This window comes from Nelumbo lutea, chromosome 1 (genome assembly GCF_056320005.1).
Source record: "Nelumbo lutea isolate HS-2025 chromosome 1, American lotus-T2T, whole genome shotgun sequence".
In the NCBI taxonomy this organism is placed as follows: domain Eukaryota; kingdom Viridiplantae; phylum Streptophyta; class Magnoliopsida; order Proteales; family Nelumbonaceae; genus Nelumbo; species Nelumbo lutea.
In genome coordinates, this window is record NC_142684.1 from 112,198,348 (window position 1) to 112,333,508 (window position 135,161).

The window sequence follows — 135,161 nt, forward strand, 5'->3', positions numbered from 1 at the left end:
TATTTTCTAATTTTCTTTGGACAATATGCTTGTTTGATCCTAACACAGCCATGGAAAATATTTTTAATGATGCAAAATGTACTTAAGGCTCTGTCCGGGAAGAGTGCAATACCAAATTTGTTCATTGTAAATACATATGCTGTCATTTTTCATGGCCCGTGCTTGTGTTTGCATTCTTCCCAAACGGAACCTAAGTGAAAATAATATATATTTGGGGTGTTGTAGGACAACTTATAAAATCTCACATATGGTTAGGGAATGTGGAACAAAATCTTTGCAAAACTTTTTCTACAACAGCTTGTGCCAACTAGGTCTTCTTACATGGCGTTTGAGACATCCAATAACCTTTATATTGACTGCTATTATATCTTCGGAAAACTTCAGCAATAAAAAATGTTTTTTTGCTTCATTTTTCCTTTGTTCTTTTACTTTTCTACAAAACCATGATATGTTTTCTCCTTTATTTTTATTTTTCATCTTTATTTTTTATTTAACCATTAATCCATTCGGACTTTGGATAACATGATTCAAAATGCTAAGTTTCATTCGTGACAAGAGGGAGAAAGAATGTTAAAAAACATTTTTATAAGGGAAATCTATGATGCCAGAAAGACATGATACTGGAAAGGGTTTGATGAATCACAATCCTGTTAATTTTGATGAAATGTCATGTGATTGGTTACCACTTTTATGATAATGAATCAAATTGGTTGGCTGTAAGTTTTGCTTATATCATGTCTTTCTAGCATCATAGTCCAACCTGTTTTATATATAATTTTTTTTTCTTAATTGACAAAATATTCAAGTAACACAAAAATGGTATTTGTGCTAGATTTATGACCCAATAGGCATAATTGAAGAAACAAAGAAAATAATATGCAAAGAATTTCCTACACCATCGGTGATATAATTAAAGAATAAAATAATACCTTTTTGGTAATTTTCTCAGAATAAATATTTAATATTGTTTCACAAAGGGTTGGTGAGGAGGTGATCAGGAGAGTGTTGCCCATACCACCCTTGAAATAATTCTATTTAGGAGATCTCTTCTAGCTCAAAATTTTGTATGTATGTAATAAACAAGATCAATCAATGGCCTCTGAGGAATGGAGTCAAGGTAATCAACGTTGTGGATTGGCAAAATGTGTTACTACTGTAAACAGGATCAGATGATTCAAATCGCATGATGTCAATAGTTTAGATGATGTGGTCGGGGGACTGGGATGCAATAGATTCTGATTTTTGAGTCACTCCACTTGGCTTTTCTCACTCTCACTGAGAAATCATCAGCCACTGTGAATGACACCCCACCAATGCTTCTGTATTAGCTTCTGGCATGGCTGGCAAGAACAGTATTTTCAAAACCGGATCAAACCGAACGGTTGGACCGGAAAAATCAGGAACCTGTCATTTGACTAGTTCCATTTTACTCTAAAACTGTTTTTTAACTAAAAATCATTGATTTAGTCAACAAACGGTTGATTCAGGCAATCCAATTGTCAACCCAGACAATGTTTTTTTTTTGGCTGTTTTTTGTTTTTTTATTGACACAGGAATCAGACTCAAAACGATTCCCTGTCTGATCCGGTTCTAAAAACCTTGGGCAAGAACTTCTCGAATGATAACATCCCGGTTATGGACCCTAGGGCACTTCTGCTCCTATGGAGTGGTGCATCAAAATTTGTGTTCAACCTGGACTGAGTTGACAAATTTGATAAGATGAATCGTAAGGAAAAGTTTTCTGGGTTGGTTAAGTCCTCTCCAAATTTAAAAACACTGGTTACTCGGTAGATAATAAGTTCGCGAAGACATCAAATGCCGCTGCCGTCACGGTTGGAGGATGGGCTAGCTCCATGGAAAAAAAAAAATGATCAGCATTTGTTTTTCTATATAGGATCTATGTACTAAGTATTGTTTTACTGAAAACCTTAATAAAAAGACCAAAATAGCTCACTAGGTGATTGTTTCACTTAATTTTACCCCATTGATTGCAACACTAGTTTGGGAAAAAAATGTTTCACATGAAAGTTTGGTACAAGAAAGCTCCGAGTTTTCTCAAAAACATGCTTATTCCTGTTTTGTCATAATGTGATCTGGCACCCAACTATGGGAAACAATTGTTTGTCTGTCATCATGAGTTGCCCAATAGGCCCAAGCCTTGACAAACCTTGGTGGAGGATGATACATGAGATGATGGCTTTTACATATAATGTAGAAATAGGAATGGCAACGGAGTGGGAAGAGCCACTCTCCATCCTTTGTCTCCATGAAATTCATTATCCCCGTCCTTATTGGCAGGGACAAGGTTATTCCTATCTTTGTCTCTACAGAGATCTCCACCTCTGGTGATTTTTTTTTTGTGATATCAATCGTTTTGTTTTTGTTTTCTATTTTATTTCAAAAATTTAAAATAAAAATAGTTAAAATTTATAATTCTGTTAAACAAGATCTAAATGTATTCATATATATTTAATCACATTTTTAAAAATATTAATATATATACATACATACATATATAGATATATGCACGTATACATCTATTATATATACTAAGGCGGGAAGGGCCTTGTCAAGGTGACGTGGCCTTTCCTTCCTGCAGGATAAGGTATTGACACGTGGATTTTTTCTTCTCGTGCAAAAATCTCTTCCAGCAGGATAAGGTATCTGCACGTGAAGTTTTTCTTCGCGTGAAATCTCTTCCTTGTGAGTTGTCTTCCTCACCTCTCATCCATGGCTACCTTGTCGAGAGAAAGGTAATTTCTCTTGACACTCGTTGTGTTCCAAATTCAATGGCATCCATTCACGGTGAATATTCCATGGCTACCTCCTCAGCATTCTTCTGGAAGGCAATTTCTCTTGACACTCGTTGTGTTCCAAATTCAATGGTGCCCATTCACGGTGAAGGTACTCTTGAATTCCTTTAACTTTTGCGGCAGCTGTGATTTCATTTTGTATTTGACAATGACCATCGCATTCCACAACGTTTTTTTTAGGGGTCGTCGAACTTGCCATTGGAGGTCATGCGCGAATCCCCCGTTTGAGTATGCTGACCGTTTGTCTTTTTGGCAAATTAGAGCCACACCAAGACAAGCGAATCTCCAATTAGTTTGACTTCTATTGTTTTATGAGATGAGATTCGCATTTTCCTTCTCTTTGCTTAAAAGCTTACATTCTTTGTCTATAATTGCTAACTTGTCCTCTCTCAACTCTCTGAATCTCTGATTCATAAATTTTCTTATTATCTAATAATCATATTTTACATGTTTACAGCTGGTTACTTATGTATTGTTTCAATTTGATTTCTGTAGGTTTTATTTTACAGTTGTCGTGCTATGCTCAATAACATTTTGAAAATTTTTCGATTTGGTTGCTATAGACAATTAATGATTATAAAGATGCATTCTTATAAATATGTAGTGAAGTTATTTTGTCTCTGTGTTTAGGTATGTTTTCTTTTCCTTTACAAAGTAAATTTGTTTTTTGCCTTTTTTTTTAATTTTGTTTTCACTATGTATAGACTTTTTACAATGTGAAAAAGCATGGTGTTTTCTATAGAGAATTTGATTTTGCACAATGTCCTTAGTCTCAGGGTTTCATTTCTTTGGGTATTGTTTTACCCAAAGATGATGTACTTGTGCTAGATTTTATTTGTGATAATGGTAACCAATTGATAGTGGTATAAAAGTTTGATCCTTAGAGGGATTGTGGGAGTTTGATTTTGGAGTTGTTTCCTGCTTTTAGTGAAGAGGAGATTACTAAGAATGTTTCTTAGTAGATCCTCTTGGCATCTTACTTTTACTTGGATAAAACTCATAGAGACATTCTTGCTTCTTCCATTAAGCTAAACATTGAAAAAATTAGATGAGAACAAAAAATAAAGGTTTTTAGGGGTGAAACACATCATCAAATGGGATTCACAAATAGCTCATCTAATACATGGTTATTATCATTGTTGCTATGTTCGCAATTGGATCCATTTGTTGGTTTTTTTATTCAAAATTAGGTTGGTTAGTGAATTCAAGTAGGAGAGTAACACCAATATAATGTCTTTCAAAGCAAACATAAATTCCAAAATTCTCATACAAAGAGGAAATATCCAATCTTATTGAAAAATGTATATTGGCTAAAATGTTACTTATAAGAGCACCCATTAGGCTACTCATGACTTCATTAGAAAGTTGCAATATGTACTCAGGGATGGTAACACCCACTAAAAGTTGGCCAACCTCTTTGCTGAAGTTATTGTTGTTGTGAGTTAGCAAACTGTAAATTTCAGCTTCACATCTCTTGTATGAATTCCTTTAATGGGAGAGAAATAGACCAATGATAGAAAGAATAAATGCTAACATTATAGAGTAGTACAAAATGTTGAATATAGTTGTCACAAGAAGCAAGCTCATTGAGTAGGTTTCAGGTTAGCTTATTCACTCAATAAATTCAATAGGTTCTCTTACTCCATAACCTTTTAAACCATATACCTTGGTCAATTTGTTGTTTCCAAGCCAAGCTTAAGAACTTTGGGATTCGAGTTTATCACTGATGGATGCAACTTCATGGTGCCCATCGAGAATTCCATAACTTTCTTGACCTTCCCCTCTCAACATGCCAAACAATATGGATCTCTCCTAAAAACAAACATAACCTCTTCCCTTCTGAACAAAAACAAATGGGGTTTTAAAAATCTGCCACATGCTATAGATAATTAATAACAATGTTGAATTTTCTTTACAAATTAGTTTTGGTTTTTGCTTTATTTGTTCATGTTGTTTTTAATTTCTTGATATTTAATTTTGCCTTTCTTTTGAACAAAATGATATATAGATGATTGCAAATTACAAATAATATAAAGCCTCTTAGATGTTTTTTTTTTTTATATGTGCAAAAGTTTTTCTTTGGAAAACTTTGCACGTTACTATAAAAGATGAGTCCTACATGCACATATGCTCCTAGTATTAGTAGGAAAATTTCTCTTAATGAATATCCATTAAAATTTGTTTTTGGCCCACAATGTTAGCAAATAACAATGATACAACCTCATAAGAATACAAGTGTCATAACTATTAACATCTTTCGCCGATTTAAGTTTCATTCAAAACCGTGACAACATTCTCTCTCAATGAGATCCATGATTAATGAATTTGATGAAGGATCACTATGGGAGGCATGGCTACCAAGTGCAAGAAAAATGAATCAGTCAGACATAGTTCAAAACAAGATTCAAATTGCAAGTTATCCATCAATCAAGATACTTTGTTGGAATGTTCGTAGAGTTAAAGATTATATGTTCACAGAGATTATGAATGGTCTAATTGAAGATTACAGACCTACTGGGATTATTCTTGTTGAAACAAGGGCCAAAAAGTCTAAATATGAAAGTATTATTGAACAACTTCAAATTAGTAGTTGTCATATAGTTGAACCTGATGAATATTCTGGTGTAGGTTGGTTTTTATGGGAGGGTAGAGATGTCCTTTTAAATTTCACTAACATTTCTAACCAGTGTATGCAGATGCAAATAGATTTCCAAAATTCTCAACCAAAATCTTTATTAGGAGGTTATGGAGAAATAATGCAAAGTTGGTGATGAGGGCGGATTTGGCTCTATAGTGACATCAAGACACATGGCATCTCAGAACAGCTGGATGACACCCTGACACTACATAGGTGGTGACTTGTCTTAGCCAAAATGATAGAGCCCGACCTGGCGACTTGCCTCAAATGCCGACCTGATGAAAACCTAGCTAGCGACCTCGTCCACAATTCAGGGCAGCTTGTAGCACCCCGTACAGGGCCGACCAGTGGCACCTCGTCACCAGCCGAAGTGACCTCAATGTAAGGAGCGACCTCCTTCGAGGGCTTACTGACCTGATTGAGGTCCAGGTGGCGACCTGCAAGACGTGCTCGTCGACCCATTCTGCATGCACATCCCATCACTCTCGGGTTTCTCGGAAGTTGGCCCCTGCACCAAATGTTCCGAAGGAAACCGAACAAGGCACGAAGGCTGGTCTACGTGCACGACTACCTCTAAGAACTTCAGGTTGGTTAGGCATGACCTCTTGAAGATCTTGGTCACGATCTATGAAGCCCACGCCAAGCAACGCCTATATATAGGCCTCGCCTCCAACCTCACAGGGAGGAGAAGGTTCACGTGATTTGTGCTTACTAACTCTCTCGCATTCAAGTATTAGCTTGTTTACACAACTAGTCAGTGGCTTAAGCATCGGAGTGACCATGCTGGGTTAACCACCCTGGGTTCTCTAAGTACTTCTTCCTTGCAGCTCAACTGGCCAACGAGGTGAGCTACCATCTAGCTAGGAGCATCCAAATCGTGCACCATCAATTGGCACCATCTATGGGAACAACTACAAAAAGCTAAGTTCTCTCCTTCTAGAAAGCTGAGTTCTCACCTTCTAATTTCCGTTTCTATTTACTCAATGACATTTTCAAGCAGCACCAACATCAATAATGAAAAATCAATTACTTGGGGGGGTGGGGGGTGGGGGGAGGAAAGAACATCCGTGGTGAACCTTGAGAACCTCCCTTGTGACAATTAGGCAAGTCCAATGCCCATAGCATTTCTTGGAGTAGCAACCATGCCGAACCCAACACTCCCATTACCCTAGACAAACACATCACTACCTTATGTGAATGCCTGCAGTAGAGCCATCAGTAGTTCCCGCTGGGATTGAAGCGCGGTAGTACTATAAGCTAAAGTATGAATTTTCATATGTAGGCACGAGAGAAGTTCGGTGCACTCATACCGCCACAGAACAATTAGCAGCAAAACGACCTCAACAACCAGTAATCCGGCGATAAGCATCTCGGAGTTAGGCCACCCCCATAGGTCGAGCCATTCATGGTTCCTGCGGGAGTTGATGCTCAGCAGACTAAGTAGCTTTGCTAACCTCATTTCAGCCCGAATGAGCCTCGTCAGCCTTCTTTGCGAGGTCTCCCCTACAAGTTGAATCCTTTGCAGCTCCTGCGGGAGTTAGTGGCCTACGGACTATGTGAACATCCTTGTGGGTTGAGCCTTTCAAGGCTCTCGTGCGAGTTGGCAACCTACAGTTAGTAGAGCTTTCCCCGTAAGTCGAGCTCCCTATGACTTCTCGTAGGAGTAGACGACCAACGTCTTCGAGGGCTGATGTAGTGTAGTTGCGGCGTTACCCTATCATCCGACGTCGAGAGTAATATACATATCAACGAAGCTCACAAGTAGAACATAAATGAACAACTAGCTCGGGCGAGCCTCAGCGATTTGGTCCAAATTGCGAAGCCTCACTACAGATCGAGCTCTTCATAGCTCCCCTAAGAGTTGGAAGCGAATTGAATGTGAAACTGGCCTCATAGGTTGAGCCCTTCGTGGTTCCTGTGAGAGTAGGCGGCCCACAAACAGTAGACCTGACCCCTCAAGGTGAGCCTACCATGACTCCAGTAGGAGTGAGCAGCTAGCGATTCTAGGAGCAGGTGGTACAGTATGCCATGATCTCGCAAGCTCCTACGTGGGGAAGCCAATCTCAAGTGATGACATAGAAGCAACCACATTTAAAGCTACTATAGAACGACTATCCATTCTAGCGACCTAATCAAGTCGAGTTTTAAGGGAAAGCTATACTGCTTTTTAGCGAAGGCCCCCTCAAGCCGACCTCAAAGCACATCGGCAACATGAAGACCGATCTCAGTTGGTCAACCCCCTATCTATCTAGCTCGACAACGTCATGGCTGCAATTGCTACACTTAATTGACCTTAAAGGATGTCGACATCTCACCGCCAACTTGAAAAAGAAAAAGAGGAGAAAATAAAAAGGGAGAGAAAAAGAAACGAAGGAATGACTAGTTCAGTTTCATCACCGTGGCATATGCAAACTTGGTCGATCTCTTCACAGCCAACCTCCACCTCGATTTCAAGCTCCACATTGACCTCGTTGACTGCTCTTTTGAGAACCAGCTCGACAAACATTGTGTTGTAGCCTACCCGGGTGGAGCAACCTAACGAGGCAGTCACACAATTAGAACCCCCTCTTGAGGATGGCATGATGAGCTTTTCTCTTGAGGTACTTGGCCGGATTGCAAAACTCCTTGATAGTTGCATCCCAAATAAGGTAGTTTTCCTCGGGGTACCTACTCCACCTCTCATCGAATGGATGAATTCAATCTCATGCTCTGATGATCAAGACAGTGAGGTCCTGCGTAAGGCTACATTCAACTCTTCAACTCTTCCAACCAAGGGAGCAAACTGGACCAACAGCTACAAGCTCATCAAATTAGTCACTATGGGCCAAAGAAACAAGCTATTCCCTTCGTCAAGTTGATCTCATCTCAGGAATGGGGGGCAATTGATGAGGGCGGATTCGACCCTCTAGTGACATCATGATACATGGCATCTCAGAACAGCTGGATGACACCCCGAATCTACATAGGCGATGACTTGTCTTAGCCAAAATGGTAGAGCCCGACCTGGCAACCTGCCTCTGTCACCGACCTAGCTTCTTGCTTTCGACGCCGACCTAGTGAAAAGCTAGCTGGCAACCTCGTCCACAATTCAGGGTGGCTTGCAGCACCTCGTACAGGGCTGACCTATGGCACCTCACCACTAGCCGAAGTGACCTCGACGTTAGGAGTGACCTCCTTCGAAGGCTTGTCAACCTGATTGAGGTCCAGGTGACAACCTGCAAGATGTGCTCACCGACCCATTCTTCATGCACATCCCATCACTCTTGGGTTTCTCGAAAGTTGGCCCCTGCACCAAATGTTCCAAAGGAAACCGAACAAGGTGCGAAGACTGGTATACGTACACGGCTACCTCTAAGGACTTTGAACCGGTTAGGCATGACCTCCCGTAGATCTCAGTCGCGATGCGTGAAGCCCACGCCAAACAACGCCTATATATAGGCCTCACCTCCAACCTCATAGGGAGGAGAAGGTATGCACAATTTGTGCTTACTAGCTCTCTTGCATTCAAGTATTAGCTTGCTTACACAACTAGCCATTGACTTAAGCATTGGATTGACCACGCTGGGTTAACCACCCCGAGTTCTTTGAGTACTTCTTCCTTGCAAATGAGGGAGAAAATGAACAACTGCCTTAAAATGTACAATTTAACTTTATCAAATACTTACAAAGAGTAATGTGAAGAATTGTAATTTTACTAGTTTTTAAGTTAGGTCTAGTGAATGTTGAAAGAACAGTACTTGAAAAGTATAATTAGATGTTTTGCTTATCCCTTTTTGTGTACATAAATGTAAAGGAAAATATGATTGTATAGATATTTCTCTTCTTTTTTTTTGTGTATCATTTTATTTTTGTTTCTTTAGTATGTGTGGGGATTGAATTAGTTTCATGTTCTATACTACCCATGCCAAACATTATTAGCAAAGACATTTTTTGTGGAAGGGATAATTATAGAAAGAGGAAGGCAGGAGAGTGAGAGGGATCTAACCAAACAAATTGAAAAAGAAGAGCTAACAAAGAGGATGACCAAGTCTTTTTTTAGGGGGGTAGACATAATAAAATGATCACATATCTGAGCCATCTCCAAACAGTCCAATATAATATACAAGTTCAATAGTTGGAAATGTTGAATGTGGTCAAAATAGATAAAGCAAAATCCAATTAATAAAATAGGTTAGGATCATATTCAACACACTGGATACAGTATTTAATGTTCCTAATACAAAATAATATATATTTGTATGGACTATGGACTAATTTAGTATTTCCTAGACCATGTCAAATGAAAACTTTGGCAACAAAGAGCATGGAAAGACTTACTTGCGTCTAGATTGATGAATATTGATCTGATTGCAAGTAGCACCTTTGAGATGGTTAGAGCAAGACTACAACCATCTTTCAAGATCCCCAAACTAAAGTTTCCTTCAGCATCAACATTGCAATGGTAGATCCTAGTTTTGAATACTACTTATGGACATAAACAAGAAAAGAAAATAGTAAAAAACAACACCATACACAAGAACTAGTAGATGAAAAATCACTAATATATTATGCAGTATTCCTTCCTAGAAAACATGAAGGTTGTAATGAGGAAAGTTACCCCCTCACCTTGTTGCTTACCATACACATTAAACATGCTCATTGGGGTTTGAAAGCAGGGTGTGCAGTTGCACAAGCCCCACATAGGTAACCTCACAAAAAGCCAACTCAATTGATAATTTATCCATTCAAGAGTTAATCAGGATTATTACCACATGTCACCAATCCTTAGCCACTCAGTCAAGTATTTGGATGTAAGGTAATTGGGAAAATTTCCTACTTGATGGTTTATCAACAAACTCATGGAAACTTTGTAGTAATTATTTAGATTATTAAGAAACAAGGGTTCAGGTATCAATAGGGTAAATCCAAAGTCCAAGCATTATAAGCTAGAAATTAATTGGAAAACCTGCATGAGACAGCCATGGACCAAATTAAAGTGTAAACTGATGTAACCCAAAAAGAGACTATAAATGTGCTTGATCAATATTGTTCATAAGAAAAATCATTAAATTCTTCCACAAATTTGTAGATTATTTGATAGACCATACTTCTTTTGTATAGGGTTTGCATCTCCTTCTTAACCTAGAGCTTTGTTGAAACAAAATGTGTACAGTTAACCAAATAAATAGCATACCAAGAAACAACAAAACTAAGGGTTTGAGTGAGACAGATGCCTCTTGCATTATGGTAATGGCTTTATATGTAAATTGACCAAAGAAATATGTTTGCACTTCATGTACCTAGAGAAGATATATGAGCGTATCCACTAGATCGTCAACATTTTTTATCCCATCCCCTAAACTAAATGCATGTTTGAACCTTCATGTTAAGTTTCAAACTTGCATGTTGAAATACAGTCAAAACATAATTAAACACACACTCTAAGTTGATTTCTTAACCATATAATTTGATATTTAGGTGTTGTTAGTATTTTCAAAAAGCAGCATTTCCTCATGATTTTTATAAATATTGTACAAACAACTTCATTGCTCCTTTGTAATGACTCTGAACCAACCCCATGTACCTAGGTGGAAAAATAATCATGAATGGGATATTGGGACAAGTACCAAAAAATGAAGAAAAAAAGAACAAAAAATGGGGTTGGTTTTGAAATCCTAACAAAAAAATATATACTACATGACCATACAAGGTTATGAAGGAGGTATTACAGTTTTCACACCTGAAGAAGAATATTTCTTATGGAACTTCCCTCTCAACTGCCTGATCTTCACATCCACCCTTGTTGTGAACCCAATCTTTGTGCTCTGTCTTGCTTTTGACCGTTCCCTTGTCCACATGCGTTGGTCCTCCACATCTTTCTTATAGTACTTAATCTCTTGAATGATATGATGATCCATAGGATTGAATAATCTTTGGAATGACAAGTATGCCATGTAGGGAAGATTATAGGCAGTTGTTACTAAGAGAGTGACAACCCAATAACCGGGATTGTAAAAAGCACTTCCACAAATTTTAAGGTCATCCCTCCTTGACATCTGAAAATTGGGCCTTAGGAAATAGGTGAGACAAATTGATCAAAAAAGAAAAGGAAATGGGTGGGAGAAAAGGGGAGAACAGAAAATTGTACACAACTCTATCAATGTCACTAACTGAGATTCCTTTAAACAAATCAGACTCGGTGACCCACAGATTGTAATAAAACATGATGTGGGAAGTGGGATATTAATTCTTCTTGAGATTTGGCCTTATTCTCAAACAACAACCGTTCCTTTCCTCTCACACACCCCACATCTACTGAGGCCTCTACCTTGTCAATTGTCACTGATGTAAAAAGTTGCAAATATGTTCAGCAACAATCTATTTGTAATCATCCTCTACCTCTCCCTCATGCAAAGTAATTGCAATTCAACATGTTGAATTGTATAGAGGAAGCAAGCATAAGCTTGTCTGTATTGTACATATGATGAGGCACAACAGCTACCAAGTCTACCATCAATTGACCCATTAATATGTGTTAGCTAACACATCCCAACCTAAAGTAGGGTGCCCATCAGAAACTAATTGAAAAACTTAACCAAAACTTCATGATCAGACTTCTATGATCTATGAAAGCTCCTCCTACTCCAAAATGGACCCAACTTCACTATGAATCACCTTAAGAAGTTGAGCTTAGTATCTCCCTCTGAAAGATGTTTAACTGGTAGTTGTAGGATGAGAAAATAACCACTAGTTGTCACTTTCCAACTAGAAAAGGAATTATCATGCTGGATATAAGATGCCCTCTATGTGACAGGGAGATCCAATCCTCTAATTACCTTTTTTTTGTGTGTGTGTGTGTAAATTCTCTTACAGAATATGGATTCACTTTATTCACTTTTGCAAAATCATCCCTATGCTATGGTGCTGCCCAGCAAATGTTAAGGATCTCCTATCAACGTGTCAAGTTAAAGGAATGTCAAAGAGAGGAAATATTGGGCAATATGGATAGAAAGAAGAAACGTAGTTGTCTTAAAAAGTTTTAATGGGGACAATTGTATTGCATCTTTTTTGAAAATAGACCTTTTTAATGGGAGTCCTTGATGTTGTTTACACTGTATTGAATCTCTTTGTACAGGATCATGTATACCCTATATTTTTTTTCTTTATTGATTTAATATAATAATATATTAACTGTTCAAAAACAAAAAAACCTTCTTCAATCCATTAATATCTGGCCTTTGTTCCTTTTTTTCTTTTTGCCTTTAGAAAATTTGCTAATGTGCTTCATAACCATTTATTTATTTTATTACAAATATTGTTGGCATTTTTGCACTAGTCTTCCAGAATGAGAATAATACCATTCATGGTTTCACAATTACACTATTTGCTTCATAACTAATTTTTTATTCCAAATACTATTGTTACTTTTGCACCAATCTTCTGTGAATGATAATTTATATAGCAAATATAATTTCATAATGGTGACAATATAATACATGATTAACTGTAATACAAGTGTCTTCCAATTGTACTTGTTAATATAATACATGACCACCTATTCTTCTAAATAATATTTTTAGTAAGCATTCTTAACTTTTCTTTTGTTTTTTCTTAAAATAAATAAGTCATGATATAATTGTCATTCTAAGACTGTTATTGTCATACAAGTGGCTAAAATAAGTTTTTTATACTATAAAATATATTAACCATTAAACAACTGTATTGTTATTAACTTTATTCTATTATTTTCTTATAAGTGTTGCTTCCAATTATATTTGTTAATATAAAACATAAACACATGTCCTTTTAGATAATAGTTTTATCCTCTCTGCCCAAATAATAAGTATTATGACTATATAACATTTCATGTCTATTTTGTTTCTTCCTCCTTATGTCAATGCTTAATTTGGTTGGAATTCTAATATCAATTTATACTTGAAGTCACACTCTTCTTACTTTCTCTATATTGGAATCAGATCATTCGTGAACAAAAAGTTTACTTCTCACACTCTTTTTGTCATTAGTTCACCTCTTCAAGTATGTTCCCTAACCTTCAAAAGTCATTGACTCTTAAAGATTATCGTACTTTTGAATTTGGATTACCATATTGCCTACATTAATTTACATACTTTTGAATTCTGATTATAAATCCTCTTTTATTCTAGACATAAGTGAATTTCCTAACTACAAAATTTGCAAAACAGCAGCTCCTTACAAAGTGAAGTTCTTAGTGTGTAGATTAACCCTATAGAAGTGTTTATGAAAAAATATCAACTATTTTAATAGTATGTACTTTTCCATATATGTGTTTGCAAGTCATGTTTTCTCATCTTGACAAGTTTGACTCTTGGATATGCATTAGATTCCACTTCCTCTGTCCATGTCCTGCAGGCATGCACCTTGACTATCTATGCATATCAATTGACTAATACTCTCTTTTTTTTCATATCATCGACCTCATAATTTCACGAACAGGCTAACAAGGATATGTTCTATCATCCAAAACCTCCAAGGTCTATCCTAGCAACCTTTAGGTGGTTGGGTTGTTTCCCATAATCCATTCATGTCTTTTTGTTAAGTTGGGAGTTCAATGACTTAAGCAAATGAGGCCAGATAGTTTGGGGCCAAGTTCCTACTGGCATAACTTTGGTATGTAATGTCTAAAAGGAATGCTCAGGTATTTGAAGACACATCTTCTACCTAGTAAAAGGTTTCAGTTAGAATTAAAGAGATGATGTGCTCATAGCTGGTAGCACATAAAGACTTTAAAGGACTCTCTTACAATAGATTTTTTGGTGCACCCTTCTGCACTGGAACATGCCACCGAACCCACTAGTTTCATGGTGATGTCAAGGATCAAAGAACTCCACAAGCCAAACACATTTCAACTACAATATTGAGAACAATTGGAGATGATTTGTGCATCCGAGCAGTTGAGAGTCTTCAACTCACTGGCGTAGCATCAAAATAAAGCCTTTCGGACATGATGGATATGTGGGGAAAACTGATTACTACACTAATCCTGTAGTCCCTCATCAGATGGCATAGTTCAATTGGAGCATTCCACTCTGAGTATGATAATAACTCATATTAGATTTTTTGGTTTTTTTAGTAACTCATGCTGTAGGAACAACTTCCATTTTTCCTATGACATGGCCTCTTTGAGAACCTTCCTGATTAATTTTTGCCAACTTAAGCCACTAGGCCCAATGCCATATAGTAAAAGTTACCTATCATCTTCTATGTAAAAAGAAACATCTTCTTTTTCTTTGATGAATAATTAGAAGGTTTATTAATAGAATTGTAAAAGATACCCAGATAAGGTTCCCAAAAAACATCTTCTTGTAGCTTAAAGCAGATCCTATTTTTTATTTTGGTGGAAGTAGCTTAGAGCATATCCCAACTACTTGTATGAGAACTAGAATTACTACTCAAAATTTATATGACTAAAATATGCCCTTTTACTGAGAAAGCTTATAACTATTTATCAGACTTTACTACACCTAATAGCTAAGGAAAGCCAAATAAATGGTGATAGACTATAAAGGACTATAACATATCAAGATTGAATCAAATTCTAATCAAATGAAACTACCATAACAACCATTGTTCAAAATCAAAAAATAAAAAAGAGAAAAAAAAATACCATAACAACCATGCCACCTAAAATGTTAATTGAAAAAGAAGCAAAGCATTACTAATATTCCAATTGGCTTTGCATTATCAAGATGCAATATGCAGTATAGGAACCGATATTTAAGTGTTGTTTTGCATCCTGATGAAATAACAAGTTCTTGTTTAATTTAGAAAGTGATTTCTTAACCATCTAAGTTGATGATTCCTTAATTATTACTTTCTCTTTTATTGTAGACATAAGTAGCCTCAACCCTTAACACATCTGGACATAAAACTAATTCAATCCATACTCTGAGTTATTCATGAATTAAACCATACATCTCTCAAAATCATTCAATAGTTGAGCAATCAAGAAAAAGTGGATCATACAATTAGCACCAACTCTAATATTGAATTAAACCCAATTTTGGTCCTATAGTTAACCAACAAATTTTCCTTCATGATCTCTAACTAGTCCCCCAATTCCAGAAACTCCTAAAGGTTGATACAAAAGTGGATCATACAATAAAACCCAGTTTTGGTAAATCTTATGCTGCCTAACATTAGAATGATTTACCACATGGTTCAACCCCTTTAATATTTTATCCACCATCACACTCTTGAAATCTTTATCTATCCCACCTATGCAACTTTATCATAATAATATCTAAGAGTTATTCTTTTTTCCTTTTTTGGCTAATAATATCTATCAAGAGTTATTCTTTTTTCCTTTTTTGGCTAACAATATCTATCAAGAGTTATTCTTTTTTCCTTTTTTGGCTAACAATATCTACCAAGAGTTGCACATTCCAAATATTTTCATTGAAAGTTCTTGTAGTGTCTTATTCCTACGGACTCAATAAAATTGTGGCTCTACATAGCTACACAATTCTACCCCTTTTAGTATGTCCCTAGTTTTTATATGATACTTGCGTTCAACTATGATGTTGGAAAGACATGATACTGGAAGAGTTCTGACTTACCTGTGATTATGATACCTAATTAGTTAAACATGATTATGATACCAGTTGATCGGTCATAAAATTTTGGCTTAGCTGATATCCTAAGAGCTACTGTAATGAAAACTCTAAACTAATGAAAATATATATAAAAATTCATGCATGAGCACACATTATATCATGTTGTAGTTCATATCCACTACTCAGATTCAAATGCTATGGATGGCAGTCACAAGTCTCTTTTGATGCTATACCTTCACTTAATATCTATATGTTCCTCACTTAATAACATTTAAATGTGATGCTTTTTTCCATTGCATTCCTGCAGTAATGTTTAGGTCATTGTACTTAATTTACTTCTCATTGATGTGGTCTGCTGATTGGTTTTAAGTTCATTTGCAAGTTGATTTGCAATAAGTTTGAAAGAAAATTCTCTCATAATAGTTAGATGATTGTAAAGAGGCCAACACAATAATGAATGGAAATTCTGCTAGATATTCTATTTAAAAAAAAAAAAAAGATAATAAAAAAATGAAAAAAATAAAAAGAATTTCTTTGAGATTCATCATTAGAGTTATAAGTACCCTCTATAGACTAACATATCTGTTGTGTCCATAGGATTTATTTCTAACCCATGGTTATATGGGCTCAATCTAATAGATAATATATCCAAAGGGGAGAAGTAACTATTTTGTTGGATTTTTATCTAATCTGAATTCAAGATTTTAGGTTGAATTCATTTTTTCTAGAGCCATCAAGGTTCTTTTTTTTTCTACTCAAGGATCATACATCTCTAATTATGTATTCTTTCCCATAAAAAAATAGGTATGTCAGAGCCATTAACATCAAGAACCAAAAAATTGTTACCAACCAACAAAAATTATCCTTCTTCTATTAAGGAGATTCCTCTTCTACAAGTTCCTACAACCAACACCACAGGAAAAACAAATACAGAAAGTATGAATAATTACAAAAATTTATCATAATTCTTTTATGATTCCTATTTCCAAAAACTAAAAAATATTTATGTAGGAAAATGAAGAAAAAGAATACAAGAATTGGCACGACGAACCAGACAAAGAATCTTACAAGGATCAATCATTATCTACAAAGACAAATAGGAATTCCCCTTCATCTTCGAGTCAACATTTACCTACATCAGAACAAGAGACCAATGCTTCAAATGATATGAGAGAAATGTCTACATCGACATTATTAATACAAATTCCACCTACATCAGAACTATTGTAGCAGGAAATATCCACAATTCCTGGCATCTATAATTACAGCATCCTTGTAAATGATAGAATAAACATGTATACCTTGACAATCTTAAGTAAGAAGCATATTCAATAAGTGATAGTTTTTTGAAACTCCTTCAAAAATAACATAGTCTCTAATACTAATTTCTCTTTGGTACAATGCTTGAAATCCCATCCAAGAACTTCATACAATTCTCGTCTAGACTTTGGTCCTCCATCAACAAGGTGCACAAAATGTTGTGCAAGAGCATGGATTCAAGAAAGATCACCCAAAAGTAGCATGCCTAATCCTACTTTCTACATTTGCTGCCAAAATGGCAAAGCAAAGCTACCACTCTTACCCCCTACACCAACAATTCTACTAGAACTACTTCAAGGGAAATTTGACACTCCATTGTTGAAATTCAATGAATTATTAAGATTGTACAACTCATGTTCTCTTTCACCTCAATGGGCGGAAAGATTGACTATACCTTATCAGATGGACAAGGGCCATATTCATTCAAGATCAATGGTGCCAATTATCACAAGACTAGATCATTACTACCATAAAAAGGAAACAAGCCAAGATTTGCACAGCTATATATATATGACACCTAAAATGAGATTGAAAATAGAATGGGATTAATGAGAGATAATACAACCATGGAAAAGGTGATTCCTAGCATAGTAGAACAACTACAAATGATGTTTAATGAGCTCAATCCTTATGTAAAGGTGTTTTATAATGGAAGAGATATCCTCCAATAGAATCAATTACTCAACCTACACATAAGAATAATAGAAAAAAGAGGTTCCAATACAAACCAATATGACAAATCATCATTAAATGAAATTGCAGCATTGATAGTTGGTGATGGGTCTGAAAATACACATTGACAAGATATTATTGTTCGTACCATTGAAAGTAAACTTCAAAGGATAGATGAAACACTTCCAAGCTATATGCCGTTACAATATCCCTTATTGTTTCCATATGGCGAAAATGGTTGGAGCATTAACATTTCATGTGAAAGAGTTAGAATTATTAGAAGCATCGGAAGAGACATTATTTCTATAAGAGAGTTTCATGCATGCCAACTTCAAGATCAAATAGAAGAAGGGAAAACACTATTACAAGGTGGCTGTCTATTACAACAATACCTAACTGATGCATATGCAATTGTAGAGGAAGAACACCTTAGGTTTATCAAATTGAACAAAAAACAAATGAGAAGTGAGTTGTACCAAGGTTTACAAGATGCAATGACTTCAGGAGATAATGATGCTCGATCAGTTGGTCACAAGGTTCAAAGTATTGGAAATGCAATGTGTATCGTAAAGACAATTTTAAGAGACGTATCGGGATATGCTTTGGATATGTATGGATACGGACGAAAAATTAAGATATGCATAAATATGGTAGAAAATTCAAATAAATCCTAAGAAATATATTACTAACTATATTTACAAATTTTATATGATTGTAAATAAGTCATTTAAATGTAAAAAACTATAATTTAATGGTTTATATAAAGTATGACATATTGGGACACAATTAGTAACCTTTAAAAATGATGGAATAACTAAAATGTAAAATAAACAAAAAAACAAAAAATGTGAATGTCAATTTTCAAAAACCAATATAATTAATCTTAATATTTATTAGTATATAAATTTTAATAATTAATTCTAGCATTTATTAATAAACACTTGTCATTCAATAAGAAAAGTGAAAATTTACTTAAAATAAAAAGCATATATAATCATAGCAAACAAATATGTGTGGCTCATTGGCGAACTTGTCTTTGTTAAAGTCAAGTGACTAAGGTTCAAATCTTGCTATTGCTAAAATTTGAAGCTTTTACACTAACAAAATGAATTTAATGAGAGGGGATCATTAATTAATGAAAGAATTTGAATTAGGTGCTAAAATTCAAATTTAAATTTAAATTTGCCTTGGAGTAATTGACTAATTAATGAAAGAGAAATTAGATTTAAATAAATGACACTAATGAGACATTCGGTATTAAATATGGATTAACGAAATTAATGCTATGTATCAAACTCGTATCGGCCGATATAGATCCGAAATAGTCCGGTACGGGCCTGTATTGGTCCATATGTGCGAAAAGAAACAGAACAAAAGATTTCTACATGTTCTGTGTATCGTCTACTGTAGGAGGAATGATGGAAAGAAAGTAAAAGTTGGAAAATATGAAGTTGATAATCGTTGAGTTGTTCCATACAATAAATATTTGTCACAGAAGTATAATGGCCATATCAATGTTGAAATCATTAGATATTTTCAAGTTGTCAAATACTTGTACAAGTGCATGTACAAAGGATTTGACAAAGCAACCATTGTTCTCCAAACAAATCAAACTAAAGACAATAGACAAAGATAATTCAAGAAATTGATGAAATACAACAATATATAGATTGCAAATATGTATCAGCCTCTGAAGCATGTTGGAAAATATTTGAGTTCCCTTTACAACATAAGAACCCACATGTTGAATGACTACAATATCATTTACAAAATCAACATACAATTATTTTTAGTGATACAAATGACTATACTATGTAGTATCAAGAACAGATATTGAGAGAACAATGTTTACTGCATGATTTGAAGTAAATGCAAAATACTTAAATGCTTGAGAATTAACATATCCAAAATTTCCTACAAAGTGGGTTTGGAACCAAGATGAAAAAATTTGGACAAGAAGAAAAAAAGGCCGATCAGTTTGAAGATTATATTATGCACATCTTGGTTCTGAAGAGATATTCTACTTATGAATGCTACTACAGTTAATTTATTGACCTATGTTATAAATAATTAAGAACAATAGATGGCATTGAACATCCAACTTATAAGTTAGCATGCAAAGCTCTCAGCTTACTAAAAGATGATAACGAATGACATGAAACATTATTTGAAGCTTTCATTTGGGCAATTAGAGATCAATTACATCACATATTTGTAACAACTCCACTATTCAATGAAGTTACAAATCCAAAAAAACTATGGAATCTTCACTGGAAAGAGCTATAAGATGATATACAATAAAAAAAAAAGAACAAACACTCAAGATTCAAACTTGTTATCTGATCAACAATTACAAAATTGTGGTCTAAATGAGATTAACTCAATCTTGACCGAAAATGGAAAATCTCTACAACATTTCCCAAATATGTCAATTCCCACAAAGAACAACACATACAACAATATAAACAAACTTATATGGAAAAAACTACAATATGACAAAAATACTTCAAGGAAAATTTTCAATGATTATATGGGTGATTAAACTAGGAATAAAGGAAAATATTTGAGAAAATCATTAAGCCATGTGAAACTAAAGTTGGTGGGCTTTTCTTTATCTATAGATCTGGTGGTATAGGCAAAACATATTTGTGAAATACATTGATTTCAAAGTTAATATCAGAGAAGAAAAGAGTTCTCATAGTTGCAACATCTGGAATTGCAACACTACTATTATAAACCGGAGAACAACACACTCAAGGTTAAAAATACCACTTGAATTACACAAGTCTTCAATATGTCCTATTAATCAAAAGTCTCAATTAATATCACTTATTCAACAAACTGAATTAATCATTTGGGATGAAGCACCAATGGCTCATATATATGCAGTTGAAAGTTGACCGCACTATAAAAGATATCATAAAAGTAAATGCTCACAAGACTCCAGGAAACCCTTTGGTGGTAAAATTGTTGTCCTAGGTGGAGATTTCAAACAAATTCTACATGTTATTCCAAAAGCAAGAAGATCAGAAATTGTTGTTGCATCATTGCAAAGATTATAATTATGGTCACAATGTCAAGTTTTCAAATTAACAACAAACATGAGGCTTCTAACAAACAATGAGACATCTGATCAACTATCAGAAAAAAAAAATTGTTGATTGAGTCATTCATATTGGAAATGGTGATATCAAAGGTGTTTCTCCAGAACCTGATGTTGAACCTGATTGGATACAAATACCAGATGATATTTTAATAAAAGAAGACAAGATCAAGATAAAACCTTTCATTGATAGCATATTCCCAAACATTCAATAGAAATTTACATATGAATATTACCTATCAGAACGAGCAATCATTGCTCTACGAAATGAAGAAGTTGAAGACATAAATTCATACATTGTAAAACTTTTACCTACCAATGTCCGTACATATCTAAGTGCAGATACAATAACCAAAGAAGAAGAATTGACATCAAAGCACTCAAGTAAATACCCAACGGAATATCTTAACTCTATTAAATTGATAGGCATTCCCACCTAGAAGACGGCTTATCATCAAAAAACTTGGAAATCATGTCATAGAAGCAAAAATAATCACAGGAACACATGTTGGTTAAAGTGTCTTCATTCTACGAGTAATAACGACACCAATAGGAGTATCATTTTCTTTTTACTTCAAAAAATGACAATTCCCAATTAGGCTCTCATTTGCTATGGCAATCAATAAAAGCCAATGACAAACTCTATAACATGTTGTATATATTTAAAAGATTCAGTCTTCACACATGGGCAATTATACGTAGCAATTTTTAGAGCAACATCAAAATTTGGCCTGAAGATCCTCATAAATAACAAAAAAGAATATTTAAATGTTCATACAAGAAATGTTGTCTACAAATAAGTACTCAATGAAATTTCAACTATAATATTATGAATTGATATTTTTTTTAAATACTATACATCACATTATTTTCAAACTCTCGTATATTAAAATTAGAATTACCTCATATTACTTGAAAATTACTCTTGTAGGATGCCATTTTTACCAGCCCTAATTTACCTCATGCATATTCATTACCCTTATTGGGACTTCAAAGGTCGGCTTTTTAGATTCATAAGAGTCCATACCTATCAAAGAGGGCAGCAAATTCAAAAAATATGTAGGATGACCTTAATTGACAAAGAAGTAACAACATTAACTTTTCTTTGACACATATCCTTAATATGCCTGATAAAAAATTAAAAAGTACAAACTTAGCATTAACAATGCAGGAACAAGACATTAAAATAAGAATGTACACAGAATTTGTAAACAAATTCTACAAACAATTTCAAGAATGAAAAGTATATAGTATATCCCACCTTCGCTCACATCTAGCTAGCCAAGATTATACAATTATCAGAATAGACATCCACCTGCAATTCATAAGCAAGACAAAAATTACAGGAATGGACAATGCTCCAGAATTGTCACTATACAAATACAATTTCGTTGCATTTGATAAGATTGAACAATTCAAATGAAGAAAAACATTTATCAGTATACCAACAGATATCCATTTTCAAACAAACACAAGTATATTTAACAATTCCTAACAACAAATGTTTTGGTTATTTTGTAGATATCATTGTAATAATTGTTTGTATAAGCAACACCTACACTATTAATTCAAGATCAAAGAAAAAAAATGTCACTCTACTTGATGAGAAGTAAGTAATTCTCAACAAAACTCTTTTAAAAATCAAACTTGTACTATAATAAATTAAATTTTAATTATTGTATCTTATGTTTTACAAATGAAGCTTAATACTAGTAGCTCTAACTCTATGGGACACACAAGGAAACATTACTGAATAAGAACTACTTCAAATAGAAGCAAAACCTAGTATATTAATAACTTCTTTTGTTCAAGTGGCAACATTCTAAGGTCAGTAAACACTATGTTTTTTCCAATTTATAAAAAAAATCATAAAATAATATACTTTTTGTCATGCTAGCTTATCACTCTCTACTAGCAAATTCACAAGAATCAACATCAATGTAGAAATAAAAGAAATAAAGAACCTCCTCTCATGGTAACACAATAATTCAAACTTATCTATATAAAATTTAAATTATATTTCTACAAAAAATAAAAATGAAATTATTATTACAAATTTGATCAAAATGAAGAAACAATTAAGAAATTCAAACAACAAAAAATTGCTACTTCATTAACTCAAGAAATGTCATTAGGAAAATATACAAGCCTTGCCAAATTCAAAACATTAATACAACAAAAACAAAATCAAAAAATAAAATACCGTATCTTTGCATGCATCACATCTATTGATGTTGATCGCGGATTTTGGTATGAGGCTTGCAAAAATTGCAAAAAGAAAACACTTGAATTAAATGGAATTTTTGGCTATTCAAACTGTCAACAAGAAAATATTGACACAATCATTAGGTAAATTTTGAAATACAAACTATCTTCTTAATATGTCTAAATTATGTCACACTAACAACAATGTTTAATTGTAAGTACAAAATATACATCACTTGTTAGGATCAAACAACAACTCAAAATTTCATTATATTTAACAAACAAGCTGAAAATATTATGGGAATGGTTGTACCAGAATTAAAATAAATACTCTCCAAGGTATGTCTAGTAAAATTCTTTGTTCGAAGAATAACAACATTTTTACATCAACAACATCATTATAATAATATCTTCATAACATATAACCAAAAATTTATTACAAGATGATGAATATGATTAACTGACATGTTTAATACAGTCCTTCTTATGGAAGTACCACATCTTATTTACTGAACCTCCTTGACAGACCATGTCTACAGTTATCTCAATCTTTGGTGTGAATTGGGCTCAAGAATCAACAAGGCTACTTACTGAAATTGCAACTATCAAATCTGATAACAGTAATACTGAAGCTACAAAAGGTAAGAACTCTAAATGCACATGCATTTTCAGCATCATATGTATTCAATAACTTCATAATATGATATACTACCTAAATTAATTTAATAATAGTTTTAAATTTCATATTACTTGGGTACATAGCCAATCAAAGATTAAAGAAAAAGCAACATTACTATCTCCCAAAATCTCTTACATTAAATTTAATTGCTTAATTAATTGTGAATGTATGAATTAACACTAAGCAAAACCAAACAAAATACTTTTAACAAAAAAATAAAAAATATACAAATATACAAGCCCGTGCTCAGCACGGGTAACTTCGTTATATAAGCAAGGATCCCTATAGGGTGGGAAGTACTCTCCCTTTCCCCGTCAATGAGGATGAAAATTTCCCTATCCCCATGGCTCAAATGGGGTGGGTTCCCTCGAGGATCAGAGAAATGGGAAATATTGACATCCCTATCTAAAAAGCTTGGACACATCCAAGCAACAACTTCTACTCCCTCTATGATAGAGTCTTGTCTAGGCATTGTCAAACTTAACGATTGAACCAATGGGCAATAACCATGCAATCTAGGTGGCTAATTGGCATCCTTTTATTTTCATGGGTTTAAATTAGTATTTCTAAACCTAGTTGAACAATTTTTCTCTATGAGTGACAGTTCACACCTTACCAACTGCTTGATTGATAACCCATAAACCAATTTGAACAATTTTGTGGTCAAAATGTTTGAGTTCAACATTTTTTACTAACTTTAAAGTAAAACCATGTTATTTTCACCTCCAAGATGTGATAAAACGGTTCAACCATTTTGGGTCAACGATGAATTAAATACATTGATTTAAAACTCATGAAAAAAAGCTCTTTTTTGTTGCATATAGACTTGGCAAAAAGTTGACCCAACCCGTGAACATGACCCAATCCAACCCAAAAAAATAGGTTTAGGGTCTCATATTTAGCTAGCCTAAATTTGAGCATGACCCGACTTGTCTTAACTCAAAAAAAATTGGGTTGGGTTGGTGTTAGACAGTGTATGCCCTTAGCTCCAATCTGATTGATTTACATTATGACAATTATTTTAAATGAATAAAGTACATATTTGATTCATGTTATAGTGGTGTGTTTTTGTATAATACCCTTAAACTGGACACTTATGAAACTCGTATTAGTTTAGAATATTCACAGCCATTGGATAAGTTTGGAGAGATTTATCCTACTAAGGCTGACACTAATGTGCCGCCAAGTGTTGGGGTAGCCTGTCTCAGCTGCCAGGGTGAAACCCGAGGTCCATGCAGTGTAGGTTTACTTGAAACCCTAAACCGGACCATATTTCTAGTATTGCCCTGGACCTTGGTGATTAATGGGCAAAACTGGAAAGTTACACCTGACCCCTAGACTCGATTATAATACTGTGCTAGGTGTCAGATTGGGCTGTCTTTGATATGCCAATTAGTGAGATCCTTAGCGGGGGTCAAAACCTGGGTATGTTGGGACAGTTTGAGAATTCATCTGAGTGGGTGATCATAGTGATAGAATCAGCCCCTTTGTTGGACAAAGGTAATGATCGGGAATGCACTATCTCTGAAGGAAACCAAGACTATCGGCAGCCGATTTCAATCGTTGAAATTTGTTTTGCAAAATATATTTTATATACGGATATAAATATATATTATGGTTTCAAATTATTTGCAAAATGTTTTAATTCCCAGGATCCATGTGAGTAGAGAGTGCAGCACTGTTCTTTGCAGTTGAGGGAGATGTCCTTTCTTGTCGGGCAATGTATGATCATTATGGGCTGAGAGGTTAAGTGTGAGACCATTGAGTGTAATACCTGATGGGCTAATCTTGCATCTGCCCATAGTCCCTGGGTTTTTATAAGGTGGCTTGGCCCAGGGACCACTTAGTGTAAGTGTTGGGCCCATTAGGAGTCTATGTGATGGGCTTCAGGGGGTTCACTGTCTTTTTAGTGAATTTGGCCAGGCCTTGTAACAAAGGTTGGGTGAATCCATGTGGCTGATGTGTAGATCAATGTTTAGGCCCCATGCCATACAAAGAAGCCCAACTGGGCAGCAGGTTGGAAGCAGTTTGAGCACTTAGACTTATTGGGCCTAAAGCCCATTTCGAACTGACCTAATTTGATTAATTAAATAAGGGGGCGGATCTGGGATTAAATCAGCAGATAGGATAGGGTTTTGCCCTATCCACTCAGAGAGTCCAGATCTGAATTTAAATATGGAAATCTCATAATGAGATTAGGAGAGAGCTGATCTAGTCTACAGATAAGATAAGGGCTTATCCTTATCTCTTAAAGAGAACTCTTTATCCAAATACAGATTTGGATTAGGAAACTCCTAATGAGATTAAGAGCTCTCTTTAAGCCTATAAAAGGAGAAGGGGGCAAACCATTCATCCCATCCCAAGCATCCCAGAAATCTTAGAGATCAGATCTCAGAGCATTCAGAGAGAAGACAACAACAGTGTGATTGCGCCATCTTCTCCCTGCGATTTCCTCTAGTTGCCACCACAGCCAGTTCGATCTCCATCCTTTGTAGGAGCGATCAAGAAGTGTCTTGATATCAGTCTTTGGAGAAAGGTAGATCAGAAGTCGTGCTCACTGCCTCCATCGAATTCTTGCTAAAGAATTTAGTTCGTTGGACGGGCCCTGTTGATTCTGCTCCACCATTCACTGTGTCATCTTTAGTGGGAGCAGTGTTTGGAGTCTTTCTTTGGGCGTGAACACCTTCGTTGGGAGATATTGCATCTTCGTATCAGGTATGTCCCTCTCCTACTATTTTGGTTCAAATCTGTTTCGGTTCTTGGTTCAAGATTGATCCTTGAAAAGCAATTTTCTAAAATAGGGAATGCGATTCCCACATGGGAGAAAGAGAAAATTTTGAAATTTCGCCCTACCTTCCTGTAGGGTTCGGCTATCCATATGATGGATCTCTCATCCCTTTAGTTGGGTCATGGGTCAACCTGATTGTTAGGTCTAATTGGGACTATTTATATATTGTTAGAAGTTTCCACTCTTTAATCATTACCAATTAGGTGGCGTTTGATAAATTTGAAAATTCATATCTGAAAAGTTAAAAAGATATTAAAAGTGTCTGAAATCTGAATAGAGGCATATATGCTTTTCTACTTTTTAGAGGATTTGAATCCATAAGTTTGTTTGTGTTGGATCAACCCTTTACCATCTAAAATTTACTATTTTACCCCTAAAACATACTATTTGGAAATGTTGAATTCAATTTGCATGATCTCATAAAAAATAATTTTCAACCTCAAAATAATAGTGAAACAATACAAATAAAAAATAATAAATTAATAATTACTGATTAATAAATGAAATGATTAAAATTAAAAAAACAATTAATGACTATAAAAATATTAAAATAATTAATAGTTACTAATTAATAATTTACACAAATAAAAATTAAAATAATTTTTAAAAATTAATGAAATAATTAAAAATTACTAGTTAATAAAAATAATTGATAATTAATAAATAACACAAGTAAATTTAATAAAAAAATATTAAAATAATTAATAATTAATAAAAATAAATTATAATTAATAATTAATAAAAATATTATTATTATTATTATTCACTGAACCACCATTGTTGCATGTTGTAGTGGCGGTGGTGGGAAGATAGGGGAGAGAGAGTCGCCGCTGCAAATTGCAGTGGCGGTGGCAGAAGATAGGGCGAAGAAGAGAGAGAGAGAGAGAGAGAGAGAGAGAGAGAGAGAGAGAGAGAGAGAGAGAGAGAGAGAAAGAGTGAGCGAGAGAGAGAAAAGACAAGGGGGGAGAGAGAGAGACGCCACTACAACTTGCAACGGCGGTGGTGGTGGTGGGAAGACAAGGGAGGGAGAGAGTGAGAGCAAGAGAGAGAGAGAAGATAGGGGAGAGAGAGAGAGCCACAATTGCAACTTTCAGCGGTAGTGGTGGTGGTGGAAAGACAAGGAGAGAGAGAGAGAGAGAGAGAGAGAGAGAGAGAGAGAGAGAGACGCCACTACAACTTGCAACGGCGGTGGCGGTGGTGGGAAGACAAGGGAGGGAGAGAGTGAGAGCAAGAGAGAGAGAGAAGATAGGGGAGAGAGAGAGAGCCACCATTGCAACTTTCAGCGGTAGTGGTGGTGGTGGAAAGACAAGGGAGAGAGAGAGAGAGAGAGAGAGAGAGAGAGAGAGTGTTAAGGTTTTCTGGGTTTAGGGTTATTAGGGGTAACTCGCATCATTTCCAAAATATTGGAAGGATATTTTGGACTATGCACCGACTTTAAAACATGTCTAAGTGTGTTAAGAGCCGGCCCAAGGTCTATTATTTTAGATCTGAAAATAAGATTCAGACCAATTTAGAACCAAACAAGGGGTGAGGTCTTAAAAGTAGCATTTTTAGATTTAGACCTCTGAAAAGTGCAATCAAATGACTCCTCAGTCTTTATTCATTATCGTTTACTATTTGAATTGTTGAATGTTCAAATTTTTTATTTTATGTTTGGAATTTTAAGGTTAATTCCTTTAATTTTGACACTTTCTTGTTTTTTCTTTACTTTTTAAAATTCTAATTATTTTTTAGTAGGACCCAAATTGACCCACGGGTCAACCCTAACCCAAACATTTAGGGTTAGGCTCTAACATTTGTTGGCCCAACCCAAAATTCAATCAAACCCAAATGTCTTGATCCAACCCGAACCCGAGCCACCCAACCCAATTGCCAAGTCTAGTTGTATAAAAAGCCATTTGATGATGACTGAAATGGTTGAACTAAATTACTTATTGTATGGATAAAATAATTAAATAATAAAATATTTAATTGCATACTAATTGATCTAACTTCAATTTCAACTACTTTATAAAAAAACAGCTTTAGCTTCAGCTAACAAGGAACACCTTAAAAACTTGTTTTTTTTTTACTAAAATACAAAAAACAATAAGTCGTTCAGCTGGTTCAGCTATTTTATCAAATGCCCCTAATTCTAAGCCATGGTTTCCACGTACATCCTTGCCACCCTGACCGCATCCGTCTTGTGAATAGGGGTGGCAACAAGCCAAGCTTTTCACGAGCTGCTCGAGCTCGGCTTGGCTCAGTTTCAACCGAGCTCGAGCCCAATTCAGTGGCTCGATAAATTAAACGAGCCTAGCTCGAGCCTATTAGAGCTTGACTCATGAGGCTTGAGAGTCGGCTCAAATATATATATATATATAAAATTATAGAAAATAATATATATAATAAAAATATTATAATTATTAATTATTATAATTCTTAAAATTTTTAAATATAAAATAAAAATTATATATAATTTTATTTTTATAAAATATTTTTTCTAAATATTTTTATAAAATATAAAATGAGCTGAGCTGAACCGAATTCGAGCTTATAAACTCTTGACTCGAGCCGAGCTCAAACTTGAACTCGAGCCTTATAAAATAATTTCGAGCCTGATACTATTCGGCTCGGCTCAAATCCACCCCTAATTGTAAAGAGAAAGATGGCACCAGGCAACGCTTGATGCATCGCCCCTAGTTTCTAGTTTCTACGCAAAAAGGCAACAGTCACAGACAAGTCAATTTGATGAGCAATGCCAGCTATACAATAACCAAAAGCATTCCTGACCACGGATATGGATGATTATGTACATTTTAAGTGAACCATACAGCAGCAGCAGCAACAGGGGATCCCAACGACAGAATCTTCACTTATTTCTGGCCCGTGGACCCGACGAGAATTATCTGACAAGAGATGATAGTGCTTGAGATATCTTGGGCACAACCATTGCACATCCGTCCCAGGCCCAGAAAATTTGAGGGGAGAGCCGGAGAGAGAAGAAGAAATGGGTCTCACAAGTCAGAGGCAACGTCCAGCCAACCAAGCACGTTGTTTTCAGCCACGTCGCTGTGGGGGGATCATTCTCCTTCGTCGTCGTGGTCTTGTGATGTCCCCGTCAATCCCTCATCCTCATATTATTACTGTCATTAAGATAAGATAAATGCTTGCCTCTTTTATTCTACACGTGGTGCGTAACGCGCACCCCGCTACAGAGAGAATTTTCATCGATTATTTTATGAGTTTATATCTGCGCCCCACAATGTCTTATAACGCATCGATTATTTTATAGTATCAGATCCGAAGATGTTATCATCGCGAGATATTTCAATACAAGACGGAAATGCGCTGTGGAACGTTGTGAGGCGCAGATCTGAAAATTCCGCATCTTACGGCCACGTGTCCGCATGGCATGGAGAGTTGATGGCGCAACTGCAAAAGCGGCTGTTGGTCGTTGCTATCGCTTTCGCTTCCTCCCGTCGAGGCGTTGAATAGAAATACAGAATAGCTTTTGTGGTTTTCGAGTTCTACTCCTGGGTTTGGAGGGGTGCGTAACGTGCATAGGGCGCGAGATAGCCTTTTCCCCGTGTATCTATTTTGAAAGTTCGAACAGAGATTCGAAAAAGCTCCACATTCATCTCCCCTCCGATATCTCCTTTTTCCAAGTGAATACATATAAAATTATCCAAAAAAAGGTTTCCATTGAATTCGAAGGAGCTTCTCAAAACCCTAGATCTCTCTCTCTCTCTCTCTCTCTGTCGGAACCCTAACTTCTCCACTTGGTTGAACCTTCCATTTCTTGCTGACATCTAACAATTAATTGAAGTGTTTCTTTGTCCTCTCAAACCCTAGGTGTCTATTTTGCTATCAGTTTGCCTTGGTTTCAGTTTCCAGTAGCAATGCCAAATCGGGTTTTGGTTTGTCTGTTAGTGGCGTTTATTCTCATAGGGGGCTCTCTGGCCGTTACACTCTCTTCGAAGCTCATTCATCGTTTCTCCGATGAAGCGAAGGCATTTAGGGTTTCTAGAAATGGAGAGCCGCCTGGTTCGTGGCCGAGGTGGAGGAGCATGGAATACTATCAGTTGCTCGCAAGCAGTGATTTGCAGTTGCAGAAGATGAAGCTTGGGCCTCAGTATCAGTTGCTTTTCCCGTCTGAGGGCAGCAAGACTATGTCCTTTGGAAATGACTTTGGATGGTTAGTTCAGTCATTTGTTTGCTCTCTGTCTGTCTCTCTCTCTCTCTCTGTCTCTCTCTCTCTCTCTTCCTGGTTCCTTGCTTTGTTGAATGGACATCGCTTTCTGGAGGCGGGGTTGATTCGTGGTCTATGCTTTAGACTTTGTTTGAGACTTTGAGTTGTGTAACTTATCTACCAATAAGTTTGACAAACTTTGCATATTTACGCTAACATTTTGCTGTTTATTGACACGGTCTTTGTACTTGAAGTTGGGGACTGTGAGGCCACTGATAGGAATGGTTGATGTATCATTCTACAAATTATATTTTAATGAAATGATTACGTCAGGATATTAAATTTTGGCTGAGTTGACCTTCAGCGAGTCTTTGTATTTGCATTTTTGGGGGGGTCAGCCGGTCAGGTGTTTGGAAATATCCGAGTCAATGAGTCCATGATGCATAGCATTTGGTTCAATTGAACCTACTAGAAGATGATTTTGGGCCACTTAACCAAGTTGGCACCAACTTGTATTGTTGACATCTCCAAGTTGCACTCTGAAGCTGGTATTTCATTCTTGATCTTATTTTGATCTATTCATGCTTAGAGGGAATTTGTACTCAATGAAGTAGTTATTACCTGACAAGTGGGACTCTACAAAATCATTATTCTACAACTAAAGTTATTACCTTGATTGGTTCTAGCATTCAATCTTTTGTCATCATGATGTCACAAAGGAGAATTGATAACAATATTGCCAGTATTCCTTTTCAGAAAAGAAAAAGGAAAAAATATGCAAGGAATAGAAGTTAAATATTTTGACGGTCCAATATACAGCTAAAGTGTTTTTTTTTTAATGAAAAACAAACTTTTTTATGCTCTTCAATGGCTACGGTGTAAGCCCATAAGTTATTCTGGTTAACAGTTCGAATGTCTCATCCAACTCTTGTTTACAATGACTGCTAAAGTTTTTTTATCTCTAGGCTTGGAGCTTATAATGCTATAAATTTCTCAATTTTTCCCCTGAAGTGTAATTATAATTTTGACTTTACTTTATGACCAAACTTCCAGTAATTATATATCTGCCAATATCTTGGAATTTTTTCGAGTGATAGAATTATGATACATCATTGGTGGTTTTCCTTTTGTTGTTAGGAAGCAGCTTGCCGCTTTATCCTTGCAACGTAACCTTTTGTGGTTGTTGTTTCACATTTGGAATAAATTATTATTGTCAATTCTATTTTTGAACATCCACCCTATCCAATCTGCAGGTTACATTACATGTGGATTGATATTGGGACACCGAATATTTCTTTTCTGGTTGCTTTGGACACTGGGAGCGATCTTCTTTGGGTTCCTTGTGATTGCATACAATGCGCTCCACTGTCTGCTGGTTATTATAATAGTTTGGTATGCTTACCGTTTATAACTTTGGTGTTCATTCTAATGACCAGTTTTTTTATGATAACTGCTCCTTTTTATTCATTTTGGACTTCATACCACATTCTTCTGTACTTTATGTTTCTCTCATTGTGATGGAAATATCATTTTGTACATTGGACTGGAAGGGAGATGATGCATATAAAATTAAAAGGCGAATGCATATCTTAATACAAAAGATGGCATAGGAGAGAGAGGAGGGTGGCTCATCATCAATTGATGGCCCTACTGAACAGGAAAGAAGAAGAGGAGAGTGTTCTGTAGTTACAATCAGTCAGCATGGAGATTGGAGCATATTTGGGTTGTCCAGAAGGGAATTTATGGGTTAATGTATTTGATTATAGCAACAATGGAAGATTAAATGGGAAGGATGGTGGCTCTACATTGAAGGAGAATACCGGTAATCTGGGGCAAGTGGTTTTAGGTCCTAGAACCCCTCAACTATTGCATGTTTCTAGTATTTTTTCAAGGAGTTCACTTTTGCTACGACACTGTATTAGCATAGGGCTAAAACCGAAAATCATGGCCTTAGATGTAAGAAGTTACTTCATCTAATTCAAGGTGGGGCCATGGAAATACATCAAAGCTTTTGATTTAGTTGTTTCACCACAGCGCTATGACACTGTCATAGCAAATGTGGTTTGTTTTTCAAGGCTGGAGTGGGCTATATTGCCTGGCCCATGTAAGAAGTTCAAAAGGGTGTACAAAAGAAAAGGAGCCAAGGATAAGGTTTGGAAAGCATATTGATCCTTTAAGCAACATAATTTGGATTCCTTTGATAAGAAAGAAATTTTGGGACAAATAGGGATATGGTGGATGAAATTGTTTGCAAGAGGCATTAGATGACAGAGAGGGGTGCAATTACTATTGGATGTTCAAGGAGTATTATATGATTGAAGGTGAGGGTACAGTTAGTCAGAGGAAGACATATAGAGCAAAACCCTTGTGTGGAAAGGCATTGAATATCTTTGAGAGGTAGTCAGACTTGGAAAGGGAGATAAAATAGATAAAGACAATCTTGATGATGCTATCTCATTTGGTAAAGTGGTTAAATTTGATAAAAGGATTGACCCATCCAATCCAATTAAATTTTATATGAAATGCATGTATACACATATAATTATATAAAATTTATAATTAATGTCCGATCAAAAAATTTATAATTAGTTATTCAATATTTTATATTATAAAAATCTATTTTGTATTTATTAGTGATTTAAAAGACACAAGAACCTATTTGCTAATGTTGTTCATTCATTCATCCTAATAAAATATCTTCTTAAAAAGCAATTAAAATTATAAAATCATTATTTTTTTGTGTGAAAAGTAAGAATTTAAGGGCTTGTTCGTTTCCTCTTAACTCTTATCTCTTAAGAGGAATCTTTTAACTTTAAGAGAAAAATGGTTGTTCATTTCCTCTTATCTCTTATCTCTTAAAGTGCAACCATACAACTTTTTGTTTTCCAATGATACTCCCAAAAGGACAAACAAAAACTCTCATATATAGGGCCAAAATGGATATTTGATAATTTTCAGAATTCAGAATTCAAAACAACATTCTCTGCAGAGTTCAGAGGAAAGAAAAATTTACAAATACGAATATACCTCTTAATGTAATTATTGCACTTTCAGATGTCAGACTTTAGAGCAAATGAACAAGCCCTAAGACCCTAACATGGACTTGTTTGGGCTTGCTTCGAGGGGCGTGGCACAAAGGCGGCTCATAGAATTAGGAATGTAATATGTTTTACATCACATTAGCTACTTGCAGTAATGCAATTTAAGACCCTAACATGGACTTGTTTGGGCTTGCTTCGAGGGGCGTGGCACAAAGGCGGCTCATAGAATTAGGAATGTAATATGTTTTACATCACATTAGCTACTTGCAGTAATGCAATTTAAGACCCTAACATGGACTTGTTTGGGCTTGCCTAGAGGGGTGTGGCGGCACAAAGGCAGCTCGTAGAATCAGGAATGTAGTATGTTTTACATCACATTAGCTACTTGAAGTAATGCAATTGAGGAAAAAAAGAGATTGTGGGTTTTACATGCTTGAAAATGTTTTATATGTTTGATTGTATTTTTAAATTTTTATTTGAATATGGTTTACATGTTATGTTTATGTATTTTAATTTTAGACAATAGATCTTTTAAAACATTTATTTTAAAATTTAAGTTTTTATTTTTATTTTTGCATTTTTTGAAAATTTTGGCTTTTTTTTTTAATTTTGACTTTTTTTGTATTTTTGTGCCTTGCTTCAAAAAGGCATGTGCCTCGCCTTGCACTTTTAAAACACTATTTATAAGTTAAAAGTAATTAAATTTTTTTCTTTTTATTTTTCTTTCTTTTAAAGATATGAGGTGGACTTGGATCCAATCTGAAATCCTACAGGATCCAAATCTGATCTGAGATCCCTACATCCCATCAGATTTTGGATTGGATTTGGATTTGAATTTGGATGTGATTGGATCCAATCCAAATCCAACCCGATTACAGCCCTAGTGGCATACATTATGCTTGCTTTTGAGAAAAGGACATGTCTTTCACTTTTTTGTTTCCTTCTCAAATTTTCTGTTGCATGCTTACCACTTAAAAGTATCATTGGAATAGAAAATACAAAAATTTCTTTGCAAAAGCATATTGAAAGACCCTTCATTTTTTTTTCTCTATCTCTACTTTCAAAATACAAGTCTGACACAGCTAACTTGTGCATTTATTTGGATGGAGTTATGGAATTGTTCTGTTAAGGCTTGGTAACAGGTTTAGCACTTATTCCCAATGATTGATTGGCAGGTGCTCCCTGGTATCTGGGGCATCTATTATGCAGGATAGAGATCTTGGTGAGTACAGGCCATCTGAATCAAGCACAAGCAAGCATGTAAATTGCAGCCATGAGCTATGTGAATTGGGTCCAAATTGCAAAAGTCTGAAACAGCCCTGCCCATACATTGTTAACTACTACTCTGAAAATACATCAAGCTCTGGATTGCTGGTTGAGGACATATTATACTTGGCATCAAGCAATGACCATACATCTAAAAATTTGGTGCACACTCCAGTCATTATAGGGTGTGCTCTGTTGGCTTCTATCTTCCATTTTGTGATTCCCATCTTTCTAACTGTATTACAGTATCTGGATAATAATCTTAACTGCTTGTTGTTTCCTGATGGTCTTTTGGGGTTGGGACTTGGAAACATCTCAGTGCCAAGTTTCCTTGCAAAGGCAGGACTCATTCGGAACTCTTTTTCTATGTGTTTTAATGAGGATGATTCAGGAAGAATATTCTTTGGAGACCAAGGTTTTGCTACCCAACAGTCAACTCCTTTTTTGCCATTGGATGGAAAATAGTATGTTTACCTGCCCTTTAATGGAGTTTTTTGTTGGATTATGAGTTTGCTTCTGTGTTTATCCTAGTTGGTTATTGGCTTTTGGCTATTTGCAACATGCTCAGGCTTTTGGTAATTAGCTTGTGATTTGGTTCAGTATCACCTATATGGTTGGAGTTCAGAGTTGTTGTATTGGTAATTCTTGTCTCAAGCAAACTAGCTTCCAAGCACAGATTGATAGTGGAACATCATTCACGTTTCTTCCAGATGAAGTTTATAAAAAAGTGACTGCTGAGGTTGTTATGTCTTTGATATTTTCACTCTTCAGTAGTTTCTTTTTTCTCTTCCCTTTTTTTACCTAAAACATTTATTGCTTTTGATGATAGTTTGAGAGGCAAGTTAATAGCACAAGGTTGAGCACTAAAGGCTTCCTTTGGGACTACTGCTATGAAGCAAGGTACATTTTGTAAACTAGTTAAAGAGATTTGGAATCTTACTTTGATATCCCTGTATTGACTACCATCTTTTCTTGTGGCACCAGCTCAGAAAGGTTGCTCAGTATTCCTTCTGTGGTTCTAATGTTCGCTCCAAACAACAGCTTTGTGGTTCGCAATCCCACTTTTCTCTTCTATGACAATCAGGTCTGTGATCTTAATGTCTAATCTTTGTTCACCTGAATGGATGAGTCAGAGTCCAAAGTGTAAGGATGCAAATGAACCTTAAAATATTAGGTTTGCAACTTCAGTTGGCCCAGCCTGAACCCAATCTTTTTTCTATGGGTAGACCTCGGATTTTTAGGCACCAGGCTGGGCCTAAAAGGTCGAACCTGACCCCAGCTTGGTTGAGGTCTCAGGTAGTGCAAGCCCAGCATGACCAAGCCCACTGACTTTATATAACATTATGTGTGCAGCTATAATTACACCATGTATGTGATATTTTGCCTGGGTTAACGTGCACATATACATACTGCATAAATTTTTCATCTTTTTCCTAATTTAAACAGGGCTCTAGGTAATGGAAAACTTGAAGGAACTGAACATGAGTAAGAAAACCCTCAAATCTGATCAACCTGCCCAGGCCTGGGCTATACCTGGATATTATATTTAGCTTGGGCTTGCGGGAAGAGATTTCTACCTGGGCTTGTGCTGGGCCTTGAGGTGGAGACTGACTCTTTGAGTTAGCCAGGATTGGTTGTAAGCCTTCCCTTCCAAGTATTCTTGCAGTAACAATGTAGAACAAAAAATTGGAAAATGGTATTCCATTCCAATATTAAATTGTTATAATTGGTTTTTGGTCGACTCATGGTCTAATCTTCCTCTACCATTTACCCTCATGAGTTATACCTTTTTTATTTGATTTTTTGTCTTAAATTCTGTGTAGGTAATTCTGTAGTCTCTTCTAATTCTAAAGTTGTTTTTTGCTTTTTTTTTGTCTTTTTTGTTGGGCCTTTTCTTCCTGATAATTAGCAATTTTATTGAAAAAGAAATGCTGTATATTATTAGGGTAGAAAATCTGAAATATTGGGATGATGATGTAGTCAAGATTCCAAAGAATATACTTTCCTTAGCTAGGCCAGGACTGTGTACCTGGGAAAAGAATTCCAAACCAGAAGGCAAGAACATTAGGGATATCAAAATGTACAATCAGAATACCTTTTATATGATTTCAGAAACCCTTGATTTCTTAAATGTCATCAAATTAAAAAAAAAAAAACTTCAACACCTTTGGCACTCTTTAGTTTTAACTGTGCGATCTTTGTTTTCTGTACCCAACATATGATATATTTTTAGAGGTTGTTAGGTTTAAGTTAATTTTTTTATGAAACATTGTTAGCCTATGGTGTTATATTGCAAGAGCTGCATCTTATTGTCTTAAGTATCTGGTGATGACCTAGTTTCAAAATTCCAAAGCTTTACTTCAGTATGAAAGGAATTTTATTTTAGAAGTTTTTTTTTTTACAATAATAGACTTTTTCATGCAGGGAGTCAGTAGATTTTGTTTAGCTATACTACGAGCAGAAGGCAATTTTGGGATTATAGGGCGTGAGTTCAATCAAACTCTGGAATGTTTGATCTTTTTTGCTGGATTGTCAACCCCCCCCCCCCCCATTGGATTTTGAACAAAAGTATTTCTGATGCAGAGAATTTCATGATGGGTTATCGCATAGTATTTGATAGGGAGAACTTGAAGCTTGGTTGGTCACGTTCCAATTGTGAGTACTCATGCTTTTGTTTCTTTCCTCTTCTAGAGTAATTTTGTGGGTTAGTTGGTGCTCATGTGGGTACATTATTGGACCCAGAAAAATGACAAAGCGTCCTAACGTGTACCATGAAGGGAGAGTATTTTATTTCTTAATGTAATCTGTTACTTTTCTCTCAATAAAAAAAAGGAAATTAATTTATCAAAAAAATAAAAAAGGGAAAGTAGAGGAACAATTTAATCACATCTTGCCAATGACCCAGTAGCTGAGATGGTCACTCGGTGGCCCTACCAAAATGGAGGCATGGGATTTCTGGGACTGCAGAACGCATAGTGCAAGCAAATAGCACTAAGAGGTTTCCATGACAGCCTCCCGGTGTTTCATGGCATTTCTTTTGTTGCTAAGCAGTTTTTGGGTCTGCAGAATGCTTAGTAAACTAACTACACTAATATACCTTCTGGTTGATTTCATGCAAAAATGGACATGTAAATGCCAACCCAGGAAATTAAAGGCTTTAACACTACGCGAAGTGAGGGCTACTTTCTGTGATCAATTCATGTTTTGATTATTTGCTGCTCCTTGGAACTGAAAGGTAATTTTTCATGCAGGTCAAGATCTCAGTGATGGTAAGGCAATGCCCCTCACACCACCTGCACATGACAGGCCTGAAAACCCATTGCCAACAAATGAACAGCAGAGCACTCCCACTGGGAGGGCAGTTGCTCCAGCTGTCGCTGGAAGGGCTCCCTCCAAACCCTCATCTGCCTCGCCACTGCTTAGCGCACCACATTTTCTCAGGATGAGGTTGCTGCCACTGCTACTACTGATATGCTTATTTATTTCGGCCATCTAATCTGGACGGTTTTCTCTCGCATAGATCAATATATCCATCGATATTGTTTACACATGTAAATCCAGTCCTGTTAGTGTTTTTGATTTTGTCCAATGTAGTGTTTTTTTTTTTTCTTCATTTTTTTTTTTGTGGCGATTTGATTGACTGGTGCTTGTAGGAAGTCTTTCTTCCCCCCCCCCCCCCCCCTTCCATTGGGGTTACATAATTTGTTTTTGTTTTCTTGTCATTCAATCTTTAATCATTAGTATAAATTAATGCAGTTGTTGTATAGTCTTGGTTGATCTTTCAGTTGCGAGCTTTAATGGCCAAGTGGTGAAAGCTACAACCGTCATGATGTAATTGATTATTTGTACAGTCAAATACAAGGGAAAAGAAAAACAAAAGGCATGAGCAGCCATAGAAGTATGCCTAAGTCGCAGTGGAAAATGGTCCTTCGCCAATTAGATAGCAAGATTACTATTTACGTCCATACGGTCCATGACCCCATTAGGACTTGGGAGGTTCATCATTCATCAAACCATCCAACAACACCAACCATTATGACTTTTCATGAATTGGGCCATTTTTATGAGCTGGGCTGGCTCCCACAAGATATCCCCTATTCACATGTTCTCAGAACAAGAAGTTTTCAGATTATCGAACAAGGTAAGACACTGCCATGGGATTCCCTCGTCTATTTTTTTCCAAAGCTTGAACTATCGACTGTTAAATCTGTATAAACTATTAAGTGAATCCATCCTTTCTCCCTCGCTAATCGTATAGCAGGAATTGTCAATAATCTGTTTAAGTTCAGTTTGGAAGGAGTGCAAATACAAACATATAGAGTGTAAAATCTTATATTTTGTACGCATTTGCACTGTACATATTTATATTCGTACTTCTTCCAAACTAAGTCTTAGTATTTGAAAAATCAAATAAAATATGGGTAAATTATTTAATCATCTCCCGTGTTTGCTAATAAATTATACAAATATGCCCTGACATTAAGGCTCAGCTTGGAAAGAGTGATAAATACAAATTTATAAAAGTAAAATCTTGTATTTTATATGTATTTGCACCGTCTATATTTATATTTGTACTCTTTCTAAACTGAGCCTAAATGATGATGGACGGCACCTCTTTTTTCAATTTTGCTCTGTTTTAACTTTATTTTTATTTTATGGGCTACATTGCATAATTAGTAGGTAAGAAATGATTTAAGCACTCATAATTTGGCTGACCCATATAACAGAGAGATAAGGCTTTAGACAATGATGGTTCTAGCTAGGTATAGGGACTACATTCCATAATTAGCAGGCTTTCTCGTGGCGTTCTTCTTTGTCCAATGTGTATTTTGTTAGGCATGTGATGGTAATTGGCTTGCTTTTGGGTCGAAAGAAAGAATCTGAACCGATTTCCGTCATCCAGTTCAAGCTGTAAGAGTGGACGTTGATGTGAACGGCTTGAACAAACCCCCAGCTAAGGTCGATCGGGGCGTCGGGATAGGTAACCACAAGCCAGGTCGGTCAGCAGCAATCTAGAAGAACCTAGAGTGGCCCCGCCCACAGAACAGAATTCATCAATTCCCCAACTTTAGTGAATGGATTATGGATGGGCAGTGGGCAAGGGACGGGAGCAATAATGTCAATTTGTTTAGGGTGGGTAGATGGTTTAGTCGCCAGTGGGTGACCCACTGCCCCTTCGCCTTCACCATGCATTAAAGCATTCTTCCCTGTATCAAATATATACAAATATTATTGAAGTTGGGCTGGTATTTTCTTTCCCTCTCCTGTCTCCTGTTGGTGTTAGAGGCTCTCAGCTCTTGCTTAGTACAAGAGGCAAGTGGATCAACTGAGTCAAACTCCTCTTCTTTTTGGCCTGTTAATAAATGGAAACTAAGAAAGTAGTACAAGTTTTTCTGGTAGTAATGAAAAATAATACATATGTCAAGTAAAGGACAAAGTTGTGTTCAAAAAGCATCTACATAGAATACCAGTATAAAACTATTAGTTCGTTAATAAATTTGAGCCACACCCCACCACTCTGAACTTCAATGTTAGTTGGGCAATCATCTGGGTTTTCATATTTCTCAAATCAAATGTCTTACTTATTTGTAGGTTTTGTTTCATCCCTCTCCACTTCAACGGTTGATCAGTAGGAAATATCTTCCTTAATTTTCAGCAGAAGGGTGTGGTAGAATCCCTTGTATACTACCATCCAAGCCTTATGGCAGTATATTGATGGACTATTGTCTATTCTATTGAGCCAGTCCAGGTGGATACTGTTGAGAAAACAAAAAAAGAAAGTCTTTGACTGAAATTCCTAGCCCCCAATGACATTTTGGTTCATAAATTTGCCCACATAACCATTACAAATGTCTGGGACACAGACACAGTGCCTTCTGACCAGTCTAAGGGCCCATCATTACTTGGCAATGGCATTGGTCTTAATTAGGATTATCAATAAATTTTTCTTTATTTGGGAAAAAAAGGATTACAAGGATCTATTATTCAATTCAATGGGTTTCACTATGAACATTAATTGGGCTAAGTTCAGCTTTAATATTCTGATGGATGGTTAAAAATTTTATAGGGGTTTAGATTTAAAATCTTTGAAAAGTCTGAAAATGAAGTTCTTGAGTCTTGAAACTCTCTGGTGCAATACATCAATGAATATCTACAACTTAGTAAGGAACGTCACAGAGTGCAAACAGCAATCCAGTGGCCCAGGACGGCCAGACCAGAGCCAGTTATTTTTAACAATTATGCTATCAAAATCAATCTAATCATGAACTCTACATGATTTCCTCACCCAAAAAGATCATAATTTAAACTTTGATCCAGCTGTGCCAAAACAAACAGCCACGATAACAGCAGATGTGAGCTCCTAAAAGTAAATGCCAACAAATATCCAGTCATACATCAGGGTGTCAATGGCCGGTTTTGGATTGGACGGGGTCCAATCCAAAATCAATTTGGATGGATTGGACGGATCAATAAGACATATAGGATTGGACCAATTTAGTCCAAAATATTAATTAGATTAGATTGAACCTGGAACACCCATAATAAATTTATATTGAATTGGGTTGGATTATGCTAATATCTGGTCCATTGATATAAGATGAGAATATAGGTGTCAATGGATTAAGTTTGCTTTGAAACCAATCTAAATCAAAACGAATTTGAACAATTTGAATAGCACAGACATTGAATTGGATCAATCAGAATGGTTCAAAATATTCATTAGACTGAATTGGACCTGATCCATTTATAATGGATTCACATTGAACTGGATCAAATTGTACCAAATCCAGTTCAATTGACACCCCTAATGCAACAATCCTCACTGTGAATGGATGTGAAAGCCGCTATCTAGACCTGGCCCAAAGGCCCATATTATAATAATAATAATAATTATTATTATTATTATTATTATTGAAAAATGCATAGTGTTATAGAAAACAGGTATCTAGGAACCAGTTTTTTGTTATTAAGTTAATCCCATTGAAAGTTTTGAATTACCCATTATTCAGCTGCAATTAAATACATTAAGCTCCGTTTGAATATGGTGTGAAAATAAAATTACATGATGATGCAGTTGTACATCAATCTAGAACTGTTGTAAAATGGAAAGTAGGATTATCGATGTAAATATTTAAATCTTTTTATCTAAGTTGTATTTACATCGATACATGAATTGAATGAAATTACAGCCATCTCAGAAATCTAAAATCTGAAATTTAAAATTACAGTCACTTCCTAATTTACTAATAACTCATTATAAACTGCATTTGTTCGTGAATTTAATATGAATCCATGATTGGAATTCATTCCAAAGCTAAAATTTATAGAAATGGACTGAACGGTTAAAACCCCTTTTATCTGATCACCGCAAAATCCAACCGAAATATTTAATTACACCGATCTATATTTACACTGCAAACAAACGCAATCTTGTTGTCACAAGAATTAATCACAGTGGTATATCTGAGTCGGATGTGTGCATTGTGAAATCAGAAAGCTAAGCTAACTGGGTCATCATTGGTTTACTGATTCGACGACAGTCTAATTTAATTCCTTCTCCATTCAGACAATTTCTCTTTCTCTATTAACTTCTACATCCATTGTTCATAGGTTTGGAAGGAACCCAGAAATTCTAAGGATGGCTTTAGTGCCAGGTCAGGATTTTTAATATTCAGAACCAAAGTGTGTAGTAGAACAACTAATATACAAGCTTTGCGCCAGCTCCACCTCTCTCCGATAGACAAAAACGCGTCTGCGGCTTTCATTTCTTTATTTTCTTCCCTCCTTTCCGAGAGTCCCACCGCCCAATCAAAGCATAATCAAGCTCCAAAAAACTAATAAACCGACAACCAACTAGTAAACAAACACCCTTTCTGAACCGGTGCCAGCTCCTGTTAATCTCCATTGGAATTTTCTCGGCGCCAATCGCCCATGTCATCCAACAACCGCTCCGTTGCTACGATGCTTCGGGATCAATTGAAACGTGGCAACTAACGATGCCATCTAAATCCAGCTCACCCCATTTTCTTTTTATTAATGAAAACACAGCTCCTGCATTCATCATAATTTATCTGGGATTTTGAGACCAAGGTCTCCACCGGCAGGAATCGGGTTTCCTTCGCTTTACTCCTCTGTTTGTCGCTTTTCAAGGGGCCACCAGCTTTTGCTTTCTTTTCACCTGATAGGCCTATATAAATTGTAAGGAAGGTCTATCAATGTAAACTGCATGGAAAGCTTAACGCTTCAGAAGAAGTAAAGCTGTTGAAGAACAGCCTTTAGATTCTTTTTGTTCCAAACATTGAAGGAATCCGCAGTTCACAAGGAAGCTTCCTGCAGTTTCTAAGAGAATTCGCATCGATACTTCGTATAAATCTACAACGGTACAACCCCATCTGCTGCTGCTGTAGTAATAGTAGTACTATTATCTCTTCTTCTCATTTCCTCCTTCACATCTTGCTTAGTTAGAACAGGCTATCAATCTGTAGTAGCTCTTCTCTTCTAATCACCTATTTACCTCTTTTCCTTTGCATTTCCGTCGCGATCGTTTGAAACAGAAAAGGGTCATCTGTGGTCCCGGAGCTTCTAGTACCTGCTTATTTAAGTTGGCATCGGTTCTTACTGTTGTCCCACTTCCAGAAAATTTTCTCATCCTCCTCTTCTAAAAAGATCAGAAAATAAAGAGCAAAAATGGGAGTTGGAGGTACGTTAGAATATTTCTCTGGTTTACTGAGTAGTGGGCATAAACAAAAGAAAAAGAAGCAGTTGCAGACTGTGGAGCTTAAAGTCAGGATGGACTGTGAGGGGTGTGAACTCAAAGTCAGAAAAGCCCTCTCTTCATTGAAAGGTACTTACTTATTCTTTGTTATTTCTCTTCTTTCTCTCTATATTGTTTTAACTAGTTAATGATGGCTGATAGGTTTGAGTTGGCATTCTTGCCTTGTGCAGGGGTTAAATCAGTTGACATAAACATGAAACAGCAGAAGGCGACTGTAACTGGCTATGTGGATGCAAAGAAAGTATTGAAGAAGGCTCAGTCGACGGGAAAAAAGGCTGAGATTTGGCCATATGTTCCTTACAACCTTGTGGCCCATCCTTACACTGCTCAGGCTTATGACAAGAAGGCCCCTCCTGGCTATGTGAGGAATGTTGAGACCACTGCCACCAGCATGGTTCACACACAGGAAGAGAAGTACACTACAATCTTCAGTGATGAAAACCCAAACGCCTGCTCTATCATGTAGATGCAGAAAAAAGAAATTGTGAAGTTGTTGAAGCATTTCTCCACTCACCACTGTAAAAACCAAACTGGGTTTTTTCCTTGATGGTTGTATTTAGTGGAAAACACAGACATTAGGAGGAATAATGGGAGTAGTGATCAGGTTTTTTAGTTGAGTCGGTATTTCATGTTTGAAGCGCGCCTGTTGGCTGTTGCAAACCCAGTACTCAAGCTATTTAATATATGAATATAGAAATATAGAATGGATTGTTGAGGCTTGAGAGGCAGCTACAGAATCTCTACTTCATGTTTCTATTTTCTTTTTACTCTGGTAATTGTCCTTGCACATAATGTTATTCTCTCTCTTTTATATATGTTTGGCATGGCTCGTCTTGTCCATATCTGTGCCTCTCTCATGCCATGCATATACATAACTACATGGACGATCTTGTCCATTTCTGTGCCTCTCTCATACCATGCATATACATAACTACATGGACGGCCTTACATAAAAAAAAAAAAAAAAAAAAAAAAAAGCAGTTAATAAAACAAACTTAAGGTGACAACTGATGCATTGGATGCTATGTTTAGCTAACATGGAGAGGCCACATTTAGCTAATAGATTTAGCCTTAATGGAAATCAACTTTTATATTAAAAAAAATGCTTTACTGATCTTTCATTTGTTGGTGCTTATTTAGGTTTTCAGAATATAAGAATGAGAGAATCATCCAATGCAGGAAACGGTGGTAAATTCACATTTGACTTTAGTGGAAACTTTAGTAGCTGAGCATATTCATTTGGACATTAAACTTTATTTCCTTTATGATCTGGCTGATGAGAGGTCGAGACCCACCCGGGGGGGAGGGGGGTTCACCTTTTGAGATTGCTTCTAGACCCATCATTAGAGGGGTTTCACGGTGGACATCGCTTAAGCTAAAAGTTAACAAAATGAAAAGATTTTTTGTTGTTCGATCGCTCTGTAGGCTCCTCTGATGCATTAAATAAATTGTCACAGAACAAGTAAATAAATATAATAAGGCAACTTGAGATCAAAGGCCCTTCAAAAAAAGCGTTTTCTTTTCCAGCATGAGGAAGGTGCAAGTCTGATGGAGACTCAGACTTCAAAGACATTAGATATACCATGGTTTTCAAAACCCAACCGGACGGTTGGATCGGAAAAATTGGGACCGGTTTCATTTTTTCTTAAAACTGGATTTTTATAAAAAAAACCGTTGATTTTGGTCAGCAAACCACTGACCTTGGTGGTTAATCGTTCGAACGATTTGAACGGTTTTTAATTTTTATATTTTATTTTTTTTGTCAGAATGAATTGACCATTCGAGTCAAATGATCAGACCATTTAACCCAGAAACTGGACCCCTAATCGGTTTGTTCTCCCGGTCGGTTTTAAAAACCTTGAGATGTACCTTTCATCAATCAAGTCCAGCCTGGGCTGGGAAATTTCACCCTTCATGAATGCAACTAATAATTATCAACTCAGCTCAGGGAAGTCTGGACTCTGGAAGCCTGGCCCGTTTTCGTCTAGGCCTGGGCCTATATTTATGGCATTGGCATGGGATGTGAGATGGCCATGCCTTGACTTAGGTTAAATCAATGTTTTAAAAATTGACTCAGAATTGGATCCGCTTTGGCCATGGTTCTAGGTTAGTAGTTCAACCATTTGGTTCGAATAGATAAATTCATTCTAACTTAAAAATAAAAAATAAAATAATTAAAACTATTGTTGGGAAAAAATTGGTCAACAGTACTGTCCGAATCAGTGGGTTATTAGTTTTAATTGCCTGGATGATTCCTGAGCCAAATGATCTGACCATCTGGGTCAATAACGGTTTAAAAACACTAGATTAAACCCTTTTATTAAGGTGTTAAGCCTGAAACTAGATGTGCTGAAAATAAAGTAGCGCACACAGACCAGACTAGGCAATCTATCAGAGTCCATCGCGAGCACTTCCGCTCGTGATATGTTGCCCAGCCAGGAATGCATGATTTTGTCTCCAGCCCCATGACTACCTCTAGAGTCTAGTCTGGGGTGGAGACCAAATGCTTGACACCTATTCACTGTTTCAACGAACAATAAGCTCTTAAACATTGACTACAAAAATCAGATGATTGCATTCATCAACAAAAGTGCCTCTCTCTGTCTCTCTCTCCCTCTCTCTCTCTCTCTCTCTCTCTGTGCGTGCGAATACAAGATTAGTGGTTTAGTACTGGATTGAACACCCAATCGCTGATAGTAGCTCATTACTGAAACAGGTTTTGAAAATTCAAGAATCAAAGAACCACGATGCTTTCTTTTTTTTTGGCCCAAATTGAAGCTAAAGATTAAGATATCAGTAGGGTGAAGGTGAAGAGAGAGAATTTTAATGAGCTTGGAATTTAAATTACCATCAATAATTCTTGATACAACAAATGCAACGGGGCGCTTTTGATAGCATTTTTACAATTGCATACGTCAGAGATGGTATGCTTTTTTTTTTGGGTGGTAAGAGGAAGAATCAATAAAGATGTACAGTATTCAACAAATGAAGGAGACCAGCCTTCCACACTACAAGCGAGATTTAAAATTGAAAAGTCTTGCCTTTGAAAGTAAATCGACTCTTGGCATTGATCTCTCCCATCAATCCATCCAATTGTTTCATTATAAATTGCTCAAGATGCCTCATTTCACTGGGGTAAAACTAGGAATTCTTTAATGCTGTGTTTGGTTTGGAGGAAAAAGTAGGGAAAGGAAGGGAAATATAAGAAAACCTTTACAAATCTTGTACAAGTTTTCCCATGTTTCCTTTCCTTTCATTTTCCTACCTTTTCTTTCAAACCAAACATAGACAAAAGAAAACTGAACTAAAGAAAGGATGAACAATAACTCCCAACCGGAGGGGCTTGTGATTGTGGCTGGGTTGGCTTGCCTTTCTAAGGGTTCATTTGGTTCGTAGTTGGAAATTTGGAATCAGAATCAAAATCCCTTGAAATCGAAATTGGAATGGTTTATTCTCATAGTTTGTTTGGTTCAGACAGGAATCGGAATCAAAATTGGAATAAGCTGAAATGGGATTTGATTCCCATGGGAGGGGAGGGAATGGCCATTCCCTCAAATGGGGGAATGGCCATTCCCTCAAATGGGGGAATGCCATTCCAGCAGGAATGGGAATGGGATTCCAATTCCGCCCAACCAAACAGTTGGAATCAGAATTACCCATTCTAGTTCTGATTCTAGACGCCTACCTGCAAACCAAACAGTCCCTAATTAGTCCTATATACACTACTAAAACAATGAGTTCTTGATCAGCTATTATACAACCATGATTCCCATACTGTCATTTCTCAGTTATATGTAACCTCACTCATGCGAATGTGGTTATTGGGCCTACAGAAGGGCAAGGTTAAGGGATTAGAATGTGCAAATAAAACTTTATCGATTTCTATGTGAATGACATTATTGATCAATCTCATTATGTTGAAGGTAATAAAGAGAGTGCAGAAACTAAGAAGGCAAGTTTGAACAGGAAGTAGGAACTGCATTTAAACAGAAAATCGATACTATATATACATAAGGAATTAGCTTGTTCATGCCGTATCGCACCCACAAAACAGATATCTCCACCTAATCAATTAGGATGATTAAGGATATCCACAGGGATGAATGCCTTCAGAGCTCCTGCAAGACAATCTTTTTCTAGCACCAGATCCCTGCTTGATCTAAATGACCTCCCTATAGCACCCGAACCATCCATACTTCTTTTCTTTTTGGTTTTGTTCACACAAATCTGCACTTCCTTGCCATGTACCTTCAGCCTAGGTGATACTTCTTTTGGTCTAAACTTTCTAAAGATGGAAGATGTTTGATTGGCAACTGTTCATGAATGTAATAGTGAGGTAATTATTAAATGATGTAATATAATGCACCATAGATATTTTTGCAAAAGCATAAAACAAATTCTTGTCAGGAGATGGAACCTAACCAGGAGACCTTAGTCAAAGGGCTCAATCAAATGATCCAACAAACCATCCATTTTATCCATCTTTTTTGAGGGGCAGAAAATCTATTTAATGTTAAATGTGAAAAATGTTGGATAAATTGGCTGCCAAGATATCTTAAATGCGTCAAATGTTTAGACACAAAATCTCTCAAGGCAGAACCCACTGTATGAAGTGCCTTCCTGCTTGCATTTTGGACCATGTAAACCTCATGGTCAATCCAGTAGCTAGTTGGAATTCCTCTTATAAATCATGGAGATGGGGGGTCATTTTCAGGAAAGGGAAAGTAAATAGAAGAGAAGCTCACCAGTGCACATCTGTCTTGACCTTCTAATCTTTTCAGCAACAGATAATCCATTGTTCCTTGAATTGATGTTTCACTTGTAAAGTCCAATAAAATTAATATCATAAACAAGAGTTGCATTGGCGGGTATGTTGCAGTCACCTATGCAATATATAGTCAAGGATGTTAGCATTTGTATTACCTCCATAACAGCATTTCTATTGTGTATTTTTTTTTTCAATTTCTTAATGTATGGTAGATAATAGAGGAAATTTCAGACAAATTAAATAGTCATATTATCAAAACAACTAAAAAAAACATAGGATTCTTGGGTCCTACTTGGTCGTCCAATTTGATGTTTATCCTGCTTGTTACTGTGCTAGCTTCTTTGATAGGGATGACACCAGAACAATTGCAACAGCTAAAACCCAGTTTTAAGCAAACTTCAAGGTTTTGCAAGAATATTTCATTACATCTTATAAAATTCATGCTCCAATATGCCATCCAAGTATGTCTCTGTCAAATTTTCTTTTTCTTTCTTTTACTTTTCTCTTTTTTGATAAAAGTCAATGCCAAGTTTGTAGTTTCAGCATATGGCATTATTTTGTCCAGTTCCAGACAGGTCATTAGGTTTTAAACTTGATTAATTAGTTACTATTACTATTTTTCTGGAACGTCACCTGAAAAGCATCCTGCAGGTTCAGGTCCATAAGCTAACTCTGGAGGAATCTGAAGCTTACGTTTTCCCCCTGTATAACAGTGCAAGATAGTCTAAGTGATACATTCCAAGTTTCCAACAACAATGGAGAAACGTAAAAAGAACAAGTACAAGAAATCTAGAACTTGAATGATCATCATTCTTCAATACAAAACATACCAACAAGCATTGGAGGAACACCTTCACCTCCTAGAATTCCCTGGTCCAATCCCTTGATAACCTATAGACAAATAGATTAGTTTAGTATCATGGGAATGTAGCAAAAGCACACACACACACAAAAAAAATCTTTAAAGATGTAGATACTGAAGCATGTAACTGTATCAACAAGCTGCACGTCGAATGAGGTAAACATATGATAAGACTGCTGGGAGTGTCATGTAAAATTTCTTATTGTCGTGAACTTAATTTTCATGATTTTACTATGTTTACCAAATTATGAATCTACCATCTACAGATTTTAAGTGGGTTGTGATCAGTCCAAAACTTAGCTAGGAAGTCCATTCAATTATTTTAGGACTAACTCAATTGAATCCTAAGTGATTTATATTTTGAAGCATAAAGAAGACAAACGTGGCACTGGCATAGTAAGGATAATTTTGAATGAACAAGAAATTGCAAAACTTATTTTCCTTGTGTTCTCACATTGTCATTGAAGCTCTTGAACAATTTTCTTCAGAATCAGTACTATTTTTGCTTAATAATCACTATTATATATAAACAAGATTACAAGCATGAGGGAAACTAAAAAGATAATTACCCAGTGTTGGTCCATATTACCTTGCCAACACCAATGCGCATAGTGAGTGGTCTTGCACGTTTGTAACTGCTGTCAAAGACTGTCCCATCTGCAAATCTTGCAGTGTAGTGGATCTGTAAGACAAACATTGAAATAGATTCAATTTTATTTTGCACTCAACAGAACAGAATGGCAAAACAGAATTCATGTAGCCGACCCCATATAGTGGGGATAAGGCTTAGATGATGATGATGATCTGTATGCTAAATTAGTTACTTTTTTATTGGAATAAAAAAACTTATTGGAAGAAAAGGGAAAGTAGAAGAGTTCAGTCCCTAGAATAGTAGGCAAGGAATACAGAACCTCAGAGAAGAGCCAAAGAAAAACAAAGAACGAGAGGAACACAATAGTCAAAATTTCCCTGGAAGAGCCACTCTCCAATACAAACTACTAACCTCATCTCTCCCCTAGCATGACCACCAGCTATAAAGTTGGCTAACTTTATGATCAATTTGAATAAGATGCACACACGACAGGATAATTTCAAGGAAATATGTCATCCTTGAAGCATATAACAAGTATTAACCTTTAGATGTAGTATTCTTACTGAAAATCTCTAATTCTTGGTGGTGTAGGACCAAGTATTTATCTTTAACAGGAAATCCTTGAGAATTAAGGAATTAGAGGATGGCAGTAAGGATCTTCTCCTTGGTCATTTAACAAGACACCATGGTAAAATCTCCTGGGGATCATGCTGAAAAAGGTCCTCAAATGGATAGTCATCCTAGAATTCTAGTCAGCATAATCTCATCCAAGAATTTACTTGAATTATATTATAAATTCAATTTTTTGATTGACTTATAAATTTCTTCATAATATTCAGAAGCTTTGATTGAGTAAATACTTAATAGGGCCTGGTCCAAGCATCAAGCTTCTAAGTAGGACCAAATTGCAGAAAATGCCCTTATACTTGTATGCATCTCCAACAAGCCTATAGAAGATATAATCTAGCAACTCTGCAAGTAAGTTCCCCTTGACTAGTAGACTTAAAAAAGTAACAAGTCCATATTCTATAGTAGATTAGAATTCTAGAAGTTGACAATAAGTCCACAGCAGACATCCTTCGGTAACATCTTAAATGGTTCTATAATTTTAAATCCTTACAATCCCAAACATAGTTCTCTGGCAACTCAAATTCAAAGGGCATATATATGTAATGTCCCTATCATACGAAACTTAACCCCAAAACAACCTCATACGATACAAATTCATACTCCTAGAAAATAAATTTAATTACACAGCAATTGGCAGAAACAGGTATATCATAACTTTGTATAGGAATAATAACCCCAAGCTCCTGAACCCAAAGAATGTCTTCACTTGCACACAATCAAAGCTCAGGATTCTATGATTCTATAATCATTTAACATCTCCACTCAGATCAAAGTGAACATACAACGCAACCTCATATCTTATTTCAGAGAGAGAGAAGGAAATGAAGAAAATTCCAATCAAGAGTAAAAATTCCAACTTCATTTGTATATCGGGCTTCAGCTTATTTCCAAGAACTAGTCTTGTCACCCAAATTCAATCTTAACAAATAATGCATGGGAAATACCGAACATCGAAAATTTGTGAAAAATACAAAACTACATGAGCAAAAAAAAAAAAAGAAACAGAACAACATCATACACAACCAAAATTCAGATTGAATGTTCTAGTTTAATTTGTAAACCTAAATCTGCAATTGAAACATTTATTTACAATAACAAAATACAACTCCAAACGTCGAACAGCTGAAATAATAATTCTCAAACCATAGTGAATAGTTTTAGCAACTCTATTTTTGAGCTTTAACTCCTATGTGAAATTCACGACAAAATTTAAGAAAGATTTTATGGAACAAGCTAAGATAACTAGATAAGGTACTGCAAACCTCAAATTTATCAAAATTTAGACCAGCCAAACTAGCACTGACGAACAGGGATTACGCATTTCCAGTACAAGCGGCAGCTCATGGTACCGCAACAATGGCAAGAGTAAACAAAGAGAACAAAATATACAACGAAGAGAAGAGAATAACGCAGTTCAGTTTCTAACTCACATTGACAAGCTCTCCAAGAGGAGCCTCGGGTCCAGTTCCTACAGAAACGTCGCAGAAACCAAGTCCAGACGGCGCGAAATTCAGCTCACAGGACGGTTCAGCAACAGTGGCGTAATACTCAATCCTGGTCGCGTTAGCATCCAATGGCGCAGAAAACACTATCGAGGCTGCTAGCAAGCCAAGACCCATGTCGAATATCCGCTTTTTAGTAGAAGATTTAGATTCCAGAGCCAGAGGAACCTCTGACACCCTACTGTGAGATGAAGAAGAAGCGATGCTTCTGAAGGCGGAAATGGGTTTAGATTTGAAGGTCTGGTGAAGGCTTGGCTTTGGAACCGGCGCTGCAACATTTAGTGCTGAAACCGCCATTGGTTTATCAGAGCTTGGATTCCTTCCTATCTGGATGAAGTTTTGTGGACTATCTACGTTCCTTCGTCAAATGCTTTAGCTCCATAGTCGGCCTTTCACGGTTTCACTTGCTCTTTCATGGTTTCACCCTACCGGTAATCAGAATTTCCTAGTGATGGTGTATTGGGTTTAGCAAAGGTTGAGCCTCAGTTTGCTAACCTGGGCTTTGACCCATGATCTGACGGATGAAGTTTTGTGGACTATGTACATTCCTTCGTCAAATGCTTTATCTCCATAGTCGGTCTTTCACGGTTTCACTTTCTCTTTCATAGTTTCACCTTACCGGTAATCAGAATTCCCTAGTGATGGTGTATTGGGTTTAGCAAAGGTTGAGCTTCAGTTTGCTAACCTGGGCTTTGACCCATGATCTGAAAGGGCCCAAGCCCGTCCTGGCTCATGATTGAATACATAATTACATATATAAATATGGTTTGTTTTATTTTATATCAAATACTTTATAATATATATATATATATATATTAAAGAGTTGGCATATGTAATTTGTTCCCAAGAGTTGTATATACTTTTTAATTTTTTATATCTGTATTTATATTTAATGAGATTTTAGATTTTTTGATTAAAATACCTTTTTTTTGTATTTGATCATCGCCATTTTGGGGTTAAAGAACGTAATTTCAATAATATCATCAAGTTCATTCAATTTCATCTCATTAAGTGACATTATCTCTCATTGAATCTTATATCTAATATATTTTGACTTTTCATCATTAATTTCACTAATGTAATCAATACGTAATAATTTTAGTAGTATGAAAACCTATTTTTTAAACCAACCCAAAAATAAAACCGTTTTTTTTTTTCATCTAGGTGGTGGGTAAAATGGATCACCCCATGATGTTATAATTAAATATGAAAATTTTAAATATATAAAAAGACAAAAAAATACAACATATAAAGAAAATTATAGAAGATTTTGGGTACATATTTGATATATATATATATATATATATATATATAATAAGTACATTAGATCGAATATAATGATTTTGCCATATCCAGAATAATACCAATCCAACCCATTTCATGAATAAAACGTGACCAATTAACCAACCAACATATGATAAATATGAAAATTTTTTATTAAAGATGGAAATGAAATATAAAATTTAAAATTGATTTTAAAATGAAACCATTTTTATATTTAAGTCACAGTTCAATGGTTTAAATAAGTCAACCCATGATGTCATATTTAAGTAATAAATATATAAAAAAGGGACAAAACCACAAAAATACAAAGATTTTTTTAGAAAACATTTGGATGACAATGATGTTATAAAATACTTTCATTGATTATGAAAAATGGAATAAAAGTTTTAAAGTCAACCCAAAAGCAAGGTGGTTTTCCATTCAAGAATGAGTCAACTTGTTACGTGATAATTATTAAGTAAGAAAAGTACATAAAATTCTATAAAATATGAAAATTTATAGAGAAATTTTGACACATCTCTAATATTGTATATTTGTCACATTAAAAAAAAAGTGTGATAGATGATAATTATCTTTGTTAATGATGAAAATGGAATACAACAATTAGAAACAAACAAAAAGAAAATTTGTGTCCAATTCATAAGACCCAACTAATGAGATCAATTGGTTCAATGATTCAATTAGATGGACCACCATGTTGTTAGCCATGTAAGCGGTCTTATGTAAGCAAGTGGTTTAGTGGTTAATAGACCCAAAATCTTAGTTGGGTGACTATCGACCTACTTGATTAGTCAATTTGATCATGGGATAAACCAATATTTTCTAAAAATCAATTGGAATTGAATTTCTCTCATGAGCAAACAAATTAACTTGTGATATCATAAATAAATGATAACAATGAAAAATATAAAAGATATTATGAAATTCTTAAATAATTATTTATATTTAAGCGAAAGCTAAATAATAAAAACACATAAGAGTATACAATTGTTTTATACTTTTAACTTTTTAAATAGTTAATAATTATTTATATTTTACATACTACTTTTAATAAGTTTTTTACAATAATTAATTTCAGCTAGGTTTGTTCATCAAATTGATGAAACCAACCAACCCGACCAATTCAACGCGAGTTGGTTTGTTTTTTAGTATTTGCAGTTGACTTTGGTTCAACAATGTACCAACTTGAACAGGTTGGATCAATTTCTTTTTGGCCATCTATAAATCAGCCAAAACCAAACAACCTGATCATATATATATATTAATATGAGAAAGTGGAAAGATTTCCATATTTCTTAGTCTAAAATATTTTATATCATAAATTTAATTTTTATGTTTATTTTTTAATAATGCCACTATAATTTTTTAATTTAAATTTAGTTTTTTAAGTTTAAATCTTTTGAATCGGCCAACCAAATTGAAAATCAACCCAAACTGATACAACTTAGATGGTCGATTTCACTAATGTCAATTGGTTTCGGGTTACCAAATCCCCAACTTGACCGAGTTGATTTGGTTGGCCAAACAACCTACAACTGAGCCAAATCAACCCATAAACACTCCTAATTTCAGTTAAATTAATAGTCTAATCTCTAATAAATAACAATAGTTTATTTTTCAATAATTATTGAAAACTTATAGCAAAAATACACAATTATTGAAAACATGTTGATAATGAAAATACAATAAATACTAAAAAATATATTAAATTAGCCAATAGATAGTTTAATCTCTAATAAATATTAATCAATGAATTATAACAAAAATACAATAAGTATAATAAATTAAATTTAAAATTTTAAATAATAGTAGCTTAATCTCCAATAATTATTGAAAATGTTCTATTAAATAATAGAAAACAAAAGAAAATTATACGTAATTATTGAAAATATATTTATAAAAAAAACAATAAATAATTATTGAAAACATAATAAATATTAATTTTAGTTTAGATAATATATGATAAATATAGATTAAGACATCCGATAATTTAGGAGAAAGTAGGGGGAGGTAGTTTTGGAGAAATTTTAGGAGATGATATCATTTAGGTGATTGAGAACGGGGGGAGAGAGAGATTTTAGGTAATTTTTTATGAGGAAGGAGAGCATCACATTGGTTGTTTCATAAATGACATGGAATAAAAAACTTAAAAAAGAAGAGCATCGCATTGGTTCTAAACTACTGTGTTTTAGTGTACACACACACACACACACACTTATTTGAAAAAAAATGATCAATTACAAGTTAAAGGGGTTAGAAGAGTGAAGAGCTAGGGGCATACCAAAGGACTTGGGTGGAAGTAATAGGAATTGAGTTCAACTAAGACAATGGAAAGACTGGTAACAAATCAACTAGTATCATAAAAGTTGTAACCAATTAGCTAGTTGTTTATCATATTCACTAGGGGTTTTTTGATTGGTCAAAGCCCTTTCATTATCATGCCTTTCTTGGCAGCATAGATTTTTAAGCATCCATAGTTTAGCAATGGATATGGAAAGAAATATAATGGAATAGCAAAAGAATATTTATATAACAAACCCCATATAGCTAGTAAAAGGCTTAGAAAGAGTAATGATCATAGTAGAGAAAGTTTTTAAGAATAATCTTTATTAAAAAGAGTAATTATATATTTTACATGAAAAAATCAAGACCTAAAGTGGTTTTTATTATGCTTTCTTATATTGTAATAATTTAATTTAAAATAAATAAACCACATATGCGAGATACAAGAGGAAGGTTAACATTGAGGTTAGGGAGATGGTGATCATGGGCCAGGCCCAAATGGTCTTATCACATGTGAGGCTATATCTCAGGCCCCATGCCCAAAATGGTCTTATATTTCCTACGACTTTTATAATATCTATATCTATATATACATACATGCATACATACATACATACATGCATATATTCCGTTAGCATTCCATCACATCGTTCACATGTAACACCACGTGACATATAGATTTTTTTTAAAAAACCCAATATTACACTTTGTGGTGGCTTTGCCCTCCTTTTATTATATAAATTTTCAAAATAAAACTCAACATCCACTTTGCGGACAAAAATATAGCCTTCAACCTTTACATGGTTGAAGGTCAAGAATAGAGAAAGGAGATTTGTGATAGAGATGAGTGGTATCTTGCTATCCATTTCATTGTACCCTTATGGAGATAATTATTGTTCAAATTTACTACCTTTGAATTTAATCTATCTTAAGTATAGAAAACATTTATGAAATAATAAGCAAGAAATTACCCAAAAAAATATAAAATAGAACCATCTTTAATCTCAAAATCTGTAAACAAACGAGGGAATAAGCATCCATCAAGTTCACCTCCTTGTAAGATTAGAATGCAAAATGGTAATTGAAACAATACAAACCTAATTTAATTCATGAGTACTAAAATAATCAAACTGAATGATAACTAAACACAAGTAACAATGAGAATCACTTTTCTTTTTTTTTTTCTTTTTTATCATGGGCCATAGAAAGATAGATAGATAGATACACATACACACACACACACACACAATTCTCTTTCAGTAAAATTTCCATTTGAAGTTGCAAGGATTGACTTAGAAAAAATGTCTTCTTTACTAGAAACTTAGCAAGGAAAAAAACCAAGTCAGTAGTAATGGGGCCCATTATAGAATTGGTTGGCTTGTTGTGAGTAGTGAAACTAAAAAGGAAGAAGACAATTAATGATGGCAAAAAAACATGGCTGTTATGGATCTTAGTAATTTCCACTTGGGTCAAGATAACATAGACAGGGTTTAAGCGGTAGAAATTAAAGGGCATAAAAGTGGTATTGATGGGAATGGCAGAGAGGCAAGAAATACTTTTGATGCTTCTTTTTGGGTTATTTAAAAATATTTTAAATATAAAAAATGGATATTTGTGTTAATCTTCCCTTTAATTCAAGTTTAGTCAAATCTTCATGGTTTTTTTTGCCAATTTCTTTTGCAAGAGGCATAAGGAATGAAATCTTGAGAAATTTCTAGTTCATTAATTGGTTACAGGTCTATAGAACTCAATTGTACAAGTTGTTTGATGTTTAGAAGTTCAAGAGAGTTGAGATTAGCCATAAAAAATAGGTTACAAGTCGATTTCTCTTCTTCATCTCAATAAAGTTTGTCATAGGCTAAATAGGATTAGAGAAGGATCATACCAGCTCATTGTTTTCTATTGTAAGGATGGATGGATTGTCAGAAGTGGGGAGGTTGTTCTAGTTTTCGGGAGTTTCTCCTTAGAGAAGATGGAGAAGACCAACAAGTTGTGATTCAAATGTATTATTTTGAAAATTTAAAGAAGAATGATGAGTAAAATAGACTTTTCCATTTTCCATTAACGATCGATAATGACAAATGAAGACTTAGTCAATTATTAGAAAACCTAGGGGTACTTTAAGACGATATATAAACAATAGGCTGGAAGAAAGTGTGCTCTCCAAAGAATTGGGGACAGCTTGGGCTTAGGAACCTCTGTTGGGTTAATGAAGCTAATCTAGCAAAATTGTGTTAAAAAGTTTTGAATGAGGAGAATAACCCACGAGTCAAAGTGGTGAGAGGAAAATACCTAAGAAAAGAGAACTTGTGGAGTGCAAAGAAAAAGAAAGGAATATCTTGGGCTTATAGGGGTATTTTGAGTGCTAGAGATCTGTTGAATAAGGATTTAAGTTGGGAAATAGGGGATGACAAATCAATGAAGTTCCGGAATGATAAATGGTTGAGTGAATCCTCAATTGTTGAGTACATTGACCCAGCCCAGTGTGAAAATGAAAACCTTCTTGCCTATGACCTTATTGATAAAAAAAATAACAGTTTGGTCTAAAGACAAAGTTCATAGTCTAGTCTCACAAAATATATGGAATAAAATTAGGCTTATTTTTATCTTGTCGAACTCAAAAGAAGACAAATTAATTTGGAGGATGAATCCAAGTGGTACTTTCTCAATTAAATCAACTTACAAAATAAAATGCAACATGGTTGGTATCAGAGGTGACGATTTGAATTGGAGAAAAATTGTGTGGAATCTAAAGTGCCCCCCAAAACTAAAAGCTTTTCTCTTCCTTCTTCTTAAAAATAAACTCCCAACTAAATGTCATCTAAAGAACAGAGGTATAAACATTGACGGTGGTTGTAGCTTTTGCATAGAAGATGAGGATTTAGACCATATATTTAAAAATTGTGGTGAATCAAAGAAAATCTAAAAGTTCTGATGACTCGAACCCCACCTTGTTTGAGTGGTGGGCTAAACTCATAAAGAAAGATGTTTTGTAAAAAGCATGGTTAAGGAAAAGTTTGTTTACATTTTATGACACATATGAAAGAACATAAACTAGAAAATGTTCACTAATACATCGTCCCCTTCTCAAATAATTTTGGACAGAGCTGTGAAGTCTTTTTTTAGAATTTTGTGTTATGACTGAGAACCCGAAGCAAGAAAGGTAGGAAAAAGGATGGAAATATATCATGCGGCTCCCCCCTCTAAGCATGGAACTATTAAGATAAATTTTGATGCCTCTTGTTATAGGATGTGCTCAGTGGTGGCCATTGCCAGAAACCATCTTGGGGAAATTGTGGACTACAAAGGATACCTTGTTAGTTTTACTACAATAAGTGATGTTGAAGAATGGACTGCGTGGGAGGCTCATAATTTGGCTAAAAATTTCAAAGATTTATCGGTCATAATAAAAGGAGACTCAAAGTTAGCTTTCTCATATCTTGACGGCCAAGTCAACCCCATGGAGTTTCAAGAATATAGTTCGATATTGCTTGCTGATGAAGGACTAATTCAAGCATGGGGTTCGATACAAGCATGTTTTTCATGAAGCAAACCAAGTGGCTGACTAGCTTGCAAATGAAGTTATGTCTTTTCCTAGACCTGTTATATCCCTTAACCTCAACAGTCTCCCGTGGAACTTAGAGTTTATTTGTTTGAGTGATTAGTGGGAACGTGATACCTCTCTTTGTCTTGTGTAGCACCTCCCAGTTTTATTAAAAAAAAAAAGGAAATTTTCTTATCAATACCCTATACTTTAGGGGTTGTCTCAAGTCAGTCCATGAACTTCAAAGCATGCCACTAACCTGAATTTTCAAATACTATCAATTTAGTCCTCGCCATTAGTAGTCCGTTAGTATATATATCACGTGATGACATGTGCAACTTAACACTTTTGAAAATATCAAAACTACCATTCAAAAGAAGACAATGTTCATTGTCTTCTACCTTGAGACTGAACCAAAATAGACATTATTCATTATCTTCTACCTTTTCTACCAAGGAGGCCATCACCATTACATAGTCATTCAATTCCTAGGTTATTCTTCACATCCACCACCACCTGAGTGGCTTCATCCTCCCAACCCGATTGAAGAGAACCCCACTCCCTACATGATGCATGAGAAAGGGGTCTACTTCTAACTCCTTCATTCAATGATGCTACTACCGTTGCATTGAATGAAGCATCTTTCATCATATCAGATAAGTGTCTTTTACAAAGTTTTTTTTTTTCTAATGACCCTTGGTTTTTTAATCTTTTCAATGAAGATTGTCTTGACTTGAAAATTGCCATCCTCAATTTTCTAGGTTTCACTGAAACTCTTACATTTTCCAACATGATGCTGATAACATTTAAAACAATTGTTCTTTTGTTTCTTTACAAACAACAACAAGGGAACAATTTCTAATCCAATTAATTCTGTCTTGTCTCCTGGTTTGGAATTTCTGCATGGTCCATGGGAATTAATGCTTATATAAGCTTGATTGCGGTGATTCCGACTATCAAAGATGGTGACTAGACTTTGATTATTCAGCTGCAGGTGTACCAAGATGAGAAACTAGAGCAACTAATGCTCTACCAATGGCGGAACGGTAGAGGAACTACCAACAACATGTTTCGAATGCCACTTGGTCTACTGATGGCGACAACTGTGCTAATAACATAGGTGTTGAAAACCTATAGATCATCTTTGTGAAGGGGATCAAGGGTCACCTCAACTGATTGCCATCAATTTGCTTTGTATGTAATTTCTGTCATTGCAAAATGATTTCATGATTTCTATCTTTAGTCTCAAGGTAGAGGATAATGAACAATGTCTTCTTTAAAATGCTAGTTTTGACATTTTCAAAAGTAAATGATGGACCATTAACAACGAAGACTAAATTGATAATTTTTGAAAGTTTAGGTATTGTAGTGGAGTTGGGGGATTGACTTGAGACAACCCCTAAAGTACAAGGTACCAATAAGGAAATTTCTCAAAAAAAAAGAAAGAAATAGTAGCGAGTAGAGTTAGTTAATTTCCTAAAACTTGGGGCTACTTTAATAGATATATAATATTATATACATGAATATACTTTTTTCATATATATTATACAATATTATTAATTATATATAATATGTATTATAGGTATCTATAAAATAGCATGCCACATCAGACTTCTGTTTTTTTTTTTTTTTTTTTTTTTCTGGTAATCAAATGAGCAGCACATAAAAGAAACAAGAAAACACCAACCAAAGAAAAAGGCACCGTAAGGGGGTGGTCTTTAGCAAGCGAAGGTAGCTAGTTGATAGGGGATAACCAATTACCCTACAAACCAGAGGTTCCTTTTGGAGCCAATAAGTGCGTTGGAGAATTAGCTTATCTGTGAATGAAGTTGAAATGAACACCATAAGGAAGAAGACTATAAATGTCTATTAGTAAACTCCAAACTTTAGGGTTTAACTCAAAAGACCTCGATTTTAAAACCTTAACCACTTCTAATTGTCACTTTCCACAATTAAGTTCCGAAAACCCAAAGAAGTAACTACCAAACAACACCGTTTTATGGCAAAGACTTCAACAAAAATAAAAGAACCAACTTCATTTTTAAACAAAAAACCAAATTAGTTTAATGACAAAGACTTTAGCAAAATGAGGGGATACAACTTTACACAAGCCACAACTACCAAAAAGAAAAGAACTAGCTTCGTTTCTAAACAAAAAACGAAATCCACTTTTGTTGTTGAGAAAATTGCAATTAGTGTTAACTTTGAGCGTGCATCCAGAAGGAGTCCATCTTTCCACCACCATAGGTTGAACCAACCTAGAGGAAGAGTCGATTGATCCTAGAAGGGAAGCTTTCATCACTTCCTTCATCCACTTGCTTGCAATAAGAGTAGAAAGCCCATAATATCATTAAAAACAATTGCATTTATGACTTTCTAGATACACAAAATAGAAACACAACAAACAAGAACAAACAATGGTCCATCACTCCTAGATTTTCCTCCTGATCAATCCACCATTCCCACCATTGAGAGAAGGAAGTCAAGTGAGAGAAATTATCAACAACTAAGGCTACTAGAGATCCAAACCAAGCTGTCGCATCAAACTTCAAGTCTTCAACACAATTACACAAATCATAGGCCCGATTCTACCAAAAAAAAGGGAAAATTCCACTTCAATACCCTGAACTTTGGGGGTGGTGTCAAGTTAGTACTCGAACTTTCAAGGTATCACTACAGTATCCAAACTTTCAAAAAGTGTCAAGTTGGTCCAAAACCATCGACGAACGTTAAGTATCATGTGAAAGGATAAAAATGCCCTTCATCTATCATCTAATTTTCTTATGATTGGCATCTAATCTCTAACCAGTAACCACCTTTGATATCAAACTGGTTATGACAAGCTCTCGAAGTGCAGTTGTGGTAGACGACTTGGATGAGTTCATGGGGAAAAATACAAATGTGGTGCAATCCCTAATTTTCTTTTGAAATAGTTATAATTATTCTAGTTGTTGGTAAAAAAGGAACAAAGAAAAGAAAAATATTGATTGCATGCGCTACTGACCTTTGATTTCCTCTATTTGCGTGCTCTTCAATTCTGATTCCTATTAAGATGGCTTAGAAAATAACTGAATTGTGTGCTCCCCAATTTGGTGTGGCAACCAGCTCTACATCGGTTAACACTAAAGATTTTATTTTGGCACTACAAATTCAACTGCCCAAAACGGTAGCAATACCAATGCGTCATGGAATTCCATCCATCCTCAACTAATGTACTAGAGCCAAATAGAAACCAAATGCATACTGCTTGACCAATCGGTATGGATATTAACTTGGCTCTGTGGAATAGGAGCAAGCTGGCAATAGATGCAAGATTGAGTCCGATTAGAGAGATCAAGAAAGTTGAAAGCACAAGACACAATACCTCACGTAATCCGTCTATTTGAACAAGCAAAAGCAACTCTATTTACAGATTCTATTCTCCTTTTGTAATGGGAGCACCATTGCATGCTTTTTGAATCGATCCACAGTATTGATCAAGATTCTAGCCTATGTTGCGTTTGTTGGTCAATCGTTTGTCATTGAGACGGGATTGAGAACTACCCAAAGTCCATAAAATCACACAAGGGTAAACCTAGCTACTTGGGAAATTTTGTGCAAAATGCAGATGTGCTTTGGGGTGCACCACATTTGTCGTTGATCCCAAATTGGTACTGGGGTGCCGCTATTTCACCCTCCCTCCTTCTTATTCTGGTTAGAGGTGTCGTCGTTTCCTCCTCCCTCCTTCCTGTTCTGCTTAGAAGAAATAATGAACAATGTCTTTATTAGTCCAGAATCTCAAACACCTCAATCGGTTCAGTCTCAAGGTAGAAGACAATGAACAATGTCTTCTTTTGAATGGTGGTTTTGATATTTTTAAAAGAGAAAATTCCTGATCAGTACCCTGTATTTTGTTTTGAGTGACAATTTGGTTCCCAAACTTTAAAATGCGACAAATCCAATACCCGAACTTTCAAAATGTTTGTACATTGGCTCGACTGACAATTTGGTCCCCAAACTTTAAATGTGACAATCCAATACCCGAACTTTAAAAAATGTGACAATCCAATACCTGCCATTAACTAGTCCGTTATTCAGCCATTAAGTGACATTTGAAAAATAAAAAATGCCCTAGGAATGCAATCTAATTGTTTTTATCAAGCATCCAAACATTGACAATAAAATCAACAGTCCCAAATTTTAGATTCTTCTAAACAATCACCAACCTTTTTGAATTGAAGAGACTAGGATTTGGAACCATTTAAATTTGTGTCAATGTTTAGATGGTTTATGAAGAGAACTAGATGCCATTCGAAGATCATTTTTTAACTTTTCAAATGTCACTTAACAGTTGATTAACAGGCTAGTTAACGATAGGTATTAGATTATCACATTTTGAAAGTTTAGATACGAGATTGTCACATTTTGGAAGTTTGTGTATTGGATTGTCGTATTTTAAAGTTTGGGACCAAATTATCCCTTGAGCCAAAGTACAAGGTATTAATCGAAAATTTTCCCTTTTAAAAATTTTAAGTTATACATATCATCATGTCATAACATAACTGACGGTAACAACACGAACTAACTTAACACTTTTAAAAAGTTTGGGTACAAAAACTCTAGCGCAAGCCCGGAATTTTCTGGGCCGGGCTGAAAAATGATCACTCCAGTGGTCCGATCAGAGGACTCTTTTGACCTCTATCTTTCCTATTTATAGATATTGATAATATGGATTTCCCGCTGGGAAACCCTAATCCCCAAACTTTAAAATGTGATAATCCAATACCCGAACTTTCAAAATATGACAATCCAATGCCCAAACTTTCAAAAATGTGACAATCCAATACCTGCCATTAACTAGTCCGTTATTCAGCCATTAAGTGACATTTGAAAAATAAAAAATGCCCTAGGAATGCAATTTAATTGTTTTTATCAAGCATCCAAACATTGACAATAAAATCAACAGTCCCAAATTTTAGATTCTTCTAAACAATCACCAACCTTTTTGAATTGAAGAGACTAGGATTTGGAACCATTTAAATTTGTGTCAATGTTTAGATGGTTCATGAAGAGAATTAGATGTCATTCGAAGATCATTTTTAACTTTTCAAATGTCACTTAACAGTTGATTAACAGGCTAGTTAACGATAGGTATTAGATTATCACATTTTGAAAGTTTAGGTAATAGATTATCACATTTTGAAAGTTTATGTATTGGATTATCGTATTTTAAAATTTAGAATCAAATTATCCCTTGAGCCAAAGTACAAGATATTAATCGAAAATTTTCCCTTTTAAAAATTTTAAGTTATACATATCATCATGTCATAACATAACTCACGATAACAACACGAACTAACTTAACACTTTTAAAAAGTTTGGGTACAAAAACTCTAGCGCAAGCCCGGAATTTTCCGGGCCGGGCTGAAAAATGATCACTCCAGTGGTCCGGTCAGAGGACTCTTTTGACCTCTATCTTTCCTATTTATAGATATTGATAATATGGATTTCCCGCTGGGAAACCCTAATCTCTGATTCGCTTCGTTTCTTCGAAACCTCTATTATCTTCCGAGTAAGGAGCAACAATGGTGGCGGTGAAGAAGACGGTATGGTCCTCTGTATCGCTATTCGTTATTTGGTTCCATGTTTCCGTCGCATAATCCTCTCTGAATGATTTTTACAGAAGAAGACTCATGAGAGCATCAACAACAGACTCGCACTCGTGATGAAGAGCGGAAAGTACACGCTTGGATACAAAACCGTTCTTCGGACCCTAAGAACCTCGAAAGGTGGATTCTCATTTCCTAGCTTCTTTCTCCTTCTGTGTTGTTTTTTCATTGTGTAAATAAATGGAGACGTTTATCTGTTTTTGTTTTCCATTTCTTTTAATGATTTGTGTTGTTGATTCAAGTTTTTGGGTATTTGCAGCAAAACTGATAATTATTTCAAACAATTGCCCACCTCTGCGGAAGTCCGAGATTGAGTACTATGCAATGCTTGCCAAGGTTGGCGTCCACCATTTCAATGGAAGTAAGTGGTTTCGCTTACTGATTAATTGCGTAAATCTGAATAAATGTCATTAAGCCATTCTATGCCCTTCATCTTAATGTGCCTGCCTTTTGTTTATTTTTATTTTACCTTTTCCCATCTATTCCATTTGGCGCTATACTTCTTTTTGAGGTCGCTCAAATTAGCCGTCGTTATATGTTTTTAATTTTCTCTTACAACCTTGTTTGTTTCTTGCTTTATGTACTAGAGGCATGCGCCACTAATTCCTATATCACTAGTGTACAGTGCTTGAATCTCCATGAAATGATCCTGTAGCAGAAGTCAGTGGTAGCTAAAGACTTGATTTCTCCTTATCGGGTGTTTCTTGTTTAATGATTTTTTAGCTAGGTTATTGTCACTGAGTTATACTTCGTTGAGCTTATTGCCAAAATAATAACATTTTTTTTTTTCTGAGAAGGTATCAAAGTAACAACTTTTACCCTAACACTTAGTCGCTTATTCGAAGGATTTAATGTCTGAATGTTTGAGGGTGAACTTTGGCAGTTACAGATCAAAAGATGAAAATAACAAAGTTAAAAGTACTTTCGCCACTTAAAGACAAATGATCGAATGAAGTATAACATACATTTTCCTTTTCCCACCAATTTGGTTAACATATATTCGAATTGGATTGATCTTCTCCACGTACCTCACCTAATATGTGGGTATCTGGAAGTCATGTTAATGGAATACATTTCAGTTCATAACAGACCTGTTTAAGATGACAAATTTATCATTTAAATTTAAGAAAAGTTAATGACATGGTTTCATGCCATATGTCTGAAACTGAACTGTTTTAAGCACACACATAGAGTGCAATAAAGCAGCAGATTTCTTTTTATCATGAGACACAGTTTGACTACTAGATTCAAGGGCAGCCTGAACAATGAAGTTTTAGATAGGATACTTTTGGTGATATCTGGGGTTGCACTATATCTTTGCCCTCTCTGGTGCTTCTGTCCTCATGTACCACAAAATAGAGTTACTCTTTCATCCAATAAGGCTATTTTCAGGAGAAGGCATGCTTTACCCATCTGAGGTCAAGATGGATAAATTTGTTCAGTCATATTCATATAAAAAGGCACTTCTAGGGTCATCTATAGTATAGGCTAATGTTAGAAATGGGGTGATTGGTTGTCTGGGTTCCTTCCCCTCTGGAGTTTTGTTCCTTTTATGACTTTCTTTTGCTATAGAATTAGAAAAATGTTGTTCTTATAAATTGAGCTTTTTCCATAATATTGTACAAACAATTTTTTCACACAAATGGTGTCTTGCTCCATTCATCATTTATCCTTTTGCAAATCGTGCAGTCTATAACAGCTTATTATGGGCAAGGATTAGAGCCACTACTACTCCTAAAAGTGTCCTAAAGAAATCTTATCAGGTTCCTCCCTGTGAATTCAAAGTTCATGTCATGCAGTTGTACTTAAAAATGATTTATTATGCACATTATAGGGTCACCAAAAGGTTTGGCTATTTACCTTTATAATGGTGATGCATAAACTTGTGGTTTCACATGTGAAAATACTTATTAGGACATTCTTTTGGCATATCCCAACTATTATATAATCATAATACATTTGGGTTATCAAGGGTGATTCTGTCTGTAAATTGCTTTTGGTGACATGTCCCAGACAGCCTAAATTAGAATTAATGCAAGAAGTTAACTACTTTAAGGCTTTTACCATGAATTCTACATCTGCATTGGATGAGATAGGCACACCAACTTAATTCTGTGATTGGGGTGACATTTTCTGGAAGTCTATTCTATTTTTAAAATGGGTGCATATTATTTTCAAATTTGCAATTCTTGGTAATGAGTTCTATACATAAAATAATGAGGCTAAGAGTTGTTGCAAATGGTTGAAAATTTGCAATTCCTGTTTTATTTGTTCTCCAGACAATGTTGACCTGGGCACAGCTTGTGGAAAATATTACCGTGTGTCATGCCTCAGCATTATTGATCCAGGTGCGGCAACTATTCTTTTATTGAACTACACTTTGCCATGGGATTTTCATCCTGGCTTTCTGCCAACTTGTTTCTTCCTGCAGGCGATTCTGATATCATCAAAACATTGCCTGGTGAGCAGTGAGAGAAGTAGGGGATGGATCCCTTTGTCATTTCCAACCAGATAGGATGGTCATGCTTATTGGAGTATTTTTTATTAGATAATTTGTTGAAGTGCGGTTTCTCATGTTTCCTTTGAGAAACAGTTTGGTGAATGAGAAAGGTTCTTGTATATTACCAATTTTGGCTAGTGGATTTGGAAATCTGTGTTGAGACATGATTATGGTATTTCAACTAAGCTCCATGTCGCCTCTTATTCTTTGGTTTCTTTCTACATGGTTTTTTGCTGACGTGCACCAGGGGAATTGCCTGAGTTGTCGCAGGTCTTACCGACGTGGTTTATTTTGGAAGCACCAACTAACCCAACTGGGGCCTTTAATGAGAACCTGGACATTAGTTTTACAGAAACAGAGTAGATAGTTTTGCGCTAACTTAAAATGTGGGTACTATGTTACAAACTTACAATTTCACGGTGGAGAAATCACCACTTCGGGGCACAGGTCGTGCTATGATGATAGTGATTTGAATGATTAGCGGTTGATATGTTCAATGAATCACTGCCACTTTTTTGTCATGAATTAAGCTTTAACAACAATTGAAAAATTTTCGGTTATCCAAAAGCCCGACTTATTCTAGGAGGGAGTTCGCAGAATTGATATGGAAGAAGTGAATGTCTCGTACATTTCTTGGTTGAATTGTTCCTGCATTGCAATAAATTTTACATTTGGAAAAAGATAACCTGGCTTTCAATTTATATCCATGTTGATGTGAAAATGTAAATGCATCGTTGAAATGGTTGTCTTTGCATTTGTAAGAATTATTGATGTATAATTCAGAAAAGATACAAAACGGAGGGGGGCTTTAAAGGGGTGTTCGATAATATGGTTGATTTTGTTTTTGAAAACAAAAACAATATAATTACTGATGTAGCAGTTAGAATTAAATTTGTTTTTGGGTAAATTTTCAAAACAAGGTCAAGTGGTAAACCATAAAAAACAGAAAGAAATGGCAAAAATAAGAAAAAAATGTATATTTTTTGGTAGAGGTAAAAACGTTTTTTTTTTTTGAAAGCCAAAGAGAACTGGTTTTCTACTTTGAATTATCACCTCTCACATTGTCTTTGAATGATTTTCGCATCATTAGAAGCAAAACTGACGGGCCTACCCTGGAAAGAATTAAATTCTAAAATTACAAAGAATCCTCATTAGCTGCCCAACTTAAACTTCTGAGTACATCCTTCACCTCTTCTATCTTGAAATGAGAAAAATCCCCTACTGTAAATTTTTCTATGGTCCCCTTAATTTCAATCAAGCTATGGCCGGGCTCTTTCTTAACCCCACTGCCCTTCAACATCTTCCTAGCCTCAGCAACACCTTCCCACCTCCTATCTGAAGCATATAAGTTGGACAAAAGCACATAGGGTGAACTAGTCACAGGTTGAAGCTCTAGAATTCGGCCAGCCACTCTCTCGCCAGCCACAACATCACCATGCAATCGACATGCAGAAAGCAAGCTCCCCAAAGCAACCGTGTCATTCTCAAAACAAAATCTGTCCATGTACCATTCGGCCTCCTCCAGTCTCCCAGCCCTCCCTAATAGATCAATCAGGCAAGACAAATGTTCTACCTCAGGGTAAATCCCATAAACTTCTTTCATGGAATTGAAGTAGCTCTTGCCTTGTTCCACCAATCCTGCATGATTGCAAGCTGTAAGAAGTCCAATGAATGTTATCGAATCCGGCTTTATATCCATTTCCTTCATCTGCTCAAACAATTCTAGAGCTCTTTTGCCTAGTCCATGATTTCCATATCCGGCTATCATGGTGTTCCATGAAACAAGGTTGTGGACGAACATTTGATTGAAGACAGTTTCTGCATATACTATGGAGCCGCATTTGGCGTACATGTTGACAAGGGCATTACCCACTCCTACATCCTGATTCAACCTTGTTCTCATCAAGTGAGCATGAACCTGACCACCATGGCGGATTGAAGCTAGACCTGCACAAGAAGCAAGTACGCTTGCAAACGTGAAATCATCAGGTTTTACATCAATGGCTCTTCCCATCTCTCTAAATGTTCTCAAACCCTTGGCATGATCTTCGCATTGAGAACAAGCAGCAATAAAGGTGTTCCATGAAATTGCATCTTTTTCTTCTATTGATTCAAAAGCCTTGTTTGCCTCTTCAATTAAGTTGCATTTTGAGTACATGGTTAGAATCGCATTGCCAATAGATGGGGTAGTGTCAAGCCCAAGCTTAACCGTCAGGCAATGGAATTCCATTCCTCTCCACAAGTTTCTGACATCAGAACAGATTGCTAATACACCCATGAAGGTAAAACGATCCATGCTAATACCACTTCCATGCATGAACTTGAATACCTCGAAACCTCCTTGTGGTTGCATATTTTCTGCAAAACCTGTGATCATTGCATTGTAAGAGACAGAAGTAGGTTCTGATATGCTGGTAAAGATGGTCAATGCATCATTGCAGAGGCCGCACTTCATGTACATTGAGATGAGCGCATTAGAAACAAAAGAAATAGGCATATGGCCAGATTTCAGCGATCGGGCATGAACCTGTTTCCCCTGTGCAAGTGCCAAGAGGCTGGCACAGGCATTAATAACGCTAGCATAAACATACTCGTTGGGCTCATTTTGCATCATGGTGAAGAGATTAAGCGCCATTGAAGGTTCCCCAGCTTGGTCATATCCAGAAATCAAAGCTGACCAGGACACGAGGTTTCTTGCGGACATTTCGTCGAACACACAACGAGCGGCGACAACATCTTTACACTTGGCATACATATTGAGGACATGGTTGGAGAGAAAGACGTCTGATTGAAACCCAGACTTGATGAATGAAGCGTGTAGAGCCAGACCACGGCGAAGATCCTTGCTCTTGGAGCAATAGTGCAGAAGCAAAGCCAGGTTCTGAACTTGAGGTTGAGGTATCATCTCCAGTTCTACGCAAACAAACGATGGCCACAGCCATTAGAATTCCGACTAATCTTCTATTCCAGACGTTCCAACCTTTGTAGACTTTGAACCCACATGCACACAATGTCCATGGATCCATCCATGCATATTGTATACAGCTTCTACTAACGTACGCCCCTCCGGCCTCTTCAGAGTTCAGACATTTCGTTATTCGTTGTGAAAATACGTAGGAAGTTATTACATTCACATAGATGTAGAACGTCTATTTGTTGTATTGCAGTAGGATCCTACGGTGCTGAACTTATCATGTTTTCTTATGGTGTAGGCGATGATGAACTGGGGCCCACCATAGCAGACATGTCTTCTAATATCCTTTACGTCAAACGCACAAGATGTCTATGGTGTACGATGCTGGTTAATCCACTAGAACAGAGGAGCTTACGTTGGAATAGGTGCGCAGTGCGCACTGCTCAATGGGCGTTAGTGGTGTGGGGATCTGAAAGTTGAAACTCTCTTTTTCCATTGCTATAAGCAAATGAACAGCTTAAGTAAAATATAAAATTCATCAATCAAAACCCTCTTAAGAGTTAAGAATCTAGACCCCTCCGCAACTCTCAGGCTATCTCCCCCGGAATTCATTTACCCCAATTCCTTTTTCCTCTTAGAAGCTTTGGTTAGGGTTTCAAACTTGGTCTCTTGGCAAGCCAGAGAAGAAGTTCAATCGACTCTTTTTTATTATTGCATTTTCAAATTTGCCTACTCATCTTGCTTTTGGATGTTGTGAGACTTAGGTTTCTCTATTGCAGCGTTTCCATCATTTCTTAAATTGGCTATCATTTCATTGTTCTCACCCCGAGTAGCACATCAGCTGAATTTGAGAAACTGCGGTAGAAAGTTCTGTTTTCTTTCGTAAGTTTGGTGCTTAGGGTTCGAATCATAAGTGAACGATTTCTTTTTGATTTTCTTGCTGAAGTAGGTTTCTTCAATTCAGCATTCTCTTAATTCGTATCTTATTCGTTTATTCCTTTGTTTCTGATCGCGTGGTGTAGGTATTACGTTGCCAAGCATACTCATGGATCGAAATTTGTCCGGTTTTGAAGTATTTGTGTTTTGAAGTATTTGTGTTTTGAAGTTCATCTCGGGAGGTGAAGGGCGCGTTCTTGAGGTGGGATGAATAGTGTCTTCAATGAAGAGATACTGGCGGACAAGCTTTCCAAGCTCAACAGCACCCAGCAGTGTATCGAAAGTATCCTCTTTCTGGTCCCTTTCTTTCAGCAGTTTTAGTTTCTTGTTGTTTGAAAATTGCTTAAGAAATTTGTTGGTTGTTGGTTGCTTGTAGTGCTCCATTACAACAGTAGATAATTTAGCCATTCACTACTCAGAGATGACAAATTCACATAGTAGTTCTAGGAATATCTACTTCAGGAATTTTCTGTTGGAATTGTGGTTACTGTAAGCATTAGCAATGCATCCAATGAAAGGCACTTAATTTTTGGACTTTGGTTATAGGCTCTTATCGGAGGAACATCTACTCCAGACATCGTTTTTGTCTCAATTTTGTGACTTTTGTGTTCCTTTTCTTTTCAAGATCTCAAGGATCATCGACTAATGTGAAGTTTTGAACTTTTGTCTTAAGAACCACAACCTTTTACTTTTGATAAGGGGCCACAGCACTATCACAAAGGAACATGGAAACAAGTTGGTTATAGCTGACTGGTTTTCCTTTTGATTGCTAGCCACCACTCTATTTCTTTTACTTTTATTATTGGAATAGGACAACAGACTATGGGATAATGTACAGGAGTACAGAGAAAAATATGTCAAGTTAAATGTCCAAATGTCCTAAGAAAGAGCGCAATTTTAACAATTGATTTTTTTTAGCTTTTTTACTTATGCTGCCAACTTCGGGTGGACAACTAAAAACCAAACAATGTAAAATCTCATTAGGCCAGAACCGTTGTTCTATGCTGACCCCAGCCTGGGATGGCTTTTTCTTTCCTTTTTTTTTTCTTTTTCTGAGAGCTCATTCTTGTGCAATGGGATCTCCTGCAAACAAAAACTCTGCACACACTCTTCAAGTGTGGGCATCCAGCTGCACATTGGTAAGATCTCCCTATGAATTTAACATTCATGTATGGAAGATATTCTAGATGTCTATCTGGATGACGTGTGCACAGAGTTTTTTGCTTGCACGAGATCTGGGCTCCATTACTGTACCTGGCAACCAACCTGCAATATTTGGAAAGTCACAGCAGTAAAGCTCATCTTTCTGCTGTAAATTTTCTTTTACTGTTTTTCTTTGGCATCAGAATGGCAGAAGAAGTGTACTTTTTTTCATCCTTTGTATGCTCAAATAACCTATGTAATCTTTCATATATTCTTTGTTGAACTATTTCATTGATTTTTTTGATAAGTATTCATTGATCTTTGATGTTAAACGATTATGTTATCTTAACTTTTCTATAGCACTGTCACATTGGTGTATCTTTCACCGGAACAAGGCAGAGTTGGTTGTAACAACATGGGATAAGCAGTTCCATAATTCACAGAAGGAGCGGAAAGTCCCATTTTTATATCTTGCCAATGACATTCTACAGAACAGCAAGCGCAAAGGAAATGAATTTGTTAACGAGTTTTGGAAGGTTCTTCCTGCAGCACTCAAGGATGTTATTGAGAATGGCGATGATCATGGAAAGAATGTGGTTTCTAGACTGGTACATTTCTTTGCTAAGAGCAACCTTTTTCTCAATGTGCAAAATTACCCCCACCCCCCAAAATACAAACACACAATTGAGATATTTCTTATACTGCTACTTAGTAAATAATTTGGATGTTTTGGATGCCTAGAAAATTGAGATATACTGTGCATCTTTTGGATGCCTAGAAAATTGAACTTTGGCTTAAGAGTTTTCCCACTAAATGATTTTCTTAAAAATTGAGTAAAATGGAGACTTAATAAGCTAATGCATTATTGATAGGTTGAAATCTGGGAAGAAAGGAAGGTATTTGGATATCGTGGGGGCCTTCGAGATTTGATGCTTACAAAGGAGACACCTCCTCCTTTGGAGTTGAGCAAAAAACGTTCATCGTCTGTTAGGATTGTACGGAGAGATTCACGCTCCATTAGAACAGTAAGAAGCAGAAATATCATTCTCTCTCTTCTGTCTTATTTTGTTTGGTATTCATATATTACCTTTCTTTCAATTTCTCAGCAAGCTTGAGACATTGCTAATTGTGCAAGTGATGACTTGCAATCCAGAAATTGGCTATTGGTGGCACTGCAGAGAAAATAGTCTCAGCATTTCACGCTGTGCTTAATGAACATCCCAGTGAAGATGCAGATATGAAAAAATGCAAATCTTCTGTCCGACGTGTGAGGAAGATGGAGAAAGATGTTGAAATTGTTTGTACTAAAGGTAAGTTGAAAATAATAAGAACTTGACTACTTAGAACTGATATTTTGTTTCAATGGTTATTTAGAAATCTTTTGTTCAAATGCGGAAATGCCTGTTCTGAATTTCCTACCATAAGATTCTTCAAGAACATTTCTCTTATTAACTATTAATTTCAGTGGGGGACCCCAAGCGTACAACCTTGGCTAATGAGCTAGAAGAAGAAGAGGCTATTTTGAAACAGTGCATTGAGAAACTTAAATCAGTTGAAACAACAAGGGCAGCTCTAATATCTCAATTAAAAGAAGCACTACATGAGCAGGTGCAGATTTATGGATTGATTATTCTCATTGTTTAATGCAAATAAATGAATTTAGAGATTCTACTTCTTGTCCACATTTTGAATTTAGAAGCTTATGATATTCTCTGAACTCATTCCATGAATTTCTTCAGGAATCTGAACTGGAAAATGTTCGCACTCAATTGCAGGTATGTATATTTTTTCCTTACCTTTTCCGCCCCCACCTTCTGGTTGAAATTATTGCAAATAATATTGACCCAATCAATATCATGATATAGTTTAGCATCTTTCTCCCTATTTCTTTTGTGTATTCTTTTACATTAAATCTGAAATATGTAAGCTGTCACTTAAAACTCACCTTTGTGTTATTTACCAAATATTAAATGTTTTACTCTTTTTTTTTTCTGTTTAGCTTATTTAGTTTTTTAATATTACTCTTTATTATCTCCACTCGTGTATAGATTGGTGACTTTCACTAAGAAAATCAGTCAACTGATGCTTGTGTTTGCATTATGAGATCCGTTTTCTATACACTGTTGCCATGGATGGCAGTGAATATGCATTGCCACAGGAAAATATTACCCAATTAATAATTTCCATGGTGCATTTTGTATTGTACAAGCCAATGTGAAACAATATAGAAAATTTGAGATGAACATGAATATTTGAATTGAAGTTTCACATTAAAAAACAGTGCATTCACCATCTCTTTCCACTCTTATCTGGATTTTATTCAGCTTGATTGGCACACACAGATCTTATTCATAGATTATAGTATTTTTTTTTTTTTTTATTGGCAAAGGAAATTTCTTTGATAAGCCTCTGTAGAATATTATCAATAAATACTTCGACAATACAAACAAGGAATCATGGAACACTCCTCTATTTCCAGTAGATCCCAAAAGCCTTACCACATGAATGCTTGTTTAATTATAGAACAAAATTTTGAGGCCCCAGGAAAGCAAGGGAATAGATTTTTAATTATGGAACACTCCTCTATTTCCAATAGGTCCCAAAAGCCTTATCCATATGATTCCTAGTTTAATTATAGAACAAAAATTTGAAGCCCCAGGAACACAAGGGAATAGATTTTTATCCTTTTCTCAGAAAACGGGAATAGATTTCTGTTAGAGCTTCAAGAAATTTTCTTATAAATTAATCTTTAGGGGATCTGTAAAAGATTTGACATAAGTGGAACATTGTTTGTTCCTTGAAATTGCAGATGTGGTAGAAATTGGCCAGCAATTTATCTTATAACTATATTGACTGTACAACCTGGAATCAGTTTTCTCTTTTCCTTTCTTTTTTTGGGAGGATTAACGACAACCTGCAATCAGTTAGAATAAATACTGCCAAAGGTTAGGTCTTTATCCAGTTTATTCTCCCAAGAATGGATAGCTGGATCTGGATTCAAAATATGTTGATTCCTTCTATAAAATTTAGATGGGATATTCTCATAGTTGTCAAGGAAACGCCTAGGCGACAAGGTGCCTTTGAGGCTCGCCTCGCCTAATCGCCAAGCAGTTTTGTACTATGTGTTGTAAAATGCTTTTTTATTCTTTATTTTTTGACATTATAATTATAAAATAGGCACTATTAAACTAAAATATTCATTCTGTGTGTTTATATACTATTTTTTTTATTATTTTCTTATTTGTTAGGATTTAATCAATACAAACATTGCTAAATGCTGTATTGAACCCTCAAAGACTTTAAAACCTGAACCAATAAGTAACGAAGAACTTAAAATTTTGTCTAATCAACACATTTTCTACTACTACTATAACACATTTTTTCTTTTCTTCTATTCCTATAACAAAAATAAGGGTTCAGCCCCTATATTTTTTGAATTTTCTTTTCCTTCTTTTTTTTCTTCTCATGAATATGTTGATTTTCTATACTTTAACATGAACTCTATACTTTTCTTATGAAAATTATGAATAATTATTAAGGAAATATGGCTATGGTACCTAGGGAACTATCCTAGGATCTATGTTTTCTATATAAAAAAATCCATTGCCTAGGCGACAAGGCGCCCAGCCTCACCTTGGTGCCTTGAAAACTATGGATATTCTGTAATCCTTCTGAATCTGTATTAGAAAATATGCCTCCTCAGTAGAGCTGTAGGGTCGTGCCGCCCACAGCCTGGAACGAAATTGGGCTGCACTGGCATGGCATGACACGATAGTGTGTGGGCTGTGCTGCCTGTGGCCCATGTGCCGGCATGGCCTGGCTTGACCTAACATAACCCATATATATTATATGTATATTTTAATAATATAATAATATATAATATATATAAAATTTTGTTTTCAATTTTATTATACTATCTCATTTTATTATTGCATATATAAACAATTGTATACATCAAAACTCTTGTAAAATAAAATTTTAAGATTTTTTTTCAATTTTTTAAAAATATACCTCTCATGGCTTGGCCCAGCCAGGCCCAAGACTCGGCCCACAGACCAGCTCATCCCGCAGCATGGCATGGGCCCACGTGGGCTTGGGCCGTGGGCTGTGGGCCATGCTGGGCTGGCCCCTTGAAGTATTGCAGAGGAGGGGAAGCACGACCCAGATTGGCCCGCCAAAAGCATGGCCAAACACATCCCGATTTACACCTCTACTCAGGTTGGATAGGAGATTGAAGAGGCGTTAAAAGGGCCTAATTTTAGGTGTAGATGAATGCCTGGCCTTTGGGATCAGTAAATTCTCTTCATTTTTTCCAGGAATGTTGGGACACTATCAAAGTAACCGGGAAGACCTGTGCTCGGACTTTTTTTGAAGTTTTATCATAAAAAAAAAAGGAATATAACTTGCATCATTTTAATATATTCCATTGAACTTGAAGATTCATGGTGAATGAATTTTCTTGGGAGCATATAATAGCTAATGTCCTATATGTTTGGTACTTTGGTTAAAGGTTTTCGTATGTGAGAAATCTTTCTTCAGAAGGAATCACCCTGATGAAGAGGTGCATTTTGGATGGGATCTCAATATGGAGAAAAATAGGAGGAACAGATGAATCAAAATAAGGACTTGGTTGTGTTTTTCCTTTTGATGAAATTGGGAAGGGAATGAAGAATCAAGATTTATCTTAACATTTTTGGTCAAAGAGAGGCAAGGTTTTCTGAAAATCCTTTCCCTTGGATGTTTGTTGGTCTCTGTGGAATGAAAGAAATGCTTGGATTTTTTAAGGAAAATCTGTCCCAATTCAGGCTCTTATGAAGATCAAGTGGAAAGGGGGGGGGGGGAGTTCTGATTTTTGAGGATGTTTCCATTGATCAATTCAGAAATCACTGGAGTAGTATTATTATTTGACAAGAGTAAATCCTTGGAATCATTGTTTATAAAGTGCATACAGTTGGACATGTGATAGTTTTTGTATAGCTTGAGGGGCTCTTTTCCTCATCAGAAAGAAGGAAATTGTTTATGACTGGGTGATTTGCCCTGCATTTATTGTTTTTCTACCAATTTTTTCCATTATAGTGGGTCTGACTCAAGATTGAGACAAGGGATAAGGGGATATTTGGAATCATTGTACAGTCGCCATCCCCAATGCCAGATGCCCTTCATAGGGGCATGAGGGAGGTGGAGTCAGGAAAGGTTCCAAGGAAACATCTCCATTTTCTAGATGATACTTGGTTTAAGTTGTATAAAACTTATTGGAGTTTCATTTTTGTGGTGTCAAGGCATGAGTTTGCCAAGTGACAACATGTGAAAATCTCCTGTTAATTTTGGATGGTTGTTTTTATAGATGTGTGTTAAAGTAGATTTAGATGTTGAGAAGGTGCAAATTTTGTTCATGTTTTGATTGGGATATTTCAAGGTGTTCTTAAGACAAAAGTTTGTGTGGTTGATGATGTGAATTGTCTTTATGCTTTTCTTTCTAGCACCTTCTGCTAGTCTCCATTTCAGCACTAGGATCACGCCGCATCTACTGCTCTCCAGTTGGATTGCCTGCCTCTTTTATATTGATTCGGTTCACTTATACTTTACTTTTCAAATTGAACATGTAGCAAGGTAGATTCACTTTGACCTGTGAATCTAGAAATGTGTCCAAGAAACCAACTTTTTTTTTTTTTTTTTTTATGGGGATACAGAAGGAAACACTAGAAAAACTGAGATGAGCGTGGATAGGAATTAGGAAGTGTATATCGATCTCATAAATGTACAAGGAATACTAAATTTATTGCTTAATGATTATCGACAAGGTGTAAGGTTTGTAGGAAAAATATTTTACTAAGGCTGTGTTTGGTTTGAAGGAAAAAGTAGGAAGGGACGGGAAAAGTAGGGAAACCTTTACAAACCTAGTATAGGTTTCCTTACCTTTCCCTTCCTTTCCCTACCTTTTCCTTCAAACCAAACATAGCCTAATATTAGATGTAATAGCAAGCTATAGGATATGCAAACAGTAAATATTTAAATAAAGAAGTCATGCTGCCCTGCTGAGCTTTTTGATAAGTTTAAACAAAAGTTATAAAAGATTGGAATGGGTATTGTGAGGTTACATACTTTGACCATGCTGTACAATGGTATCAAACCATTTCCCTTTGTTTACCTACTTTTGTCTGTTATCAATTGATACAGTTCGATACAAGGTGATACAGAGATATGGTCAATGAATGGGAAAACATATAGGTTCATTGGGACTGTGAAGCCCAACTGTCGAGATTTAATACCTTAAAGGTAAGGTTTGGCTGAAGCTTGAAACATGTTGGATGCTGTCCCCTTTTTCAACTTGTCAATCCAAATTGCGGACACTGGACAAGAATGAAACTATCTGTTTTATTTGGAACAATTCTCTTGGACTTGTGGCTTTATTAGAAGATGGAAAATGTAGTGCCAAAGAGATTGTCACATCTCACCAATTGTGAAATCACTTGGGAGTTATCAATAAAGAAATAAAAATGTAAATTCACTACTAAAGAAGATGTGTTTCATCAATAGATTTCCCTTAATTAGCAATCGTTAATGCCAGTGCCTAATGCTTTTTCCCCATCATTTTTCCTGATTAGGTGGCACAGGCTCAAGCAGAAGAAGCTAGCAGTATGCGAAAGCGGCTCAGAAATGAAAATGATGGTGCAGCCTCCAATCCTTCATTGCCAACTTCAAATTCACAAGCAGAATCAAATGCAAAAGCCAGGGAAACACCTAAGAGGACGGTTGCAGCCATTGCAGCTGAGGTTGCAGACAAGTTAGCAGCGTCTACCTCATCGCAAATGATCATGACTTCGGTTCTCTCAACCTTTGCAGCTGAGGAGGCAAAGAATGCTGGTTTGGCAACTGGGGCACCACAGTCTAATAATACATCTTCTAACATGCCAGCAAATTCGTTTTCTGAGTCAAGACCAAAACTTGAAAAGCCTATGCCGATTTCAAATGCCAATGTTTATATTGCTGCACAACAGCCTTCTGGTGCATTAAGGCATCAGTATCAAACGGTTATGGTACAACCTTCCACACATGCCCAAGCTTCGACTTCCCAAGTGCAATATCATCATGTACTTCCAAGCCAACCTTCCCAACAGTCTTTACAACCATCTGGAAGTGTTATGACTGGAGTGCCTTATGGATATGGCTACCCACCACAGGCACCGCCCCCAGGTCCACCACCAACCCCACCCCCACCACCCCCGGCACCGCCACACATGATGAATCTGGCAGCACCATTAGTTCAGCAACAGCCAGTGCCACTAACTCAGCAACAACCAATTGTGTTGACTCACCAACCCCAAGCACATTCTAGTTTTAGCTCACTTCAACCGCCAGGAATGGTGTATTACATTCACCCTCATCAACCTCAGTGACACCGAGTACTTTCAAGTAGGCAAATATCCCTCCAGTTGTGTAAACAATTCATTTTTTTCAATAGAAGCAAATTTTTGAAGAACCCTGAAATTCTTTGTGCAAATTGGCTGGATGTTGATACCGGAGCTGTTCCTTTTTCTCGTTCAGTCTGAAGTCTGAACCAGAATCAGAAGTTGTGGAGGATCTTATTGCGTTTCCTCTACCATCTTCACTGTTCTCATCATCTTGGTCTTTATCTTTTATCACTAATTTTACCTGAGAGGTGGTGGTTTAGAAGCTGTACAATGGAGTGCTACAAAATTGATGGAAGAAAACAAAGTGTTACCTTTTTTCACAAATAAATTCTCTAGATTTTTTGTGGCGAAATCATCTTTGCTGCCCGGATCTTGAAATCTAACCCAATCTATTGCAATGCCTTTTCTGAAAGAAAATGTTGTAATTTGTAATTTGAATCAAGGTTTTGCAAAATAGATAAATAAATAATCCAATATGCCTAAACTTATTAAGACAGCAATTTGTAACACTGCAATTCTTTAGGCATGGATTCCAACTCCCAACTCTATGCTGGGCTATATCCCATGTGGGCCTGCCTGTTGTAAGTGCTGTTATTAAAGGTGTAGACAAACTTGAATGAGAAGAATCTCAGCTGAACTATATATTCAAGCATTTCAATTTTCTCTCTGATCTGAGTTAGCAGTTCATCCCTTCTTTTTCTTTTCTATTTTGTTTTGGTACTTGTATAAGTTTACGTTGAACCCCACAATCAGGTAGCTAAAAGAGTTAAAACAGAGGGTTGAGAGGAATGTCCAGATGAAACATTAGCTCAACCATGAGTGAGCAACCCCTTCATTCATGGTGGGAGGAAGAAACAAGATCATGTATACTAGACTTAGCGTCTAGCTTGATTAACTTGGTATTGATATGCACCTGTACAAGTGCTTTCAAACGTTTAACCATTTATTCTAGATATCATCAAAACAATCCCATAAAATTACAATCAAATAGCTTATTCGTTACTAAACATGAATAAAAACATACTTGCAAGGGTAGAATTCCTGATGATAGAAGTGACAAATGGCTTCTCACTGAAGCTTCTTCACCCAGAACATCCCCATCAGATATCTCTTTGTATTCTCTGTCGCAAGTCCTTGTGGAAAAACTTTATGTGAACCTCATATACCACTTTAGGCTCAGTTCGGAAGAAGTATAAATACAAATATATATAAAATAATACAAAATACAGGGGAGTCCGGATCTCCTGCCCACGTTTATTGGAGCCACACATGGAGAACATCTCATCCTCTGCATAGTATTATGCAGGGGGAGATGTTCCCAATTCACAGGGTAGTGCAATACAAGGTTTTGTACTCTATTGTATTTGTATTTATATTATACTCTTTCCAAACTGAGCCGTACGTACATCAAGAAAGAATGTATCTAACCTTGAGGGTGGTAATCCTGTCTGCATGCAAAATTTCCAACTCTGGATCCTAATTTGAGCACATTATGTAAGTATTTGTTAACAGCTAGAAAAACGAGTAGACTGAAATATAGAGGTTACACAACTTAATCCATAAACTCATCAAGATCAACCTCTTGATTGGTTGCAGAAGATTTTTTTTTTTTTTTTTTTTTTTTTGAGCTAGCAACTCCTGTAGGATCTGACTAGAAATTTAGACGATAAAGTTAGATTCAATCATAATTAGTGTAAAGGGCCCAGCGGCACATGCATTTACATTAATTGGAAATTCATTCAAGGAAAAATAAAAAAGAGAGCAAAAACAAGGATACAGAAAATCTGGATTGCACTAGCAAAATAAAAATGGCAAAGCTCCTTGCTTAACTAATAATGCACAAATTTTGGGATTCCTAGTATACTATGATGAAATGAAAACCAAATTAGGAGAAAATGTTATACCTTCCGATGGATCATTTAACATTTACACAAAGTGACACGGCATGGATACAGATAGTTATGAAGATCAATAATTCTTACACCTCTTTTCTCATAACTGAGTTTCTCTTCTCAAAACCCTGACAATAGGTCCAAAAGAGCCTCTTTTGAGTGCTATACTACTCAGCTCTCTCTTTACTCTCACTTAAATCTTATAGAACCAGATTGGTCTTTGCATCGTTTTGCCTTTTGATGCACCACCACTGAACAATGGTCAATCAACCCAATTTCATCATCCACTAGAGGTTTTCAGAATTTTCTTTTCACTGATCTAAAAAAGATTTGGTAAGAGAACAGGGAACCGCCATAACTTGGTTCGAACTCAAAAAAGAGACCATGAAAAAGGTGTTACCATCAGCTATTTTGGATCTCAAATGACAGAACACAATTTCCCTAGAAAACCAGTAAAAAGATCATTCTCATAACCTGTACTGAAAACCCCAAAAACTCATTTTGGAATTACTGCAATCTGCAGAGCCGTCATATTCAATGGGAGGATAGATGACAACAACACCAAAGATAGAAGCGATGAAAGCGCATCTAATGAGACAGAACACATGATGAAGAAAGTAAATCAGCTGATGAAATAAAAGACAGATTTTGTTTTTACCAGAAATAGAGAGAGAAGAGTATAAAAACAAACAGCAGAAATCAGTAATCACATAAAGAGGAGAGTGGAACATACTCTTTTATATAATCCCGAGCTGCCGCAGCCATTACATTTCCGCATGCTATCTTGGTTTTTGTGTGCTGGGTCCCAAGGTTTGGAATGAGGTGGGGCGACGGAAAAATCTGCAAGCATGAGAGATATCAAACACGAAAATAGGAAATCAATCTGTGGATGTGTACGGTATACAAAGCAAGTGGGAATTTTTTTTTTTTTTTTTGCAAATGGGAGTGTATTTGATTTTGCCCATTAGTCCGTTTTGATGGTATCTAACCAGATTTTGTTGCCTATCCAAATAAACCGAAAAATAAACAGATTTTGTTACCATAATTAACGGAAAAGTGCAGCAAATATCATTTGCAGGAAATAAAATAATGAAAGACCCAAAACAAAGAGGGGCTTTTACTGTTCAGTCTACCCCCAGAAATTCTAGCTTCACCTACAGTTTGGGGTAGGTGCCAATCCAAATTGATACTGATTCACGGGGTGGATATGAATTTTATAGATACAACTGTTTATAATTTTGAATTATTGTAGGTTTATAGTCTAAAAATCCCAAACAAAATATGAATTTACAAACTTTTAGAATTCCCTAATGAGTTGGGATCTTTTGCCAATAAAACACCTTCCAAGCCTCTATCTGAAAGAACGATAGGATCCATCGTATGGACACCTAAAAGGTTGCGGAATGGGTGGACGAATTTCAAAAATCTTCTACTTTTCTTCCAACTGGGAATCGTATTCCATAATTTTAGAATCAAAATTCAATGATGCTACTTGAACCAAACCAGACCAGATTTGAACCAAAAGGAAAGGAAGCGATTATACCTGATCCAGAGAAGCAGTATCTCCCAACGTTGGTGTTCACGTCCAAAGAAGATCCCAAGATTAGCTCCCACTCAAGATGACACAGTGATGATGGAGCCGAACCAACAGTGTTCGTCCCACGAACCAGGTTCTTCTAAAGAATATGGAAAACTGTGAACACCACACGAACAATCAATAACCTTTCTTGATCTTCTCTAATTGAGAATTCGAACTCGTAGAAAAGGTGATGGCGGCTACTGGAGGCGATTGCTAGAGAAGAAGGTGGCAAACTGCTATTTTCTTCTCTAGGGTTATCTGAGATCCTATCTCAAGAATGCAGAGTGTGATCTGTTAAAAACCCATAGGGTTCGAATTCAAGTAATTCGAAATTAGGGTTTCCTCCTCTTTCTTGGTGATTAAAGAAACCTCCTAATCATATTAGGAGTTGCCCTTATCCAAATATGTATTTGGATTAGGACTCCTCTTAATCCTATCTGCAGATTAGATCAGATTTTTGGGCTTAACCTAATCTCAGATCCGCCCCTTTAAGTAACTGATCAAATCAGCCCAGATCGAAATGGGCTTTAGGCCCAATATGTATTAAGTGCTCAATAGTCTTCCAACCTGCTGCCCAATTGGGCTTTTTTGTATGACGTGGGACCCAAGCATTGATCTACACATCAGCCACATGGGTTCGGCTTAGCCTCTGTTACAAGGCCTAGCCGAATTCACTGGAAAACCCAGTGAACCCCTTGAGCCCATCACATGGACCCTATGGGCCCAACACTTACACTAAGTGGTCCCTAGGCCAAGCCATCTTATAAAAACTAGGGGTGTTCATGGGTCGGGTTGGGTCGGTTTGTTGGGATTTTCCCAATCGACCCGACCTGGTCGGGTTACCTGAGGTGGAAACTGAAACCGACCCACTGATAGGCCAAACCGACTTGGTCGGTTTGAGTCAGGTTGGGTCGATCTAGGTCGGTTTCGCTTTTGCTCTTGTACAAAAGGACACCTAATTGAATTCTAATTGTAAATGCCTAATGGGTTGCCTATTTGGTGTAAAAGATTATAGAAAGTTAGAAATTAGGATAGATTGCCTATTCTAATTGTAATTGCCTAATGGGCCTTCTAGATCTAGTAGAAGACTAGTTATAGTTAAGTAGGAAACTACTCAAACTAGGAACTATACCGAACTGACTAGTTCAGTTCGGGTAGGGTTGGTTTTGTTTTTCACACAAGAAAATCGAAACTGACCCGATATATCGGTTTATATATTTGCCCAACCCGAAACCGACCGATACTGATGAAAACCCAATTGACTCGGGTTGGGTCGATCTGGGTTGGTCAATTTGGTCGGGTTGGGCATTCTTATGAACAACCCTAATAAAAACCCAGGGACTATGGGCAGATGCAAGATTAGCCCATCAGGTATTATCCTAAATGGCCTTACATTTAACCTCTCAGCCCATAATGATCAAGCATTGCCTGACAAGAGATGACCTCTCCCTCGGCTACAAGGAACAGTGTTGCACTCTCTACTCACATGGATCCCGGGAATTAAAACCATTTGCAAACATTTTGAAACCATATATAAGTATATATCATATATATAAATTTTGCTAAACAAAATTCCAACGATTGAAATCAATCGCCGGCAGTTTGGTTTCCATCAGAGAGAGTGCATCACCGATCATTACCTTTGTCCGACAAAGGGGCTGATCCCGTCACTATGATCACCCACTCAGATGAATTCTCAGACTGTCCCAACATACCCAGGTTTTGACCCCCGCTAGGGATCTCACTGATTGGCATATCAAAGACAGCCCAATCCGACACCTAAAGCAGTACCATAATCGGGTCTAGGGGTCAGGTGTAATTTTTCAAATTTGCCCATCAATCTCCAAGGTCCAAGGCAATACTGGAAATCTGGTCCGATTCAAGGATTCAAGTAATCCTACACTGCATGTGCCTTGGGTCTCACCCTGGCGGCTACGACATGCCACCCCAACACTTGGCAACACACCAATGTCAGCCTTGATAGGATAAATCTCCCCAGACTTATCCAACAACTGTGAATGTTCTAAACTAACACGAGTCTCATTAAGTGTCCAGTTTAAAGGTCTTACATAGAAATATACCACACAACATGAATCAAACATGTACTTTATTTATTTACACTAAATATCAAAAGTACATCAAAACTTATTGAAGCTAAGGGCATACAAAACAATCTAACACTATCAACTTGATCTAACACCGCACATATCACCATGAGACCATAAATATGGTGTTAGATCAAGTTGGTAGAGGGTTGGAAGGTATTTTGTTAGTAGGTGATCTAGACTCTTCCCTGCTCGGTTAGAATATAAACTAGTGCTGAGAGTCTAAGACGAAGCCTGAAATCCTGTTTGATTTTAACACATTTTCCTCGATTTAAGAGCAAAATGTATCTACGACTACGAGAGGTCCAAGTCAGACTTATCATTTTTCTTTCACATGAGCAGCTAAATAGTAACATGATGTTTCAAGGTTGAACCTAAAATATTTAAGCACTTCAACTTATTGTAGCATTTCAAGCTAAGGGGGTCTCACTCAGCCTAAAAGCTTAAGCATTTTCCTCGTTATGAAAATAGCCGGTTTGAAGGGATGATGTTGATGGTAAATAGCAGATTACTATACTTTTTTTTGGGTGGGGGGAGGTCTCACTTTAATATGAACTAGTAAAAGTGTACATGCGTTGCACACGATAATATCAAATGATGATAATGATAACAATCAACAACCAAATGATCTTACTGGTTGAACCATTAACCTATTTAACCCAGAAAATGGACTATGATTAAAACATTAATTCATTTTTTTCTTTGTATTTTAGCCATTTCTATCTTTACTAACAATAATTCTTATTTTTCAAACATATTTTTGTTTAATATGAAGAATATATAATTTAATGCATGTTCAAAATTTTCTATAAAATTTATAAAAAAATTATATATTTTTATTTTTTATTATTTAATTTATGAGATAATAAAATTACTTATTTACCAAGAGGAAATGCAATTCCAATATATTGTTTGAACATTGATTTTTAATATTATGGTCAAATCAATTATTTATATATATAGTATATATAATATATATGTTATTTATTATTTATTTATAAATATGTTATTTATATTACATTTTTGTAAACTTTTTATATGATGGAAATAGTTGAAAAAGTACTTATGTTTTTTGTTTTTTTTTTTATTTCAACTGTTATATTTTCCTTTTTCTTTTAATAATTTATTACTTTTATAAAAAAACTAAATCGGATCATATCATATTTGAATACCTAACATCTTGATCGGATTTGGATTTGAATCAATATTTACGAGATCCAGTCGAATCTTTGGATTAGATCATATTTGAATATACCATAATTTAAATCTGATATGATCTATTTGCATCCCTACCAAACCACTTGCATACAATGGATGACCTAGCTAATTAAATTATTGAACCATTTGACATGGTTAGTCGGGTCGTGTATTAGACATTAATGCTCCTTATTTTTTATCCTAAATTTTATCCAATTTTTCATTAATGAAATTAATTCTCATTGATCACACTTTTTTATATGATGAATATATAATATTATAAAATGTATCCAAAATTATCGACAACTTTCTACTTTTTCTAGAATTTTATGTATTTTATTATTTAATAATAACATCCATTTGGCATGGATAGTTTAACCACTAACACATCACTTGGATGGAAAAACCATTTTGCTTTTTTAGCTGATTTTAAATCATGTATTCCATTTTCATCATTGATAAAAGTAATTCTTATTTTCACATTTATTTTTGTTTAATATGATGAATATATAACAACAAAGTTGTATCAGTATGCTTTATACAAAGCTTTATTTTTTGAGTTTATATGTATGTACGTATGTATGTATGTATTTAATATTCATTACTTAGTTATGACATCATAGATTGACCCATTTGACCTGAAATGTTAGATCATTGACCTATCTACCATCCAAATATGGAAATGGTTTCATTTTAAAATTGGTTTTAAATTTTGCATTTCATTTATATCATTGATAAAATAATTATTTTTTATCATACTTATTTTTGTTTATATTATTAGTATATAATATTATAGATGTGCCCAAAATTGTTTCATATTTTTTTGTATTATTCTATTTAAAAAAAAGTGTTTTTAATTATCATGGGTTAATCTATTTGACCTGAAAGGTTGAACTACTAACCCACCCTCTAAATAGGAGGATGGTTTAATTTCCCATCAATTTTAAGTTGTATATTTGATGTCCACCATTAATAAAATTATGTCTATTTTATCATAGTTATTTTTAATATGACAAATATATAATAATATAAACTATCCATTTTTTCCAAATTTGTTTTTTTTTTCTATAACTTTTATAATTTTTTATATTTCTAAATTTGTATTATTTATTTATGACATCATGAAATCATCCATTTGACCCAAATGGTTTAAGTACTTACCCACAACCTAGATGGAAAATATGATTTAATTTCTAAGTTTATTTTAAAAATATAAAATTTCATTCTATTAATAATTATTGTGTATGGATTTATTAGTGGAATTTAATGATGATAAACAAAAGTATTTTTTATATCTCTAAGTTTGTATTATTTATTTATGACATCATGAAATTATCCATTTGACCCAATTGTTTGAAGTACTTACCCACGACTTAAATATGATTTCATTTCTATGTTTATTTTAAAAATATAAAATTTAATTCTATTAATAACTATTGTGTATGAATTTATTAGTGGAATTTAATGACTTAAATGTGGGATTTAATGGGAGGTAATTGCATATACTTAATGATATTCTTTTAATTATATTTTATTCCCTTTCAATAGAGATGAACTAAATTCAAAAGGAATGGTATTTCAACTAATTTAGATTAATTGAACATTTTAACCATGTAACAGTCGGGCTGTAGATTCAATAAGGCCCACATCCTCGTGTATTTTATCACTGGGATGGAATGTTAAGAATTTGGCTTTTGTCGAAGCACCCTCCAGCCAGGGCACCGTTCCTGCATCGGAGGACGCGCCATGCATCCTCCGATTCGTGTAAGCGGTTGAAGCATGCGACGATGCTTCACACCGTTAGTTAAGCAAAACCCAAACCCATTTTTTTTAATACCCTCCTCCCCTCTCCTCATCCACCCAGTGGTGACTTAACATCCATTACCGCTGGCGACAAACAACCATCACCAGCGGATGGATCAACCTAGGTATTGTCTTCTTTACATCTTTCTTCTTCAATGAAAACTAGCCCTAATCATTTTAGATGACAGCCATCATCACAAGATATCGGCATCCGACAACCATTACTGACGACCAAAGGTCTCTCCCCCCATCCACCCGGCGGCGACTTAACTTACTAGACCGATGACGATGACAGAGGAGTAGGGTAAATCTCGACTAAGGTGAATCAGATCAGAAAATGGGAGGGGTTGTCGTTGTTAACTCCCACTGCTGCTGCTGGTCCCAATCGTATTTCGGCCTAGGTTCACTGCTTGCACCCGCCGCCTCCTGATGGAGGGATAAAAGCTGATCAAAGTGTTGTTGCTGGTCTTCCGCCGCTATGCTTTGTCTTGAACAGAGGAGTATTCCAGATCTCGGTAGTGACGAAACAGAGAACGGAAGAAGAGGAAAAAGGAGGGAAAGACAAAAGAGAGAGAAAGAGAAAGAAAAGATGAGAGGTTAGAGGTGGAGGTGTGAAATAGGAGAAAATCCACCGCTCATTCACTGCCGCTGTCAAGGGAGAGGAGAGGAGAGACCGGGAGAGTACTAAAAATAAAAGGTTTTGCTTAACTAACGGCGTGAAACATCCCTCGCATGCTTCAACATTTACAGGAGGATGTATGGCACGTCCTCCAATTGCGCGAACAGTACCCTGACTGAGGGCGACTGATGCCAAACTCGAGTATTATTACTGGGGCCCGTGTATTTTATCACTCGGGGTGGAGTATTATAATTATTGGTTCTACATTCTGCAGAACAGCTTGCCCAATCCTATCTCCCTTTAATACCCGTTTCACTTCACTATTTGAACTTTGAAAAGTGACATACTACATTGGTACCTGAACGTTTGGAAGTGACACTTTGGTTCAACACACACCCCGTTAACGAACGTGACTGTGGATAATAAAATTATTACTGTTTTTGCTGTTGTGAACAATCAAATACATTGAGAGAAGCGACGAGCTCCGGATAAATTATGCCATTTACAAATGATGGAGGGTGATTTGACTCGACCTCCTAGCGAGGGGACACGTGGATATGATTCGATGTAAATGACAGATCAGCATAATAGTTTAGTCACATTTGGCGTAATGAGTTTATTGAAACCCCAGCAGAACGGCTCGCTGCAGAACGGCTTGTTGCAAAGCAGCTTGCTATGAAGGAGTTCACTACAAGGGAACTCGTTACAAAGGAACTCGCTATTGAGTAACACAGAGTCTTCAAGAAACTTCTTATTCGAAAAGACCGTGCCTGTCAGACTGCTCCCACGTCTCTTATCTGGTCGTGCAGCACCTGCCAGTCTAGAGGACTGCGCCCATGTCTCACGTCTAGCAGCGTCGTGCACGCCAACTCTGCATAATGTCTCTCAACTGATAGGACCGTACTCTACGACGGATACCTGTACCAATCGAATCAGCTTGGCGAATAATGGCTGTAGTAGAGAATCAGAAGCGGTTACACCCGATTTGACAGAGCATCAATATATAAAGGCCTCGATTTCCAAGGGGCAAAGGTAATCTTGGATGAAGTGTGCATCTCCACTCTTAGCTCATTTTCCTTTACTACTCTCTAAGCTCTCCACCAAGTTCTAACTTAAGCATCGGAGTGTTCCTGCCGGGCGAGCTCCTCGGGAATCCTTCGTCTTCTTCTCCCTCTCAGGTGTTGTCCGTTCTCAGCTAGGAGCGAGGCCCCTAGCAGGTAGGAGTGATCAGATCGCGCTACAACATTTGGCACCGTCTATGGGAATCGCTTCAAAAAGCCTCTCACCAACCAACTTCAGTAAGACTTCAATGGCTTCCTCCAGCAACGCGGGACGAAGTGCCAACCAAAACACCTCCGGGGAATGACCTCAGCTCCCTACCGTCTGCATTGGCTAGTTCACTGTACCCCTCTCCACGGATGGAGTCCCTACCCTGAGCGCGCCTCAGGTCATGGCGCCAGTAAATGCTCCACTCCCTTCGCCGGTAGAGGCAACCTTTGCAGAACCATTAGTTCTCCCGGTGGTCGAACAGAACCAGCTAGAAAACCTAGTACACTACGTGTGAGCTATGCAAGCTCAAATGCAGCAGATCCACCAGGTTCAGCTGTACCAACAACAAATGCTCCACCACGCCTACCAACAGTAGTACCAGCAATAGTTTCCACCGCTGCCTCAGCATCAACAGCAAGTTCCACCTCGACACCCCGCTACGCAGCAGGCCCAACCCTGCCATCGCAGTGAGCATATCCACCATCGAGGAGAGACCTCCCGAACTCAAAACCCTCTCGGAATCCAGGTCTCATCCCATGGTAGGAGGGAAAGACAAGTTACTCCCCCCACCTCGCAGCCTATAGTCAGGTCGGGGGCCTCTCAGCCAATTAGACCCGTGTCGCCTCATCCTTCACAGTTCGAGCTTCCGCTTGCTGAGAAGCAGTTCGTGGTCCTAGCCGCGGACTGTAGACAATGCCCTTCAGTTCATAGCCATTAGCAGCAATCCGAGCCCCTTCCTGGGCCCATCGAGCTCGGAAACACAAAAGCAAGCAGTACTAATGCCGAGCCAGCGAAGCAGGGGAGGCGCCACCGAGCTCGCCGAACTACCACTCACAACCTGCCCGAGCTCAAGGGTAAGGAAGAGGTGAGCTCGGACGAAGTGAAAGCCACTCCGCTTCTCTCAGTGTCGTCCCCCTTGTCTCCAGAACTTCTAGCCATCCCCATGCCTAAGGACTTCAAGGTCCCTCCCTTGGACAAGTATGATGGATCGTCCGATCCGAATGACCACGTCGACGCCTTCCAGTCGCAGATGCACTTGGCAAGGGCTAGTGAGTCCTGCATGTGCGTGGCCTTCTCCACCACCTTCAAAGGAGTAGCCCGCACATGGTACAGGAACCTCGCGCCTGAGTCAATAAGAAGCTGGGCGCAGTTCGTGCAAGTCTTTACTTCCCAATTCGTCACCAGTAAGCAGTGCCCAAGAACCCAAGAAAGCCTCATCGGCATAGTCCAGAGAGAAGGGGAGCCTATCCACAGCTACATCAAGTGGCTCAATGACGCTTGCCTGCAGATACCCCACTTGGACCCCGCAGTGCGACTCACAACAACCAAGAGAGGCATAACGCACAAGGAGTTCAAGTGGCATATAGTTGTCAACCAGCCTAACACTGTGACCGAGTTGAAAGAATGGTAGGATCCATCGTATGGACGCCAAAAAGGTTGCAGAATGGGTGGGCAAATTTCAAAAATTTCCCCACCTTCTTCTAACTGGGAATCAAATTCCTTAAATTCAGAATATAATATTCAAGGATCCTACTTGAACCATAATCGAACCAGATCTGAACCAAAAGACAAGGGGGAAATTATACCTAATCCAGAGAAGCAGTATCTCCCAAAGTTGGTGTTCACGCCCAAAGAGGACACCAAGATCCGCTCCTGCTGAAGATGACACAACAATATGTGGAACGGAACCAATAGAGTGCGTCCTACACACTGAGTCCTTCGCAAGAATCCTCTAGAAACTCTGAGCACCAAAACTTTTCAGTTCTTTCTGTAAAACTGATATCAAAAACTGATTTCTTGATTTCTTTCCTTCAAAGATCCAATCTTTTCAAAGAATGGCAGCGGCTATAGGAGAATTCCTGAGATGAAGATGGCGTATATTGCTTCTCTTCTCTCTAGAATGTTATGACATCCTATCTCAATTCGCTGCAAGTTTTCTTGAACCCAAAAACCCTAGGTTCGAATTTTGTTGATATTCTCTTAGGGTTTCTCCTCTTTTCTTCTTGATTGAGAAACCTCCTAATGAGGAGTTATCCCAATCCAAATCGGTACCTGGATAGGGGATGATCTTAATCCTATCTACAGATTAGGTTAGCTTACTCATGATCTTATCAGGAGGTTACCAGATCCAAATCTGATTTGAATTTGGTCTCCTAGAGTGGATTAGGTTAAAGGCCCAATCCTTTTGCTAACTTTAATCCCAGATCCGCCCCATAAGTGGGTGATCATATTTGCCTAGTTCAAAATGGGCTTTTGGCCCATTAAGTGTTCAATGCTTAACTAGTTTCCAATCTATTGCCCAGTTGGGCTTCTTTGTATGGCGTGGGACCCAAACATTGATCTACACACCATCCACATGGGTTCGGTCCATCCTTCATTACAAGGCCTAGCCAAATTCACTGAGAAGCCCAGTGAACCCCTGAGCCCATCATATGGACCCTATGGGCCCAACACTTACATTAAGTGGTCCCTGGGCCAAGCCATCTTATAAAAACCTAGGGATTGTGGGCAAGTGCAAGATTAGCCAATCAGGTATTATCCTAAATGGCCTTACACTTAACCTCTCAGCCCATAATGATCAAGCACTGCCCGACAAGAGAGGACCTCTCCCTCGGTTAAGGAACAGTGTTGCACTCTCTACTCACATAGATCTCGGGAATTAAAACCATTTGCAAACATTTTGAAACCATACTTAAATGTATATCATATATATAAATTTTGCAAAAACAAAATTCCAACGATTGAAATCAATTGTCGGCAGTTTGGTTTCCATTAGAGAGAGTGCATTCCCGATCATTACCTTTGTCCGATAAAGGGGCTGATCCTGTCACTATGATCACCCACTCAGATGAATTCTCAGATTGCCCCAACATGCCCAGGTTTTGACCCCCGCTAAGGATCTCATTGATTGGCATATCAAAGACAGCCCGATCCAACACCTAGTGAAGTATCATAATCGAGCCTAGGGGTCATGTGTAACTTTCCAATTTTGCCCATCTGTCTCCAAGGTCCAGGGCAATACTAGAAATCTAGTCCGGTTCAAGGATTCGAGTAATCCCATACTACATGTGCCTTGGGTCTTACCCTGGTGGCTGAGACAGGCCATCCCAACACTTAGCGGCACACCAGTATCAGCCTTGGCAGGATAAATCTCCCTAGACTTATCCAATGGCTGTGAACATTTAAAACTAATGCAAGTCTCAATAAGTGTCTAGTTTTAGGGTCTTACACAGAATTATACCAAACAACATGAATCAAACATGCACTTTATTTATTTACACTAAATATCAAAAGTACATCAAATCAGATTGAAGCTAAGGGCATACAAATCTGTCCAACACGAGTTCCTTAAGCTCACGGACCGGTTCATAGGGACGGAGGAGGAGATTAACTAGAAAAATGAAAGTGTGCTCGAGAAAAGGAAAAGTGAAGGTGAGTCCTCAATCCAAGGGGACAGCAAGAAGAAAAAAGACCCAGCTCGGGGGGCAAGGCCAGGATAGCCTTTCCGAGCTCCTCCAACAGAAAGAACTGACTACACACCCCTGAGCGCGAAGCGGTCCAAGATCCTCATGGCAATCAAAGATGCCCCATATGTGAAGTGGCCACCCCGATTGAAAGGGGACCCCAATGTAAGGAATAAGAATCTGTATTGTAGTTTTCATAAAGATCACGGTCACAATACCGAAAGTTGTAAAAACCTCCGCGACGAGATAGAAGAGCTCATCTGTCGCGGATACTTAAGGAATTTTAATAATAATAATAAGGCAGGTTGGCAAGGGGAGCAGGGTAAAGATGCTCCCGAGCCCAGCATCAAGCAAGCAAAGCAGCGATAGTGGCAGCCCCCTGAAGAGAGACCAGTTCGGGGGATATTCATGTGATCGTCGGAGGATCAATCGTCATGGGCTGCAGCTCGGACATCAGCCCGTGAGGTCGGAAGGAAAGAGCAGAACCCCCCGAAGCGGCTAAGGACAGAAGACCCGATCTTCTACACTAAGGATGATGCGCGTGGGGTCTACTACCCCCATGATGATGCGCTGATCGTAAAGATAAGGATCAATGACTTTGAAATCAAGCACGTCTTCGTTGACTCCGGAAGTTCGACAGATATTCTTTTCAAGGCAGCATTCGACAAGCTTCAGCTCGAGAAAAGCAATCTCAAGCCCGCAAGTACTCCCTTGGTAGGCTTCAGCGGAGAGGAAGTCAGGCCCTTGGGGAGAATCACAGTAACTGTGGAAGTTGGCACCTGGCCTAGCATAGTGAGGCTTAGCCACGACTTCTTGGTGGTCGAGACTCCCTCCCTGTACAACTTCATAATAGGATGGCCCATCACCCACGCTCTATGTGCGGTGGTCTCCACCTATTATTTGGCGATGAACTTACCCACGAACTTTGGAGTTGGGGTAGCGTGAGGCGATCAGTTCGAGTCTCGCAAATGCTATGTCGCCGCCCTCAAAGGGAAGGCCAAGGTGGCCGACGACCTTGAGATGGAGTGACCTACGGAGCAATGCGAAAAGCGAGCTGCACCTACGAAAGAGACTGTTTCCATGCCCACTTCAGTGGAGGACCCAGCTCGGACACTCCAGATCGGTGCTTCAGTCTAGGAGCCTCTGCGATCTCAACTGGTAAGTTTTTTACTTCAAAATTTAGATGTTTTTGCATGGTCCGTGGTAGAGATGCCTGACATAGACCCTAGCATCATAACTCACAAGCTAAATACTGATCCTATAGTTAGGCCCGTTAGACAGAAGAAACGCAACTTAACCCCGGAGCATTGGAGAGCAGTTGACAAGGAGGTCGGGAAGCTCCTCGCAGCCAACTTTATCAAAGAGGTCCATTACCCGAGCTGGTAGCCAACCCAGCCCTGGTAAAGAAGGCCAACGGTAAATGGCGCATGTGCATCGATTATACCGGCCTGAACCGAGCTTGTCTGAAGGATTTCTTCCTACTCCCCAAAAATTGACCGCCTAGTGGACGCGACCTCAGGGAATGAGTTGCTGAGTTTCCTAGATGCTTATTCGGGCTATAACCAAATAAGAATGGACCCTACTGACGAAGAAAAAATAGCTTTTATAACCGAACTAGGCCTGTACTATTGCAAGGTCATGCCCTTCGGACTAAAAAATGCTGGGGCTACCTTCCAAAGACTTGTAAATAAGTTGTTTGAGTCGTTGATCGACAAGAAAGTAGAATGCTATGTAGACGACATGGTCTTCAAAACTCAGTTTTCAAATGATTTAATGAAAGATTTGCACTCTGTTTTTGAAATTTTGCGTAAGTTTAACATGAAACTAAACCCAAACAAGTGTGCCTTCGGTTTCACCTCGGGTAAATTCCTAGGGTACATCGTCAACCGACGTGGCATTGAGGACAGCCCGGATAAAATTAAGGCTATCCTATATACGAGGCCACCCCAAAAATTGAAGGAGGTTCAGAGGTTGAATGGCCGTATAGCCGCCCTGAGCCGCTTCATGTCCAAATCAGCAACTCGCAGCCTGTCTTTCTTTAAGGCGATTAAAAGCAAAGGCTTTGAATGGACCGATGAGTGCCAACTCGCCTTCGATGAGCTCAAAAAGTATCTCGCCCACATCCCAATCTTAACCCGACCTGAAGAGGGTGATGTTTTTGAGTTGTACCTCTCTGCAAGTGACGAGGTGGTCAGCTCGGTACTGATAAGAGAAGTAGATCGGGTCAAACGACCTATCTACTATGTTAGAAAAGTGTTGCAGGGGGCAGAGACGAGGTATCCAGAGATCGAAAAGTTGGCATATGCGCTAGTCATTGCAACTCGGAAGCTCCATCCATACTTCCAAGCTCATACTGTCATCGTCCTCACCAACAAGCCTTTGAGGCAAGTCTTGCTCAAGCCCGAGGTCTCTGGTAGGTTGAAAAAGTGGGCTATCGAGCTCAGCGAATACAACCTCCAATACAAGCTGCGAACTGCTATCAAGGCCCAAGCCTTAGCTAACTTTGTCGTGGAATGCACTTTTAGCACCGAAGTCCCCAGGCCGGTCGAGCCCGAGGCCCCCAGGTCGGATGAGATCGAGATTCCCAAGCCGGTTGAGCTTGAGCACCGTGAGGTAGAAACTAGTGCGGCTTCTCTCCTAGTTAGATCGAACCTGAGCTGGGATGAGGAGCCCTAGATCCTTCACGTGGATGGCTCGTCCAACTAGTAGGGCAGCGGAGCTGGAATCATTCTGTATGGGCCAAGCGGGGTCAAACTGGAGTATGTGTTATGCTTTGAGTTTGTGGCATCCAACAATGAAGCGGAGTACGAGGCGTTAATAGCCGGGTTGGCTCTAGCAAATGAAGTGAAATCCAAGCACATTGTCATCTATAGTGATTCTCACCTCGTGGTCAACCAAATTACAAGTGAATATAAAGCTCGCGAGCCAACATGATCACCTATTTAGCCAAAGTAAGAGAGTCTCTACTCAACTTCTAGTCTCACTTCATTAAGCAAATCTCGAGATCTGAGAATGCTGAAGTCGACACCCTATCCCGATTAGCCAGCACCAGTGATAATACCATGAGAACCGTGTATATAGAGAACCTGCCTCGGCCTAGCATTCTCGGGGGGGCAGAGGAGGCCGCTCTTGTCGTACAAGTAGAGTCGAGCTGGATCGATCCACTCGCGAGCTTCCTACTGCACGGGGACCCTCCCTGTGGATCGTAATGCCGCCAGGCGGGTAGAGCGTTAGGTGGCCAAATACGTCATAATAGATGAACGACTATACCGAAAATCTTACACGCTCCCCTATCTGCGCTGCTTGCTACCTTCTGAGGCCAAGCTCGTGCTCCGCGACACTCATGAGGGCCTGTGCGGCGGACACTTGGGGGGTAGGGCTCTCTCCCAAAAAGCGCTACGACAGGGATACTACTGGCCAACGATGAAGGCAAATGTGATCGAGCTCATCAGAAGATGTGACAAGTGCCAGAAGCACGCCAACATCCACCACCAGCCTACCGCCGACTTGAAGATTCTCACTAGACCGTGGCCTTTCGCACACTGGGGATTGATATACTTAGACCATTTTCGCCAGCGACAGGGTAGAGGAGGTTCTTAATGGAGGCAGTTGATTATTTCACTATGTGGGTAGAAGTTGAACCTCTCACAACGATCACAACACGGAATGTGCAGAACTTCTTCTAGAAGAACATAGCGTGTCGTTTTGAACTACCCTGAGTACTAATCTTTGACAATGGTAAGTAGTTCGAAGATATTAAATTCTAGAACTGGTGCAAAGATATGAGAATTCAACAAAACTTCACCTCGGTGGCGCACCCTCAAGAAAATAGCCAAGCGGAGGTCATGAACAGAGTCATTCTCTACGGACTGAAGGCACACTTCGACCGAGCTAAGGGACTATGGGTAGACGAGCTACCCAGTGTACTATGGGCTTATCGGACCACGGTAAAGACCGCTATAGGCGAGACTCTCTTCAACCTCACTTATGGCACTAAAGCAGTCATCCCAGCCGAGATCAAGGTTCCCACACTACATCTAGAAGTGTATGACGACAAAACAAATGAAGACGAGCTACACACCAACCTCGACCTACTTGACGAGGTACAGGACCTCGCATACATTAGGACCGCGGCCTACCAACAGAGAGTAGCTTGGTACTATAACACCAGGGTCAAGAAGTGGAACCTCTGCATCGGAGACCTGGTTCTTCGTAAAGTTATGGTGCCTGAGCCCGGTGTTGGTAAACTCAGGCCAAATTGGGAAGGACCCTACGGAGTAAAGTGGGTGCTCAGGGAAGGAACGTATGAGCTTGAAACCCTAGAAGGGAAACAAGTACCTTGGGCATGGAATATTGTCAATATATCGAGCTAACAAAAAACCTCGGCACTATAAGACTCAGTTGCTTCTTCGGCATGGGCGAACTCCAGAAGGGGGTGGACCGTAGTCGCTCCCAGATCCTAAGGGCCAATACGCTGAGATAACAAAAGACATCGGCACTATAAGACCCAGTCGCCTCTTCGGCATGGGTGAACTCTAGAAGGGGGTAGACCGTAGTCGCTCTCAGAGCCTAAGGGCCAATACGCCGAGCTAACAAAAGACCTCAGCACTATAAGGCCCAGTTGCCTCTTCGGCATGGGCGAACTTTAGGAGAGTGGACTATAAGTCACTCTCCCAGCCTAAGGGCAAAAATGCCGAGCTAACAAAGACCTCAGCATCATATAAGACCTAACCGCTTCATCGGCATAGGCTAAGTATTAATACCAAAGGTGCTTGCAGCTCGGGTGTGAATCCTGTGATGCATAACCCGCCTCAGTATACAAGTTGGTCCCGTTAGGGACAACCAACTTCAAATTCAGCAACCCAGGTGTAGACAGGTTAGACATATGCCTTACTATGTTTCTCACCTCGGTGTACATCATAAAATCACCCTACTAAGTATGGGGAGACAGCTCGGGGTGATGATAGTCGAGAAACCCCACTTCGGGTACTTAGCTCTAACAGTTCGAGTGAAATAGTCACTTTGGCAAAAGAGTAAATCACACAATACTTAGCAAAAGAAAAAAGAGAGTAACATTTCATTACTAGTTCTTAAAAAAAAAGTCGGGCCTAACAGCCCGAGAGAGTACATCAAGCAAAAAGAAAAAAAGAGAACCGAGCTCAGTTGCCCGGGAACAACCACTTCAAAGATTCAGAAGAAGAAGAAAAAAGAGCAACTAGCCTTAAGGTCCCACCACCTCTACATCCTCATCGCTCTCCTCCAGGGAGTCGGGCTCCTCCTCCACAGTGTTCGCCGTTTCTGGGGCTAGGTCCTTCATTGTCACATCTTCAAGGTTAAGGCCGGAGAACTTCTTCCGGACCAGCCATTGGCAAAGCTTGAACCCTGAGCGGTAGGACTTCGAGTTGTACTCGACCTGGAGGTCATAAAACTGTTGGGACTCTTTAAAGTCCTCCACCGCCTTAACCCGCTCTTCCTCCACCGTGGCGTCGAAGTTTCGGGTCCGCTCGTGGAACGTGGACTCCAAGCTCTAGACCTGCTGACAAAGAAGCTCCCTCTCCACCATCACCCTCGAAGACTCCTCCCTATAACAGGCGCTCTCCTCAGACAATCGGGAGATCTACACTTCCTGGTCCTTAACGAACAGCTCCTAGGCCTTGCTCCCCTTCTGAGCCTGGAGGACCTCACCCCGGGCCTGGTCGAGCTCGTGTCGGAGCCTCCGCACTTCCGACCTTTGTTTGGTGGTGTCATGGGAGTGAATAGCAATCTGATAAGCCATGGTGTGGATGGCGGAGTTCAGCTGCCAATAGAAAGCCGAGGTAAGTAAAAAAAAAAAACAGAGAAAGGGGGGAGAAAAAGGGAAGAAGCAGGCACTTACCACCATGCAATGAGCCAAGGCCAGCTTAGGGAGCTGCCTAGGGTGCATCCTGGCCCAATCCGCGATCTCCTCATGACTGACCATCTGTCGGCTCCTCCGCGAGGCCACGAGAAAGTTGGTGATGCTTTCATCCCTCCCCTCGGTAGGAAATCGCGGGAAGACGGTGGGGCTAGACTGCGTGGCCGGAGGGTACTGCTCCTGGGGTGGGACCTCTTCTTCTCCGCCGCCTCCTGCGGCTACTCCCTCGAACGACATAGGTGGGACATCCGGCGATGGAACAAAGGTTGGGTCCGCAACCTCGAACTCAGCGGCCCCGGAAGTGGACGCTTGGTCGGGGCGTTACCTCTTCGCCTTACGCTTCTAGTTGCTCGACAACAAGCGACGTGCATCCACACCAGACATGTTGGCTGCAAGAATCGCAAGGCACTAGTCCAGCTCGCAAAAAAAGAGAGAGAGAGAGAGAGAGAGAGAAGGCGACCTAAAGGTTACATACCAGGGCTTAAGCCAACCTGCACGAGCTTGTCCTCAGCCAAGTAATCCGAACAGAGAAAGCCGACTCCCGCCCAACACTGCAGCATTTCCCGAACCTTCGGGTCCAAGTCAACGCCTGGATCCTGAATGGCGGCCCTCCAATGGGTCAGAAAGGGCCACCCCTCGGGGTTGCGAACTAAAAAATAACCCCGCTTCCAGGCTGGGATCCTGTTAGGCAGCTCGTGGAGGAGCTTGAAGCCAAGATAGGGGAAAAGTAATAAGAGTGTCTTTCTGGAGGGGCTCCGGGGGAAGCATTCTTAATTGACAAGATAAAGGCAAAGGTATCGAGGGAAAGAGGAAGGTAGTACTCAAAGAACAGGGAAATAGTCCCCACCAAGTTCCGAACAGAGTTCGGGTGCAGTTGGTCTATGGTGACATTGAAGTGGGAAAGAACCTCCACTATCAGAGGGTGTAGAAGGAGTCGGAGACCAGTCACAAGCTGCTATCCAGGGATAGTTGCTGGATGGGAGGTTGTAAATAAGATCCCTAGGAAGGTTGTAGTGAAAGACTAGGGCCTGAAGTCTCTCCATAAACATGAAGGAAGGGCCGAAGCTATCCAGCTCCCAACCCTGGGAAGTGGAAGCCAAGTTACCGGAGGCTTCCCGAGCCCCTAAAGATCGCCCTCCGGGGAACCCCAAGCTCCCCCCGAGCTCAAGGGGACCTTGCCCTGGTTACCATCCCACGGGTACCCAGACATTATTGGACAAGACAGGGGACTAACTAGAAAAAATGAATTGGAAAAGCGACGCGAATGGGGAGAGCTCGAACAAACAAGGCTAAGGCACGACCTCAAAACCGAAAGCAAGGCAAGTTGGCGTAAAAAAAAATGAGGCCTAAGGCCCTCCTATTTATAGCCATTGTGCCCGAAAGCCAACGGCTCCGATTAAAGCGAATCCAACGGCTCACAATAAAGACAGTCGCACGTCTTCCGAAACTAAAGCTAGTTTGGCGCATTTTTTGGTGCCCGAAAAACCTAAAAACCACGCGTGGTCGGTCAAAGTAATTTGAATTGTGTGTCAAATCCACCCGTCATTTCATGAACTCTCCACACTAGAGCAAGACCCTTAGCTCGAGGAGTGGGGGGCAATTGATGGAGGGTGATTTGAATCGACCTCCTAACCAGGGGATTGTGGATATGACTCGACATAAATGACAGCTCAACATGACAGCTTGGTCACAACTCGGCGTAATGAGCTCACTGAAACCCCAGCAAAACAGCTCGCTACAGAATGGTTTGCTGCAAGGCAGCTCGCTACGAAGGAGTTCGTTACAAGGGAGCTTGCTACAAAGGAGCTCGCTACGAAGGAGCTCGTTACGAAGGAGCTCGCTATTGAGTAACCCGGAGTCTTCGGGAAACTTCTTATTAGACAAGACCGTGCCTGTCAGACTACTCCCATGTCTCTTGTCTGGCGATGCAGCACCTGCCAGTCCAGAGGACTGCGCCCACGTCTTACGTCAGGCAGCATCATGCACGCCAGCTCTGCATAACGTCCCTCAACTGACAGGACCGTACTCTGCGACGGATACCTGCACCAATCGAATCAGCCTGGCGAATAATGGCTATAGTAGAGAATCAGAAGTGGTTACACCCGATTTGACAGAGAATCAATATATAAAGGCCCTGATTTCTAAGGGGCAAAGGTAATCTTGGATGACTCTTAGCTCATTTTCCTTTACTACTCTCTAAGCTCTTCACCGAGTTCTAACTTAAGCATCGGAGTGTTGCCATCGGACGAGCTCCCCGAGAATCCTTTGTCTTATTCTCCCTCTTAGGTGTTGTCCATTGCCAAGTAGGAATGAGGCCCCTGCCAAATAGGAGTGACTAGATCGCGCTACATCAACAACCATGGAAGAGCATTGAGGCAAGACAATGAAGGTGAAATCAACAAGGATACCAGACCACGCACTCGTTGATGAAAGTGTCGTGGTTTGTAGCAATTTCCATGACCATTGTATATCTCCAAGCATTGTTGATTGCACAAAAAGTTAATTTTGTAGCCAACAAATATGATCTGACATGTCCTGACATCCACAACCTTGATCATCCTCATCTCAGCTGCCCAAAATCACAAATTATTCAACACATCAGAATGATTAGACGAAACCCATTGCCCAACGACAAACGGAGACGAAACGGGGATGTGAAGAAGAGCGGGTGATGAACTTACAATTTATCTATATTTTATGAGGTTTTTGCATGAAATTTTATAATGGTTTAATTAAATTTTTGCCGTATTTTAGCTTGATTGCAAGAAAGATTTCAGGGGGAGCCAAATCAACAAAAAGAAGGCAAAAGCAAGAAAAGAAAACCCAAAAATTTATCAAGTTCAGCCCGGCCCAGCCATGAGAGCAAGAGAATTTCATTCGGCCCAAGAAGAGCAAGTGAAACTCTTTGGAAAATCCAAGGGAAGAAGCCTAGCTATGAGGAGAATTCGGCCCAGCAAGGAAGGCCCATTTTTAGCCCAAATAACAGCCTAGAGTGTAGCCCACATGAGCTCAAAAGCAAGCTAAGTTGTAGCCCAAATAGCAGCCCAAAGGGAGCTAGGGGCGGCAACTTCTAGGAGTTTCTTGAAGAGAAGGAGGGAGCACTCTAGAAGGTTCATGAGGGGTGTAATACACCCCATTCTAGAGGCTTCAAGAAGGGGCAAGAGCCCCCTTGAAAAACTATATAAGGAGGCCTCTAGGAGGGGAGAAAGTTGTTCAATTGCTTGAGAGAAAGGCTCTCCCACTCTTAGAGGTTCAGCCACCTTGAGAGAAGAGAAGAGAAGAAGGCTAGGCGCAAGGAAGAAGAAGAAGAAGGGCTGAAGGAAGTTCAAGACAAGCAAGCTAGAAGAAGAAGGTGAGTTCGAATTGAGGGATTGTGATTCAAATATTTTTTGTAATAAATCATTTGTAGTTTCATTCTCTTTTGATTTGAATTCAGTTTCTTAGTTAAATGTTCTTTCTTCTTTCTCCTTGTTTCCATTCTTCCTTGATGTATTTCAGCTTGTAAAATTTCAGTTCAGCAATCTAATTCTTTTTGATTCATTCAAATGATCATGCATTGTACTTGAAGTTTCTTGAATAAGGGTGTGATTGCAGATCAATTCGGCCAACTAACCTTCAAAACTCAGATCTGAATTCTCAGATCTGAGATTGCAAGATCTGAATTGCTTGAAAGAGAATTCAGATCTGCAAATTTCAGATTGGGCGAATTAATCTACAGCTTGGAATTCCTAGAGTGCTTGAGAGAGACTCTAGGAATTCAGATCTACTATTCAAGAACTGAATTGAGTGCAAGGTTAGAGATAACTTGCACAATTCAGTTGGTGATCAATTCAGATTTGAATTGATGCCTTAGAAGTGTTTGAAGAAATGCATGCATGGGGATTAGATTCTTGCTAGAGATAGAAGAACCGTCACTCATGCATAGGATGAACATGCGCTTGAGAGAGGCTGTTCATGACCTTGGGGTTTCATCAAACCAAGGCTCAATCATGATTCATTCGAATGATCCAAATTGATAGATTGCTGAATTCTGAGATTGACATTTACTGCTTACTCTTCTAACCTGAATTGAAGGCAATTGGACCAATGATTTAGATAGATTTTAATTTAGGATTTCTTAGCATTCATTAGAGTTTTGATTTATTTGTTGATCAGATAAGAAATGTTCAATTTAGTATTGGTAATTGTTTCCTAAATCCTCGTGGGAACGATACTTCACTCACTACTTTATTACTTGAACGGCTAGTGCACTTGCTAGTGTCACAATGAGCCACACATCAAGTTTTTGGCGCCGTTGCCGGGGATTTAGAGAAGCAATATTAGGAAACATTGAGCATTCTTAATCTGGTATCATTCAGCATTGCATTCATAGTTGGTTTAATTTGCTTAACTTTACATTTTAGTTTTGAATGCAACTGCTGTACTCATGTAGTTATGTTTCTTCTTTCTTAAGTAGATTACTCTCTTTTTCTGGTTTCAGTTTCATTTTAATAAAGGCATATTTGATTTCTATTCAATCTTGATGTTGTTCCCTTCAAAAAAAAAAAAAAAAAAAATTTCACATAAACATGAGTGTTGCAGATCTGAGTTGCATTCGGCACTCAGATCAGCAGATTTCAGATCTGCAGCACTCAGCCGAAAAGCGTTGCTTGTGTTTCAGATTTTATTATTCTTTTCTTTCATTACAAAAAGAAAAAAAAAACAAATGAAAAAAAAAAGGGGGAGATATTTTGAACAACCAGAGGAGCAATTGAGAATTCGGATCAGAACTCAGATCTGAGTTCAGATCTGAATTCTGCTATTGCAGATCTGCAACAGTTCATATCTGAGTTCCTCTGAACTCAGACCTGAACTGATGCAATTTTGAGGGGAATTGGGTGTCATCACCACCCCAATTCACCCTAGGGCACTTCTGCTATTCCCCAAAAACAATTTGGTAGCAATAACTGAAGGTAAGGCAATTGAGAATTCAGATCCAAACTCAGACTTGAGTTCAGATCTGAATTCTGCTGTTACAGATCTGCTCAATTCAGATCTGAATTCCTCTGAACTCAGATCTGAACCGATGCAAGTTTGAGGTGAATTGGGTGCCATCACTACCCCAATCCACCCTAGGATACATCCAACCTGCCTCAAGGGTGAATGGATAGCAAGGAATGAGAGAAATTCAAATCTGAAATTCAGTTGATATGATGTGAGGACTGAACTGATACAGAGCATACTATGAATTCTGGGTGGACTGAATTCTTGGCTTTACCCACTTGTAACCGAGCTACATTAACTAAGGAGGTGTATGTTTGGATTGAATAATTGTTATGCCTCAGATATTTAAGAAAAATTAGCACTTTCCAAGTATTTCTTTTAGCATTCAGATCTGTAGCAGGGCTGCTATAGTGCAACAGTTAGCAGACCTGATTTCAGATTTCTACAAAAGTTGTATGGGCCGAATAGCTTGCAATACCAAACATTGCAGACCCAATTTTCAGGTCTTAGCAAGTGTTTGATATGCATCAGCTATACAGGTTTGAGCTTCAATTGTAGAGTTTTTAACCCAAGCCTAACTCAGGACTGGTTTTAGTTTATTTCAGATCCTTTTAAATTTTTTTTTTAGATCAGATCTGATTTCAGCCCTAAAGCATCACAGAATTGATTCCAACCTTAATGGATGTATATTGTAGTGTATACCAATGAGTGTGTATGAGATATCCAGCTCAGATCTGAATTATTATTTATTAATTTCTCTAGACTAACAATACCAAAGACTTGTAGATCTGAACTCAGATCTAAATTGGGTCTGAATTCAGATGTTGCAATCGATGGATGTAGATAAAGGAACCTTGAATAAGATGATTGGTTTAAATCTGCTTTTAGTATAATCGGCTTCATTTATTCATGATAGGATGTAGGTTTTGTATTCCAATACTTCACTTTACATTTTCAGTGTGATAGGATTAGTTATTTATTTTCTTTTGTGAATATTGGCATTTTTATTGCTTTGACTTTAACAGTTTATGACAAGCAGACCTGAACTGGAAGAGATCCTTTACGACCCAGAGATTGAACGGACTCTCCGTGTCCGTTTGAGAGTTGCTAAGCAAGTCAGACAAGAAGCACAAGAAATGGCTGAACAAAGAACTATGATGGATTATGCCAAGCCTACCCTCACCGGGACTGTCTCCAGCATTATCAGGCCAACTATTGCTGCCAATAACTTCGAAATTAAACCGGCCATAATCCAAATGATACAAAATACGGTTCAGTTTTGTGGTATGGCCCATGAGGATCCGAATGCCCATATTGCTAACTTCTTGGAAATCTGTGACACCTTCAAACACAATGGGGTAAGTGATGATGCCATCCGGCTGAGGTTATTCCCATTTTCTTTGAAGGATAAAGCCAAAGCTTGGTTGAACTCATTACCGGCAGGATCTATAGCCACATGGGACGAAATGGCCAGCCGTTTTCTCTCTAAATATTTTCCCCCTTCTAAAACTGCTAAAATGAGGAATGACATCACTACTTTTTTCCAGCAAGAGGGGGAATCTTTATATGAGTCATGGGAACGATACAAGGAGCTGTTAAGGAGAGTTCCTCACCATGGCCTCCCCATTTGGCTGCAAGTGCAGACTTTCTATAATGGTCTTACTGACTCAAATAAGACCATATTAGATGCTGCAGCCGGAGGATCCATAAATAATAAAACTCCTGAGGTTGCCCATGCACTTATTGAGGAAATGGCAGCCAACAATTATCAATGGCATTCGGAAAGGACTCAAACTAGGAAGCAGCAAGGCTTGCATAATGTTGACACTTATACAGCACTAGCTGCACAAATAGGAGCACTCAGTAAAAAAATAGATGAAATGCAGATAGCTGCCATGCATGTGCAGCCTCTTAATTGTGAATTGTGTGGGGGAGGCCACATCAGTACAGACTGCCAAGTTGGCAATCAGTTCAGACCATCTACTGAACAAGTTGACTATGTCAGCAATTCGTCAAGACAGTAGGGTTACCAGAGTCACCATACTTTTCATCCAGGATGGAGGGGACATTCAAACCAGTCCTGGCCAAATCAGCATATTTCCAAGCCGTTCCACCAGACTTATCATCAGCCTGAACCGAAATCCAATTTGGAGGAACTGATGACAAAATTTATAGCAGGTGCAGAAACTAGGTTCCAGAACCAGGAAGCCTCAATCAAAAACCTGGAAAACCAAGTGGGGCAATTGGCACAATTAATCTCTTCCAGACTGCCGGGAACTCTTCCAAGCAACACTGAAGTGAATCCACGAGAGCAGGTGCAAGCTATTACCTTAAGAAGTGGAAAAGAGTTGCCTGAGGTAGAAAAGAAGAATTGGGCTGAACCCAAGGCAGAAACAAGCCTTGGAACCAGACAACAGAAGACGGAACAACCAGAAGCACAACAAGGGATGCACCAACAACCACAAGTTCCATTCCCTAACAGGCTGAAGCAACAAAAATTGGAGAAGGAATTTGGTAAGTTTCTTGAAATATTTAAAAGTTTACATATTAATATTCCTTTTGCTGATGCTTTAGCCCAGATGCCACACTATGCAAGGTTTTTGAAGGAATTATTGGCAAACAAAAGGAAACTGGGAGATGTGGCTACAGTTGCATTAAATGAGGAATGTTCTGCTATCCTTCTGAACAAGCTGCCTCAGAAACTCAAAGATCCAGGGAGTTTCACTATTCCTTGTACCATTGGCAGTTTAAAAATTGAAAAAGCTTTATGTGACCTGGGAGCTAGCATCAATTTAATGCCATATTCTATCTTCAAGAAATTGGGGTTGAATGAACCCCAACCCACTAGAGTGGCATTACAATTGGCTGATAGATCCATTAGACATCCTAGGGGGATCATAGAAGATGTGTTAGTTAAAGTTGACAAATTCATTTTTCCAGTTGATTTCATTGTGTTAGACATGCAAGAAGATGTGGAGGTCCCGCTTATCCTAGGGAGACCTTTCCTGGCTACCGGGAAAGCAATGATTGATGTCCAACAAGGACAACTCAGCCTTAGGATACAAGATGAGGAGATAATTTTTAAAATGTCTGATGCTATGAAACATGCACCCTCTAGTGATGATTCTTGTTTTATGATTGATGCCATTGAATTGACAATTGATGAATGCTTCCAGGTAAGTAGAATAACTGATCCTCTTGAACTCTGCCTCCAGCAGGGAGAACTTGAAGAAACAGAAAATAAAAAAATAAACCTCATGATAGCATACCTGAATGATAAGCCTCAATTCAAGGGAAAGGGGTTTCTTAAATTAGAGAACTTAGGCAAATTGCCCGGACCATCAGGTAAGCCATCACCCCAAGAACCCCCCACCCTTGAACTGAAGCAATTACCATCCCATTTAGAGTATGCTTTCCTTGAGGAACCATCAGATCTCCCCGTGATAATTTCCGCAGCACTGAATCCCTTACAAAGAGAAAAATTATTAAGAGTGCTGCGGGAACACAAAAATGCTATAGCTTGGAAGGTAGAAGATATCAAAGGCATTAATCCATCAATCTGCACTCACAGAATTTTGATGGAAGAGGACAGCAAGCCTTCCGTTCAGCCCCAAAGGCGCCTGAATCCCAACATGAAAGAAGTGGTAAAGGCTGAAATAATTAAGTTGTTAGATGCTGGGATCATTTATCCTATTTCTGATAGTTCTTGGGTAAGCCCTGTGCAAGTTGTGCCCAAAAAAGGGGGTACGACTGTTGTTCCAAATGAGAAAAATGAACTCATCCCTACTAGAACCATTACCGGATGGCGTGTGTGTATTGACTATAGAAAATTAAATGAAGCCACCCGGAAGGACCATTTCCCTCTCCCATTTATGGATCAAATGTTGGAGAGGCTAGCCGGGCATGAGTATTATTGTTTCTTGGATGGATATTCAGGGTATAACCAGATACCAATTGCACCAGAAGATCAAGAAAAGACCACTTTTACTTGCCCATATGGAACCTTTGCATACCGAAGGATGCCCTTTGGGTTATGCAATGCCCCAGCAACCTTTCAGCGATGTATGATGTCTATATTTTCTGATATGGTTGAAAAATTTATTGAGATCTTCATGGATGATTTTTCAGTTTTTGGCTCTTCATTTGATGCATGTTTGAATAATCTGGAACAGGTGCTTACTAGATGTAAAGAAACACATCTTGTGTTGAATTGGGAGAAATGTCATTTTATGGTGCAAGAAGGCATAGTGCTTGGACACAAGATCTCTCAAAGAGGTATAGAAGTCGACAAGGCCAAGGTGGAGGCAATTGAAAAATTACCAACCCCAACATCTATTCGTTCTTTGAGAAGTTTCTTAGGACATGTCGGATTCTATAGAAGGTTTATTAAAGATTTCTCAAAAATTTCCAAGCCATTATCTACCTTGCTTCAGAAAGAAATGCCTTTTGAATTTTCAACTGAATGTCTTCATGCTTTCAACATCTTGAAAGACAAATTGATCCATGCACCTATCATGATAGCACCAGATTGGACCCTCCCATTTGAATTGATGTGTGATGCGAGTGATTTTGCTATAGGAGCTGTTTTAGGACAAAGAATGAACAAACATTTTCAGCCAATTTACTATGCTAGCAGAACCTTGACTGGACCCCAACTCAATTACACCACCACAGAAAAGGAGCTGTTAGCAGTAATATTTGCACTTGATAAGTTTCGTTCATATCTGATATTATCCAAGGTTGTTGTCCACACAGATCACTCGGCATTAAGGCACTTGCTTACCAAGCAAAACTCAAAACCAAGACTGATCAGGTGGATCCTTTTATTGCAAGAGTTTGACATTGAGATTAGAGACCTGAAGGGTGCTGCAAACCTGGCTGCTGACCATCTCTCCCGGTTGGACACGGTAAGCTCAAAAGAGGAGATAACCAGCAACATTCGAGAAGAATTTCCGGATGAGCAGTTGTACTCAATACAGAAATACTCATATCCTTGGTATGCTGATTTTGCTAATTATCTAGCTGCACAAGTCCTTCCTCCTAACCTTTCATATCAACAGAAAAAGAAATTCTTTTCTGATGTAAAATACTATCTGTGGGAGGAACCCTTTTTGTATAAATTGTGTGCAGATCAGATCATAAGGAGATGTGTCCCCGAGGAGGAGATGGAGTCGGTACTCCAATTTTGCCATGATAAAGAAGCAGGAGGTCATTTTGGAGCTAGTCGCACGGCAGCCAAGGTTTTGCAATCAGGTTTTTATTGGCCCACACTCTTCAAAGATGCCCATCGGTATGTGTCCACATGTGACAAATGCCAAAGATCGGGAAACATTTCCCGACGGAATGAAATGCCCCTTTCCAATATTTTAATCTGTGAAATCTTTGATGTTTGGGGTATAGATTTCATGGGACCTTTCCCGAATTCTTTTGGGAATAAGTACATCCTCGTTGCAGTTGACTATGTATCCAAATGGGTAGAAGCCATGGCTTTACCCACAAATGACTCAAGAAGGGTAGTACACTTCCTAAAGAAGCTATTCTCCCGATTTGGCACTCCGCGAGCTATAATTAGTGATAGGGGAACTCACTTCTGCAATAGCCAATTTGAGAGGTTAATGCAGAAATATGGAATTACACATAAATTAGCTACCCCTTATCACCCTCAAACCAGTGGCCAAGTGGAGTTGGCTAACAGGGAACTCAAAAGAATTCTGGAAAAGACTGTAGCATCCACCAGAAAAGATTGGTCCATCAAATTAGATGATGCATTATGGGCATACAGAACTGCATTTAAGACACCTATTGGCATGTCCCCCTACAGATTGGTCTTTGGTAAAGCATGCCATTTACCAGTTGAATTGGAACACAAGGCCTATTGGGCTCTTAAATTCTTAAATTTTGACATTCAGGCCACAGGGGCTAAAAGGCGGTTGCAATTGAATGAATTGGATGAATTCAGACTTACCACCTATGAGAATGCCAAAGTTTATAAAGAAAGAATAAAAAACTGGCATGATAAGAACTTGCTGAGACGGGACTTTTATGTGGGCCAACAGGTATTGTTATATAATTCCCGTCTCCGCTTGTTTCCAGGTAAGCTGAGATCCAGGTGGTCTGGACCCTTTACCATTTCACAGGTTTTTCCCCATGGGGCTATAGAACTCACCCACCCAGTTCAGGGCACGTTTAAAGTAAATGGTCAGCGCCTGAAACCATATTTAATGGGCAGTACTGTACCCCCTCCATCCACTGTTTATCTAGATAACCAATAATCTCTTATGCTTGCTCATGAACAAGTTAAGGAATCTTTTTGTCATTTATCTTTTTAGAATATTAGTTAGTAAAATAAAGATCTTTTTCTCAAAATTCCAATTCTTTAAGGACTCAGTTCATCATTTTCTTTTCTTCAGTTTGCTCTAGCAAGTGTGACTCCCTAACACTACGAACATTGAGGACAATGTTCATCTCAAGTGTGGGGGAGTGAGCCCGAGGCTAGGGTATGGGGGTTGAAACCATGCACCTCATGCACCCCAACACACATATGCAAGCAATGACATCACAAAAAAAAAAAAAAAAAAAAAAAAAAAGACTGGAACCCCTCAAGTTCATTACTATTTATTTGATGATTTTTTTTAAGAAGGAATTCAATGAGTTGAGGGAGACTGATGTACTTGTTAAGTTTTTATTCTTGTAAATGACCCAATTTGATTTATGCAGGAGAAAAGGGGAGCTGAATATGCCTTTCAGCATGACTAGCCCTAACTTCCTTCATGTGTATGGAAGCCCTTGATTTCATTGTTAATGGTCAAGAGAGCTAGTGCACATCTGAAGTGCTAATTCTTGAGGTTCAATAATTGCAAAGAAGGACAAAAGCCCAAATTGACTCCGCTATTCTGAGCTGAATAGTAAAACTAGCAGCTTAGAACATGAGTCCTATTTACCTACCTCAAACAAGTGACCAGTGTGAGATGGAGCATAAGATGCACTCACACCAAAAAAAAAAAAAAAAAAAAAAAAAAAAAAAAAAAAAAAAAAAAAAGAGAGAAAAGTGTGAGATGGAGCATAAAATGCACTCACACCGAAAAGAAAAAAAAAAGAAAAAAAAAAAAGGTGAGATGGAGCATAAAATGCACTCACCCTTAGAAATAAGTAATTGTGGTGACAATCGAGGTTCAAAGGGGCACTCTAAAGTTGAACTCTCATTGAGATTTAGTTACAGATGTGAAACTCAGTGAAATTTGATTATTAACCTTGACAATTAAAGAGCTGATTTATATATGAATTAGGAGTGAAGGCTAGACTATGATGAAATTCATATTCTCCTTTCCTCGGATCTGATACATATCTTAAATGGTAATTTACAAGAATAAGAGTTAAGCACTTACAAAAGTTCCCCGACTACTCAATGCATTTCTATCTTAAAAAGTTCACCAGGTAAATGGTGAGAACAGAAGGGGGGAATGTTAAGTTTATGGCTGATGTCTTTGCTTGAGGACAAGCAAAAGCTTAAGTGTGGGGGTATTTGATGAACTTACAATTTATCTATATTTTATGAGGTTTTTGCATGAAATTTTATAATGGTTTAATTAAATTTTTGCCGTATTTTAGCTTGATTGCAAGAAAGATTTCAGGGGGAGCCAAATCAACAAAAAGAAGGCAAAAGCAAGAAAAGAAAACCCAAAAATTTATCAAGTTCAGCCCGGCCCAGCCATGAGAGCAAGAGAATTTCATTCGGCCCAAGAAGAGCAAGTGAAACTCTTTGGAAAATCCAAGGGAAGAAGCCTAGCTATGAGGAGAATTCGGCCCAGCAAGGAAGGCCCATTTTTAGCCCAAATAACAGCCTAGAGTGTAGCCCACATGAGCTCAAAAGCAAGCTAAGTTGTAGCCCAAATAGCAGCCCAAAGGGAGCTAGGGGCGGCAACTTCTAGGAGTTTCTTGAAGAGAAGGAGGGAGCACTCTAGAAGGTTCATGAGGGGTGTAATACACCCCATTCTAGAGGCTTCAAGAAGGGGCAAGAGCCCCCTTGAAAAACTATATAAGGAGGCCTCTAGGAGGGGAGAAAGTTGTTCAATTGCTTGAGAGAAAGGCTCTCCCACTCTTAGAGGTTCAGCCACCTTGAGAGAAGAGAAGAGAAGAAGGCTAGGCGCAAGGAAGAAGAAGAAGAAGGGCTGAAGGAAGTTCAAGACAAGCAAGCTAGAAGAAGAAGGTGAGTTCGAATTGAGGGATTGTGATTCAAATATTTTTTGTAATAAATCATTTGTAGTTTCATTCTCTTTTGATTTGAATTCAGTTTCTTAGTTAAATGTTCTTTCTTCTTTCTCCTTGTTTCCATTCTTCCTTGATGTATTTCAGCTTGTAAAATTTCAGTTCAGCAATCTAATTCTTTTTGATTCATTCAAATGATCATGCATTGTACTTGAAGTTTCTTGAATAAGGGTGTGATTGCAGATCAATTCGGCCAACTAACCTTCAAAACTCAGATCTGAATTCTCAGATCTGAGATTGCAAGATCTGAATTGCTTGAAAGAGAATTCAGATCTGCAAATTTCAGATTGGGCGAATTAATCTACAGCTTGGAATTCCTAGAGTGCTTGAGAGAGACTCTAGGAATTCAGATCTACTATTCAAGAACTGAATTGAGTGCAAGGTTAGAGATAACTTGCACAATTCAGTTGGTGATCAATTCAGATTTGAATTGATGCCTTAGAAGTGTTTGAAGAAATGCATGCATGGGGATTAGATTCTTGCTAGAGATAGAAGAACCGTCACTCATGCATAGGATGAACATGCGCTTGAGAGAGGCTGTTCATGACCTTGGGGTTTCATCAAACCAAGGCTCAATCATGATTCATTCGAATGATCCAAATTGATAGATTGCTGAATTCTGAGATTGACATTTACTGCTTACTCTTCTAACCTAAATTGAAGGCAATTGGACCAATGATTTAGATAGATTTTAATTTAGGATTTCTTGGCATTCATTAGAGTTTTGATTTATTTGTTGATCAGATAAGAAATGTTCAATTTAGTATTGGTAATTGTTTCCTAAATCCTCGTGGGAACGATACTTCACTCACTACTTTATTACTTGAACGGCTAGTGCACTTGCTAGTGTCACAATGAGCCACACATCAGCGGGCGTGTGCTAAAACAAGGAAAGAGAAAGCTTTGCCATCTTCCGACAAAGTCTGAGAGAATGAATAATCTCCCCACCTCTATCAAGCTACAATATCATGGTTTTCAAAATCGGATCGGACCGGATGGTCACACCATTTTTCCTTAAAACCGGATTTTTGCAAAATCACATTGATTTGATCAGCAAACCACTGATCCAGAGATTTGAACTGTTCAACAGTTTTGACCGTTTTTTATTTTTTTATTATGTCAGAATGGGCCAACCATTCAATTTAAACGTTGGACCATTTGACGCAAAAACCAGACCCCTGACCGATTCGATTTCCAGGTTGGTTTTAAAAACCTTGAGCTACATCTTAGCTCCATCTTGTTATTATAAATTATAGAGCCTGGATGGCTAGATCCGTGTCACTATGTGGGAGTAGATAGGTTTATGACGTGCATGAATGTAAACATCGAGCTGAGATTTGATCGAATCTTATAGTAGCCTCTTAATTAGTATCACTAAAACTCAAAAGTCAGGATAGCATCAATTGTGTCATTGCTTACTCTGGGAGAGCCTGATTAATAAGTTTCGGATCCATTGATTTCAGTTCTGGGTACAATAGAGCATACAATAGTGCAGTGGACCAAGTGTAGGGCGATGGTATGAATGGTCCGAGCTCTGAAGTCGAGAAGATGGGGATTGGGAAAATAAGAGTTTCAGAGCTCGGAAAGATGCCAAGGAATGGGGAAAAGAGGGTGTTAGTAGTAAGGGAAGGCCTTCCCTATTTATGAACAATGAGAACCGCGTGCATGCATCATGGAATGGAAGGAGAGATTCCAAAATATTCTCAGTATATAGGGTAAAAGAAAGGCACCGCAGGCCTACTTCCCATTCCCAGAGCAACAGATTGAACTACGGCAAAGTAACCACCAAAAACAAAAGTTGGTCCCAGGGATTTAGAGTTCGCTCAGAAGCTTTATACACAAAGTATGCAAATATAATAGTCAAATCACAGTATTCCAGTTCCAACCCCAGATGCAGAAAGTTAAATTAAGTACATACAATGCATGCGAAGAGAAAGACAATGCCGAACTCCTCAACTGCCTAGAACATCTCCCAGCATTTCTGAAACTTGACTACCAATTCTATCGAGTCAATTCATCCTTCAGTACGTGTTCCCAATCTAATGAGGAGATATCGTACCCATTGGCTGCACATTGATCTCCGGGCCTGTTGACCATTGAACACTCGATGGTTGGTTCTGAAACACATACCCTGAACTCCTTAACTTTCTCACCTCGCTCTGAAACATTTTCCAAACCAATTTTGCTTTCAGTGTGGAAGTTTCGAATATGATGCTCCATGTCATGTCTGAGGGTCTCTTCCGAATCCATTCTATCTCTGATAAATGGCCAAGGGTTTCTACTCTCCCCAAATCCCATATCAACAACTTTTGTCGCTTGGGGCTTCAACCCAAAATCTTGTTCATCACTGGGGCATGGGCAGGACATCGTCTTCTCCATTCCTACATATGTTCCGACTTTAGTTTGATTTGATAGTCGCTCTCCTCCATCCCTTGAATTTGAGTTGTCAACCCGACATTTTAGAATGTGAAATCTAGCCATAACAGAAGCCTCTACGTCTTCAGTCCCACTACCATTGCTTGAGTGAGTAACATCTTGGGCAAAGATATCAACGGTGGAGCCCCCTTCATTCATGGGTGTCCTCGTAGCACCCACACTAGAATCACGGGGGACCTTTGAGATCAACTGCTTCTCCATATTAGTAGATTTCCCTGCAACACCTGATGGGATGGAAGTAAATTAAGTAACAAGAAGTCATGGAGAAAGAACCAAGATAAGTCTCAATAGTTCACCTGCGGCGGAGCCCTCTTCACTCTTTGATGTCCTCACATCACCCACACTAGTCTCACATGGGACATTGTTCAACTGCTCTATGCTAGAAGGCTTTCCAGCGGCACCTGATGGGATGGAAGGAAAAAATTAAGTGACAAGATAAAGACTAGAGTCACATCACCCACAATGGAGTCACAGAGAACCAAGATAAAGACTCAATAGTTCACCTTCTACAAGGTGTGACTTGCATTTCTCCATCTTCATCTTCATACAAGCAACACGGGCTTTATATTTCATTGAACATAATGCAGCTTCAGCATCAAGCCATAGATTCTTATATAATAGAGCTTGTGGGTGTATTTCCTCTTCATCAAGATTCTCCTCCAAAATTTTCTTTATAGCCTGAGAATAACAAGGAGATATAACCTATGTGATGCCTTCTTTTCCTGGAAAAAGTATTAAGCTTAATATGACATATCTTTGCATTGAAAGAATGAAAACCATACCTGGGTCATGTCATTATTTGACTCATAGTCTATTCCATCACTCCAGAAAACAAAATCCTGCAATTTATCCTCTTTTTTACTAGTCATTTTAGTGTGCATCTTTCCCTCATGAGCACTGTGACTGTCTTGCTCATTTGTCTCTCCATAGCTTAAAGTGGATCTGCTTTTACCAGAACTCTGGAAAGTGGAGAAGATAAAATTCAGCTCAATGCTGGAAACTATTGGATGGTTAAATGCACAACATAATAGCGTAACCCCACCCCTCAAAAAATGAAAAAAAAAAAGAAAAAGATTTTTGATAGGTAAGCAATAAACAGACTTGAACATGAAATGTATTATAGAACTCATACGGCATGGACACTATAGTTAAAATGAGGGAAAAGAAGAAAAAAAACAATGTTGCATGACATACAAGTTTCAAGGAGAGTTTATTTACTTGTGCTAGAGAAAATTTTCACGGAATTGCATTATGCAAACGCACACAGGACACCTGGCCACACTCATACCCAAAACACACCCACCAATACACAAATTAAATAGGTTGAAAAATTACCTCCTTAGTTGGTGCCCTTAGCAAATAAGTAGTGTTTGGTTGAGCAGATTGTAATTGAGGCACTGCCTTCACTAACCCCAATTTTGAGAGACATGATTCAAGATTGTTGCTTACATGTTGAAAACTTTCATGATCTACTTTCCTCAATGAATGCCTACCATTGGAACAACTAGAAAGAAGCAATTCCGATAAATTATTTAATGCATTTACCACAACACTGAGATCTAACTTTTGAAGTGAAGACTCAGTTGAACTGTTTGATGCTCCTAGTGGTTCAGTGAGTTCAGTAGGAACACCAGCACTACATGCAAAACTTGAAGTATGATCCAGAGAATGGAGTAGCACATGAGATGAACCATCTTGCACAGCATCCTTGATTTCCACCATAGGATCATGAACTCTTGCCACTGAGTCTTGTTCTGCAGATGTAATGTTAACCGCATGATTCAATTGCTCCATATGACAATTTTGGAGTTCAGAACTAAAACTTTTGCTGTAAGTACATAAACATTCTGCTCCTAGTTCTTGGATGTCACCAGTACCTTGAATTTCATTTCCAGTCCTCCCTTTTGAATGACAATTTCTCACTTCAACATCATCTTTTACTATGTTTTCAGTGGATTGAAATCCTACTAAATAAGAGGATCCTTTCAACAAACTTGATGAACCACCTGCCAGAGACCCACTTTTGTAGTGGACCAAGCTTCCTTCCACTTCTTGTGAGGAAATTGCTGCCACATTATCAACATTGGCAGGAAGAATTTGGCAGTGTTTGAGACGCAAATTATTGCTTCCCTCAAATTCCTGTACAGGTTGTGAAGTCACTCCAAATGGAGAGCGACGAGAAGTCGGTGCTCCTTTCCAGCAAGGGGAATCCTCTGCAGGGTTATGCTGATCAAAGGTCTCAAAAGGACCCTCAATATAACCTTTACCTCTATCAGGTGCTAAAAGAGCAGTGGGGAGTTTGAATGGATTAGTTTGCAATTCAGATGAATTCAATAAATCATCAATAGAATCATCAGCAAGAGTGTTGTGCTTTACTTGCTCATCTTTCTTAATTGAGGGTTCCACAAAGATGTGATTATTTCCTTCAATGCTATTGCTGATCTGGTTAGCATCATCATAACCTTCTTTACCTTTGGCAATCAGTTGGATGAGAGGCTTCTTCACATTGGAGAAATTATGATCATAAGGTAGCTCATTGTTACCAAATGCATTTCCAAGTTTGCCACTTGAATTGAAATTTTTTGATGGGTTTGTCATTGGTATTGAGAAATTGGCAGCTGATGAGCTGGCTAGACAGGGAGAAGAAATTTTCACTGATGGATACATTCCTGCTGGATCGGTTGTAAAGGAATCAAGCTGCATGAAGTGCTTATCATATGAAGCTGTACTTGGATCAAGATGACTCCGTAGTTTCATGACTGATACTGGGGATGATACCTGAGGAATAGGAACTTCTTGGCATGTTGAAGGATTCAAGACTGGTGTTCTTGAAATATTAAAAGGAGCAACCCCCACATTCTCCTCAGATAATGGTAACAATCTAGAATCTAGCCATCCTGTGCCCTTAGATCCAATAGGACTTTGACCTGCCAGTGATTCAACTTGGTTTTCTGTCAAGTACCCAGAGGCTGAGGCTCCTGCACAAAAAAGCAAATGGATGCCAATAGCCTGTTGCATGGTAGTCAAAAACCAGTGCAAATAGACCTCATGCACAGTAATCTATTCATTGAAGCTCCTTGTTTTGTTTTTTTTCCCTTTTAGAATATTTCTTCCCCTTCGTGGCCTTCAAGTGTTAGAAGGCCAATTATGCATTAACCATAAGTGCAGGCACACACACATGGGGGAGGGAGGGGCTTGAGCTCATCAAGTAACATATAAATTATTTAAAGGCCAAGAAACATTAACTTAAAATGCCAATTGATATATTTCTCACTTGTACAGAAATAGAGACATGTGCAATTATGTTGATGCAAACATGTTAAAACAAACCATCCCACAACAACAATGGTAATACAAATCCGCGCATTAACCCACAATCTGGAAGAGAGAGAAAAAAAAAGATACAAAGGAATGAAAATGCTCACTAGTTTCAACATTTTTTCACGAACACATCATAATTTCCCAGATTAAACAGATTTTTCCTGGAAAACTTGTGAACTCGGTTTATTTCATTATGGAGAAGCATGATTATTTAACTCACCCTTACCTGATATTCTGCTGATTGGTCATTGATGTGGGTATACTTGGCAAGCCTCGGATCGCACCACGTGGCATTGGCCATGTGGAATCCTGGCCGGCACATCTCCAACTGCCTCCAACCACTCCAAGGAAAGATCAGCTATAAAAGGGGGTCCCCATCCCAAGGTAAACTCACTTTTGCTCTCTTGCATTCAGAATCCCAAGAGAATTCTCCTTAGCTATTAAGGACTAAGCTCTGAGCCCTTGTCTCAAGCCTGGTCCAACCCCTCTTTGATACTTGGCTAACTTGACCGTCAGAGTCTCCGCGCCTAGGATAACACCCAGAGCCTCTAACATGTATTCTTCTCCTGCCTACAGGTCAAACCCGTCGGCCTCAGACACCAGCAAAATTCACTTGCTGCCCTCGGCCCCATCTTTGGCAACAACAATTGGCGTCTTCTGTGGCAACATTTTCAAGACTTCCCTCAAAGAAAAAAGAAAAACTCAACTTAATTAAGTATTCGACATGGACGATAAGCAAGACCACACTCAAAATGTTCAGAACTTGGTTCCAATGGACCAATTCAAGTTGGTCCTCGACAGGCTAGACAACCTAGCCCAAAGATTGGACGAGGTGGGGCATCCGACAGGAGGCCACCCCATTGAAAGCCAGGGGCAATACAGTGGGCACTCCATTGGGCCAACGCCCGATCGGCACCAGGAAGGCCAACCCCTCAACGTCCAACAACCACAGTTGACAGGCCAGCAAGCCCCCGTCAAAGATTTCTTGACTCCCCAACCAGAGAGGTGATCCAGTGGGGTCCCACGATGACCACCGAGACAATGGCGGGCGCTCTAGCCACTACAACCCTCCTCCGAGGATGGAGGCTGAAAGTACACCTCTCCCCCCTAGTGTCAAATCTTCGCGATCTTCTCAATGATCACTGGTCTCGTAAGGCTTAGGGTGTGTCGGCATTCGAGCACTTAGGAAATAGGGCCGACTCGTTCCACGTAAAAGAGAACCTGGACGAGGCCCATGCCCCCATCGACCGACGCCTTGACAACCTACAAGTGTAGATAGGCGCCATCCAAGACCAAATCCGGCAAGTGAAGGAGAGCCGAGGTGATGCCTCCACTAGTCAGAACCCCTCATCCACCCGAATGGACGCCTTCACTAACTCCATCACCTCAGAGCTGCTCCCGCCTCACTTCAAGGCTCCCACTCTGGAGATTTATGATGGGAACACAAATCCAAACGACCACTTGGAGAGCTTCAAGGCACTCATGCTCCTCTATGGGTACTTCAACGCCCTGATGTGTCGATCATTCCAAGCCACCTTCAAGGGAGCAGCACGCAAATGGTTCTCCATGCTCCCTCCTCGATCCGTCAACTCATGGAACCAATTTTCCAACCTCTTCCTCTCCCACTTCGTCAACAGTCGACGATGTCAGAAGACCATCGTATCCCTCATGGCGATCAAGCAAAAGTGTGGAGAAAGCCTTCAGGCATACATTGCCCGACTCAAGCGGGAAGAGCTCGAAGTAAGAGACCTTGATCCCTCGATGTCCATGCATGCAGTTATCAACAGCCTTCGGCCCAGACCCCTTAAATGGTCCATCTCCAAGACCCCGCCCAAGAACAAGGCAAAGTTCTTGAAGAAGGCACGAAAGTACATCGTTGCTGAAGAAGTCAAGGCCAGCGAGCGACTCCATGAGCCAGAGGTCAACCCCAGCCAAGGGGTCATTGATAAGAAGAAGAAGGAAAGGGAAGGTCGTAGCCACGACTACACCAACAAGGACAGGAAAAAAAGTCGTCGGCCCCTTCCTTCAACAAATATACGTCACTCAACTCCACCCGAACGCATATAGCCATGCAAGTAGGGAAGGAGGAATAAATGAAATGGTCGGACAAATTGAAGAGGAACCCCAAAAGGGGTAACCCCAAGAAATATTGCAAGTACCACCGCGACACCGGCCACGACACTGAGGATTGCTACAAACTCAAAAACGAGATCGAGTCACTCATCTGTCGTGGACACCTGAAAGAGTACGTTGGGGGCGACATTGGCGCCTCGGTCTCACAGCAACAGCAACAACAAACCGGGCCCCAAGCCCATCTTCCCCTAGCGGGAGTCATTGACGTCATTGTTGGGGGCTCAGTCTCGGGTGGAGCATCGGCCTTGACCCGAAAGGCGTATTCCAGGCAGTTCAACATCCAAGGCCTGACACCGAGGCCAAAAGATGTCATCTCCTTCCCCGACGATGACCTACAGGGGGTCTCATTGCCCCATGATGCCATTGGTGGCGTCTGACCATCGCCAACTACATGGTCAAGAGAATACTCGTAGACAGCGGCTCCTCAGCCGACTTCCTGCTCTACAACACATTTGAGAAGATGAAGATGATGTCGAACCAGTTGCAGCTTGTCGACGTGCCACTAGTCGCTTCTCCAGGGCAGTCGTCAAGCCAGAAGGAAAAATCACCCTACCAATCACAGTAGGGATAGAGCCTCGACAAGTCACCAAGATGACCGAGTTCTTGGTCGTGAAGATAGGCTCCCCATACAATGCCATCATTGGGAGGCCGACTCTTCATGCACTCAAGGCAGCCATCTCGTCCTATCACCTCGCCATGAAGTTCCCCACCGAGCATGGCGTAGTAGTCAAGGGGAACCAACAAGCAGCCAAACAGTGCTATGTGGTGGCACTAGAAGGCAAGAATAAAGAATCTTTGTCATTGGAGGGGCTCGACCTCCAGGACGAACCAAGAAGCCGAGGCCAGTCAACCGAGGACCTCATCTCAGTTCCCCTAGATGAGGCCAAGCCCAAGAAGGTGCGTGTTGGGACACGCCTCCCTCAAAACACACTTTCCGAGCTAGTAAGCTTTCTCAAAACTAGCGCAGACATCTTTGCTTGGTTTGTCGCTAACATGCCAAGAATTGACCCCTCGGTCATTACTCAGGCTAAGCGTAGACTCGAGTTGTAGACTAGTTTAGCAAAAGAAGAGGAACTTTGCACTAGAGCATTGGAAAGCCATCGGAGATGAGGTAGATAAGCTACTTGACGTCGGCTCCATCTAAGAGGTACATTACCCTAAATGGTTGTCTAACGCGGTCATGGTTAAGAAAGTTAATGGGAAATGGAACATATGTATTGACTTTCATCGGAAGAATCCTACCCCGTCAGTCGCACTCAGCTCCCCCAAGGGCGGTCCTCTCCCTCAGTACCTGGACACCAGGTGCCCGAGGGGAGCTCTTGTTTTCACTACTGTCACTCCCACTACTAGACAAGGAGGAAGAGGAACTATTAGTGTCACTCATGTCAAGGACTCAGGGAGTTCATAGCACTCAGGTCTAGAGTCCGAGTACGACATGGTTCGAAGGCAGGAGTCCTTTACCTAGTGTTTGAGTGAGAAAAGGAAGCTTAAGGAATCGGTTGGTTGGTATCCGAGGTCTCTAGAATCACAAGCAAAAACTCGAGGGTCGAGCAAATGGTGAAGACTCACTCAACCAGCATCCCCATTTAAAGGAAAATGTACGGCTCATATTGCTTTGATCCAATGGCCACGGAACCGCCGACCTGACAGCCCAAACCGACACGTTACACGTGGCCTCAACCTCGAGGAGACAAAACAACGCCGAAAGAATAAGCAGGCCCACCCATCATCTTCGAGTCAGGAGCGACCCTGTACACCATCTCATGCAAGGCCACAATCGATCAACACCGACACCCATCCTGTGCACGAACCCATGCTAGATGACGACAACACCTTTATGAGACAGCCAATGAATGTGGATGCCTCAAACCCATGTCGGCCACAATCCTGCGCTCTCGGCCCATCGTGATCCACCAATGAGGCGAGAAGCAAACAATGAAGCAGTTGCCACACAGTCGCCAAGAAGAGTCCTCAGCAGTCGAGGCCAATGCCTCCACACAACTGCATGATACTATCTTCGACCAAAGCCGAGGTCTCTGCCCAACGCACCATCTTACACCACACAACTACGTAGTACTCTCTCGACTAGGGCCGAGGTCTCCCCTCAACGCAATGTTTGACTCCGGCCACTACGGCCTCAAGAGTGGGGACCAAGTGATGTGGGTATACTTAGCAAGCCTCGAATCGCGCCATGTGGCATCGACCAGATGGAATCCTGGTCACATATCTCCAACTGCCTCCATCCACTCCAAGGAAAGCTCAGCTATAAAAGGGGGTCCCCATCCCAAGGTAAACTCACTTTTGCTCTCTTGCATTCAGAATCCCAAGAGAATTCTCCTTAGCTATTAAGGACTAAGCTCTTAGCCCTCGTCTCAATCCTGGTCTGACCCCTCTTTGATACTTGACTAACTTGACTATCAAAGTCTCCGCCCTTGGGTTAACACCCGGGGCCTTTGACATGTACTCTTCCCCTACCTACAAGCTACAGGTCAAACCTGTCTGCCTCAAACACCAACAAAATTCCCTTGTTGCCCTCAGCCCCATCTTTTATAGCAACAGTCACTAACCACTAATTGTTGTCTACAAAGAAATAAATCTAGATAATTATAATACACATGGATATTACTGAATTCTATTCTCTCAGAGCATTTCAAAATGGAATATGGATATTACAATCATCAAAGATTTTTTGTCACACTACCTCTTTTTGTGGAATTGAGTGTGCCAAAATGGAACAAAGGGTGCAATTTGGTAGCTTTTCATTTTCTGCTACCTGAAGCACAAGGGCAGAAACAAGGATTTGGTGCTTGAATGGCAGTACACACTTGATGCAAAATTATAATTGGTAAAAGCAAAGTTGTTTGTTCCTTTGTATAGAAAGAAAAGGAAAAAACATGTTTGAACACCCTATTTAGTTAGTAACAGGAACCATAGGAACCATATCAGAATGAACACAAATTTTTCAAGGTGAAAAAAAATCTCCTGTTACTGATAAAAAAAAAGCAAAAATCCTGTGATAGGAATTATTGTAGAATGAAGAACAATTGTTTTTTCTAATATATAAACAAATAAACTAAAAGGGGTAGTTGCAATAATGCAATTTGTGTAATGTGTGTGTATATACAACCATAGAGCAACTTTTGAGGTGTTGGAATCTCAAGGGCCTAAATAAAAAGTCAGGCCGTTGCGGTCTTCTATACCTCATGCAATTATTAGGGTGCTACGGTCAGAAAGTTATTCCCCCATACCTCATGCAATTATTAGTGATGCACCCATTTGTTCAAGGATGCCCTTTACGCAAACTTTTTTATTCCACTTATCTTTTCGCTAATTAGGTTTTGTACTTTTTGCTGCTATAATTAGAATCCTCTTGTAAAGATTCTCTTTGTACACATGAATGCTCTAATGTAATTCCATAGAAAATCAATACACTCATCACCCCCCCCCAAAAAAAAAAACAAAAGGAATCAGATCAGAGGGTAATGATGAGGATGAGATGCATATACAAAAGGAAATGGCATGCATGTGCATGTGATTGTGTGTGTGTGAGGGGGAGAGAGAGAGAGAGAGAGAGAGAATGATCCACCAATCATCTAGCTGTTTCTTTAGCAATAAGTGGGGATAAAAATCACTTTGATTTTTTTTAGCTTCTTTTGTTTCCTATTTCTTATACTCCCCCATACTGATTTATTAATAAAACACTATTGATCTTGGCATTGATCAAGAAAATTTAAAAAAAAAAATGATATGCGGAAAGGTTTGTCAAACTTTTTGAAGGGGAATAGATAAAAAACACTAGTTAAAAAAATTACGATATCACATGGTTAGAATTTTTTTCTACTTGATGATATTAAATTTAGATAAACTTGAATGGGTACAAGCATCCTTCAAATTAGCTAGAATGGAACAAAAAGGAAGTTGTAATTTTTTTTTATCATTAACCACAGAATTCATTAACATTGGAAAAAAGGGAGTTGTAATTATAACTTTGTTTTTATTGACATGCAGTCCAACCAACTATAAAGACAAAAAATGAAAAAAAAAAATTATTCATAGGTCTAAACAAGATGCTGGGACACATCAATACTTGTACATCCATTATAGTTTGCTTAAATAATTAATTCAGTTTGTCAATATGCATGGACAAAACATAACTTTCTCACTTCATAAGTATGCATACAAACATTCGCATCCAAAATCAGAGCCAATGACCTAGTTACCAACTAGCAGACAACAAATTGGAACATAGCTATCAAGGCAAATGCCTAGGCATCAAGGCACCCATGGAGGGCCGCCTCACTCAAACGCCAAGCTATTTTGTACATGTGAATTATTTTTTGCTCTTTTTTATAATAAAATAGATATTATTAAACTAAATTATTCATTTTTTGGGTTTATACACTAGTTTCTTTGTATTATTTTCTTATTTGTTAGGGCTCAATCAACACATATGTTGATGAATAATGTCTTGAACCCTTGAGAACTTCAAAACCTAACTCAATAAACAAGGAAGAACCTATTCCAATCAGCACATTCTTCTTCTTCTTCTTTGACAAAAATAGGGTATCAGCCCCTATATTTCTGAATTTTCTTTTCTTTCTTCTTATTCTTATTGTGAACATGTTGATTTTCTATGTTTTAATAGTCAATACAAAGGTTATGGTCTTTTATGAAGGTTTTAGAGAATGACAAGTGAAAGATAGTGGCTAATTGCTATGGAACCTAGGGAATTACCCTAGGATTCATGATTTTTATTCAAAAAAAAAAAAAAAACTACATTGCCAAGGTGACTAGCCGACAAGGTGCCCCCTTCACCTAGCCTTGCCTTGGTGCTTTGAAAACTATGAACTGGAAAGCCTTCATGGAATCTAGCTAACTACGATGAACAAGGGCAGTAATTGTACCCCATAAATAGTAGACAGGATTTCAATTATCAAAAAAAAAAATAGTAGACAGGATTTCAATTATCAAAAAAAAAAATAGTAGACAGGATTGCATGCGGGGCTCTGAAGCTAAGATAGAAAGAAGAATAACCAAGAAAAGAAAGAACAGTAAATGGAACGAAATCAAGGGGAACAATGATAAAACCAATGAAGACAAAGCTGCTTGACCCGTCTGAACACAAAAAGAACAGTAATTAGAAACATGGAAATCATGCCTGGTCAGGGCACCAAAAAGCCATAAGCAATTGGGGATACCTTGCTTTAGCAAATTCTTGTTAGTCGATGAACCACTCTCCTTCCAGAGCAAACTCCCTTCAAGTTCCTTCCATCTCCTCTGCTCCTCGTCAGAAGGCCCATTCCAGAATCCACTCCACTCGGTCGAGTAGCCCAGACCAGATAAGGTTTGCGCGTAATCGGTTTTAGAGGACCCACTCAAGGGAGCAACAGCAGAAGAAGGCAGCACGTCAGAACCAGATTCGGTAAAGACCACTGAAGAAACATCATCGGGATGTGCTGCGACAGGGTACTGGGGATAGTACGGTTTTGCTTCAAGAAAGCCACTTCTCGCTGTCTCCGAGTGTTGACCATATGCGAAAGCACCGGTGGTGGAGGAGGAGGAAGTGGCAGCACTAGGCCTCAAAGAAGGTCCATGAATACCGAACGAACTCATAGACTGACCACCGAAGTATCCATAATTGCCGGTGGTATGGATTGTATCAGGTTCAGGAATGGGACTGGAAAATGAATCGGGTACGGAAGATGGGGGGTGCAAATGAAGCCAATTATCGGAAGAAGGCTTGTTATAGGGGTAAGGGTACGGTTCTTCGGTAAAATGAACCAAGGTATTGGTTTTGGGCTTGGTGGCGGAACGATCGATGGTGAAGGGCGGAGCTAATGGCGATAAGTTGGACGACGACGATCCTCCGGTACCCAATGAACCAACGCCCATCATTTATCCTTTTTCCACCCCAACTCCCCCCTCTCTTTTCCTGGAACAAAACAAGTAACTGAGAAAAACTGATCAACCCCCCCCCCCCCCAAAAGAGTATCAAAGTAACAATATCCACAGGCTTCAATCCAGATAAACAAAAAACAACAATCGAAATCAAAACAATCGGACAGCACGGAATCAAAATTTAGGTAAAAGAACAAACCTAGCAACAGAGAAAGGATGTATAAGTTACATGCAAGCAAAACCAGGAGAACAAAGAGAAATGAGAGGAGAGAAAAGTGAATAGGGACAGTACCAGAAAAGTCAGCAGGCAAAGAAGTGATAGCCTCTGTTGTCTCTCTTCTTCTCTCTGGTGCGCTATCCTTTTGGAATGGAATGGAAGATGGAAGCGTGGGACGGTGGGAGAAGGAGTCCTAACCCCAACCCCTCCTGCTGTAATTTTGTACCGCTTCTCTACGCGAATTCCATTTGCAATTCGTCAATAGGATGGATATCGGAAACCCCGAAGAAAAATAAAGAGTCAGGAAAACGTGGAAATTTGAAAGGTGGCAAGAGGGTTTGTTGGATGTATTTTAATGGGGTACCATGCCGCATCAAATCAAACCAAACTGACCAATCTCCTAGAGTCTTGATTGATGCGAATCACACGGCTGACGGCAGAAAGTGAATTTTATTTATTTATTAGGTGAGGTGAGATATGAACGTAGACCTTGTAAGCTTGCCTTAGACACGAAGAAACCAGTCTCGGTAGACGGTGGTATTCAGTATTCTTGCTTCTTATCGACGGCCAACGAATGCGGACGCCGCTCAGATTATCTTGTTACTGTTTAACTTTCTGTTCCAAAATTTCTGAGTGGTGAGAAAAAAAAATAGAATTCTACCGGCTGCGGTGTAAACTGTAAAATTGCCTGTTGCCAAAAAAAAAAAAAAAAAAAATTGCCTGTTGCCGATGAATTGGAATTAGAAATTTGGAAATTGGAACAGGTAAAAGTCGAAATTGGGCCTAAGGCCGATGCTGGGTTGAATCCGATGTCAAGCCCAATTCATCCAACCCAACAATTTGACGCACTCGGAATATTGGGCTTGAGGGTGGGCTCTGCTTAGATCAATCAACCAGCCCGCTTATAATTTAACTACGTGTACTTGTGTAAAAGTCGGATTGGGTTTGGGTTGGGTCAAAGTTGAGTTATACTCAGAGGTTAGCCGGGACCCGGGCGATGCATGGGAAAATCTGAAAAATTTAATATTGATTTATAAAAAAATAATTATTGTTAATTTAATATGAATATTTTTTAATAAATTTAGTTTTATTAATAATTTATAGTAATTTTAATAATTTTTATTCTTTTTATTATTTTTAAATGAATTTTTTATTAATATTAAATAAATAAAAATAATTATAAAAGCTAATATTTATATTAGTTCCACTAATAACTAACAATTATATAGAAATGACAACGGGGTGGGTTTAGTGCAGGGCACTCCATCCCTTTCCTTGCCCCATAATCAAGACATTCTACCCCATACCTGCTCCGTCCCTAGTGTCACGCGGGTTCAAGGCAAGGTAACCACTCCTCAATGTCAGGCGAGTTCAGGGGCAAGGCACCACACTCCTCATCAATGATGGAGAATCCTCGAATTTCCCAACCCCATCCCCATTATTGGGCGCATTCAAGTAATGGTGTAAATTGGGTCGTGTTGGATCGGCACGACACAACCCACATGTGGCCCGCACAAAGTGTGAGTCATGTCATACTGGCCAACAAGGCATCCCAGCCGTGTCTCCCTCCTCTAGGATAATTTGGGGGGGTCGATTCAGCACGACCCACAGACCAAGCCCGCATGGGCTCGTGCCGTGCCGTGGGTTGGGTTGGTCCATGGGCTAAGCCATGCCACACACCAAGCCAAGCTCAAGGCAAGGCACCCACTCCCGTCCAAGGTTTTTTAAATTTGGACTGGATAGGGAATCGTTTTGGAGTCAAACGGTCCGACCGGATGACTCGCTTTGACAAAAAAATAAAAATTAGAAAAACAAAAAAGAATGCCAAAAATTGTTGTCTGGTTTGACGGCTAGACCACCTAGGTCAGCGATTCGCTAACCAAATAAGTGGTTTTTGGACAAAAGCTGTTTTGAGGTGAAGCGGTGTCCGGTTCCCAATTTTTTCGATCTAACCATCTGGTTTTATCTAGTTTTGAGAACATTGTCCCCATCAACCCAATATTCAATTTGATGATAGAAATGATCAAAATGATATATTGAGTACTAACCACATGGTAAATTTCTAAAAGTACACTAAATTGTCTTTGATATTCAAAAATGTAATTTTTTGAAAACTTTGAAAATTTTATTATACTTGTGTGATATTGAAAATTTATTTAAATTTTTATTAAATAATTTATTTTATTTTTAAATGGTTTACTTACTGAATTATACTAATTTATCTTATAATTTCTAATATAAACTAGCCAACAATTTCCTTTTTCTAATATTATACTAATTTATCATAATTATTTATGCAATTATTTATTTAAATTATAGTTTTCCATTTTCCATAGTCATTTATCTTTAATAATTTGCAATGAAATTTACATAATTTTTCAATGGTTTTCCAAAGTCTATTAAATGTATAAATTTTCCTAAAATTTCCAAAATATTTTAATAATTTTCAATAATTATTTAATGCATTTTAAATAAACTTTCAAATACTTTATATCTTTTAATTTCAAAAATGTTATTTTATGAAAATGTAGTTTTATGAAAATTTTATTACATTTGTCTAACTATGGGGAATTATTGAAAATTTTTTTTAAATTGTTATTAAATATATATTTTTATTAGATAGTTTACTAACAACATTACACTAATTTATCTTTTATTTTTTAATATAAATTAATTAATAATTTCATTTTCTAACATTATAATATTTTGTTCCCCCAATTGTATTTGGTTATTAATTATAATAATAAAAATAATTAAAATCTTATATTTTTTTATAATTGTTAAATATAATTCTCAATTTTATAGAAATTAGTTAAAGAGTTTTCAGTTTTTATAAAATGCTGGTAATGAATTAATTAATAACAATATTTTATTTATTAAATTTTGGTAATTTACTAACCATACTAATAATAATATATTTTTTTTTAATTTATTAACTTTTGGTAATAACACTATTTAATACTCATTGAATATGGTTGGGATTAAATATTAACGGTATTTAACTATTTATTAATTAATATTTTAAATGAGAAAGAGTGGATATAGATTGGGGGGATGCATTTTAGGAATTGATTAGGGAGTGGGGCAACATGATACTATCCTATTAGTTTAAATGAGATACCTTAGGAGAGATATTATAGGAATATTTTTGGGTAGTTGGGTGACATGGCTTAATGGGAGTGGTGGAAATGGGAGAGGAGAGAAAGTCAAAGAGAATGCAGGGTGGGGATAATGGAGCAAGGAGAGGCATGGTGACGGGAGTTAAACAATAAAAATACATAAGAGTATATAATTGTTTTATATTTTAACTTTTTAATAAACAATCCGATCAAAATCAACTCGAGTTGGTCGGTGAAACAGCCTGCAACTAAATTGAACCAATCATTGAACACTCCTAATTTCAACTAAATTTATAGTCTAATCTCTAATAAATAACAATAGTTTAATCTCCAATAATTATTGAAAATTTATAACAAACGTACACAATCCTTGAAAATAAGTTTATAATGAAAATATAATAGATATATAATAACAAATATTGAAAATATACTAAATTAGTCACTAAATAGTGTAATTTAAAATAATAGTTTAATCTCTAATAACTATTAATCTATAAATTATAAAAAATATATAATTACTAAAAATGAATTTATAACAAAAATACAAAAAATACGATAAATTAAATTTCAAAACTTAAATAATAGTTGTTTAATCTCCAATAATTATTGATAATTTTTTTATTTAATAACAAAATAAAAATAGATTTATAAATAATTATTGAAAGCATATTTATACAAAAACAATAAATAATTACTAAAAATAAAATAATATTAATTATTTATTTAATTTAATAATCCATAAAATTATTACATAATTTGTTATTAATTTTGTAAAATATTAAATTATTATTAATATATATATTATAAATTCTATTATAATTATTTTTCTACTTTTAAGAATCTTTTTAATTTATTACATAATTTCGTTATTTTAACTATTTAAAATTTTGTCATGTTAAATATTTTTTTATTTAGATATTTAAATAATATGTAAAATATTTAAAAGTTTTTATTATTTGAATTTTATTTATTTTAATGTTATTACATAATATTAAATGTTTTGTTATATTATTTAGCTATTTTCAATGTTTTTATTTAAGATTTTTAATTATTGAAATATTTAAATAATGTTTTATTTTTAATGTTAAATTTTTATTATTTGAATAATATTTAAATTGAATAATTTGTAAAATTATAATTTATATTGTTACTACATAATTTCATGACTAGTTTTGTAAAAATATTGAATTATTAATAATATGAATATTATTAAATCTATTAATTTTTTGTGTTTCGAATAAATATTTTAAATTTAGTATATAATTTCATTATAACATTTAAATAGTTCTGAATTTTGTTAATTGAAACTTTCTTTAGATAGATATAGATAAAAAGTGGGGGAGAGGATAAATAGGAATTAGAGATAGTTTAGGAGAGAAACTCTCTACTAAATTATTTAAGAGATAAATAGGAGTTAGAGATAATTTAGGAGATAAATAGGAAGTATAGACAATTTAGGAGGAAGTGGGGGAAAGTGATGATACTTGGCTAAACATTAGAAAAGCAAATTCCTCGTTGTTTATGGTTGTTAGAAATAGTTAAGCATATGCAATTCCTCGTTCAAATTATAGTTTTCCATTTCCCATAGTCATTTAACTTTAATAAATTTCAATAATTTGCAATGAAAATTATCTAAGTTTTCAATGGTTTTCCAAAATCTATCAAATGTAATAAATTTTTCTAAAAATTCCAAAATATTCTAATAATTTTCAATAATTATTTAATGCATTTTAAATAAACTTTCAAATACTTTATATCTTTTAATTTCAAAAATGTTATTTTATGAAAATTTTTGAAAATTTTATTACATTTGTGTAACTATGAGGATTTATTGAATTTTTTAAATTGTTATTAAATATATTTTTTATTTTTTAGCTTACTAACAAAATTACACTAATTTATCTTTTATTTTTCAATATAAATTAATTAACAATTTCATTTTCTAACATTATAATATTTTGTTCCCCATTTGTATTTGGTTATTAATTATAATAATAACAATAACTACAATTTTATACTTTTTGATAATTGTTTAATATAATTCTCAATTTTATAGAAATTAGTTAAAGAGTGTTCAATTTCTATAAAATGTTGTTAGTGAGTTAATTAATAACAATATTTATTAATTTTTGGTAATTTATTAACCGTACTAATAAGAATATTTAATTTTTGGTAATTTACTAACCGTGTTTATTAACTTTTGGTAATAACACTTTTTAATACTCATTGGATATATGTGGGATTAAATACTAACCGTATTTAACTATTTATTAATTAATATGAATATTTTAAACGAGAGAGAGTGGATATAGATTGAGGGGGATGCATTTTAAGAATTGATTAGGGAGTGGCAGCATGATACTTTCCTATTGTTTTAAATGAGATACTTAAGAGAGAGATTATAGGAATATTTTTAGGTAGTTGGGTGACATGGCTAAATGGGAGTGGTGGGAAGGGGAGAGGAGAGAAAGACAAAGAAAATGCACGGTGAGGATAATGGAGCAAGGAGAGGCAAAGTGATAGGGACCCGTGCTTTGTTAAGCGAAAGTTAAACAATGGAAATACATGTGAGTATATAATTGTTTTATATTTTAACTTTTTAGTAAACAATTCGATCAAACTCAACCCAAGTTGGTCAGTTTTCTAGTATTTCATATCGACTTTGATTTAATAAATATATATCAATATTTTATATTTTAAATTTAATTTTTTTAATAGGAGAAAGTAGGAAAATTCTCATATTTGTTAGTCTAAAATATTTTATATCATAGATTTAATTTTTGTAGTTTAAAATTATAATTGTACTATTATTAATATGAATATTATGAATTATATTATAATTATTTTTCTACTTTTAAGAATTTTTTAATTTATTACATAACTTTGTTATTTTTAACTATTTAAAATTTTGTCTTTTTAAATATTTTTTTATTTAAATATTTAAATAATATGTAAAATGTTTAAAAATATTTATTATTTAGACTTTATTTATTTTAATGTTATTACATAATATTAAATATTTTGTTATATTATTTATCTATTTTTAATGTTTTTTTTAGATTTTTAGTTGTTAAAATATTTAAATGATATTTTATTTTTTAATGTTAAATTTTTATTATTTGAATAACATTTAAATTGAATAATTCGTAAAGTTATAATTTATATTGTTGCTATATAATTTCAAGCTGAATTTTGTAAAAGTATTGAATTATTAATAATATGAATATTATTAAATATATTAAATTTTTGTGTTTTGAATAAATATTTTAAATTTAGTATATAATTCTGTTATAACATTAAATAGTTCTGAATTTTTTTTTAATTGAAACTTAGGGGAGAGGATAAATAGGAATTAGAGATAGTTTAGGAGAGAATCTCTCTACCAAATTAGAGATAATTGAAGAGATAAATAGGTGTTAGGGATAATTTAGGAGATAAATAAGAATTAGAGACAATTTAAGAGGAAGTGGGGGAAAGCGGTGTCACTTGGCTAAACATTATAAAAGCTTGATGGTTGTTAGAAATAGTTAAGCATATGTGATTTCCTTATTGGTTTATTGGGTAATTATGTGAATTTAAAAAAATAAAAAAAAAGAAAAAATTAAGAAGGGGGGGTTTGAAGCAAGGAGAGGACTGTTGACATGGTAGGACCAATTTTAATATATATATATAAAGTCCAAAATTCTGGACCCAACCAGTGATATAAAATTGGGGGTTGAATCCGTCCAGCTACCCAAACCCGAAAGTCCCAAATTGCAACCCTCTGAAGAGATCATGCCACTTTATACTCTCCTGGTCTCTCTCTCTCTCTCTCTCTCTCTCTCTCTCTCACACACACACACACACACACACACACAGTCCCTCTCTTATTATTCCTTCCTGGTGAAAGCCAGAGATGATGGTTAGTCTTTTAGTTCAGCCTAGACAACCTAGGATTTTTTTGAGGTGGCAGCCTTTACTAGAGACCGGATCTGCTCCTCACACCTAGCGCCTTACAGGTATCTCACATGCACATCCTATCATGCATTGGGAACATCTCTTGTACTTATTAGTTATAATTCACGGAAGATGTTCCCAATGCACAGTGGATGTGCCTGTGAGGTGCCCATTTGTGAGGATCAGATCCCATACCTTTGCTAATGCAGGTCCCAGGAGTCTGGATTTGCTCCTCACAACACATCCCAACCGCACATTGGAAGCATCTCGTGGGGGATCTTCGCATGCACAGTGGGATGTGCTGTGAGGAGCGTTTTGTAAAGAGCAAATCCTGGTGATTAGTCTTTACCATTTAGGTTTTCAAGTTAAATGGAAATCTTGGTATGACATTCTTAGTACCCGTTTGGATGGGCTTTGGCACAATGGCTTCTCATTAGACCTGTTCATGGGCCGGGTCGGGCTTTCACTCTACATTAATAGATTCTTCTAAGGCCCGAGCCCGAGACTGACCTGACCATCGGGCCTACAACTTGGGCCCGAGCCCAACCCTCATAAAAAGTCCAAAGCCCAGGCCTGGGCCCGAACCCGAAGTCTAGCTCATGCTGCTACTATTGCTGAAGCGGCTGAATATAGAGAGAGAGAAATTATAAAGAAAAAAATAAAAAAATGTATATATTAAATTATTAATATATATATTCTAATAAATATTATATATTCTATATTATATAAAATACATATTATATATTTTATAAAATATATAATGTTGAGTTAGGCTGGGTTTTTTTGATAAATCTCAAAGCCGGCCTAAAACACAGTTGGACTTGTTGTTTTGGACCCGAGGTCAGGCCCGCAGGCCTAATTACATGTCCAAGCCCGACCAGGGTGCGGGTCGGGCCTTCGAGCTACCCGACCCATGAACAGGTCTACTTCTCATGTATTGAGATGGCCCCAAACGGAGAAGAAAGAAG

The 135,161-nt window shown here is 37.7% G+C and overlaps 6 protein-coding genes, 2 long non-coding RNA genes, 1 other non-coding gene and 1 pseudogene across 15 annotated transcripts; 5 read left to right on the top strand and 5 right to left on the bottom strand.

Moving 5' to 3' along the window:
- Nucleotides 1-2,685: 2,685 nt before the first annotated feature.
- On the top strand, nucleotides 2,686-3,277 carry LOC148876840 (uncharacterized). The gene is made up of 2 exons (XR_016098540.1): nucleotides 2,686-2,904; nucleotides 2,994-3,277. It is a non-coding gene; the product is annotated as an uncharacterized LOC148876840 (long non-coding RNA).
- Nucleotides 3,278-30,093: 26,816 nt separating this feature from the next.
- LOC148876841 (aspartic proteinase-like protein 1) lies at nucleotides 30,094-39,034 on the top strand. 2 transcript variants are annotated; one of them, XM_088973682.1, is made up of 9 exons: nucleotides 30,094-30,969; nucleotides 32,217-32,355; nucleotides 35,214-35,734; nucleotides 35,871-36,009; nucleotides 36,100-36,170; nucleotides 36,255-36,354; nucleotides 37,695-37,755; nucleotides 37,854-37,925; nucleotides 38,522-39,034. In XM_088973682.1, the coding sequence occupies exons 1-9, from the start codon at nucleotides 30,674-30,676 to the stop codon at nucleotides 38,764-38,766; spliced, it is 1,644 nt and encodes a 547-aa protein (XP_088829808.1). In that variant the 5' UTR covers nucleotides 30,094-30,673; the 3' UTR covers nucleotides 38,767-39,034. The 2 variants fall into 2 exon arrangements, with proteins under 2 accessions (XP_088829808.1, XP_088829818.1); XM_088973692.1 differs by having other exon boundaries at nucleotides 30,296-30,969; nucleotides 35,180-35,734.
- Nucleotides 39,035-42,850: 3,816 nt separating this feature from the next.
- On the top strand, nucleotides 42,851-44,774 carry LOC148876842 (heavy metal-associated isoprenylated plant protein 23-like). Its single transcript, XM_088973706.1, has 3 exons — nucleotides 42,851-43,651; nucleotides 43,826-44,115; nucleotides 44,217-44,774. Exons 2-3 carry the CDS (start codon nucleotides 43,959-43,961, stop codon nucleotides 44,510-44,512), a joined length of 453 nt encoding a protein of 150 aa, XP_088829832.1. The 5' UTR covers nucleotides 42,851-43,651; nucleotides 43,826-43,958; the 3' UTR covers nucleotides 44,513-44,774.
- Nucleotides 44,775-47,925: 3,151 nt separating this feature from the next.
- On the bottom strand, nucleotides 47,926-52,976 carry PNSL4 (FK506-binding protein 16-2). Its single transcript, XM_088973768.1, has 6 exons — nucleotides 52,329-52,976; nucleotides 50,266-50,358; nucleotides 49,645-49,705; nucleotides 49,448-49,516; nucleotides 48,792-48,929; nucleotides 47,926-48,359 (listed from the first exon to the last, which is right to left on the bottom strand). The coding sequence occupies exons 1-5, from the start codon at nucleotides 52,695-52,697 to the stop codon at nucleotides 48,862-48,864; spliced, it is 660 nt and encodes a 219-aa protein (XP_088829894.1). The 5' UTR covers nucleotides 52,698-52,976; the 3' UTR covers nucleotides 47,926-48,359; nucleotides 48,792-48,861.
- Nucleotides 52,977-64,820: 11,844 nt separating this feature from the next.
- LOC148876844 (large ribosomal subunit protein eL30-like) lies at nucleotides 64,821-67,862 on the top strand. The gene is made up of 5 exons (XM_088973951.1): nucleotides 64,821-65,096; nucleotides 65,174-65,279; nucleotides 65,419-65,520; nucleotides 67,439-67,507; nucleotides 67,591-67,862. The coding sequence occupies exons 1-5, from the start codon at nucleotides 65,076-65,078 to the stop codon at nucleotides 67,629-67,631; spliced, it is 339 nt and encodes a 112-aa protein (XP_088830077.1). The 5' UTR covers nucleotides 64,821-65,075; the 3' UTR covers nucleotides 67,632-67,862.
- An 886-nt stretch (nucleotides 67,863-68,748) lies between these two features.
- LOC148876845 (pentatricopeptide repeat-containing protein At1g11290, chloroplastic pseudogene) lies at nucleotides 68,749-70,564 on the bottom strand (annotated as a pseudogene). Its single transcript, XR_016108208.1, has one exon. The product of XR_016108208.1 is annotated as a pentatricopeptide repeat-containing protein At1g11290, chloroplastic pseudogene (transcript).
- Nucleotides 70,565-70,582: 18 nt separating this feature from the next.
- LOC148876846 (uncharacterized) lies at nucleotides 70,583-80,140 on the top strand. 2 transcript variants are annotated; one of them, XM_088973806.1, is made up of 9 exons: nucleotides 70,583-70,715; nucleotides 70,872-71,455; nucleotides 71,596-71,792; nucleotides 73,013-73,260; nucleotides 73,525-73,677; nucleotides 73,806-73,962; nucleotides 74,118-74,260; nucleotides 74,392-74,427; nucleotides 79,258-80,140. In XM_088973806.1, exons 3-9 carry the CDS (start codon nucleotides 71,717-71,719, stop codon nucleotides 80,047-80,049), a joined length of 1,605 nt encoding a protein of 534 aa, XP_088829932.1. In that variant the 5' UTR covers nucleotides 70,583-70,715; nucleotides 70,872-71,455; nucleotides 71,596-71,716; the 3' UTR covers nucleotides 80,050-80,140. The 2 variants fall into 2 exon arrangements, with proteins under 2 accessions (XP_088829932.1, XP_088829941.1); XM_088973815.1 differs by having other exon boundaries at nucleotides 79,267-80,140.
- Nucleotides 80,119-82,849, bottom strand: LOC148876847 (uncharacterized). Its single transcript, XR_016108216.1, has 4 exons — nucleotides 82,690-82,849; nucleotides 81,089-81,540; nucleotides 80,376-80,470; nucleotides 80,119-80,305 (listed from the first exon to the last, which is right to left on the bottom strand). It is a non-coding gene; the product is annotated as an uncharacterized LOC148876847 (long non-coding RNA).
- Nucleotides 82,850-106,382: 23,533 nt separating this feature from the next.
- On the bottom strand, nucleotides 106,383-106,489 carry LOC148876848 (small nucleolar RNA R71). The gene has a single exon (XR_016106140.1). It is a non-coding gene; the product is annotated as a small nucleolar RNA R71 (small nucleolar RNA).
- An 8,455-nt stretch (nucleotides 106,490-114,944) lies between these two features.
- On the bottom strand, nucleotides 114,945-127,465 carry LOC148876849 (uncharacterized). 4 transcript variants are annotated; one of them, XM_088974141.1, is made up of 8 exons: nucleotides 127,214-127,432; nucleotides 126,222-126,955; nucleotides 118,348-118,547; nucleotides 116,905-118,266; nucleotides 116,352-116,528; nucleotides 116,073-116,247; nucleotides 115,866-115,970; nucleotides 114,945-115,793 (listed from the first exon to the last, which is right to left on the bottom strand). In XM_088974141.1, exons 2-8 carry the CDS (start codon nucleotides 126,916-126,918, stop codon nucleotides 115,135-115,137), a joined length of 3,375 nt encoding a protein of 1,124 aa, XP_088830267.1. In that variant the 5' UTR covers nucleotides 126,919-126,955; nucleotides 127,214-127,432; the 3' UTR covers nucleotides 114,945-115,134. The 4 variants fall into 4 exon arrangements, with proteins under 4 accessions (XP_088830267.1, XP_088830268.1, XP_088830254.1 ...); XM_088974142.1 differs by having other exon boundaries at nucleotides 116,905-117,323; nucleotides 117,447-118,547; XM_088974128.1 differs by having other exon boundaries at nucleotides 116,905-118,547; nucleotides 127,214-127,465.
- Between the last annotated feature and the right edge of the window lie 7,696 nt (nucleotides 127,466-135,161).

What these genes read in the sequence shown, in the direction of transcription:
- LOC148876841 (XM_088973682.1), top strand. Translation starts at nt 30,674, where the DNA reads ATGCCAAATCGGGTTTTGGTTTGTCTGTTAGTGGCGTTTATTCTCATA. An exon ending in ATAAAAAAGTGACTGCTGAG is followed by an intron (nt 36,010 to 36,099) that starts GTTGTTATGTCT and finishes TTTTGATGATAG; the next exon opens with TTTGAGAGGCAAGTTAATAG. An exon ending in TGGTTGGTCACGTTCCAATT is followed by an intron (nt 37,926 to 38,521) that starts GTGAGTACTCAT and finishes TTTTTCATGCAG; the next exon opens with GTCAAGATCTCAGTGATGGT.
- LOC148876842 (XM_088973706.1), top strand. Translation starts at nt 43,959, where the DNA reads ATGGGAGTTGGAGGTACGTTAGAATATTTCTCTGGTTTACTGAGTAGT. An exon ending in AGCCCTCTCTTCATTGAAAG is followed by an intron (nt 44,116 to 44,216) that starts GTACTTACTTAT and finishes TGCCTTGTGCAG; the next exon opens with GGGTTAAATCAGTTGACATA.
- PNSL4 (XM_088973768.1), bottom strand. Translation starts at nt 52,697, where the DNA reads ATGGCGGTTTCAGCACTAAATGTTGCAGCGCCGGTTCCAAAGCCAAGC. An exon ending in CTCTTGGAGAGCTTGTCAAT is followed by an intron (nt 50,359 to 52,328) that starts GTGAGTTAGAAA and finishes TTTGTCTTACAG; the next exon opens with ATCCACTACACTGCAAGATT. An exon ending in TGTTCCTCCAATGCTTGTTG is followed by an intron (nt 49,517 to 49,644) that starts GTATGTTTTGTA and finishes ACTGTTATACAG; the next exon opens with GGGGAAAACGTAAGCTTCAG.
- LOC148876844 (XM_088973951.1), top strand. Translation starts at nt 65,076, where the DNA reads ATGGTGGCGGTGAAGAAGACG. An exon ending in CGTCCACCATTTCAATGGAA is followed by an intron (nt 65,521 to 67,438) that starts GTAAGTGGTTTC and finishes TTTGTTCTCCAG; the next exon opens with ACAATGTTGACCTGGGCACA. An exon ending in CCTCAGCATTATTGATCCAG is followed by an intron (nt 67,508 to 67,590) that starts GTGCGGCAACTA and finishes TTCTTCCTGCAG; the next exon opens with GCGATTCTGATATCATCAAA.
- LOC148876846 (XM_088973806.1), top strand. Translation starts at nt 71,717, where the DNA reads ATGAATAGTGTCTTCAATGAAGAGATACTGGCGGACAAGCTTTCCAAG. An exon ending in CACCCAGCAGTGTATCGAAA is followed by an intron (nt 71,793 to 73,012) that starts GTATCCTCTTTC and finishes ACTTTTCTATAG; the next exon opens with CACTGTCACATTGGTGTATC. An exon ending in AGAATGTGGTTTCTAGACTG is followed by an intron (nt 73,261 to 73,524) that starts GTACATTTCTTT and finishes CATTATTGATAG; the next exon opens with GTTGAAATCTGGGAAGAAAG.
- LOC148876849 (XM_088974128.1), bottom strand. Translation starts at nt 126,918, where the DNA reads ATGATGGGCGTTGGTTCATTGGGTACCGGAGGATCGTCGTCGTCCAAC. An exon ending in TAAGGGCACCAACTAAGGAG is followed by an intron (nt 116,529 to 116,904) that starts GTAATTTTTCAA and finishes TCCACTTTCCAG; the next exon opens with AGTTCTGGTAAAAGCAGATC. An exon ending in TGAAGAGGGCTCCGCCGCAG is followed by an intron (nt 115,794 to 115,865) that starts GTGAACTATTGA and finishes CCATCCCATCAG; the next exon opens with GTGTTGCAGGGAAATCTACT.